The sequence below is a fragment of the Girardinichthys multiradiatus genome, chromosome 22 (genome assembly GCF_021462225.1).
Source record: "Girardinichthys multiradiatus isolate DD_20200921_A chromosome 22, DD_fGirMul_XY1, whole genome shotgun sequence".
In the NCBI taxonomy this organism is placed as follows: domain Eukaryota; kingdom Metazoa; phylum Chordata; class Actinopteri; order Cyprinodontiformes; family Goodeidae; genus Girardinichthys; species Girardinichthys multiradiatus.
Genome location: NC_061814.1, coordinates 34,556,047 through 34,684,825, shown reverse-complemented (window position 1 = coordinate 34,684,825; position 128,779 = coordinate 34,556,047). Strand labels below are relative to the sequence as shown.

General features: G+C 39.7%; 1 protein-coding gene across 4 annotated transcripts; it reads left to right on the top strand.

Moving 5' to 3' along the window:
• The first annotated feature begins 37,716 nt into the window (after positions 1 to 37,716).
• LOC124858976 (signal-induced proliferation-associated 1-like protein 2) lies at positions 37,717 to 126,956 on the top strand. 4 transcript variants are annotated; one of them, XM_047351335.1, is made up of 21 exons: positions 37,717 to 39,449; positions 45,620 to 45,753; positions 47,170 to 47,358; positions 56,198 to 56,372; positions 56,505 to 56,608; positions 58,640 to 58,797; positions 59,406 to 59,982; positions 75,090 to 75,364; positions 86,100 to 86,354; positions 91,528 to 91,674; positions 93,667 to 93,770; positions 93,928 to 94,016; positions 95,539 to 95,912; positions 101,079 to 101,327; positions 103,942 to 103,995; positions 106,475 to 106,613; positions 115,507 to 115,726; positions 117,682 to 117,813; positions 122,505 to 122,622; positions 123,811 to 123,889; positions 124,294 to 126,956. In XM_047351335.1, exons 1-21 carry the CDS (start codon positions 37,943 to 37,945, stop codon positions 124,438 to 124,440), a joined length of 5,226 nt encoding a protein of 1,741 aa, XP_047207291.1. In that variant the 5' UTR covers positions 37,717 to 37,942; the 3' UTR covers positions 124,441 to 126,956. The 4 variants fall into 4 exon arrangements, with proteins under 4 accessions (XP_047207291.1, XP_047207292.1, XP_047207293.1 ...); XM_047351336.1 differs by lacking the exon at positions 103,942 to 103,995; XM_047351337.1 differs by lacking the exon at positions 117,682 to 117,813.
• Positions 126,957 to 128,779: the final 1,823 nt, after the last annotated feature.

The window sequence follows — 128,779 nt, the reverse complement described above, 5'->3', positions numbered from 1 at the left end:
CAAGTTATTTCACAAAAACCTGAGCTTTTAGCAGGTTTATACACTTTTTAGAGCGCCTATAAATCAGTAACTGAGAAAACAAAACATACAAAGACTTGGATAATATGTGGTTTTATTTGTATTAAAACTAGACTGGGCTAAAGCGTCCTGCCCTCATGTTGTTTAGTTGTACACTTGGGAACATGCAGTGGCATTTCTCTACTCTGTTGCATCGGGCATTACGATTGTGTCTTGTGTCATTAAAGCATCATGATATCCAGTTTAAGCCAGTTTAAACCTTACTGTTGAATATGTCCTATTGAGGTGACAACATGTTTCTAGGCTAAGCTCCACATGACCGACAGACGGAGCTGAATATGATCTTCACTATGTTCCTGTGTTTTACAGATGCAGTCCAGAAAGTCGACTCAGATCTGTAGCTGTATTTTTTAGCTGTTTTTTGAAAAGAAAGTTGTTGTCACTATGGAGTTGAGACACAACTGGGGGTGTTACTGGTTCACAACTGAGGAGCATAATCAATCAAACCAAATTTGTATTATTTATAGTTTCATCTATCAGAGCACAATGGTACAAATAACTCAAGTAAAGAAGCGAGCTGGGAAGAATCACTCATTGTATCTCCATGGCAATAAGGTAACAATACCCCTCCAAAAACACATCATGCTCATACATTCTAGGTTATCTGCTAGTCAGGCATATTGGAAAATGTCTCTCTCAAAGATGGATTATGTCTGCACCCTGGGTTCCCCTAGGAACTCATTAGTGTCTGTATCTGGAATGTTGGAGAACAGGCCTCCCAAAGTTGCTGAACCACCTCACGTGTTTTGTCTACATGTCTGTCAGTGCGGCACAATGAAGGGACTGAGAGCTGGCCAGTCATTAACCCCGTGGCCACTGAGTCCAAGGACCTGCGTTGACCCATGAGGTTAACTTGGTCTGTGTTCTCCTCAGCAGACCCACACCGTTGGGTCTCAGCAGACCTCTGTAGGCCATGGCTGGCCACGAGTGGGAGATAAGTGGGGATTTGGTTTAGTGCCGATGTGCATACCTCCTTCCTACCGTAGCGAGAAAGAAAGGGCTTGTTTGAATAGATGGACAGGACTGATGATGGACTGCGTGCCAGTGCACTCTGGCCAAAACTGCTAGAATATTATGACCACCCGCTTAGTAATGACTAAAACCTCCTGTTTTTGTCAAAACAACCCTGATCAGTTAAGAGCCCAAAACTTAGCAATAAAATTTAGAAATGTGAATTTTTGGAAAAGATTTCTTAGAATTTCTCTTATTTTCTATTAGAGATATAACAAGTTCATGTGCTATAAAAACACCATGATATTTCTTGTCAAAGCAAACTCTATCCTACAAAGCCTTAAGCTAAAGTAACTATGACTTTGTCTGGTGTAGTAAATTTCTCCACTGGGGCACCATTTTACACTCCTTACTGTCACCTATAGTTACTGGTGTACTGTCCCTCACTCAATTTGTGAAGAAAAACTCACTGGTTTTAATTTGTACCCCCTCCTGGTCACTTGGTGGTGAAGCTGGTGAACTGATTAGATTAATCTGCAACACACCCTAAAGCTCAACTCGTTCATTCCACGTTCCACTTTTAAAATTTCCTTCTAGCTATTTACTTTTAGTCTGTCACTGTATTTGCTGCCTTTTTCTCTTTATTGCTTGGCCAAGTCCTTGTTATAAATGAGAATTGGTTCTCAATTGATCCACCTGATTAAAGGTTATATATGTTATTATCATTAGAGACTTTTCTGGATGTTACAAATTTCTACTTTTGGGTTAAATCTGCCGATTCCAATTTCTTTTTCCCTAAGTACTATAACACCCAGTAGGGTAATTTTAAGTTTAACAGAAAGTAAAGGAACTACATAATTGTCCCTATTTATGTATATAAGGATATGGTTCTTATAGGTCTGCAGCTATCAAATATTTGAGTAATTATGTACTCTGTTGAATAGTTAATTAAATAATCAGATATACATGTTCTACATCAAGCATTCCTAATCCTTCCTTCAGCACCGGAGCTGGGCATGCTCAAATGGATGTATACCTGCCCGACATTTACAGTCAATTTAGTCATTGCCAGATATTTAAATCAATGTGTTAATAGACACAGCCATTATTTCTTATTGTCTGACATTACTTCAGACTTCTGGCACACTTGTGGATGCTTTTTAAGGTATTTTAGTTTGACCAGTGCTTATCAACCCCAGAATAAAAGTAAAAGATTATGTGAATATGCTGGCTGAAGCTGGTAAGAGAGTGTCATTATCCACAGTAAAACAAGTCCTGAATCGACATGAGATGGCCACTCAGTAAGAAAGAAGCCACAACTTCAAAAGCGGCATAAAAAAAACAGATCAGAGCTTGAAAATGCGCTCAGGGATAAAAACAGTAGTGTTCACAGGTAGATGGGTGGAAAAATTCACCTATTTTTAGCCTATTTTTGTTTTGGTGCATCCTTCAGGTGTCTATTAATGGAATTGTTGTCATGTTAGCCTTAAAGGCACTTTAGATACAGAAAGGCCAAAATGATACAAAAAACGAAAATCTTCAACCCCCGGATGTCAAAATTACCCAAATATCCGTGGGATGAGTTATCTCAGAACGTTGAAAGTACACCAACTTGTTACTGATGGAAGATAATTGTAATTACCAACTCAAATGGAGCAGAGCCGTGACAGATGCAGATCTTTAATGTGGTGTGTGTGGGTGAGTCACTGAGGCATTGCTGCTGGGCCCAGTAACCCCCACTTAACCTCACCAGCATGCTGCAGTGCTACCACCAGGCTGTTGAACTGAAATTTGGTTTAGTGAACAGGAAGTTGAACTGTTGGGTTTTTCTTTGTGCTAACCTAGTCAGCAAAACACACTGAGGTTATTATATTTGATGTAATGTGGTGTTGTTTTAATGAACATGAAAAGTGTCAGAATTTCTTCTGTAGACATCAAACTAAAATGAGAGGCATATTATGGCCTGAATGTTTATGTGAATCGGAGCGTTTCAGTTTTTTTTTTCCCCATTGTTTTTGTACGTGGACGTGTTTTGTTTTGTTCCCACTGTGGAATCTGCTAGATTTCTCGGTATCAGCCTTTTTCACAGGAAGGAACTTTCTCCCAAACAGACATTTATCAATTGTGAGAAAGTGTCTGTTTTTCTTGGTTGGTTCCTTTCATGTTTCCAGCTCACTGACATGAGACAAATGAGCGAGTCTAGCTGTGGCCTGTAGTCTGTCATTGTCTGGGACAAGCTATTCTTGCTTGTGTTCACTTTGGTCCATAAATCAAATGATAATGAGTTTATTTGTCCTGGGAATGCACCTCACTATAACTGGAGTGAGGTGGCTTACCTTGGTGTGGTGCGGGTTCTTTCTGTGTATTTCAAAGTAATGTGAGCCAATGTAATAATCACTGATTTTTAATATATTTTTTAACTTTATTCAAATAATTGGACTCACCAATGAATGTTTCACATTACAAGTCAGTTTTTTTCCAGTTGCAGCAGTTTTACTGTTGAACGACAAAACCAATTCAAATATAATGCTGTGTACCTAATTGCTGACCTTTCATTTCTTGTAATTTTTCTTATTTACCAGTGTTTACAAATAAAATATGCACTGGCATGATATCTGTAATTTATTTCTCATTTCATATGAATTAAAAATATATAATGGATGGCATCCGTAACGTGGTATATAGGGCTGAGCAATTTTGTCAAATTTGTATTTTAGTTTTATTTTTGGCTTGAAAACATTACAGATGTTAGGAGATCAAGCAGGAATTTGAATGATTAAATAAATAAAATTTAAATAAATAAAATTCAGACTTGATCTTTCAATGGGGAAATTGTCCTCTGCATTTAACTTATCCCTTTGAGAGCAGTGGGCTGCCATTGTGCGGCGCCTGGGGAGCATTCAAGGTCTAAGGGTCTTGCTCAGGGACCCAGAGTGGCAGGCTGTGGGATTTTAACCAGGGTACTGCTACTGGCAAATGCCCTGCCCTACCTTCTAGACCACCACTCCCCCCAACCAAGGCACCTGTCATATGTGTTGACAATAGTGACATTGGGTTCATGATTATTGAGTCAAATGTTCATAACAAGGTTTACACCTCATGTCTAATTTAGTTCAATTGCATAGATTTGTGTTTTTATCTGTATTCTAATTACATTTTATTCTGATCTCCATTTGGTACAGTTGACTCTCACAAAATAGGACGACTGTTATGACCCTGATCAAACCAATTTAACTTTAAATTTCTTTACTCTGAATCATTGTCTGTCAGAGAAGGTATGAAACATCTTCCTGCTGGGAAGGAATTTGTGAATGGTTGACAGCAGCATTTTATACCAAAACCTCCAGCCTGCTGCTTAACAAACATGCAGCTCTAGCCTCTTAGGTTGTCAACTGTACTTTCAAACAAGCATTAAAAATAACGAGTTTCCGCGCCATGACTTTCCAAACTGCTGTTTTCTGTCATGTAAACATTAGAAATGTGTAGGAGTGGCCAGTCGTACACTAAAACAGGTAAGGGGAGGTGCAGCACACTGCCGTTCTGGTCCCACCAGCCAGAGAAGACTGTTCACTCCAGGGCTTTCTCTGGGATCTCATTAATAGGACTTTAAACTGCAAGAATGGCATGATAGAAAATGTTATGTTTTTGAAACCATAACTTTTTAAAACCCCTGTATACCTTCATAGCGGTAACCAGCCCTTGCCCAGTCCTCACTCAGTCATCTCTGTCTGCTACATGACTCCTTAGAAGTTGGGCATGCAGCTTCTCCTTCATAACAAGGCATGTATTATTTTCTGTATATCATCAAAGGTTATACTGATCTCAATCAAGGACAGAACAAATGCCCCTGCTTGTGGTGGATGGAGCCAAAAATAAACACAACCATTCTGACACTGGCCAGGGAACTCATCCAGCTTTTAGCGTTCAGTTTTGTTAGAGTAAATGGTGGCAGGGCAGTAGCACTGTTCCCAGTGCTTTTGCAGCTCCTTTCAGTGTTTACCTGATAAACCATTAGGTCAGGGCCGATTCATGTTGGGTACTATATTTATTATACAGTCTTGATATCTTTGATACATCAATATTTTGTCCCATGTTGTTTTATTTCACAAAGAATGTTTGAATCATATATATCATTAAGCCAGGGCTTCGATTGGTTGCATTTTAACCACTTTCTGTGGCACCTAAATATCTGCGTGCAATGTTGCCAGTGGCTTATTCTTGTTGCAGAGACACAGTAGTCTGTGAATATTTTAGACAAGCCTGAGATACTGCATTCGCTTTGTATGGGGAAACCCTTTAACATAAAGTAGAGGAGAGGGCTAAAGCAGAAAGGAGCTGAACTATGCATCTCTGCCAGTCGCTCTGGCCTTTTCTGTATACTTAAGGCTGCTGCAGTCGTATGATGTGTTTAAGGAGCGCCAGCCCAACCAAGCAGAACTAATTCAAAGCCAGAGTAGCATATTCCATTTCAATATACCTTTTTTACAACTTCATTTTGACTGGCCTTCGTTTTATTCCATTTGTAAATGCTGTTGACGGAGGATAATGATCTGGAGTGACTGTGGCCTGATTTTGGGTTTAGTTTTTCCTCTTCGTAATCGCAGTGTCTGTCAATGTGGAAGAGGTCAACCGCTCCCCTCCTCCCCTCAGGGTAAAGTGTTTTCAAAGCTGCTGTGGATGTTTGGAAGTTAGCCACAGGGGGTGAGATGATGTGGGATCCAGGGCTCGAGGGGAAAAGCTGAATGCCAGCCTGTAAGTGAGTTTGCTGCCTTAAAAGATGAAGCAGCAAGAGAAAAGGAGATTACATAACAGAACAAGTCAGAGTCTCAGACACTATGTTCGCTGTCCCAACAAGAGATCATTGTGTATCTAAATTTTACAATTCCCAGCCGCTATAGCATGTCCATTCATTGCTCACCTACCCCAGGCCCTGTTTACTGGAAGCCTTGGAAGCTCTTTGAAATGTAAACAGGACTGTGGGGCCATATAGAGTTCAGCAGCACTGGGCTATAAAGGCCCTGGCCAAAACACAACAGACCAGCAGCAGGATACACAGCCAGGTGCTAGAGCAGCTGTATAATTACACTGTTTTCATCTGATTCATCTTAAGTTTCTGTTTAGAGTAAACATGCAAACACAAAGGGTCAAAGGTTAATGTGAGCTGTCAGCATGTTGACAAATGTAAATATATTGAAATGTATTTTTTCCCCAGTTCATATCTTCTTGTATTTCTTTAGCTGAACAATCTAAAGATCACAAAAATATAACAGATAAATAATAACAATAGATTATTAATAATAAATAACAGATCATGATTGCACAAAGATTGTCTTAATAAGAATCCACCACCTATTTAGTATTCCCAGTACTTAATCTTTCTTTACATACATTTCTATTGAAATGACAAAATAAAATATATTGCTTAATGGTCTGAAACACATTTGTTTTTCATTTTTGTGCTAATAATTGCGTATGAGATGTCTGTGCCAGTTCATTTCTTGAAATACTAAAAATTAGGGCTGCAGCATATCGGGAAAATTTGTCATTGTGATTCTGTTGATGAGAATTGCTATGATCAATTAGGATTAACCCAGATTTCCCTGACTCTTTTCTTTTTGAACCATTGCAAAATGTCCTTACTACTCTCAGTAAGCTTTAGTATCTCAGCCAATAAAACATACATGAGGTATAGGCATTAGGAGCAGTTAGAGTCCATCCAGCTGGTCAAATACGTCCCTAATATGCAAAGTATGAATCCCTGACACTTGAAATATAACATCCTATCTAATATCATGTCCAGACAGTCATTTGCGATTGCAATGTTGCATACATTGATTATTGTAATGATGATTGTAATTCAATATATTGGGCAGCTCCGGTCAGGACTGTGTCAAATTTGATGTAACAGTGTCAGATAGGCTGGTGAATGCTAAAGGATTGTCAAATTTGATTCCCTACCTTAACTATTTATGTTTTTCAATAGGTTTATTTTAAATCAGCTTTTTAAGAATGCTTATTTTATCTATTTTATAAAGAGATTTCCACGTTTTGATTGGATTTAATGGAAATTTAAATTATCTGAATTTCAGTAAACAGACATTGTAATCATGAAATGCACCAAAATGTCGATTTACAGAATTTTTCTCTTTGTCAATTTGTGCCTCATTTTGCTCCGTTTACTGTACTAAATCATTGACTATCAATTTATTTCTTTTATTAGTTATTTTCATAATCTCTGAAATAATTATATAGTTTTTTTGTGTATACTATACCTTATCTGTACAGGTTGAGGTTCTGATCCCTCTTTGGCCCAGTTAAATATCCTAAATTCTGATTCCGAACATACTAAATAAACATGAGTGAACTGCTGCTGGTAGATCATATACATATATTGTAAAAGCGAGCAACAACTGATGAATGGTCGGTACGAAGGGAAAAATGACCGACATCCTGTCAGATATAAAAGCAAAATTCTTTTTTTTTTTTTGGTTTTTGCCAGAATCAACTTTGTTTATCAACCTTTACATCTTTGCTTCTATTGATAAATATTGAGTCAAAAGTATCAAAAAGTTTTTTTGACCTTTACCACACAATGTGATTCTTAAATAAAGTTTTTTCTTGTACAGAAAAGTAAACTTTTTAGGGACAGAGTTTTTGTCTGATGATATCTAACCAGTGATAATATCTAACACAAATACATTACCTTCAGCATTATGCTACATAGCTGTCAGATGTTGTGTAAAACCGCTTGAAATTGATTTTTGTCTTTAATGTCTTATCATAAAATAAACAAGTTGTTCACACTAACAAACACAATGTTTAAGAAAATATGTGCAGTACAGTTGGTGGCAAGCTGCCAAAGTGATCAGCTAATTTAGCTTTGCTAGCCACCCAAATGCTTGCAAGCTAGCAAGCTGTTCATTTTTTAGCAATATGGCAACACCGTAAGATGAGAGTTCAAGCAAAAGATGTTTAGCTATCATTTCTATTTCGGATGGTAACACCCTTTATACACACGTGTGGTCATCAGGTCACCCATGATTGGATTCTCTCAGTTAGTGACATTTAGTATTTTCTGGGGTCACTTAGCTATTCCCTGTCATTAAGCTCAATGGTCCAAGAAAGGATGTGTGAGTCTGGAAGTCACTGATGAGACCTTTTCCCTCTCCTGTTGTCAGTGTTTAGTTAGTTTTTGCTGATCTGATTGTTGAGTGTATAAATTCCTCAATGTTCAAGAAAGCAACAAAAATCTTTGAGATACTTATTGAAAAACAGACTAAAAATGGATCTGATGTAGCCACACTATTTTAGTCCTTGGAGACTCATATATCTCATGACTAATCAAAAGTAGTTCAGTAGCCTAGACTCAAACCAGACACTTTAAAGAAAGATTGCGTTAATACTGACAGCCTGTAAAAGTTGGTTTTTCAGCTTGATATGAAGTGTCTTCTTCTTGTACTCTCACCAGCCATATTTTATCTCTGTTCAATTACACTTTTTCACAAAAACTAAATCAATCAATCACATGGCAGCAATTTAATGCATGTAGGCATTTAGACATCATGAACACATTCAAACCGGACATCCATTATGGTGCTCAGTTTGGACTTTTTATGCACAAACATCTTTCCGGTTCACAGAGAATGGTCTGGAAATAGAGAAAATTGTGTGGACAAAAAATAGCTTGTTGATGTCTGGGGGGTCAAATGAGAATGGGCTTGTTGAAGATTAAAGAAAAGCAACAGTAGCTTGATTAACAGCTGAAATATCTAGATGAATACCATCTCTCAAGGAGCAGAAAACCTTTCCAGCTGCCATTCGTGCCAGCTAAGAACAGACAACTGAGGCTGAAATTCTCATCAAAACTGGTCAGTAGCAGTAACAACGTTGCCTGTTCAGATGTGTCTCAATTTGAGTTGCGATATTCAGATGATGGAGTCAGACTTTGGTGCAAACAAAATAAAAGCATGACTCAATACTGGCTAGCATCAATGGTTTAGACTGGAGGTGGAAGTTAATTGATGTGGGAGATAGTTTCTTGGCTCACCTTGGGCTCCTTAGTGCCAAATGAGCCACATTTAACCTTTACAGGCTTATGACCACTGTGCATCCATCTTCTAATGGTCAACATATCCAATGAACCGCTTTGGTTGTGTTGGGATTTGGATCATGGATGTTCAGCCGGCCATTCTACAGAAACTGCTTGATGCTACAATGTCATATGGACAAAAATCTCTGAGCAGTTTTGGAAACCTTACTGAATCTATCCCGCGAAAAATAAAAACAGTTCTGAAGGCAAAACGAGGGCATACCTGTTACTAATAAAGGGAACCTATAACCTAAGTGGTCAGTGAGTGTGTAGTTGGTGCAGGTTAAACAGTTGCAAGGTATTGGAAATGCTTTTACCAGATGTTTTTCATCTTTGTGACATTCTGCAGAGCATACTGCAGTCTAGAGATAAGGAATTGAGTAATAAGAAAATCTGTGCCTATCTGGGACGCTGTTGTAAATCTTGGCTTACACTGTGATAAAAGACGGACACCTTCCTGTGCCCATTTCTCATCTTGCGCCTGATCTATGCTCGACTGAGGCCGGAGTGCATTAAAGAAGCTAACTGCTTGGCTTTGTGTGCCATTTTGAATCACATAAATATTAATGACAAAAGACTTCCAAGTGCTTTCACCAGTGAAGGAAAAGCAGCAGTGTTTAGAATTAGAACCGTACTGTACAGTTGTTTGAGTGTGAAGTTTTGGATTTTAGCCACCCTCCATTTGTCATTCCCTCTCTTTTCCATAAGAGTACTTCATCAGATCAGTGGTCCTGATCGGTTTTAAAGGTCAGAGGACCCCCACACGTCATGCAGGATCAGTGCAGTTGGCTCCTGGAGGAAGAAATTGATTCGTCTTCGCCCGTCTCCCTGGACATTTTCTTCCATTTAGCATTCAAGAAAGGGGGATGGTATTGTAGAAGTGGGAACAAGAATAAGGACAAGCAGAAAAAGACCGAATGCTACTATATGGATATGAATAAGCTGCTGCTCTTATCTGCACTGTTTGTATAGTTTGTGGACAGCATTTTTGCTTTCGAATACAGCTGAGTAGCGGAGTGATGATGACCCATTAACTAAATGAATGAAAATTGTGTGCATGTGTTGGAGTATGTTTCTTTTTTTCTTTTGGCAGCTGTCTCCACTTTAAATTGGAGATCAAGGATGTGCTGAGGAGTGACCGCAAAGTAGGAGTCAAATATTAGAGCTCTATATTACCCCTGATGCTTCGGTATGTATGGTATTACCACAATGCAATTGTACAGAGAAAAGCCCAAAAGCAAGATTTTGCAAAGGTGTGCATGCCTATGTGGTTCTCAGCAGAAGGTTGGTGTTTCACACCCTTTTAACTGCCTGTCTCCCCTGAACACACCCACCACATGCCATGCCAGCTGCAGCTGTTGTGCCTCAATGCTAGAGATGTAAGAAATTCCTCTCCCTCTGCAATTAGAGAAGCAGTTTGCTGAATAGCACACATTGCAATGGCCCAAAGTTGCACTTGGTCCTTTCTACCCCCATAACACTGAGTAAATAGAAACTGATGAGTGAGAATCGTGAAAAAAAAAGCATCCCCGTCTGTGCGTGAGTTGGCAGATTGTGTTTTGTGGAAGCTAATCTTTGTGACATCCTGAAGAAGCCAAAGGGTGCAAAAAGACCTTATTGATTGGGTGGGTTTCTCATGCCTGACTGAAAATGCTCTCTTTCCTTCGAGTCAAGTAGTGCATTGTGATCCCAACCAAAGAAATGCAAATATATAGAACAGATGCACTTCTTCTCCTTTTTCCTGAGCTTGTCTGGGGGAGTAATCCCTCACTCTGGTGGAGATTGTGTCGGATGCACCGTGGGTGCAAGGCTGAAGTGTTAACAAGGGAAAAGCCATGTCACCCAGGCGCATGTGATGGCTGCTGCCTTTCATGGCCTTTTCTCAATAAGGCTAGATGCTCAGGAGAGATAAATGGAAGCTTTTGTGGACTTTGCCAGGGGGGAGAGCTGCACAAAGAAGGACACACACAGAGCATGGTCTTTTCCAAAGGAAAAAAGCTAAAAGCAGCATTCCTACAATCCCCTCTTCTTTCTGTCTTTCACTCTACATCTTCATTTCTCTTACTTTTACTCTAGCATTCCCTGGATCTTTTCCTCCTCCATGAGAACTGGAACTTACTCTCAAAATGTTTCCATAAATGGGCTGAGGGAATGGAAAATAACCCTATTTGCCAGTGCCTTCCTCTCTGCACTCTCTGCACTACATGTCCCCTTTGCAGGGCTGTGGACAGTGCTCAAGCACACTCTCCGTAATGATGCTCAGTGTTTTACAATGCTCCAGGCCCTACCAGAGTGCATCTAATACACCCCACCCACAGCAGCCTTAATATAGCAGCACTTCTCCTAATTACTGAACATTACCTCGACAAACAGGGCTTCTTTGAACAGAATGGAGATCAAATTTGTACCTCTGCACTTTCCTCAATAGCACAAGGTTACTACTTGCAAAAGAATTCACAACCCTTGACTGTTTTAACATTTTGCATTGTTACAACAAACTTGAATGTACTGTTTTGGGATTTTTTGTGAAAGACCAACACAAAGTAGGGCATAACTGGGAAGTTGAAGGCAAATTCTGCATGGTTTTTAAACAATTTTTACAAATAGAATTTAAAAAGTTTGGTGTGCATTTTTATATAGCCCCTTTAACACCAATACTACTAACTAAAATCTAATGAAACTAATGCTTTCTGAGGTTACCTAATTAGTCAACAGAGTCCAGCTGTGTTTAATTTAATCTCAGTATAAATTCAACTGCTCTGTGAAGGTTTCAGAGGTTTGTTAGAAAACGTTAGGGAACAAACAGCATCATGAAAACCACGGACCACAGCAGACAGCTCAGGGAGAAAGTTGTGGAGAAATTTAAAACAGGGTTAGGTTCTAAAACAATATCTGGATCTTTAAACAAAATGCCAGGCTCATGGTAACTGTGGAGGAGCTGCAGAGATCCAGAGCTCATGTGGGAGGTAGGACCAAAATTCAAGGTTTATGGCCTTTTGCCTGGGATGCACAGTGTCGCAGTTGGTAGCACTGTTGCCTTGCAGCAAGAAGGAACTGGGTTCGACTCCCTGCAGGGGGTCTTTCTGCATGGAGTTTGCATGTTCTCCCCGTGCATGCATGGGTTCTCTCTGGGTACTCTGGCTTCCTCTCACAGTCCAAAGACATGGCAGTTAGGTTAATTGGTCTCTCTAAATTGCCCTTGGGTGTATGAACGAATGTGTGCTTGGTTGTTTGTGTGTTGCCCTGTGATGGATTGGCGACCTATCCAGGGTGTACCTCGCCTCCCGCCCATAGACTAGTGGGCATAAGGCAGGAAGCTGGTGCCTATCTCTAGCAAAGTCCAAACCTAAACACTATAAAATGTGTCGCATAAAAACCCCTCATAAAACATTAAAAGTTTGTTTTGTGGCATGAAAACTTAGCACTATAGCTTTTTATTTAGACTCTCATTTCTATCAGATCCTTTTCCACTCTTTATACCTTTTCGTACACCCTTACTTTCTGTATTTATGTTGGCTTTTTCCCTCCTTCCTCCACCCTGTGACTCTTGGTGTAATGTTGACTTAGCTGTCACATTGTGGCTGTCTGGGCTTTTTACACGAACATTTGGATGACGGTTATTGCCTGCATCTGTGGGCCATCCTGCCAACGCTGGACTATCTCACATTTGGGTGGCTGGCCTGGGAGCAGATGTTTTTGATGCCACATGTAGGGGAAAAAGCTTTGAAAGTGACTCCATAAAACAGATGCCAGCTGCTAGGCAAACCGTAGCTGCCTGATTCTCAGGAATGCCATCAGAGACGTTCCTTTCTAAGGTTTGAATGTACTGCCAGTGGAGAGTAAGACCAATTCTCACTTAATCAGACAGTATTTGTCTGTTTACTTTTACATTTACATGAACTTTGATGACATCCTATTCTTAATCTATGAGGTCCAATTTGTTGTTGGACCCACCGTTGTCAGCAATAACAACTTTAGCTACTGTGTGAACATCTTCCACAAGGTTTAGTAGTGGGTTCATAGTTGTATGAGAAAACCAGAATTGCAGCCTCCACGCTATTTCATCCCAAAGGTGTTCACGAAGGCAGGCCAGTAAAGTTTTTTCACACCAAACCTTATACACCTGCAGCCATGGAAGTGATTGGAACACCAGAATTCATTGATTTGGTGGTGTAACGCAATACTTATGTCAATATAGTTTATATAAACTGGTTGGGGCCTTATCTGCAGTAATAGTGCTTGTATACACAAGAAAAACTCTGTAAAACGATTTAATGGTTGAAGATATTAGTTATTGAAATATGCTGTGACTTTGGGTAGGGAGTGGCATCCAATCAGTGACTGACAATCTTCTTACATTGCGTTTTGGACGGTTGGAACCATGAGCAAGCATATACTAAAAATACTAACGGTTCCACATAAGTAATGGAAACGCTGAAAAGGCGAGTCGACCCATAGCAAACCGTTCTGAGTTGGTGCTAGTGTAAAATGGGCATAAAGATCCATTGGAGGAGGGGATTGACTTGGTTTCCCTCTTGGACTTGCCACCCCCACAAACTGATTGCAGATTAACAGAAAACAGTGGATGAATGGATGTTTTTAGTGGCAACAAGCAGTGTTTAGAAATATATCTGAGTTGGCTATGCAGTATACATAGCACCATCAAAATGAACTCTGATGTATTTTCAAACATTGGCTTCTGACATTTGAGACTTTTGATTCTATGAAAAAATGAAATACTAATTTTAACTGGCTGCTCTGTCTCTGCCTTATGACTAGGTCAACCAGGAATAGTCGCCACCTCTTCTTATGTTAATCATTCAGAGGCCGAAAGGGCAAAAGCATCAAGGGATTTAAAAGTGAAAAATTAAAGCTTATGGGTCTAATTTTTCTTATTTGGAACTAAAATCTCTGATATTTTTTCTTTTTGGCACCTGATGCTTTCCTTTCCTTTTTTTTTTTTTTTTTGTTTCTTATTTTTGGATTACCTTGAACTGCCAGAAGCAATAGTGTGTCTTTCTATGAATGCACCCGATCACTGCACATCACCACTCTCCCTCCCTTAACTTTCCATCTTTGTTCAGAAGGGAGGTCTGCTGTCACTCAAAGCTGTCATATGCATAAAAAAAAGTTGCCTAGCAACAACAGAGAGTGATTCGAAAGAAGCCACTGTTTACTCTCCACCTCATGTGCCTATTAACCCCTTTCTTGTTTAGTCTCCTCCTCTGTTCGAAAGATGAAGTGGAAGTGAGGATAGAGGAAGCAGCACAACCTTCATGCTCTCTGATAAATTTAGACAACAGATTCAGAACAAACTGCGAGGAGGGGAAATGTTCAGAGATGCTGTGTCTGCCTGTTGTCTCCCAGCTGTTATTCCTGTCTTCCTCTCTGCAGGAGGGGAAGTCCATTTCCCTTAATGCCTGCCTTTGTTCCACCCAGCATAACTGGTATTACCAAATCATGCTGTTATCAGCAGGACTAAAAATATCAGACAGCAAATGCATCACAGGCCTGCCTATAGTCACACCCTCCAGAAAAAGAGCACAATCTGAGCCGATACTGGTGCCCCCTCGTCCTTTGTGCATTATTACATGTTCCACTGGTGGAAGCATTTAGGCTCCGTGCCTTGCTTCCCACATTATGCTGTTTTAAATGGTTGCTGTAATCATGTAGGAAGGGTCAATAGTTTCCACACTACCACACTGGGTTTACTTGTCTTTTCGGAGTGGGTGCTGAATGACAGGCACCCTCAGGGTTGTTGATTAACAGAGCAACTCCACAGGGACAGCATGAGTTTAGGTTACACGACCTAGAGTTTTTATGTTCATCCATGTTTTAAACTTTTATGTTATTTTCAGTTTTGACCTGCCGATACAGATTTGAGCCAATTCTGATTCCAGCCTGTTAGCTCCTTGGCCCACTGCTAATTTCTCTGTAACTCTCAGGTTATGACACAGGGCTAGACTGCTCACCGCTGTGTATCTTTTTCCGTAACATTTTTTTGTAAGTTCTCAGCTAAGGTTTTGTTACCTTGTTCCTAGTGTCAACAGAAAATAATCTGAATTAATAAAGTCACTCATTTTGTCAAATGTTCTGCCTCTAAATGTACTGATGCTTTCTTTTATTTTGGGATGGAGGTTAATTGTCATTGCATGAAAGCCTACCAGTGATTGTATTTATTTGTATCAATCAAATCTGTTTCTGAAGTAACCAAAACTTGAGTTTTGAAAAAAACATTTCTGTGCAAATGCATGTTGTTTTGCATGTGGATCCGTTTGCGTAATGACTACCTTCGGTATGTAAAGGACCCAACAGAACTGCTCGTCCATGTGCAAACGAGCTCTTCTCCACAGGCCTTCGCTGCACATATGTGTAGGCTGATGAATAGTCCGTCTGTTTGCAGGGATGCAGCGACAAGAGCTTGTAAAGTGTTACCTCCTGGGGCTTCCCACTCTTCAAATAAAACTCTTTCCTTCCCTGCAACTCAAATCAAAGCCGAGAACCTGCCTGCCGAGGCTGGATCAAAGCCGACTGTGCTGCAAAGAGCTGTGCTTTGCTGCTATTCATTCAGCTTGATTAAAGTCTGTCATTTCCTGCTATTAACACCTTCCTGCCTCCAACCTGAAACAGGCAGAGCCAAAGCAGTCATCAGGAAGTGGCTAGAATGACACTGTTTTTATGTTTTTCTAATTAAGCTGCCTGAAACTCAATTATGCAGGAGAGGAAATATATAATCAAATCATTAAGTAACACACAGAACGGCTCTTAATTTAGCCTTATCCGGAGCACTGACGGGTAAGTTGTGCAAAACATCCACGTTGTTTTTTTCTTTTTAAATTGATGTTCGAACGACTTGTTTGCAGTTAGCTGTGACTTGCCCAAACAAGCCTCACAATTTGACTGTGTACCTACATGTCACAGATTTAGATGATTAGTCCTGCACAGTCACAACTGTCAATCGTTTACTGACATTTTGTGCGAAATGCTGTCTGCTGCATTCTCTGTGGTGTTTTTAAGAGCAATCGTTAATCAGAAAATGTGCTTAGAGATGTGCCGATCACAGATTTATGGATGCTTTCTAATCTTCAGTTTTTGACGGTCTTAACTAGCAGACGCAGATTAGCAACATTTAAAATATTTATTTTGGTCTATATTTCTAGTAGAAGCAGAGGTAACGTCTCTGAGAGGACTTGCTGTAGAACCAGGTTTTTTACTAATATAAGCAAAGTCAAAATGATTAATAATGAATAACTCCTGTCTCTGTGTGTGTTCCCTGAACACTAAACCTTAACACAAACTTTGAGATTTCCAAAAGGACAGTAATATTTCCAAATCCAGCATTTTCCATAACCCGTAAGAGGTTTTAAAGCTCAAAACAGAGCAACTGTTTTGTAAAACCTTAACCCTTTAAGTCAACTCCTGGTCAGTTCCTCTGCTATCCAATTTGAAAAAAAACGTCCAAAATCGACATAGTCGGCTCCTTATCATACCCTAAAAATCTCTACGAAACAAACAAAACTGAAAAGGTATAAAATGGACATGCGGAGAAATGACCACCTCCCTTCCAAGTCCACCTCTCCATTGTAGCAGCATGAATGAACAGCCGACACACGTGTTGGAAATAGCTTATATTTAAATAGTTTCTCACACTTTTTGTGCATTATTTTTAACCATCAGACCTCAGTTTCCACACCAAAGAGTATTGTGATTTACACTACCTGTTAGCATGATGATAGTGTGCATTTGTTGATTGGATGAGATTTTTTAGTTTCCAACAGGGGGCTGGCTTGTGTGGGCCAGCCAAGAAACCAAGCTGGTCACCAGGTAATTTCTCTGTGCATCACTAGATATGAGGCAATATCTTGTTCAACTGTTCTGTTATCCACCTGGTGTGTTTAGGCAGACCCATAATCTGCATTTTGAGGCAAAGCTGTTTTCTGTCATTTCATTATTTGACTTGTACTATCAGTGTCGTGGCTTTAGCTCGGCTCTCACTTGATGGATTGCTGGTAGTAATTATGTTAATCTTGGCACCAAAAAGGTCATCCTTTCAGAGCTGCAGTGCTAATTTTATTCCACAGATGGCTGTCATCTTAAAGCATAGGAATGTAGAAACACAGAAGCTGATTCATTTAGTGTGTTTTATTTCTGCACTTACCACTTAATAAATGTATTGTCAACTTAGATGCATCTGTCTGAGTGCTAAGCATTGGTGCCAGTGGTTGGCGAGTAGCACTCAAAGAAGATTTATAAATGTATAATGAGCATAGAAGAATTCAAAACAGAACAGGATGATTGTTTTAGAAGCATACATGTTATTTTTCAATTCTTAATGTGCATGAATGTATGTTCTTAGCATTTAAAATAAGTGTAAAATGCCTTATTTATTACTGTGTTTCTTGCAAAAACAGAGGCCATGTTCAGAAAAAATATTAACAAGGTCCCTGGCTGAGTCAGATGTGAGTAGACAAGCGTTATGAAGACCATTCACACATGGCTTTAAAATCAGATCACAGTTACTTTGCCTTACATGCTCTCCACACTGTGGGTTGCCAGCTCTGCTACAAACAGAGCATCACCGAGTCTGACATAGATTGTTTCAATCAGTTGATGGCCTTTGCACTCTTTTGCCATTTCTTACTTTCTCACTTTTGGTCGTATCCGCTTGAATAATTAACTGTTTAAGTCAATCTTTATAGTGCACTCATAATCTGCTGTAAGAGCAAGAGTTATTTGGTTTGGTCAGGGATCGTATTTTATAACAGTCAACTGGTGCCAAATAGGGATCGCAACCAATATAAAAGCAAATAATGTAATCCAGACACTAGATAATAATATACAATTATATGATATTTCATCAAAAATGACAATACTTCAATGCAATTGAAATTAACTTTATTCAGCATGGTTTGAGTGCATTGGGTATTAAATTGGTAGAAAGTAGGAAGGAACGAAATAGTAGGTAGGTCAAAATGAGTGTCCGACTCATTTTGACCTGGTGAAGGGGTAAATTGACCCAGATGACATTATTCAGGCATTAACCATGGCGGAGATTCATCTGAGCTGCATGTTTGTGGAGTTATTTTATCTGTTAAACTTCACAATGGAGGTCAAGAGACCAGACCATGACTTTATAGCTCAAACCCTGACTTTGTTTCCTTGTTTTTTGGTCCAACACTATGAATGAAGTGCCTATCAGTTAGAAAGAAAGGTTTTTGCTCTCGTCTGCCGGGTCTTTTTCAGTTCTGGCTCAGTGTGTTTAAGGTGACCATGGTTGCTGGCTCTGTTTGTCGTACAGAACTATAAACAAGCCTGTGGCTCACAAGATATGTAGTCTGTCAGTAGATTCCTCTACCTGCTGCAGCTTCAATTGTAGCCGTTGCAAGTTACTTCGAAGGTCACAAGCTTGACCTAAGGGATCCCCCCCCATTTGTTTTCCTGTCACAGCCTTCAAGCTTTAAATGTCACGATCTACCCGCCCCCAGAACACCAACACTCAGCATTCCCTCCTTCCCCTCCAGCACAACTACTTTCCCTCACAAATGCAAATGATGCAGGCTTATTCAGCTGCAGGCTGTGGCTTTATCACAGGGGGAGGGGAGGTGTGCATTAAGGGGCAGCTGTATGCATCTCGCAAATGTTACTCCCTGATCATCAACAGACCTATATTCTGCACTGCCCTTAGTTTTCTTTATCTTCTTGCAAACAAGCAATTCCACAAAGGATTTGTAAAGGAGATTTCTGCTGTGCAGCGTTTTGAATCTTGTTCTCTTCTTTGTGTTTTTCGGAGGCTCATGCTCAACAAGTGGCGGATGGAGTTAATGCACTTGAAGAGTATCTGTGTAGTAGCTTCATTACCACTGTGTCTCAAAGGGCATTTTACCCTTTGCTTTGAGAGGTAAGCATGGTAGCTGTTGATTTTAACAGCAGTTTCTCTGCATAATAAAATTGCTTTTACTTCCATGCTTTTATAAAATAAGTTTCAAAAATGGGTGGACGTCTTGTTTTAGTCATGTTTTAGCTATGTCTTTTCTGGGAAATGTATCAGATGAGGAATTGATAAGCGTATCTCTGGTAGAGGCAGTTCTTGCAAGGTGAATAAACCAGTGATTCATCTGTGCCTGGCCCCCGTCTTCCCTGAAGTTATCATCTCCTTGCATCCGCTGGTTTCTTCTGTCAGTTGCAGGGCTTGCAGCTGCTGCCCAGAAGTCTAAATTATCTCACAAATGCAGGTTTTTCTCAGCAACATCACACTGAGCATGGAAAACAAACTTTAAGTGTAAAATGAGAAGTGCTGGAGGAAGTAAGAGGGCTGTGGGATGGTCCGGTGACACTAATGTATGCTGAGGTCAGGAAGTATTAACGCTGCTCCCCAGATGATATTTGTGTTAATGTGTTTGCGCAACTGCGCCTATTCCCAACTTTTAACAGTGTCACACAGCTTACTGACTTTCCTCTTTTGGTGCACTGTTTCTCACTGATTATGTGGCAGTGTGGACTCTGACTGACCTTAGCTGACGTGCAGAAGCTCGGAGCTTCCCACAGCGTTCGACCTCAACACCTGACAAGTCTCCTTGCAGCTTCCCTTGTGCAAGATAGGAGCGCTCTTCTCACCACTTTTCTCTCCCATTTCCCTGAGAGAGCTTGATCCACAGTTGTTGGTGTGGAGGTAGCTGGGAAAGCAACAGGATGCTGTGGGAAGTGATAGAGGGAGGGATGTGTGCTGATGGAAATAGGTGCTGTTTTATTCTGGAGGCCTGCTGTGCCACATCAACCCTGCACGTCCTGATCTGCCCCGCCATTGCAGGGAGGCCCACTGTGGCTGGGCCCATTTCAGGGAGAGACAGATGGTCCCTTTTGGAGAAGGGGCACTGCACAGCGCTCTCTGTTTGTGGGACTCTGCTGGAGCAGGGAGAACCAAACGTGGCCTCCTTCTGTTGGGACCATTGAGAAGCTTCAGCCTGTGAGACCGAATTAGCTCAGGGATAGACATTTAAAACTTGTGTTTCTAGGGTTTGATGTTTTAGCTATTTGTTGTATTACTGAAGAAGTGCCCACTAATTGCTTTTTATTTTCATGTCTATAAATCTATCAGCTATTTTTTTCAATTAATCGGTTAATCTTAACAATTTCTCTCCCCCCAATAAAATTATTTTATTTCGGATAACTTTTTTCTAAGAAAACTTTGCATTTATTTCATACCACACGTGTAAAATACGTGTACTTTAAATTGTAGAATATAATATAAATTGTAGAAATAAAAAGTGCCAAGTCAAGTATAATAAAAATAAATACAATGAAGCCCTTGTTATTTATGTACTTACAAATTAAAAAGCCTGAGTATTCAGAATGTTAAATATAATGAGACTGAAATGGAAATCAACAAATATAGGCTGCAGTTTACTCATGAGGGCAGCCCCAAAAGAAAAACAATCTTTGTCTATTACACTCTTTACTTAAAATTCCATATTTTAACATGATTGTTAATTTCTCTTGTCGTCATCCACTTATGTGGGACCAGGTCGCAATTAATGAATTCATTTAGGTACTACTTAGACATGGATTAATTAAGATATTAAAAGATTACAATTCTAAAACAACTCAGTTTTTCAGTTTCTAAAGTTTAAATATGTTTATTGAGATGGCTGAAACAGTAAAACAACTATAGTGACCAGACTGCTGATCAACTGACACCACTTCCCCTCACTTGAAAGACAAATGTTGCTGGTTATGAAAAGAAAAGAGCAGGTAAGATGATTAAAGGAGCAACACCTATCATGCTAACAGTGTTTTATAAACACAGGAAAAAAGGCATATTCCTCAGCAGAATAAGCATGTTCACTTAAAAGCCACCACTAAGTTTAGTGGTTTTGTATATTTTCTTATACACTATCATTAAAAATAAACAATATATCAATTATATTTTCATGAGTAAGATTCATTTCTTGTCTATTTTAAATAAATAAATCTAATACTGGCCCATGAATAATGTTAGCATATTTTACACAACTAAATTTGATTAAAATAGGATAAAGTTAAATTGATTTGGACAGCTGTACAAAGCCTGCACATCAGCACATGCAGAAACAGTGGCAGTCCTTAAAACATGCATTTAAGCCTATCCATGAACATTTATTCAGGGAAAAACAGCTGACTTAATAGCGTACAATCAACAAACTAATGGGGGTTCTGTCTTTACTGTCAGTTCATCAGCAGCAGCTGGATGTTGTTTCTTCAGCTGGTTATCATGCATCCTGTAGCTGTGGTTTACAACAAAACCTTGCACAGCTTTTCAACCTTTCATATTTTACCACTTTGGTGTTTGAGAAGGAGGCACTCCTTTTTTTTGTAACATTTGTTAACAAAATTAAAGGAAATCATAAAAAGTATATGTTGTCAATTAATTATTATGGTCAACTTCATCAGTTATGGAGACAAGTCACAGCAGCCCTCGTTAACTTTACTAGAAGCTCACTGCTTTGTCATGTCAGATACTGACAGTCTTATTTCTTTGTTACTCATTTAGTCCTACCAGTCACTTTTCATTATTGTTGTATCAGAATGGACAGTGTTTGGGACTACTTAAGTCTAAGACGAGATTTCAACATCACTTTAATCTTCTAATTAGCTGCCTTGTGCACCTAATATTCATTACAGTTCTCATTCTTTGTCAGCAGATAAAAAACCAGAAGGGAATCAGTTGACCTGTCTATTTTAATTCTCAGATCACCCAGAAACAATTAAAGGACAATGACAGTGTGCTGCCTGGCCGGCGCTGGGCAGACAGCCAGTTGGCAGGGCAACCAGGAAGGAGACTCCTAGTTTCAATTGAACCTAGAAGAGCTTTGTTCACTCACAGAGCCAGCATTAAAACAACCGTGCTGCATAAAATGAGCTTCAAACTAACTGAACAAGAGCAGTTCTTTTTATTACAGGCCAACATTATATCACCCAGTTTCACAGATTGTTCGTGTGATTATCTGACTCGGCTCATCAGTACAGTGACTGGAGTTCAGTTCCCACTTGATGGATTGCTAGTTGTAATTATGTTAATTTTGGCACATAAAGGTCATCCTTTAGGAGCTGAATTGCTATTTTTAATGTATAGACGGCTGTCTCCCTAAACCAATGGCTGGCTCTAGAATTTAAAAACACTGAAGCCAATTCAGTTAGTGTATTTGAATTTTGCACTTTATCTATTCACTACAAATCGCCTAATGAATGTAATGTCAGCCTAGATGCATCTGAGCATCATGCCTTTCAAAGCAATTAGATGTTGGGTTGTCAGTGGTTGGCTAAGAGTACTCAAGACGAGTTACTGATTTATATTTAATAAGAATAGATCAATTTAAAACAACTCTTTACACACAGTAATGTAAAAATGATTTAGCATTTCATGATTAGTTAAAAAGGCTTAAGTGATGTTTTTAGACAAACATAGCCGCTGTTCAAATCTAAGCCTGGCTTAGTTAGATGTGAGTCGACAAGCCCTACAACGACCATTTACACTTGATATTAAAATCAGTCCTGAATTATCAGATTGCAGTTACCTGCTTTTAATGCAAATAAACTTGTAGCAACATCACAGTGTGGGCTGTTGGCTGAACAGCCATTTTATTGTTCATATAGCTAGCTGTTTAAAAGTTCAATTTGGCTAAAAGCAGTATCGGATGTTAACAAAGATTTTTTGTTTAACTGAGAGACTTCCAAATAACCATTGCAGCTTAAGACATTTACACCGGATTGCTAAACTAATGCTGTACAAGTGTCCTATCTCACGTCCATAGGTGGTCTAGTTTTCTGCTACGAAGCAGAATTAATAGTTCCATAACTGGAGAAATATAGGAGCCACCAAATATCAAAATACCACCATGTTTGACTGTCAGAATAAGGTCCTTTTCTGAAACACTGTCTTCTGTTTATGCAAGATTAAACCAGATGCAACACATTCAAAATGTTACTCTTTTGTCCACAGAATCTTTTCCCAAACGTCTTCAACATCCAAATGTAACGTGGGTCTTTGTGTTCTTTTTGGTCTGAAATGCTTTTTGCCTTGGAAATCTCCACTGGAAGCCATTTTTGCCCAGCCTCTTTTTTTATTATTGAATTAGGCAAATTGACTTTATCTGAGGCAGGTGAGGCCTGCAGTGGTTTAGATGTTGTTTCTGGGTTCTTTCGGGACCTCGTAAATGAGACGTCAAGAAGCCCTTGCAGTAACTTTGGAAGGCCAGCAACTATTCTTCCATGTTTTCTCCTTTTGTGGATAATTGCTTACACTGTGGCTTGCTAGAATCCCTTAAGCTGTCTATAGATGTATATAGATGTCAGTTTCTTTAGATTATGTCATGATGTTGCTTTTTGAAATCTTTCAGCCTACTTTATGTTGTATAAAAAAGTTTGTACATTAAATTTTGTTTTTGTATTGATTCAATAGCTGAGGCGGTAGCCAGGCCAGAGAGAGGTTAGTATGTTTCATAATGTTTCATAACTCAAACTGCTTTTTGTTTTTACTTAAGTTATTTTATGTCATATTTGTTTGAAAATCTGAACAATTTAAGTGTGATAAAAACACCCAGCCCGTGATATGTGAAGGGTAGTGTATGGACATTCTTCGTTTACTCTTTTTTCAATTAAGTCATAAACTTTTACAAACTTTCTTGTCTTGGAATCATCTCCTTTTCTGTCTGTAGCAACATATGGTGGATATTAAGAGACTTGAATGTCGGGAGGAAATAAAAACAATTTATGATTTTGCACTGTGTGTTAGTTGAATACTTACTGTTTTCTCAACTACATAAAATGAAGTCCATACATGGGGTGACCCTTGAGCATTAGGCTCAGCTGTGTAGCTGGAGCATTCTAGATGGAGCCACAGACAGCACAACGCATAGCAGACTCAAGGGGGGACTTATGTAGGAAAACAGGATAAATGACCACAGCTACAAATAACCACCAGTCCAAACTGCAAAGTCCACTGCAAAGCAAACAGAACTCTTGTTTAATGTTACATGTGAGTGCATTGATGTTGACATATTAGGTGGGGTGAGACGACTGTTGGACTGCAGTGACGTCGGATTAGTGCTACAGCTACAGAGACACATCAGACACTATAGGTCAGAAAACTTGTGCACGGTCTGTTACTTTGTCTAAGGTTTGTGGAAAGCAGTTGTGAAAGCAGAAGTCTTGTACTACGTGATTTTTTTAAAGTTCCTTGTCTTGCCCTTGGAAATGAAACAGATAAAGAAACTGCCACCAGTGGTAGGTAGGAAATTAACGGACACTCTTGTCTTTTTTGATGGGTGTTTTTCCTTATCCAGTGTGCACACCTTGGGCAGAGAGGGCATTAGCAAATGTAGGCATTTCCCACAGTCCACTGTGAGGCCTGGTACCCGGGGAATGATGGGACTGTGTGGGATATATGTTTACTTGGTGCTGGCTGACCTCCTTTTATATCCTTTACTGATTGTTCTGCTGTTGTTGGGTCATGTCTGTGTGCACTGAGATGTAAACAACAAGCCTTTAATTTTTGCTGTCTGTGCAAGCACGTTTACTGTACACAGTTTTCTGTGTTTATCAACATTTTTCTGGAACACTTTTTGTGTAAGATGGATCGGTGGATTGTGGCAGAGATAACATGATGCTCTTCTTCTACTGGAAAAGGCTGGGGAAACTCTGTGCACTGCATAAGACAAGATGGCAGATGAGTAATTAAAAATGAAAAGACCTAGGTGCAAAATGCATTCAAGAATGTTTTGCATCCTCACTGGCAATACAACAGGTGTGTATCAGACAAGTTAATCCCTGCTTTGGGCTTTTGTTTTTTACGGTATGCAGACAAAAACGTTAAAATATCTGCAAAGTCTTGTTCTCAGCAATTCCTGCTAATCAGCAGACTCATTCACACATTTAAGATGTGAACCAAAACGTATCCTGTTTTATTTTCTGCAGTAAACTCTTTAAGTGTATTGTATTTTTGGGGTTTTGAACTGAATTAGATTAAATATTGCAATTTAAATGAGTGAGTTACAGCCTCTATAACAATAAGAATGTAACGTGTTTCAGTGGAACAGAGATATCTATTTTTGACATATCTTAAAAGCAAACATTTGGTTATACCCTCGTCACACTACTGACTCCCTGCCTTGTGTTTCTATGGCGATTTAAGATATGCAGCTCTAAGTAAGAAATGTTTCAGCATCGTCTGATTCTGTAGCATACATAACTTGATCTCCAGCTAAACCAGGCTTTAACAGATTTTCATGAGCGTCACAACTGATATATATTGCAAATATGCCCTCCGCCATAAAATTCCTGTACGTTTATTATGATCCAATTAGAACTGAAGCTGTTGTCACACTGTTTCCTATTTTTTGTATCCTGGTGTTTGAAAAGGGCGTGTTACTCAGGTCTAATCATGAGGTATTGAGGCAGATTTTGTGGAACATCAAGTCCTATTCTATCTTTGAAGTATGTCTGTTGCTTCTGATTTGGTCCTGGTTTGTGTATTGGAATCAAGGGTGTGGAATTTAGTGTTAGACTGCATTTCAACAGGGTATGTTACCTATGCCTTGGTGTCACCATTTTCTTGTATTTTTCCCCATAGTTAAGGATAAACTGACCATTTGGGAATGGTGTTCCAAAATAATTGGAAAGTAGGTCATGCTGTCAGTTTCACTTTTGGTTATAGGTGTCCAGCTGCAAAGGTGAGTGGATCTTCATCAGCTCAGACAGAGCCTTTATTTACTTAAAGTGAGATTAGGTAATGGGCCCAGCCACTTATATATTTTTCTGAGTGTGTGTGTAAATACACTGACCTGGATAAGCACAAGATTTTTGTCAAGGCTGAAGAGACAATTTTCTACGGCTACAACTCCCGCATTCGGCATCATTAGCACGTCTGCATTTGTTAGCGACTCGTCTGCAGCCAGCAACATGGCTGGGTTTTAATTTGTGCATTTCACTGCATAGTCAGTTAAAGGTCTTAATGTTGAAGAAATGTTTGAAACAACTGAGATGTTACAATACAGACAGCTGGATGTTGTTTTGATATATTCATTGAAGTTTATTTATTGAGAAAAAAATATGTTAAATTGAAAATTTTTGAGATTTTATTATAAAACAAATTAACATTTATTACCACATAAACAGACACAAAAGTACCAAAAACTGGTACCGTTGAGTACCGGTATCGATTCCCAGGTACCAAGTATCAGTTCAAATGTGAAAGGTACCCATCCCTAATTTTTTTGACATGTCAAAACATGCCTGGCTTAGCTGGTTATCAAAATATATATGTTACAATGTTAAATGTGTAGGAAGGTGATGCTAGAGAGTTTTAAATAATATCTACATACACCACTGAAACGCAGGGCAGACAGGTAATAGTGTAACAGGTTTAACCATGGAGGGACAAACACATCTGTACAAGATAAAAGATGACACCCTGACTGTATACGTTTTGTCTGAACTAATGAAGATGTACTCACCTCAGCATGCTTGAGGTGATCATTTGGGAGAATTCATACAATATTTATAGACTTTTGAACTTTCAGGTCAGAATGGTCAGATGATCATAAAGTGTGAAAAAAGCAAGAAAAAAAAACAGACAGTGATGTCACGCCAGCAAAAGACAATTTCTCCTGATGCAATAGCAGGTTTTTATAGGTAAATGTTGCAATGATCATATTTTTCTCAGTCTTCCCCTTCTTTTCTATCGTCATAATAACTCTCTGGTCAACTGGCCAAATATACTGTATCAGTGGCATGTAGAGTCTAAATGCATTGCCACTAAAATATACAGCCAACCAATGTTGCATCCAAGCAATCCTTTGCAATTGTGAATTTGCACACACTGATATTGTGATGACAAATCTGATATATCAAAAGATTGTGCTATTTGACTTTTCACGCGGTGCATACTGTATGCACAATACAAGGGAAACATATACTTCATTGACATGACAGGACTTGATGATGGTGTTGAAAATCTTTCTCAGAACGTGCTTAATTTCTTTACATTTGAACCCACATAAAAAGCATTTTACATATGCTGTTATATGAGGCAAGAGAAGAAACCATTTCACATCAGTTTTATTGACAACTTTTGTTTGTTCATAAAAAGGATAATTCCTTCCCTTTTCCTTCCCTGGTTCAGAAAACCAGTATATCATCTTCTAATCTGCTTATAGGAAAGCAGTCCCTTGTATAGTTTTAAATTATCTATTTTCTTTTACCCTCTTTTTCCTTTAATATAAATTCCACCTTTAAATGCTTCTGGATGCACTGCTTGCATTCATTTTGAATTTCACTTTGTGAATTTGTTGTTTTATATCACAAAAACTACAGATTTTGCTCTCCTGCTTGAATGGACAGACATCAAGTGACTGCCTGAGTTTCTGAGAACATGCTTAATTTAGTATGAGAACTCAAAATGACGGATGAATAGGCAGCAAAAGAGAAAAACGTCTATTGTTGACTGCTAGGAGAAATTGTTGTTACAATGTACTCATTGGTTTGTGAGTCTTATCACTACATCTTAACTAATGGATGATGTTGCTGAGTTGCTCACTAGAGAAGTATTGTCTTTAATTCTATAGCTCATTCCTGCTTAACCTAAATAAACATTTGCAATCCTTTAGGATATTTCCAGAGGAGTTTAGTGTATTTTGCCCATTTCCACATATGAGAAATTATAAGGCATCTGAGTGCATTTCATTTCATCGGTTTCCTTACCTCCTACTGAGGGTGTGACCCTGCTTTCACACTGGTCATTAAAATCTCAGCATTGCTCCCTGCAGGCAATGCTGCCACACTTGGGTGTTCCTTTTGGAGCTCTAAGCACACAGAAAAGGTGGAGTTAGATGACTGGGCCCTTACCGGCTTAAATGCACCGAGGCATTGCTGTGCACATGGAGACGGGATGGGGGGTTGTCATCAATAGAAGGGCTTTGGCATCAGTGCTAATTGGGAGACTCTTTCCTGTTGCGATGCTGAATTGTAGTAGGTGCAGATAAAAGAGTGAGAAGCTGTTTGATTTAAACTTTAATAGCATCAGCGAGTGTGAGGAGTGATGCAGTTACTCCCTTGCAAAGTCTTAATACCCCTTCATAAGGGTTCTCTCTGGTTATGGAAGCACTTGGGGAAGAAGGCATGCCCAGTTTCCCAGGCCCCAGTAATGAACTCTTAAGGCTAACATTGCCCAATTAATTGCATCTGCGGGTAAACTGAAGAAAATGCTCTGAGCAAGATTTGGCAAAACTCCCATCAAACTCTTTTCTTCCTGCTCCACCACTTTGTACTCTCCTCTTAACCTCGCATTCTACTTAGCAGTAACCCATTTAGGTTGAAGAATTGCTCCACCGAAGCAGAAACACAAGTGTTTTTCCATCAAACTAGAAAAATCCTGTGTCTAGTTATAGATGTGACCCTCCGTCTTTCTCTTACTGTAAGTGTGATTAATTTAATGCATTTCCTGGCAAAAACCATCTCACACGCACCTCAAGTTTCCACTGCAACATTAAAAAACAGCTGCTGTTCTATGGAGGATTGAAAGCAGAGCTCCCTTACTGCTTTATATCATGTATATGGAGGTTGAAACGATGGCTCTGTGTGCAGACTTGATCACGTTTGAGTGTGGAGTGACATGGTGGGTGATTCATTGCTTTTATTAAAAGTTTATTGAGGAATCAAATAGCGGGCAGCAAGGCGTAAAAAGTGTGCCTTTAGGTTTGTTTGCTTTACACTCGGATTCTTTTCCTTCCTCTCTGTTAATGATGAACACATTGTGACACATCCAAATGTCTGACGAAGCTGCAGCTTCTCCATTGAAGACAGCAGTAGACATGTAACTGGAACAGAGAACGGGCTAATGAGTGCGCTGGAAAGAAGTTGTAAATTTGCTGACTCACATTATGATGACGAACATGAGCCGGAAATCTCCTGTAATAATCTTGGCCTGTATCTTGCACTGCACCCTGACTTGCTGCAGGAGAAGAAGACGGCTGCATCTGGACTTGGCTTCAGCTCACAAGGCATCTTGGGGACAAGACCGGCAATGACTTCCTGACTGCATAAAACAGAGGACTCAATTGCACAAGGCTTCATTAAATGTAATTGGCCTTAATGACAGGCTTGTTTTCACCTCAGGGCTCAGAGTGGCACGACAGCCCTGCCAGGCCGAAATAACATATTTGGCTTTGATGTTATGTGCAAGTGAAAACATTTTACTGGAATACAGCTTAATTATGTTAATGCTGTTTTTAAAGATTTGAAGCAATGAAATGGGGTTGCAATATTTTGCACTCATTGAGGGTGGCAGCAGCATCACGATCATGCAAATAAATAGTTCCTGTGCCATCTATGCATACGCAATTTTGATATTTTGTGCTGACATATCTTTTTGGTGACACTTGTTTTTGAAACATCCAATTTACTAAAATTTGTGCAGTATCAGCTTCATTCATTTGTTCAGTACAATATAGCATTTGAAAGATATTGAGTTGTCATAAAGGTCTCCCCATACTTCTTAGTCCATTTGGATACTTGGTTTCACCCTTTGACTTGGAGTTTTATGGACCCTGTCGGTGCTCCAAATCACCTAAAACACAAAAATCGGAATTTCAATTTCAAATTTTAATAAATAAATGCATCAAGGAACAGCATGTACATGTAATGCATTTTCTTTAGCTAGGTCGAACATCTGATAAAGGTTAGAGATATAAGCTTTGATGCAAAAATGGGGATGATCTTGGAATGCGTTTGTTTTCTGTTGAATTCCAAATTACTACGTCTGTTGAAAATCCCGTGGCACATTCTTTCACTGTTAAATTTCAGAAATTTCAAATCTTTAAATGGCAGTCCAATTGACCTGGTTTTGGAAGTATTTGGGGTTTGTTTTATCAAGTTTCATAAGTTCTATTGGCTGAAGCTAAACCCAGAATCGGTTAATCAGACCCAACAAAAAAATACATATACCTTTGGTTTTGCTTCCTTGCGCTAGTTTACTTGGGATGTGCTGATCCCATTCCAAGAATGGTTTTGGGCCCTGGATCACAGCATTTTAAATGTAATCTGTGTGTATGCTGCTAAACTCAACTTGGGGACAATGACTTCCTGACTGCATAAAACAGATTCAGTTGTTGGTGTACTTTACTAATTTTATGTTGGTCCTAGTGAGCTGTGCAGCTGCGTTTTGTGGTGCCAGTTTAAAAAATATGTCTAATTTCATGTGTATGGCTTGCAAATTGTATTATAGATTGTTCACAATATTTTCTTGATGAAGTACACAATGGGAGAGACTGTATACGTTGCTGCAGCTTCTTGTCAGTTTGTGTGGGGGAGAGCTAAATAGAGAGCAGTTAAAACACAGGTTATTAAATAAAATAAAATTTTATGACCTTTAAAGCAATACAGTAAGTCTATGAAGGAGAACAACTTTTGATAATGAGCTGAATCATCAGTGACTCATATCAAATGGAGAGTAAACATGCTAGCCTTAGCGTAAAACTTTTGGCTAACTGCTGCCTAAATAAATTTATTTTCAGAAGGAGAAAGTTGTCAGCATAGTAAACAGTGTAACTATATCTGTTGAGACATATATAGCTTTAGAAAGATGACGCCTCACTCCTGTTGGGACAGAATTTTGGTTGTTGTCAAGAAAAATTCATATTACAGCATCTGGAATGTTGTTGTTGAGTAATATTTTTGACTGTTTGGTTTCCTGGTATCACTGCTTTGGGCACCTTTGTTTTAAATCTACTGAATCTTATAAGTAATATGCTGTACATCTTTTTGATTTTAGTTAAGTATCTAACAGGACTCAGTATTGGCAAATGACTGTTCCCAAAAAACTCAGTTGGGTATCAGGGAGAAAATCACCCGATTAGGACATCCTTAGCTCAAGCATCTGTGGAAGTCAATCTGTCTCAACTCATCAACCTATTTGGCTGATGTTATAGTTTTCATCCTGTTCGGTTGAGGTCTGTTTTTAGCTAAAGAAGTGCATTAATCTTAGCGTAGTAGAAAGAATGTGCCCACTTTTCTGACAGCGTATTAATATCTATGGAAGCCTTTAATCAGGCCACAATGTCAGGGGATTATTCTAAGACCTGGCTGAACTACAGGGCAACTCATCTGGATGAACCAAGATGAAAGACAGACCATCCAACATCAGAGACAGAAAATGAGTTCATTACTGTAATTAGGCCTCCGTGTCTCTCCCTATCTCCATCCAGTCCCCTTGTACACCAGACCGTGTGTCTAAAACAGGCCTAATAGCAGTGCATTACTCCAGTTAGCAGAGGGCTGTTAGGAAAACAGACCCCCACACTCCATCTGTTGCCTCTCCAGTGCAGACAGCCACAAAAGCAGGGACAGAAAACAGCCTCCACCTTCAGGTCACACAGAAGCAGGAATTCTGCTGATCAAGGAGCTTGTGGCGCTTGCCATTGGTCGTGGGAATTGTAGGCTGGATGCAGAGTGAGACGTGTTATAACTGCAATCAATCATTTTGGTGGGGGAAAGTACCAATAGAGGAAAGGCAAAAGAAACAGACCACCATGTTTTCTGGCTTATCCTGTCCTGTCTTTGACATTAAATAAGGGTCAGTTTGCCTTATTTTGACCCCATTTAGCAACAGAAACCCAAACATGCTGGACTGTGTGTACATAAACAGTCTGGTCTTCCGTTTGTTTTTCTTTTAAAACAATAATTTACTCAAAGTAGGAAAAAAAAATTTCTCAGAATGCACTGTTTTGGTTTTGAGGATTTAATAGCAACATAATGCTGCTTATTCAAGGTAACTTTGTCTTTGTCTGGCAGCAACGAAAGGTCAGACACGATGTTTTCTTGCCTTGCAATCAGTTTGCATTATGTCAGTGTCTTTGTTCTTCTTGTTCTCAGCCGTCAGTAAAAAAAAGGTATCCGCTGGAGTGTCAACAGTCATCCCGCTTCATGTGCCGGTGTCACATTTTGCTGTTACCTGCCCTAATTGTGAGTGTGAAGAGACAGCATTCAGTCAAGTTTTGACATTTATGGTTTGGTGAGCAGACTGCTGCTGTAGTCACTTGTGCTCCTTGTCACACTTTATGGTATTTATGGGAATTAATGTGCCAAACTGGAAAATTGCTAATTTTCTTATTTTTTTACATCTTAAAATCTGAAAGATGTTGTACATTTTTATTTCCCCTTTACTCTGACACCTATAAATAAAATTCAGTGCAACCTATTGCCTTGAGAAATCACTTGATTAGTAAATAGAATCACCTGTGTGTATAATAGTCTCTGTATAAATGTCACTTTTCTGTAGAAACTTTGTTAGTGACTCAAAAGCATCATCAAGACCAAGGTACACACCAAACAGGTCCGGGTGTTGTGGAGACGTTAAAAGCAGGGTTTGATTATAAAACAATATCCCAACCTTCAAGCACGTCATGGAGCACTGGTCAATGTGCTATCAAATAGTGGAAAGGGAATGGCACTTGCCAAGAAATTACTATCCAACTTAATTGACAGGTCTGGAAAGTCAGACATTCATCAGAGAAACAGCAACAGACCTTTTTTTTTTTTTTTGCCTATATGCAAAATTTAATGTGTGTTTGAAAGTGACACCGCACATCACTGAACACAGTGTCCCCATGGTGAAACATGATAGTGACAGCATCATGCTGTGGATATACTTTTTTTGCATTTTGCTTCCTTTTCACAAGACACAGACATTTTCAGAGAAAACAATCACGGTTGTTGTGTAAACAAACAGTAGAAACGCAACTAAACTTTTCTGTGTTGTGTAAACAATCGGTCCTCAGAGACTTAATTTTTCCAGTTTCATGACAATTTATTTATTTATAACCAACAAAATGGAAGACTTTAAACCCATGTCTGACCCTTTTAAATACACAGATATCTGTAGTTATGATCATTATCTTGCATTGGGTCACATACTGCAATACTGCTAAAAAAAAAGGGAACACTCAAATAACACATCCTAGATCTGAATGAATGAAATATTCTCATTGAATACTTTGTTCTGTACTAAGTTGAATGTGCTGACAACAAAATCACACAAAAATCATCAATGGAAATCAAATTTATTAACCAGTGGAGGCCTGGATTTGGAGTCAGACACAAAATTAAAGTGGAAAAACACACAACAGGCTGATCCAACTTTGATGTAATGTCCTTAAAACAAGTCAAAATGAGGCTCAGTATTGTGTGTGACCTCCACGTGCCTGTATGACCTCCTACAACACCTGGGCATGCTCCTGATGAGATGGCGGATGGTCTTCTGAGGGATCTCCTCCCAGACCTGAACTAAAGCATCCGCCAACTCCTAGACAGTCTGTGGTGCAACGTGACGTTGGTGGATGGAGCGAGACATGATGTCCCAAATGTGCTCAATCGGATTCAGTTCTGGGGAACGAGTGGGCCAGTCCATAGCTTCAATGCCTTCATCTTGCAGGAACTGCTAACACACTCCAGCCACATGAAGTCCAGCATTGTCCTGCATTAGGAGGAACCCAGGGCCAACTGCACCAGCATATGGTCTCACAAAGGGTCTGAGGATCTCATCTCGGTACCTAATGGCAGTCAGGCTACCTCTGGTGAGCACATGGAGGGCCGTGGGGCGTCCTGCACGGTGTTGGGCTGTGAACACAACCCCCATTTGTGGACGTCAGGCCCTCATACCATCCTCATGGAGTCGGTTCCTAACCGTTTGTGCAGACACATGCACATTTGTGGCCTGCTGGAGGTCATTTTGCAGGGCTCTGGCAGTGCTCCTCCTGTTCCTCCTTGCACAAAGGCGGAGGTAGTGGTCCTGCTGCTGGGTTGTTGTCCTCCTACGGCCTCCTCCACGTCTCCTGGTGTACTGGCCTGTCTCCTGGTAGTGCCTCCAGGCTCTAGACACTACGCTTACAGACACAGCAAACCTTCTTGCCACAGCTGGCATTGATGTGCCATCCTGGATGAGCTGCACTACCTGAGCCACTTGTGTGGGTTGTAGAGTCCGTCTCATGCTACCACGAGTGTGAAAGCACCACCAACATTCAAAAGTGACCAAAACATCAGCCAGAAAGCATAGGTACTGAGAAGTGGTCTGTGATCCCCACCTGCAGAACCACTCCTTTATTGAGTGTCTTGCTAATCGCCAAAGATTTCCCCCTGTTATCTATTCCATTTGAACAACAGGATGTGAAATTGATTGTCAATCAGTGTTGCTTCCTAAGTGGACAGTTTGATTTCACAGAAGTTTGATTTACTTGGAGTTATATTGGATTGTTTAAGTGTTCCCTTTATTTTTTTGAGCAGTGTACATTATTTCTATATCAATTATTATTGCTATATCTCTATATTACTTACATTGCACAAGAATATAACTTGCTGTCCTCTCTAACCAGTAAATGAAACCCAAGATCAAGTCAGACGTTATTGGTGGTTATTGAAAATGAGTTCATAAACAGTGTTGATCATAAAGGAGAAGAAATGCTCTTGATGATTTAGCACTGCATGCACATGATGAACTACTTTAACCAGTATTTCCCTTACATATTTGGGTCATGCATGCATTAACCTGTATTTCATTCAGGCAGGCAGCAGTGAGTACTTTATTATTAAAATGTTTCCAACTCCACCCGTGTGTATGTTGTCTGATCTGGCTTGCAGCTAATCTTGTTGTGGCCCATTTTTTTTCTTCCCAAATAAGGCGATGCTCCTTCTTGACAGTAAATAATGCAGACAAATGTAAACAATTATCTGAAATCTGAAGCTTTCACACTAAAAGACCTCGTGAATGAAAGGTGAACTAAAGACTGAAGCCACGAAGCTAAGACTCATTTACCATGGTTACAACAGAGTGTAAGGAAGAGGGTAGCTTTAATAGAGCCCATTATCTTTACTGAACAATTGCTGGTCATTTGGAGTCGTGTTTTCTGTGATGCGGAAGGATGATGAGATAACTCAGAGGGGTTTTCACACTAATGCAATGCACACCATAAGCCCCAAAGAACAAGAAAAAAGCATTTAGGTCAGTGCTGAAGACTTATTAGCCAGCTATGCTGCAGCATGACGTGGTGTGATCTTCAATGCAAAAACAAGCATTTTAAGAGAGGAATCCAAAGTCAAATCTAACTCAAATAATCCTAACAGACCCACAGTAAAACACATCCAATTGCATGGAAGGTTGAAGAATCAGAGGAATCTGCTTTTTTTCTCAGAAATTGTTTATTTCTTGAAATTTTGTCCGAGGATCTGACATAAAGTACTTCGAGGATGTCCAGATGTGTTGGCCCTGATACCAGTCCAAGGCATTTAAGATAAGGCATTTGTCAATCTCCTATCCAGTTATTTTGTGGCGAGAGAATTATTACATTCAAGCCAGAATATTATGCTGCTCCAATATGGAGTTAGTTAGGTCAGGAAAGCTTCTATGGTGTTGCTGTAACTTCTGTTTTTAAAGATATATCTAACTTAACACATACAGCTACAGTTTTTGATAAACTCACATCTTGCTCTTGCTGACTGTTTTATGCTGAGCAGTTGGCTGGAATGCTAGGCTAATGTTGGCATCTTTATTCACTATTTTGCTATAATTTAATTATTCAGCTTCTAACATATTTCAGTGGAGTTCCTGTTAACCATGTGTGAACGAAAAAAACCCAGAAAAGGTTCTCCTGCTTCATTAACCTGTTGTTTTTTTTTTAAATGCCAGGCTAATCTTAGCACCTTTATTCGGTTTGGATATGACATGTCAATTAATCGCGTCATAACATATTTCAGTGTGGTTTGAGTTATTCATGTGTGGATAAAACTAAAAGAAAAGTTCTCCTGCTTCATAAATTTAACACTGTTGTGTGAGATTAACGTAAACATGTTCTCTCAACACTCTATAAATAAGTGACAAAAATTTTTTTTCTCATGCTACAATACCTTGGCGCTTTGCTTTGAACAGCATAAAATTGAATGACCAGTGCTTCAGCTGCTCTCTGCATAGCTGACCCCCATATTGACAGCTGTTTGGGAAGATAAAGGATTTGTGCACAATGTTTTCCACTGTGCACAAATACAATACTTGTTGAATCAATAAAATTATTATCTGGACATCTAGAGAAAATGCTACTTAATGTATGCAAAGCTAATGTGCTGAAATGTAATTTGGTATGTAGACTGATCAAGTGAGGATTGGGCTCATTAAAGTCTATTGTACTACAAATTACACCGCACAATTGTGGAGGAGTTGCAGAGAAGACACCATTCGCAAACTCAGTGTGGCATAAAACAATGAAATAAGGTTTGTGCATAAGATGGCAAGATGGTGGAGTGCTTTATGTGTAGGTTAAAAGACTCTAAACATTGTTTCTCTGACTGACGCTGCATTAAGCTCAGTTAGGTTTTATTTAAAGTTGTGGAATCATTGGCGATTTAGTCTTCATGTAAATTTGTGAAACTGTTGATCTTGTTTGGATTTTTTATTGTTTTTTTGCTATGGACCCATGGGTGTCTTTAATAAAGTGAACTTACTAACTGTGCAGTTTTGCAAGTTGTCCACACAAAGTTAGATTATATAAGTTAAACGTTGCTGTGGCAAACACAGCGACTTATGACTTACACAGAATTACAGAGAATACACCAACAACAATAATCAGGAGTCCTGAACATTAAAGCATCCACATTGGGATCTTGTTTGTGATGTCTGCAGTATAGTGTGTGTTTTTTCCACATAATGAAGGTAATGCAAAAATTTTGAACATACTACATTGGATTGTTATTACATATCTATGAACGTTATGTAAAATTATTTGATCCATGTGAATTTTGAAGGAGGACCTAGTATTTGACATCTGTCTGGAAATTCCCAAGAAGAAACTAAGCTGCTTTTCAAGGATAAGCAAACCAATATTTACTTCCCCTTTCTTTGTTTCAGATGTTCTGGTTAATAAGTAAAACTGCTGATATTAGCCTTTGTCTGACTATTTCTTCAGTTTCCCAGCATATCTGACCACACAATGTTGAGCAAATATTGTGTTCTCATGGGTGGTGTATAACAAAACCTGATCAGTTACTGCATTTTGGCTAAGGCCACTTTGTCTTTTCTTTCCGCTTTAAAAGCTGTCGCAGGCACATTTTGAAACCATTAACAACCACCTTATGGACCAATAAAATGTAACAAAAAATATTTTTTCTTCTTAATTTGTTAGGTTTGTTAAAGGTACGGATAGTAGTATCAGATATTAGCATGCAAATATTTAAGTGAACATCTACCCCCTGTTACTGTGATTTGCTTATCTGCCATCTGCTCAGTACTGGCTGCCTTGGAGGAGAGGGTGCCATTATAGATAGATCTACCCTCTCCTCCTATTACACTAATTAGCAGTATTTGGTGATACAGACTACATTGTTCATAAACTAATACTGCCACAATTCTACCCCGTTATAAAAGTTTACAACGATTTAGATCGGCAGTAAAATCAGTTCTGCAGCTCAACAGAATATACCTTTATTGGGACTGGGAAGAAATAATTTTTTTTGTTTAAAATGAACAACTCACACTTGTGTGCTGATTTTTTTTTTGTTTTTTGTCTTTTTTGTGTCTTTTCCGCAGATCCAACTCCTTTAACCGCCTTTCTGCATTGATGGCATAGTGTGAGATGAAACTCTGCCATTGCTGAGTGTCCTTGTCATACTGATGTTTTAATAGTGATGCCACCTGCCCTGTGTGAGTTATGACGACGGCTGTTTCTTTGACTAGGGAAGGGAGAACCCCCTCCAGCCACATGACATGATGAAGACACTTCCTGAAAGTTTGCTCTTCAAAGAATCTGCAAGCAGGATATGAGTATTTTGAGCCCTGGGACAGATAACAAATCAACCCTTGTGGGAATTTTGGGAGGGCCTGAAGAATACTCCAAAGCCATGCAGTCAGAGGAGTTGTTCAGCAGGAAACTCAAAGCCTTGAATGGAAGCATGGGGCCACCTGCCTCCAGCATGCAGGTGAAACCTGACGGTGCGGGAAAAACAAATGGCACTCCTGCCATGCCAAAAATGGGCGTCAGGGCAAGGGTGACGGAATGGCCACCACGGAGAGATGGCTGGGATCTACGACCTTCACCCAACTACCAGAGTGTTATTCCAGTTTTCCAGAACGGACAGCAGGATCATACTGTGGATTTACTAGAGCAAGGCGAGGAAGTATGTGTTGAGGTGGACTATACTGACAAATATACACTCGGCGACCTCCTCTGCCACTCTCCATTAAAGGGTCTCCACCCTATCCGTCAGCGGAGCAACAGTGATGTCACCATTAGTGACATCGACTCTGAAGATATAATGGACCAGAATGCTGTCAATCCAAACACAGGTGCCTCTCTGCACCGTGAGTACGGAAGCACATCCTCCATTGATCGTCAGGGCCTTGGTGGGGATGGCTTTTTTACCATGCTCAGGGGCTACAGAGTCGACAATCTGGACCATCGGAGCATACCGCCTCTGGGATTTCCAGAGTTGTTACGCTGTGATGCCTCCTTGTCCCCAAGCTTGCAGACAGCCACACAGATCGCCAGAGGAGAGATAGTCCATATTCCAGGCTATGACTACATAGACAGTTCTCTCCTCTACAGTCGGGAAAGGGAAAAATCTTTCATGAGGCGTCTTAAATCGGAATCAACAGAAACGTCTCTGTTTAGGAGACTGAGGACCATTAAAAGTGAAAGCGATGCCTTGAGACTTTCTTTAGAGGACGACCGGCGACCCCTGAGCTTTCAGAAATGCTTCGCTCACTACGACGTCCAGAGCGTGCTTTTTAACATCAGCGAAGCGGTGGCAAGCCGAGCAAACCTGAGCCAGAGAAAAAACACCACCACTGGAGCTTCAGCCGCCTCAGTTGGAGTTGGGGCCATGGCCAGTGGAGTATTGGGAAGCGGGACTGTTGCTGGGGCTGGAGATGGTGGAGCAGCAGGTTGTATTAGTGGAAATCAACCCATGTTCGAGTCTCCACTTGGGAGCAGAGAGGATCTGAACCCCAAGGAAAATTTGGACGTGGATGAGGGGGATGGAAAGAGCAACAACTTGGTGCTGAACTGTTCGCACTTTCGTAATGAGATCGGCGGTGAGGGCGAGAGGAAGATCTCCCTCTCAAGAGCCAATAGTGCCAACTACAGTGGCATATCGGAGAGTTGCTCATTTGAGTCATCTCTTAGTTCCCACTGTACCAATGCAGGTGTTTCTGTGCTGGAGGTGCCTCGAGAAAACCAGCCAATCCACAGGGAGAAGGTCAAACGCTACATTATTGAGCACATTGATCTTGGAGCATACTACTACCATAAGTTCTTTTATGGAAGAGGTAAGAGTTACTAATGATTAATAAGTGTTGACACAGGTGATTTAGACAGATTTTGGGTGATTGTGTTGGGGATTGTTTAATGACTTAGAGCAAATGCTTTTCCTTGAATCACACTAGTGAAATTACAGCCACCTACGTTCATAAGGTCAGATATCTTCCTGTAGGACCAGATGAAATAATATTCAGAACAATAGCTGTCTTGTGTGGGGTGCAAAAGTATGCTTTAACAGAGAAACATCCAAATCTTCCCTGAGATTTCAGCCCACTCCCTGCAAAGAAACCATGATCAGTCACGTAAGAAGGCTGAGTTGAACGAGAGGGTGTCTTGCAGCTGTTTCCCATAGGGAGCACTGGGGTGTGAGGGCTCCTCATATGAAGCTTTAGGGTCAGAAGAACTATGCGAAGGTCCTGGTGCTCCTTATTAAAACACCTATTTGGCTGACACTGGAAATACAATGTGATCTTGACTCGTCACTGCATTATACATATCTGTTTTTCTTGCCGGTTGTACTTACTGCCCAGAGCAGATTGAATTACCAATTCTTAAGCCCATCAGAAAACAGCTGCTTCACCTTTAAAACTGATATGTCTAAGCTTCTTCATAAAGATGCTATGTATGGCGTGACTGGATGTACCTGTGATCTCATGTATCTACAGGGAAATGATGTTTCATGCATTGCTGGTCGAATAACAGGTGGAGCTTTAGCTGTTTGAAGACCAACTGAGAGTTCTTTGCCCTACTCTGTTTTACAATGGCTTGCAAAAACGTTCATAGCCCTCAAACGTTTTCACACTTTGTCATGTTACAGCCACAAGCTACACTGTATTTTATTGGGATTTATGTGATAGACCAACACTCCACAAATATGACCCCTATGGAAGAGCTGCAAGAAGAACATGAGATGTCCCATTTACATACAACCAGAGCTACTCTGGAATAGTTTGGATCCAAGCATATTTTTGCATCAGAGTGCTCTTCATCTAATCTGCATGAGTTTGAGCTATTTTGAAAAAGCAAATAGGTAAAAATGTCAGTCTCTAGATGTTCGAAGCAGTTAATGAAAATCATTTATTATTTTCTCTCCACTTCACAATTATCCACTATGTTGTGTTGGTCTATCACTTAAAATCCCTATAAAATAAATAAAAGTTTATGTCTGCAGCCTGACAAAAAGTGTAAAAAGATTATGAATACTTTTGCATGGCACTGTAAATATTATCTTGCAGCTTTTTCGCAGAATGCCTTTTAGAGAGTATGTGAATTTATCCCTTGTCCTCTCTTTATGAGGTGTTTTATTGGATAGACAAGCTTGTCATCACCTACACTTCACAACAAATGCAAACTCACATATACTTGACCATGTGTCACCGTTTCATAGCAAGTTTTTATCAACCTGGGCTGAACATTGACCTTATTGAGTGTCTGCAGCTTATCTTCCCCTAACAACTGTGGTGTTTCACCCCGAGCATTCCTAATGGGCAGTATATGTTTTCAGACCAAAGGTTAACCTTTGCTGTATGCAGCCAGGGTCACACATTTCATGTTGGTGAAAGCATAAAATAAAAACAGGATTAGAAATAGGTTTTTATTTAGGGATCTTTCTCTTTTTTGGGTCAGCAGGCCAGGAGATAAAGCCAAAATAAATCCCAATTGACATGATTGTCAAGTAATCTATTTTGCAAATGGTTTGTAGCATCCTGCTCATCAGATGCAGGGTCATGTGAAAGAAATTGATTGAAAAATAAATTTTGACCCTGCATTCACTCTGCAGTTGCTGTTGAATGTCTTGTGCTCTTCTGAATGTTGACCTTGTGCCTCATGGAGAATCATCCCTTAGCCCTCTGTTGTTCATGTGCCACACATTCTTTGGGTAACCTGGTTTTGTATTTATGCACTAAATTTATAATTCATGTAGATTCTTTTCATGTTGGAGACACACAGATAAGTGTTACCCTATTTATCTCATGCACTTCACAGCACAAACTCAAAACCTTCACGGCTGTACTCCCTGTACGAATGTTGGCGGGACAGGTCCCTGCTGACGCCTTTGTTTGTGGTCTGTTGAATCCAGGTCTATATCCTCAGCTTTAGCCCGGATTAGAGAGTGTTTGCTCAAGACCCTGCAAAACGGGCACAAAGCTCCACTCCTATCCATGTTCTAAAGACACAAGCATACACAGACAGATACAGACTTATTGGGTCCCCTGGTAAAGATTTGTAAAAAAAAAAAAAAAAATTTATTGCAGTGGTCAGAGTTCTTACATGTTCATGAAAAGCGTGGAAAGGTCTGACAAAGTATGAAAAAAAGACAATTCAAAAGAGGTTTCATATCCAGACATTATTGTTTATTCTTTTATTAAAAAGATAAAAATTGCTATTTCTATAAAAAAAAAAAACTTATTGCAGATTTTTTGTCAGATTATGTCATTTTTATTAATTGTCTCATCAAACCTTAAGTTTTTGTCCAACTCATTGAACGCTTTGGTTTTTGACTGACTGACAGAACCTGCTGCTAAATGCAGGCTCATAAAAAAAAAAAAAAACGTAGAAAAAAAAAACAAAAAACAGGTGGTTTTTGCTGCTTTTTTGGTGTCTAGACCCTCTTAGATCAGGATTTTAAATTTTACAAAAGATGTACGATACGTTGTTCCTTTTTGAGGGACAGTCAGGCAGTACATTACCACAAACAATAGTAACTAGTTTACAGATAAAGTAATAAAAAAGCATAAATAAGACTAAGTGGTTCTTAAACTGGCTACGGTTTAGATGCCAAATAAAGCATTTTAATTTCCAAAAAATAAAGGTATCACAATTCCCAAAAAGAATTTATTTCACTTGGGGACATCTATAATCCTGTCCAGATTTTTCACAGCAATAAAGAAATAGAGCTGATCTAAGTTGGTGAAGATACAAAGATAAAACAAGACATAATAAAACCCAATTTGGTAAATGTTTTGTACTCAAATGTCCAGAATGTTATGAAAACTCCCAGAAAAATCTTGAAATCTGAGCCTAGAAAATGCAGAATTTTCAAATTTGTAGCATACCTGAGAAAACATCCACTCTTTATCTTGGGGAAAAATATTGAATTAAGAAATAATTGCATTAAACAAAATTACAGGTGGGACAATTATTGGGAGTTTGGGAGATTTTCTGGGAACCACGAATGTTACCAGAAAATTTCCTGAATATCTGCTCATCAAGATTTTGAGATGGATTTCCACAGATCAGTGGGTCACCAAATCTATTATTCAGAAATTGTGCACTGAAAAGTTAGATTTGCTTCCAGTCTGGCCACTCACTGTTCGCATAACCTGTCATTGAACTAATGGCTGTCCCTCTTATAATCGTCTGACTTGGCAAGTTCATCCAATAATCCCGTCCATCAGCTGTACCTGCTTAATGTTATTTGCGGTCGTGCGAGGGTGGGACCCTCCTGTGAAAGATTTTAACTGAGGTTCTAAGTGACATTTAGACATTACATCTGTGTATTACAATGTCAGCATAAACACACAAAGAACCATACACCTAAGTATGGCCCATTTAAATGGTAAATGGACTGAACGTATATAGCGCCTTTCTAGTCATACCGACCACTCAAAGCGCTTTACACTAGAGCCACATTCACCCAGACGCACTCACTAATGCAGATCGGTAGGAATCATACCCACAGCCCCACGGTTTGCAAGACGCCCATCATTTAGGATTAGAGATAAACAAAAGTAAAAGGTTTCTGGGGTGAAACGGAAATAAATTCATTAATTTTGGTAAATTGTTTTCTGCACATCCCAGGAAGGTTCAGACACATGTTCTCTTGTACCTTTAATCATTAATTGTCAAGTGTATGAAAATGAAACATGGCATGAAAACTGTTATACAAATTAAAATTTGAAAAGTGTGGTGTGCATCTGTATTCACCCTCTTTTACTCTTTCACCCCTAAATAAAATCAAATGCCACCAAATGTCTTAAAAAATCATCTTATTAGTAAAGAATGAAGAATCTGCATGTGTTTTAATCTCAGTATAAATCCTAGGGCTGAAACAATTAATCAGATTAATCGTGATTAATCAATTATTGAAATAATTGTCAACTTATTTAGTAATCGAATAATCCTTAACTGGACTCTAAAACATTTGCTGAAAGAACAACCACTCACAGCAATAACTGAGCCAAAATTGTAGAAAATCTTTTTGCCATTTTGCATTTAAGATGCAAAACCTTCTTTTTCTGTAAATATGCTCTATCCACATCTCCTCAAGTGGCATAGCTTTAGTTTCAGCTGGTTCAAATTGTGTAAACAAATCTCCTCTTAAGCACTTTTTGCTATCTGATTATTAATCGATTTATTGAAAAAATAGTTAGGTTAATAATAAATAATCTTTAGTTGCAGTCCTAATTTTTTCAGGTTTTCTTTGAAAGCCTCAGAGAACATTGAGAAACAAAAAGCATCATAAAGGCCCACAGCACACAGTTCAGCAATAAAGCTGTACAGAAGTCTAAATAAATCTTATCTTATGAAACAATTTCTCAAGCTTTGAACATCTTGATGTTCAATCTATCATCCAAAAATGGGAGGGGTGTAGGTAAGCTGCAAACCTACCAACATAGGGCCATCCAGCTAAACTGACAGGCTGAGAAGGCATGGCATTGATCAGAGAAGCAGCAGAAAAGCCCATTGTAACTGGAGGAGCTGCGGTGATCAACGGTTTAAATTGGAAAATCTGTCAGAGGGTGCAAAAGACTTGAGACTAGGGAGGTTCACCTTCCAGCAGGACAACAACCCTAGAAATACAGCCAGAGCTACAATGGAATGATTTAGTTCAAAGCATATTAATGTGTTACAATGACCTAGACCCATATCCAATTGAGAATCTGTGTTAAGAATTGACACCTGCTGTTCACAGATGCTCTCCATCGAGTATGACATTGTGGGAGAAGGCAGTGGCTCAAAATTTGAGATAATTTGCAAAGAAAAGGGGCTAAATGTTCAGTCTATAGAAGTGCGAAGCTAGTAGAGACATGCCCCAAATTTCATGCAGTATAATTTTTGTGAAAGACGGATCTACAACCTTCCACAAATCATTTATGATTAAATAAATATATAGACTAGTGTTTAAGCACTGTCTTCTTGAAGCAAATGGATTCAAATGGGTTTAGAATGACCCTGACACCTTGTCAATGGCTTCATCCCACTGCCCAAAATCATACATGTTATCTTAATTCATCATTAAAATTGCCCTTAGGTATGTGTGTGTGCTTGCTTGGTCGTTGACCTCTGTGTACCCTGCCTTTCACCCCTTGACTGCTGGAGATAGACACTAGTCCCCTGCACAACCCTGTAGGGATTAAACAGGCTTGGAAAATGGGTGGATGATGCTTTGCTGGTATAAAAGCAGTAATCTGATCTGTGAATAAGGCCATAGAATAGTATGTAATGAGGCATGGGCTGCTATGTGATTCTCATAGTGCAATAACTACAGTTTAACACTATTTACACAACAACTGAAAACACAAACGATCTATCGTTCTAATTGTTTTTATTTAAACTGCTGATGAAGTAATGGAACATATTGATTAATACAGCTACAATCATGTTATATTCATCAGTATAATTTATTTTGCATTTAGTGCATAGTCTTATACAAAAATGTAGAATACACACCTGTCAAATATAGCGAGAATTTTAAAATGCTTTTTGTGTTGAGTATTGTTCCTTTTTGCTCTTTATAGTTTAACACAGATGTAACAAGCTGATAATAGTTTGTTAGTTGGGCTATCTGCTCTGGTCGGGTCTGCAGTCAGTCGCTGAACACAGGTTTTCCTAAGCGAAGTGTGGTGCTCCTTTAATTTGTCTTTATTTTAAGTTCAGTAGTTGTCTTTCATCCATCTGCTCAGTCAGTGTGCACCAGCAGATAGGGCAGGGGCCTCCTTATAGAGGGGGAAACTTTTCAGCCCGACACTTTCTTTGACGTCTTTTTAAAAGAGCTTTAAACTGTATGAGCGGGATGATTTTTAATTTTTCAAGCTTTTTCATATTTATTTGAAAACCTTGGTATGCCTTGATATCTGTCACCGACCCTTGTCTAATCATGAACAACGTCTTTGTTTTTTTTTAAAGCAGCTGGTATTATCCTTAACATCTGAATGGTTGTTGGTATTGTCTGTAGATCATCAGAACTATTTTGGGGTGGACGAGAATCTGGGACCTGTGGCGGTGAGCGTCCGAAGGGAGAAGCTGGACGATGGAAAGGAGAAAGAGGGAATGCAGTTCAATTATCGGATCACCTTCAGAACCAGTCAGGTAAAACCTTTTGTTCAGCTTATAAATAACCAGCAGCCTGCAGCAGAGGGGCTGCAGAGCTGAAATAATGTGTTTGTATGAGTTAGAGAGAGTAAAAATGGTAGGGGTGGGAAATTTGGCAAAATATTATGATGATTTTTTTTTTTACAGTGTAATTACGACCACAATTTTGTCAAAATCTCCCTACGCAAAAACATAGCTCTAAAAGACATAACAGAGAATTTAGGTCAAATAACTTTTCTAAACTGGTTAAATTTAGTTTCTGCAATTAAAACAGAAAAGGTTTAGTCTGGTTTTATGTCAAATGGTAAATAAATTTATTTTATACAGTGTATGTAAACCTTTGGTTTCAACTGTATGTGTGATCTGTTGTGTAAAAGAGCTATGGTAGCTTGACATGAATCAGCTCATTGAACACTGATGCTCACTGATGGTTGCAACAACAAGCGTATTTCAAAACTCACATATTGTATTCAGCATGTTAAGGTCATTCAACTTAGGGCTCAGTCATGCAGTGCAAGAAAATCTGCTCTGAGCACCCCGATATGTCCAGCCGTTCTGGTCAGTCATGCAAGGACTGGAGCTGTCAGTCAGAGTTGGTTGTGATCATCTTTACTTCCTTACTCTCTTTAGCACACACGTGCATGTGCATGCACTCACGATGTGATTAATCCAAAAACTGAGATGCACAGCTGGTGCGTCCCCGGTGTAGTGAAAGCTTTCCTTGATTGATGGTGGTCGGTCTCACTCACTGAATTATTCAGGTGCAACAGATGTGTCAGAGAGGGAAGAGTCACCGATATGCAGCATCGTTCTCAATTTGAAGCAAAGCTGCCATAATGAAACGATGTATCTAGGTCATGGTAGCCATGCAGGCTATATGTAGACAATGTTTTAACTTCCTAACCACTACAGCGTCTGTTTGTGTTAATTCCTCTCATTTAGCCCCAATGCCCTCCCTGCCTGAATGCACCGCTGCATCTCTCACTCTCCCTGCCAGACTAAGTCTGTTAAGTAATGTGCTTTTCAGAAAGCCTCTCTGTCAGATGGACATTGACTACTGACACTAATGTCCATAGTCTGTGTGGATTGAAATGGGGTTTATGGGTGTAAACAGGTCTTTAATGTTCCAAACAACAGCATGAGTTTATAGACTGTATGCTTTTTTTTCCTAACTGGCACATTAATGGGGTTAATAGTGTAAAATAACTTGACATGTATTGCTCGCTTAGTCTGCCTTAATTATTTAAAAACTGGGCCCTTAATGTGGTCCAGAGGCCTTGTAATGGAGTAGCAAGCCAGAATAACCAGGCAGCACATGTAAAGGAAGACCCAACTCTAGCATATTGGAAGTGTCAAACTGCGTATGACACACTGCAGTTCACTAAATAATTTTTTATTTTTTTTTCCTGCAAGTTGACCACCCTCCGTGGAGCCATCCTGGAGGATGCCATTCCATCCACGGCAAGGCATGGAACGGCCCGTGGCCTGCCTCTTAAGGAAGTCCTGGAATATGTCATCCCTGAGCTGAATATTCAGTGTCTGAGGCTGGCGCTCAACTCACCCAAAGTCCCAGAGCAGCTCCTCAAACTGGATGAGCAAGGGGTGAGTAGACTCATGTCATATTACAGGCAGGGTCATGGTTGCTAGCGCAGATATATACTGATAATGGTAAAAACACTGATTCACTTGGGGGTGTTGGACAATATGGACCTTCTTGTTCAGCATGTTCTAGTTGTTGGCAACTTCATAATCACTTAGAAACTCAGTGAAGAGTTTATACATTAACTATAGTAATTCACCACAACTAGCTAAAAATTAAATCTTTGCACCCTGTCATCATAGCTTTTGATGATTGAGACACATTTGAGAAAATTCACAAAGCTATGCAATTTGCTAAATTTCTTGATATATGAAGAGACAAACATGGTCACCATGTCAAGTAGATACAAACCCTTTGCACTAACCTTTGTGTCAAATACAAAGTGTAAAAGTAAACAAAAGAGATAAAGGTAAATTGCTTCCTGAGTTCAAACTCCAGCTCCTGATAAATCCAAGGCACTCTTTAAAACTTCAGGAACATCTGACTTTACCTGGGAGAATTCTCATTTTTAATGGCATTTCAAAGTTAGTGTGTTATGGATTTTTTTACTTGCACCACTTCAGATGATAGACCGGTTCATCGATAATTCATCCGAAGTAGTTTGCCGATTCCAATTTCACTTAAAAACTATAATGCAATATGAAGAACAATATGAAGAACTATGTAAAACTATTTATTCATTCATTTTCTATAGCCGCCTAATCAATGCAGGGTTTCGAGGGTCTGGTCTTATATTTGTAATTAGAAAGGTTACTGTAACTAGTATTAATAACACAGCAAATACCTTGTGAATTCCCAAGTAAATAGAGGACATTGCTTTACCTCTGCAACCTGACTTCATTTTTTAAACCCCTTACAGATAATGAGAATGGCTAACTTGAGTCTTCTTCACAAAGTAGCAACTTCCACACAGAGGACTGATGTTCTCAGCACAATCTGGTAGCACTTACTTATGTATCATTTGTAAGTGCTACCAGATTGTGCTACCAGATTGTTCAGTTATATGAAAAAAAAAACCATAAACATTTTGAGTTTCCACCTGGTGGGTCACTGGTCTGGGCTGGTCAAACTGAAAATTGTCTATGTCTGATCACCTGCTGATATCTTGGTGCATCTCTAACATGTATAAACATGGCCAGATTTTACCCTTATTACAGGCATGATTCTTAATGTGAATGTGGAGAAACTGCATCAACACAGAGAGAGACACTTTTTGCTTGGTTGACTATTTTAGGAGCAGATCTTCCTTTGCTAGAAGTTTGTGAATAAAACATAGGGGCCAAGTCAGGTGTGGACATAATCGGTATGAGCAGAATCTGCTTCTCAGTTTAGGCTGAAATTTATGTAGTAATATGCGATTTATTTTTCCTCTTCAAATTTTGGAAACCATTTCCTAAAATGTTAGACTGTTGCCGTAAGAAAAGTACAAGTTATTTATTTTTAGACATATCTGCTTCTATCTTATGCATTTGAATACAAATAGCAGAAACCTTCTTCTCATAATAGGCTCCATTATAAAAATAACAATATAGGTAGCTTTTTTAATGCATAACAATGACAATACTAGAGATTAGAAAATCAAATGAAATCCTATAATCTTTGCAACTATCAATAACATATATTTGGCACACCTGCTGTTGTTGGCTGTAGCTGAAAGACTAGCAAAAATAACTTTTACTAGCTTACTTTCATTAAAAAAAGTTAATGTGGTGTTTTTAGACTGTGGAAGGTGTCATCTGGACGTCTCTCTCCTTGAATTGCTAATAATGCCGAAGGTTCTCTTCAGTCACAGGTGTCAGACAGATTCCTTGTCTGATCTCAGGGCCTTTAATTTCTCATCTAATGAAACTACAGGATGGCAGTGGGAGTGGAAGCATTAGTCGTGTTTTACTATCAGGAAATCTGCTGCTTATTAGTCTAATTACATTCATTAGTGTGTGCCCATCATTCTAGCTGACAAGGGAAAGGCTCTCATTATAGAAGTGTCCACTAAGCCCACCTTTGTGTCTTCAGATATTACTTCACACATTTACACAAGAGGAGTGAGGAGTCCTTTCTAAAGCAAATGAAACGCAGTCAGGTTTACAGTTTTTGTATATCATTATGAGGCCAAATAACTTTGTAAATGAGTGCACAGAAGAGGCACTTTATTCTGGAAATCTAAAACAATTTCTACAGACAGGTTTATGTAATCATAGGGAAACTGACACAGCCATTAGGAAGGGGCTAATGGTAATATTTTAGTAGAAGAGTGCCAGCTAATTAGGGCTTAAACGTCCAACTGATCTTCCTTCTTACATACAGTACCTCAACCCAGAGGTCCAGGAAAAGTAAACTTTAGTTAGTTTAGTGTTTTTGTGATTTACTGGTTTATTCAATAATATTATATTTGGTGCAAATGTCTTGAACCGCTGTATCTACTATGTCGACCAACTAGACTTGGCTTGCACCTTTAATTTATTTACGAGAAGGAGTCAGTATTGCGCCAAAAGAGTGGGACATTTTATTCTACCATGTGCGGAAAGCTGCATCTTTTTTGTGTGTACACCTTTTACTTAAGATATGTTAGGTTATGTATATGGTTTTTCCTGCTGAGTGAGTTAGAGAGCTCTGAAGCGAGATGGTGTTCACAATATCTTCATGATCACAAAGAATCTTCTCCTACAAATCTGGGCATGTAGACTCTGCTGTAATTTTCCCTGGATATACGAAGAAGCTGGAGCATATGTGAATATATTTTGAATCTCAATGGCTGAACTGATTATGCACAGATGGCCTGCAAAAAAGCATAAGGCGGGATGATCTGAGATGAGATTTTCAATGATAGACATCGCAAATTCTTGTTTATTTAAAAATAACTCTTTTCTACTCAAAATATTAAGGAGTTGTACTTTTCCCAAATATGTTTATACATATATAGCTGGAGTCCTTATATTTATGTAAACTAAATGTAAATAAATACAGTGCCTTGCAAAAGTACTCGGCCCCCTTTAACTGGTCAACCTCTTGCCACATTTCAGGCTTCAAACATAAAGATTTAAAATTCAAATTTTTTGTGAAGAATCAACAACAAGTGGGACACAATTGTGAAGTGGAATGAAATTTATTGGATGTGTCAAACTTTTTTAACAAATAAAAAACTGAAAAGTGGGGCGTGCAATATTATTCGGCCCCTTTACTTTCAGTGCAGCAAACTCACTCCAGAAGTTCAGTGAGGATCTCTGAATGATCCAATGTTGTCCCAAATGACTGATGATGATAAATAGAATTCATCCCAAGGAGCACTGTGCAAGCAATCTTATTGAAATGGAAGGAGTATCAGACCACTGCAAATCTACCACCACCCGGCCGTCCCTCTAAACTCTCATCTCAAACAAGGAGAAGACTGATCAGAGATGCAGCCAAGAGGCCCATGATGACTCTGGATGAACTGCAGAGATCTACAGCTGAGGTGGGAGAGTCTGTCCATAGGACAACAATCAGTCATACACTGCACAAATCTGGCCTTTATGGAAGAGTGGCAAGAAGAAAGCCATTTCTCAAAGATATCCATAAAAGGTCTCATTTAAAGTTTGCCACAAGCCACCTGGGAGACACACCAAACATGTGGAAGAAGGTGCTCTGGTCAGATGAAACTAAAATCGAACTCTTTGGCTACAATGCAAAACGATATTTTTGGCGTAAAAGCAACACAGCTCATCACCCTGAACACACCATCCCCACTGTCAAACATGGTGGTGGCAGTATCATGGTTTGGGCCTGCTTTTCATCAGCAGGGACAGGGAAGATGGTCAAAATTGATGGGAAGATGGATGGGTCCAAATACAGGACCATTCTGGAAGAAAACCAGTTGGAGTCTGCAAGAGACCTGAGACTGGGACGGAGATTTATCTTCCAACAAGACAATGATCCAAAACATAAAGCCACATCTACAATGGAATGGTTCACAAATAAACGAATCCAGGTGTTGGAATGGCCAAGTCAAAGTCCAGACCTGAATCCAATCGAGAATCTGTGGAAAGAGCTGAAGACTGCGGTTCACGAACGCTCTCCATCCAACCTCACTGAGCTCGAGCTGTTTTGCAAGGAAGAATGGGCAAGAATTTCAGTCTCTCAACGTGCAAAACTGATAGAGACAAACCCCAAGAGACCTGGAGATGTAATTGCAGCAAAGGGTGGCGCTACAAAGTATTAATGCAAGGGGGCCGAATAATATTGCACGCCCCACTTTTCAGTTTTTTATTTGTTAAAAAGGTTTGACACATCCAATAAATTTCATTCCACTTCACGATTGTGTTCCACTTATTGTTGATTCTTCACAACAAATTTGAATTTTCTATCTCTATGTTTGAAGCCTGAAATGTGGCAAGAGGTTGAAAAGTTCAAGGGGGCCGAATACTTTTGCAAGGCACTGTAAATAAGCGTTTGTACAAACTACCTATTTGGGTTCTTTTTCTGCCATGACTGAAACTGCCACAGAAACCCAGGTTAAAATAGAAACCCTCACAGGTTTATAAATAGTTACACAGTTCAACTCTTAAGTATAATTTGAATTTAAATCTAATTTGTTGCACCACCTCTAGAGAGCAATCTCCCACCTGCTAGGGTTGTTATGGCAGTGCACTAAGTTTGATTCTTATATATGGAAATTGAATCTTTTGGATCATTGACCATGATGTTTTCTTTGCTAATATTGTTCCAGCTGAACGATTTTAGAAACTGTCCATCCTGTTTGTTCTGTTTAACAGAAGATGAGTCGCGACATAGTGTTATAAGTGTTCTCCAAAATGTAAACAGAATATTTATTTTGTAAAGATTACACTAATCCTTTCTCCTGACTTTTGACAAAGAAACATATTACCTGTATTACCATATACCTGTATATTGTCTTAGTGATTTTGGTTATAATTGAGAGCTCAGTGAGCTTTGGCTGTCCATGTCCCTGTCCACATGATTAATTACTTTGATTACTTTTCATACAAGCTGACCCTGCTGACCATGATACCATCTCAATTTGACTTACATTCACTTAGAACCTCACCTTTACCAGTTTTCCCAGCTTCTAACATCAACTTTGAAGACGATGTTTACTGCCTTATATATCCCACCCACGAACAGGGGCCATAGTGAAAAGGCCATTAGCTTTATTCACTTCATCTGTCAATAGTCATAATGTTTTGCCCAATCGGTGCATTCCCTTATATAATATGTCGCTCCTTTAGGCTTAAAGGAATTCATTATATGTTCATGGACAGAACAGCTTGTCCCAGGTTCTATTTGTGGTTTGACACATAATGTTTCAAAAGATAAACTTTGGACTGTCCTTTGTCACATAAAAAAAAAGGGTACGCTTTCTATGAATCCTAATGAAAGCCTTCAGATTTGATGGTCATACTCTCAGGACCTCCCAGCGATTTAGATTCAATATTAAAGAGCTGATCCACTGTTCAGTGGCTTGGAGGAAGAATTTTATCAAGCTTCTTATTTAGATCAGCAGATTAAGCTGGTTGGTAAACTGAATGGAACCCTTGCAGTATTATACATATAGATAAATGTTCTGTAATGGTGCTTAAGAAGGAGGAAGCAATGGAATTTTTATGGTTCTTCAAATTTAATAATAGATCATTTAATTGATGATAACGTTTTTTTTTTTTAAATGTCCCCAATAGGTTTTTATAAGTACTTTTTCAAGGCAGTAGTGCTGAGCATCAAATGAAGCACCGCTGGGACTGAGGCATGATGCTCTGTGTGTTGAATCACAATATTGTTTGGGTGATAAGAGCCCCCAGGTCATTTTGTCCTTTAGATTTTGATGTTTTATTTTTTAGACAAAAAGATGTTTTAATGCCATCTTGTCCAGATGCCCCTCTGAGGCGGCTCAACTCGGCAGGTTTATAACAGAAATGTTTTGTGAAAGAGGCTTCAGTGTTTACTTATCAGTTTGTATTTTGCTGCAAAAAAAATTCAACACATTAAAAACATTTATTGCCATAGGTTTAGATGTGCAGTTTAGTAGCAAAAGAGGAAGAGTGCTGCAGGGCGCTCTTTCTATGTGTAATTTCTACAAGGGCCTGGGCACCCCTGAAGGTTATACCCTTGGCTTGTCTCTGGTGGCAAGGTTTTTGGAGCTATTATTCCTTTTTTTTTGCAACATAAGTAGATTGCAGTGGAAGCAGATGTCACATTAGCGTTGCATGTTGTGCCAGGGCAATGCTGTATCCCTCAGGTGCCTCATGGCCGGCTCCAGGGACAATGTTGCCCTCATTTTTCCATCCACTTAGTAAGTATGCAGTATTGGTGATTGTAAGTTTCCATTAAGATGGAAAAAGACAATAAAACATGGGGAAAAATATACTTCTGGTGCTAAATGTCCTCCCCTCCATTTAAGAAGCTGATCTGTTCTGAGAAGAGAGACAATTTTCTTTAAAAAAATAATTCCCACATGTTTTTCATTTTGTCACGTCACAACAAACTTCTATGTGTTTTATTTGGGCTTTTAATGTGGTAGTCCAACACGAAGTAGTGCATAACTGTAAAATAGAAGAAAAATCATGAGAATACATTTTTTAAATTTTGTATGAATAAAATGAATATCAGGGGTGTCCAAAGTGCAGTCTGGGGGTACAACACAAAATGTTCTTTTAATGACCCCCCCTTTTGTGTTCTCTATAAATTTATGTTAAATAGTAGACTTTGGTGCACCCAGATCAACTATAAATGAATTTATCAAACTTGACTAAAGACAGAAAGTATTGTTCAAAAAAGAGTGACCCATATTCTGTGCCTATTGCCAGTAATAGAATATTTTTTTCTATTTTACTTTTTAATGAAGCCAAAAATAATTTGCAAATTGGATGCTCTTATTTTTATAAGCCAAACTTGCCAAACCTTTTAATGTTTTGGATCTACAATGATTTATAAATCCCATTCTGACAAAAAAAAAACAACTACTTTATTTGTTTAATCAACTATTGCTTGCTTGGCTTTTTTTTTTTGGTGAAAAATAATCCTAGCATAGTTTATTTTTTAAAATTTCAGTTTTAAAAAAATGTTTTATTTGTGGCTTGACAATTTTGGACACCACTGCCAAGTCAGAATCCACCAGTGTTTAACTTATTCTCAGTATATTGTTGGCAAGCATTAGTGAAGAAAAAACATCAGACCAAGTAACACAGCAGACAGGTCAGGGATAAAGTGTGGAAAATTTGTTGAAATGTTGAAAGAGCATCATAAAAACTCATTTTTGCAGTTTGCCACCAGCCTTGTAAGGAAAATAGGAAACAAGTGGAACAAGGTGCTCCGTTCAGATTAGACCAAAATTCAGCCTTTTGGCTTACATGCAAAGGGCTATAAATGGCAACAACGTAACACTTCACATCACACTGGAAACACTATCCCAACTGTGATACAGGGTGGTGCCAGCATTATGCTGTGGTAATGCTTTTCTTCATCAGGGACAGGGAAGTTTTTATCTGATTTCCAAATGCACAACTTTGGTTGATCTATCACCCAAAACCCCAATACAATACTTTAAATTTTTCACATTTTGATCTATGATAACAGATAAACTTTAAAGAGTATGACTACTTTTGCAAGGTACTGTATATGTTGATGAGTGTTGAATTTAGGTGCCATGAATGTACTTTTCAAGGAGCAACATATGTGCCTCAAAAGGTGAATGGGACTGTCCTTGCCTTTAACCAGCCTGTTAAGAGATGCTAGAGGTTAAGTAAGTCCTTATAATTCTAAATGAAAAATAGAAGTCCATATCACTGCACATCATGCAGTTGCCACTGAGCATGAAGGTGTAATAGCTTCCCATCACGACGGGAGCTTCAGCACAGCTCAAACCTGCTGATAGAGAAGTCACCATGACAACAGTGTGAGGAGCACACCAAGAACTGATAAACTGTAACGGAAAAAGGGGACAGTTCAAATTGGTTTCAGTCTATATATCATTTATTTTCTATCACACAGAGGGAAACCTTTTTGGTCTTGCTGATTGACATTTAGCTGCTGGGGTCTGGCTAGAAATATTGGACCAGGCACCAACCCTGAGGCTAACTTTGCATGTTTCTTTTTTCATATGTAAAGTTATGTTGCTTTTTTAAAATGTCAGTCAGTCATTTTCTACTGCTTATTCCATAGTGGGTCATGGGGAAGCTGGTGCCTATCTCCAGCAGTCTATGGGCAAGAAGCAGGGTACACCCTGGACAGGTCACCAGTCCATCGCAGGGCAACACACAAACAACCATGCACACACTCATTCATACACCTAAGGGCAATTTAGAGACCAATTAACCTAACAGGCATGTCTTTGGACTGTGGGAGGAAGCAGGAGTACCTGGTGAGAACCCACACATGCATGGGGAGAACATGCAAACTCCATGCAGAAAGACCCCTGGATGGGAATTGAACCCAGGACCTTCTTGCTGCAAGGCAACAGTGCTACCAACTGCGCCACTGTGGAGCCTTTTTTAAAATGTCTCATCAAAAATAAAATAAATAAAAATAAAGATATATACTAAAGCTGGCAAGGTTTAAAGCAATAAATCCATGTCTGCTGCTTAATGTATCTAATTCACTCTCTTGGTGCTACACAGCTGCACTTAAGCTGCAGCTAATAGCTCGGCTTAATTTATGCCTCGCTCAGAGCTCCTGAGAACTGAAAGCCTGGCTTCGCAAAAGGGGATTTTATGTCCCCCCTCAAAGGGTTATAAGACCTTAACTTCGGCTGTAACATGATGAAAAGTAAAGACATGCCTGTTTTAAGTGTATAATGTGGAGTAACATCTCCGGAACAGGAAGTGATACTTACTCGGAGGTATTTGTGTATTCCAGCTAAGCTTCCAGCACAAGGTGGGGGTTCTTTACTGCAAGGCGGGCCAGAGCACGGAAGAGGAGATGTATAACAACGAGAGTGCTGGACCAGCGCTGGATGAGTTCCTGGATCTGCTTGGCCAGCGGGTGCGCCTCAAGGGCTTCACAAAGTACAGAGCTCAGCTGGATAATAAGAGTAAGATAAGGCTTGTTGCGAACACTTATATGTGCAAACTCACAAACTTCTATTAATGATGGCTGCAGATGTTTTTTGGAAATACATTTTAAAACCTCTTTGTTGTGGATCTGTTTATGTGCTCTTTTACAGCCGACTCAACAGGAACACAATCCCTGTATACCACCTACAAGGACTACGAGTTGATGTTTCATGTGTCCACAATGCTCCCCTACACGCCCAACAACAGACAGCAGGTAAACTCTGTGCTTTATTACCTCAATCAATCACAACATTTGCCCTGTTGCATGTTGAACCGCCTTGTAATGGTTGTAACAAGTCCCTGGGCAGCTTCTCTTTAAAGATCCTCAAATACCGACTTTTGCCAGTCTTCCCAAGAGAGCCGTTTTGCCATGGTAATAATCTATTAGCTGAAAACACGAGCATTGCCATGGAGACGGTGCCCCATAGAAGGATTTTAATCAGTGCTTCCTCATGGGATGGACCTGCCGCTGTATTAGATGAGCCTCTGTCTGTCTTTGTGAACAAGTGGGATTAAGTGAATGTAGTGGTTGATGGGCAAATGGTGGCTAGCAATGCATAAATGACTGTTTTATTACGTTGTTGTCTGCACTAATGTATGGAAGTGCTTTTTGTGCCTTTAATAAAACCTTTGAACATAACCATGTAAAAGCATTCGTTTTAAATTTACTCAAGGCAGTAGAAAATAATGGAGAGAAACTATGTAATATTGGGGAAACTAGTCAGTTAAGTGCCCCTTAGGCATCCAATTGGTAGCATTTTAGGTTTAAGAGAGTTTTTGTTTTCTTGTATAGTTTAATTTAATCCCTGGGGGTAATCTTCCAGCAGGCTCTACCCATCCCTTCATCCATCCCATTTCACATCTGTACCCTCTAATCCTGCTTATTTTTGGGCACCTTCTGACCCCCTCTTGCAATCACATTCCAGGCAGAATGAGTTTAAGTATTTGTGTAGGTCAACTATAAATGCAGTCATGACTCTGTTTAGGTAAATGCACCTTATTTAGTCATATATATCGTAAATTAGGTTGGATGATAATATCTCAATACTCAGAAGAAATCTTAGTATCTCATATTTGCAAGGTAAATACAGTGCTAATGTACTTTGAAGTATAAGAAGTAGGAAGAAAACAGCTGAAAAGATGAATTGTTCAAGCACATTAACACTTGGATCTCACAAAAACTGCTCAAAAGAGAACAACAGTTAAGACTTTTTCTAGAACTCCAAGTGTAAAAAAACTGAATAAGTTGACAGTAGATCACATTCTGGTGGTTATCTTGATGTTGGAACTTTGATTTGGAAATGGCATCAAACTCAACTTAACCATGTTTTTGTTGCAAGTCAGAAACCACTGGGGTGTGCTAATATTTGTGCTCATTCCAACGTGTGCTGCTGGCTACTTGCATGTTGTTAAAATTAGAACTTGGATTCTGGGGAAAGACATGAAACCCAGTATAACTTTGTTCTAGTTACAAACTGGTCAGCCAAATTGGGATGTGTCCATTCCCCTTATGTTGTGCTCGGTTACCATTATTAACTACTGTTAGCAGTACAGGCAATTACCAGTGATTTGTTTCTCTTTTTTGTATTCAAACACAAAAGAGACATGTTCACTAACCAGGGGTTGTACAGCATTGTGTGTGTGAAAGATATAAGCTACAAAGTGTCAATAAACAGTTTAATATAGCTGCCTTCACTACATTTCAAATGCCCAGCAGTCATATTGGAATTTTTGGAATGATATCAAAGCAAAGAAAAAAACAAAGGGATGTGCTAATCATTGATCTAAGTCACCAAGCTAACTACAATACAGCAATACAAACTAGTGGCAGTGTTGCATTTAAGTATTCAAACACTAGAGCAAAATCTCTAAAGTCCAACGAAGCAGATCATTAGCCTACTGCTACTATCACTATATTTTAAACGTGCAGCAGCCATATAGCATTTTGAGATAGGAGCTGGTGAGAAACTGCCAAATTTTCCTCTTGTAATTTTGACTTCAGGGATATTTTTTCAATTTGGAAAAGTAGCCATTTGTAACCCTAATAAAAAACGGAATGTACAAACACCCATTACTTTATCTTGGAATGTTGATTGCCATAGAAAACAGTATTTATGGCAAAATCCAAGTCCGGTAATATTATGGGATTTGTATCAACTCAATCTGACTTTGTCTTGAACATCAAATGTTGACTTATTCCATCATAATGACACTGTATTTATTCTGTTCTCTTTGCTTTTCACAGTTATTAAGGAAGAGGCATATTGGCAATGACATCGTCACCATAGTATTCCAGGAGCCTGGGGCCCTTCCTTTCACTCCCAAAAACATCCGATCTCAGTTCCAACATGTGTTTGTCATCGTCAGAGTCCACAGCCCCTGCACCGATAACGTCTGCTACAGGTAATTGGAACAAGCGTGCACTTCGCCTGCAAGGCTCTTTTAAACTACTTTATTTTAATAGGTAGCTAAAGGAGTCAGGGAAAATAAAGAGAAAAGTTGTGCTGAGTTGAACTCAGAATTAAAATGCAAACCTGTATGTTTATGACAATTATGGAAGATGGGTTTTATTATTTTAAAAGGGCTTTGTAAAAAGGAATTCTTGCCAAATTACATAAAGACATTTAATTTCAAAGCTTAATAATAATAGCTTGGTGTGCTCCTTCTGTGGTTTCTGTCATGGCTTTGTTGTAATATCCACAAATCACAAGGCTGTTTAATGTGTTCGGTGATGATACAGCTATTATCTTCAGAGACACCTTGAAATTATGACTCAGAACTCTGTTTCAAGTGTGTTTGTAGGCAAAGAGGACTTTCACTAATAACATAGGACTTGTAGAACAGAACAGAGCAGATTTCTCTGAGCTACCCTCTCGCTCATCTGAAAAGGAAAATCCTGAACGTCTAATTTCAGAACTCAAATTATTGTTCATTATTCATGTCATTCAATACTCATTTGAGAGTTTGAGATTTTTTATATCTCTATGTTTTTTTCCTGTCTTATTTTACAGTGTTGCCGTATCCAGATCCAAAGATGTGCCTCCATTCGGACCCCCTATTCCCAAGTCTGTAACTTTCCCAAAATCGGCCGTTTTCAGGGACTTCCTGCTTGCCAAGGTAATCAACGGCGAGAACGCTGCTCACAAGTCGGAGAAGTTCAGAGCCATGGCAACTCGTACGCGGCAGGAGTATCTGAAGGACTTAGCCGAGAACTTTGTCAGCACGGCTACTATAGACTCAGCTGTCAAATTCAGCTTCATTACTCTTGGAGCAAAGAAGAAGGAGAAAATCAAAGCCAGAAAGGAAGCACATCTGTTCAGTGTGGGAGCCATCACCTGGAGCGTCTGCACCCGGGACTTTGGGCAGTCGATGGACGTTGACTGCTTGCTTGGCATATCCAACGAGTTCATTGTTCTCATTGAAGAGGAGTCGAAAAACGTAGTGTTTAACTGCTCATGTCGCGATGTCATTGGATGGACCTCAGGGATAATGAGTATTAAAATCTTCTATGAGCGTGGGGAGTGCATCATGCTGTCTGCCCATGACAATTGCGGGGAGGACATCAGAGAGATGGTGCAGCGACTAGAGGTAATGCCCTTTAAAACTCTTCTATAATAATCTGAGTGATTTTAGAGGTCTTAAACACTGCTGGATTAGAGTCCCGAGGTAAAAGACCTTCTTCCTCATACTTTATTCTCTTGCCTTCTGTGTGACTCTGAAATTATACCATACCAACATTTCAGTGACCACAAGTCTAATATTCAGCCTTAGAACTGTATAACCTGAAGGAAAATTGAGTGGAAAACAGCTGGGCTTTCAGACTGTAATCGCTGTTGCCTTTTCTACAAGTTAAGAAAATTGCTCTAATAGCAAAGGGATTTCAGGTTACTACAGTGATGTGAAAAGTGTTTTATCCCCCTACAGATTTGTTCTGTTTTTGCTTTATTATCACATATTAATGTTTCAGATCACAATCTGTTGCTTTTGAGTTTTTTTTTGGCCTACCTCATGCAGTCAGACAGGTTCTATTTAAATGAGTCCTTCATTCTATTGGTCAGGCAGTAATCAGGCCTAGATTAAATTAAGCAAAACACTGGGTTAATCACAGTTCATTTGTAGTTTAACAGAAGAGCAGCTAGGTTTCGATAGCTTTTTCTTTCTTGACATTTCAAAACTGCCTATTGTATTTAATTAGGTTATCTTTATCTGATATTTACATTTTTTTGATGATCTGAATAATTTAACTATGATATTAAAGCAAAACAAGTCTGTAAGGGCCAAACAAGGATACCAAAACTTCCAGATCCAGTATGTACAATGAAACAGACTGAAAGCTCAAAAGGATGTAACAGTACACCTTTACTCTAATATGTTTAGCCTTCCTATTATCTACTGATGTCAGCTCTGGGTCAGTTGGCACCTTTGCCACCTTGAGGAAATGTTACCAAGTAAGGTATAATCATTGTCCTGTTGCAGACTCTTTCCTTTTCGTACTTGAAAAAGTCGCAAAACAATGAAATGACCAAAACTACAAAAGATATGAAATGCGTGAAATAGTTGCAGCTGTTATAGCCTAGCTCTCTGTAGCAGCCTAACTGAAGAGCAGACTAGCCTCTATAGAAAGCATAGTTTCCTTTTAAATAGCTTCTTATGACTTCATATTTACCACCTCATTGAGAACAACAATAGCTAACTTCCTCCTCTTACCTTAACAAGAACTTGTTAACCTTTGTTAACAACCAACCTATTATTACTTAGGTGTTGCTCAATGATCTGACAGAGAGTTAACTTTTGAGCAGCAGATCACCAGTCAGGGCTAGTGAATTTGTAGTGCATCTCAAATTTTTATTTATGCTACTTTCAACGTAATGATTGGACAGCTTTTGGAAATAAAAAGACAATTGCTTCAATCAATTTTACATTTTTAGTGTTCCTACAGAAGTTGGCAGGACGGGCGTGGTGCTGATGGTGTAGGGGCGAAGCACGCGACCATATGCAGAGGCTATAGTCCTCGAAGCGGCCGTCCTGGGTTTGAGTCCTGGACCTGGCAACATTTATTGAATGTCTCCCCCTCTCTCTACCCCTTTCCTGTCTACCTACTGTCAAAAAATACTAAATAAAGGCCACTAGTGCTGAAAAAACATATCTTAAAAAAAAAAAAAGAAGTTGGCCGGACCGCCACCAGCCAGATGTTAGCTGGGTGGAACCCTGATTGAGGTTTTAGACCCTCTCATTTCTCAGTAAAGTGTGTGAAGGGTGTTGGTCTGTTACAGGATCACGACTGTAAGTTATGTATGATTAAGTGTTTAACATAACAGTTTTTCTAAGCAATGGCAAGAGGCTTTCCTGTGGAAGTTTTAGTCAAAGTAACAAATAAATGAAAGGTTTGAAAACCCCTTTTCTCGTGAAACATGAAGAGGCAGTCTGTCATCATAAGGGCCCTCTAAATCTGTGTTTCACACTCATGCCTCATGGAAAAACGACTGCCTTAACATTTAGTGGTTTTACTCAGGAATAATTGTGGTCTCTTTGTGGTGAAACGAGCGTTTTCCAGTTTTTCTCTCACGGTTTCTTCTTACCAGAGGACTTGTTGCTTTGTTTTAATTATCAGGTCAGCAATAAAATTGGTTGTTTAACTTCACATTTCTCCTGTCAAGTCTTATAGTTTCAACCTTACCCGGCACTTCCCTTGTTTAGGCTTTGGTTCCACTCGTGATGCTGAGAGAAAACTGCTCCTTGTGTCTGTGGCTGTTGAGCAGAGACTCTAGAGAGGACTTTAGATTTTCCGCTCCTGTTGTTTTATCTTGGCTTATTTTGGCTTAGAATCCACAGAGGTGTACAGTCGACCGTTCAGGTCACAGGTTGATGGCGGCAAGCCATTAGGAAATATCAAGCTGGGCCATCATTCCTGTGGCTGATGGCTCATTTAATTGAATACAAGATTAGCAATGACACTATTTTCTGCTGCTGTTGGACTGGAGGACATGTGGGTGCAGGTACAGAAGGAGGCAGTTTAAAGAGGACACCAACCCAGTTTTTAAAGGGGGAGGACTGGAAACAGACTCTGCTTTGGCTCTAACAGACTAAAAATAGAAGACGTTTGGCCTCATACTGCTTCACTCTCTTTAAGAACTTCCCACCAAGTTCTCTTATCCCCCTCTTTCAAGCTGAGCCCTAGCCACCTCTGTGTGACACTGAGAATTTGGTACAGACATCTGTTACTCCCAGTCTCCAAGCACAAGACACTGTGCAATCATAAGTTAAGGATTCTTTCATTGCTTTTCATTTTGTAATTATTACCCCCCCCCCCCAACCTTTAAGACTTGTTTACTGAATCTCTAATCAGAAAAGATATATTTTACCGTTAATAACTGATGTTAAAATTTTTTATTTGCTTGTTTTACAGCACTTATCCCTCAGAGATATGTTAATCAAGCAGTACAAAATAACATGGGAATCTGATAAAAACGTAGCAGACAAGAGTCTGACTCCACAGTGCCTCAGAAAAGTATTCTCCCTTCTAAAGATTTCCTCTGTTGCTCATATTTGTCATGCTTCAGTGTTAAAGATAATCAAAAAAATTCCAATAACAAAGAAAAACAGCAAGAAGTTTTCAGATGACGATTTATTTTTAAGGGAAAGAAGCTATCTAAACACACCTGGCCCTATGTGAAAACGTATTTGCACTCTAAACCTAGTTGTGCCACCCAGCTGCTATCAAGCATTTGCGATAACCAGGAAAGACTCCTTTACTTCGCTGCAGACGTCTGGCCCATTCTGCAGGATTGTTTTAATGGGGGTCAGTACAGCATGAACAGCCTGTTTAAACATCTAAATCTGATCTAAAAGCAGATTCCAAAACCTTTATTTGGGTGTATTTTAGACACTGGTGGCCTCTATTTTTTTTAAATTTGACAAGAAATAGGCTGGAGAGAGGGTGGAGGACATGCAGCAAACATCAACGGGCCTGGACACGAACCTACGACAGCCTGCGTTGAGGACTAAGCCCTCCTTACATGGGTCCCATGTTTACCCATGCCCCCCCACCTTCTTCTTTTTGTCTTTTTTTTAAAACCTTTTTGATGATCTGAAATGTGTGACAAAACAACCATGAAAATAAAATCTGGTATGGGACAAATATCTTTTCACAGCACTGTGCATAAAATCTCTGCAGGTAAAAATGTGTTTTATGAACAAAAACTGCAAAAGGCCCAAATGCTCAATAGAGCTTAGAAATCAGATTGGATTTAATAAGGTTTAACATGTCGTAACCACGTCAAAAAGAACGAACGAAAGAAGAGAAAGCCCCACAAGAACCTGAAGAAGTATTTTCCATAATTAATCTTGAAAGGACACAGATGCCTTTCAGTGTCAGCTCAGCTCATCATAGGAGGACAGAGCAGGATATATTAGCATTTGTGATTAGCCAAAGGAGATCACATTCTCATCCTCTATGTTAATCTCCTTCTCCTCTTTCCTGCTGTATCTGTGAAAAAAAAATCTTCTGCAGGAGAAACCCTGGATTAGTATTTAGAGCTCAGGGATTGGAGCGGGAGCAATAGGCCTAACCGTAGCGCCCAGAGCTGACCGCGCAAACGTCGTCCCAGAGGTGTCTGTAAATGTCCCAGTGGTTGACTTGAGTTGTGTTTCACTCAGAAGATTTACAGGCTGCTGGACTTGTGATGTAATGCGAACCAGAGCGAACAGATTGGCCACTGTAACACACAGAGGAGCTCACTGTGTGAGAACAACTAAAAGCTTTGTGGAGAAGTCCTTCTCCCCAGAGTGTTCCAGATCTGGGTGGCCGCATGTTTGGCTTTTATTAGACAAGTCTTCCTGGCATGGAGGCATATATTTCTCCTTCTGTTTTGTTTCTTTTACATTGTGGGTTTGTTTATGTTGTGTCTCTTTATGTGCTACATGCAGCCACGGAAAGCTAATTATAATGGAATAACTAATAGTAGAGGTCTATAGTATGTTGAATGTTTGTATTGCTTTTTTTGGGATTGTTAGCATTTATTGGCAACTATCAGACAGGAAATGGACAGAGAGAGAAGAAGAGAGAAGGGGGAAGACATGAAACAAAGGTCTTGAGGTTGGGATTCGTACCCTTGATGTCTTCCATGTATGGGGCGCCTGCACTACCCCTACACCACTTATTAGCAGTTAATGGAACAATAATCCCAATTAAGAAATATTTGTTTTTAATAAAATTACCAGTGCCAAATTTATTGGCGCCTCTAAAACATGTTTGTAAAATAAATTTTACTGAAACAATTATAGGTTATACTTGTAACATGACCATTATGTTTATCGATTTCCTGTTTCCCTGGGGTATAAATATGATGAGTTGCTTAGGAGGCTTTGAGAAAGGCAAACTGTCATTTTGTTTGCAATAGATCTGACCCACATACAGAGAACACTCCGGAGAACAGAATAAGTAAAGGATGTTTGTTGAGACAATGATAATCAGGAACGTAACGAATGATTGTCCAATTGTATGGGAAGAGGGGAAGAGAAGTCACTGGAGACCACTGGCTTTATCTGAGATACATGGAATGTAGGATGAAAGCGAAGACTTGCTGGTAAACGAAGGTGAACAGCAGAGGGACTAATCACAGTCTCAGTCTCATAAGGACGATTAAATGAGGCGAAAGCTTCCTAGACATGGATTTAAGGGGTATATCACGTGCTGACAACCATACCTTCTGTCCAGGCTGGTATTCAGGTGCAGGCCTGCATTTCCGATCAGCGAAACGCTTGTTTTGGTCAGCAGTGCGGTACAAGGTCTGGATAGTCGAGTCCCAGATGTATTTGCAGCGGCGGACATGTAGGTGGACAGATGAAACCGTGATATCCTTTTCATCGGCAGCAAACAGAGGTGGCTGATAACCAAGGGAAGCTTCAAAAGGTGTACGTCCAGTAGCTTAAGAAAAGTGTGAATTTAATGTGTACTCAACCCAAGGTAGGTATGAGCACCAATCTGAGGGGTTTGTGGATGTGAGACACCGTAAGGTGGATTCCAGTTACTGATTTAATCTTTCGGTTTGACCATTAGACTGAGGGTGATAACCTGAGGTCAATGAAACCTTAGCTCCTAAAGCTAAACAAAACTGTTTCCAAACCTGCGAGATGAACTGTGGGCCTTGGTCGGATAGAATGTCCTGTGGGATCCCATGAAGACAAAACACATGTTTTGTGAGACGTTTGGCTGTCTGTAGGGCTGATGGAAGCTTCCTGAGGGGAATGAGATGACATGCTTTAGAGAAACGATCCACAATTGCGAGAACTGTTGTCATACCTGAGGAATGGGGAAGTCCGGTAATGAAATCCAGTGCTATATGAGACCAAGGTCGATTTGGGACGCTGAGAGGTTGGAGAAGACCCGCGGGTGACTGGTTACTGGACTTATTTCTGACGCAGATTGCACGAGCCTTAACAAGCTCTTTCACATCTTTATGCAGCGAGGGCCACCAAAACCTTCTTTGAATTAGTGCGATAGTTAACACCAGGATGGGCAGAAAAGTTTGCTGTATGCAACCAATCGATTAGTCGGGAATGTACTTACGATGGAACATAGATGCGATTTGGCGGTCCATTGCCAGGGTCCGGTTCCTGTTGTTGAGCCCTAAGAACAGTGTCCTCTATCTCCCTGCTGAGTGCTCCAACCGTCCAACTGGGCGGCAGGATGGGAGCTGGTTCCTTCACAGAATCATCAGTGGCAAACTGTCTGGAGTGGGCATCCGGCTTAGTGTTCTTAGGTTTGGGTCTGAAAGAAATGCATAAGTCAAAACGAGAGAAAAATAAAGACCACCGAGACTGGCTTGGGTTAAGTCTTTTAGCTGACTGGAGGTAGGCCAAGTTCTTATGATCAGTCCAGACTTGGATGGGATGCTCAGCTCCCTCAAGCCAGTGGCGCCACTTCTCAAGGGCTCTGTCTCCCACGTCATAGTTCCTCTCTGTGTTACTGAACCTATGGGAGAAAAAAGCACAAGGATGAAGTCTCCCATCCTCTGTTCTGAGACAACACCGCTCCGACTCCGATGTCAGTGGCGTCGACCTCCAGGATGAACTGTCTTGAGGAATCCGGATGGACTAAGATGGGGGCTAGGGAGAACTTCTCTTTGAGAGCCCGGAAAGCTGCTTCGGCTGACCAGGAAAATGAGAACTTAGAGGAAGTTAGTGCAGTCAGAGGTGCAGCAATGAGACTATAATCGTCGACTATAAAACATCTGTAAAAATTTGCAAATCCCAGAAAACGCTGTAATGATTTGTGAGAGTCAGGCCATTCCAGTACTGCTTTTATTTTCTCTGGATCTGAACGTACCTGTCCACCCTCAAGGATGTAGCCCAGAAATGTGATGGAAGACTGATGAAACTCACACTTCTCGGCTTTCACAAACAAGTGGTTCTCCACAAGGCGCTGCAGTACTTGGTGAACGTGTCTGCGATGCTCCTGAATGTCCTTCGAGTAGATCAAAATGTCATCCAAGTACACGAAAACAAAAATGTTCAAAAAGTCTCTGAGAACGTCGTTGACTAAAGCCTGGAACACAGTAGGAGCATTACATAGTCCAAAGGGCATGACTAAGTATTCAAAATGGCCTAGCGGCGTCTTGAAAGTTGTCTTCTACTCATCCCCCTGGCGGATCCTGACCAGATGGTAAGCATTACGAAGATCTAACTTAGAAAATATAGTGGCACCATAAACTGGTTCGAAAGCAGAGGTGATGAGAGGAAGTGGGTATTGATTCTTAATGGTGATTTGATTTAAACCCCTATAATCAATGCAAGGACGTAAAGAACCGTCCTTCTTCCCCAAGAAGAAAAATCCTGCCCCAAGTGGTGAGGAGGAGGGCCGAATAATATCTGCAGACAAGGACTCATTTATATAGTTCTCCATAGACTTTTGCTGTGGACGGGAGATGTTATAAAGTCTGCTAGTGGGCAGAGGCACACCGGGAAGAAGGTTGATCGCGCAATCATACGGTCTGTGAGGTGGTAGGGACAGGGCCTTATTTTTTACTAAAGATTCCCTTAAGATCATGGTATTCAAGGGGCACATGAGTAAGATGAATTACCTCGTCCTCTTTTTTGGCCTGTTTAGGTTTTACTAGGGGAAAAGGCAGATTGGAGTCAAGATGAGTGACAATTAGTGGACCAGGATTCAATACGACACTTAGACCGTTCTAAATGCGGATTATGTTCTTGCAACCAGGGGAAACCTAAGACTAATGAGCCTTAAGACACAGGAAACACAAAAAAAGATGTCTTCTCTCTATGATTGCCTAACAATAAAAGTTCTACTGGTTTGGTCCGTTGAGTTATTTGCTGTAATTTCTTACTGTCTCGAGCTAAAACAGAACGTGAGGAATCAAGTAATTCAACTTCTATATCCGCCTGATTTACCAACTCTGACTCTATTAAGTACTGTTCACAGCTAGAATCTATCAACGCCGATAAGGTCATGGTGTGCTTGTTCACTATGATAGTAGCAGGTAAGCTGAATCTGGGGGCTTTACAAATCTGAGCGTGGTTCACCAAATCCCCCCCCTTTCAAACCCGGTGGACCCTGTCTTTTACTGGCCAGGGCAGACAGGACAAGCTGCTACAAAATGATCAGAAGAACCACAGTAAAAACACTGTTTGGATAATCTGCGTCTCTGTCTCTCTTCTAAAGTGAGACGAGTACGTCCCACCAGCATGGGCTCAAGTTCAGGAACTGGTTGTGGAGGTGGATACTTAACATAGGTTGGAAAATTACTCTTCAGCTGAGGTTTGTAATTGGACCTTTCTGCTCTGGCTCTCCTCTCTCTGATTCTGTTGTCAACTCTGGTAACTAAGGAAATAACTTCATCTAAGGTAGGGGGTTCATCAATCATGGCTAACTCATCCTTTAGTGAATCATCTAAAGCGTGCAAAAAGGCAGTTTTCAAAGCTTCATTATTCCAACCTGAGGTAGCTGCTAACGTACTAAATTTGATAGAAAACTCAGTAATGGGTCTGTGACATTGTTTTAAAACCCTCAACTGTCAGCCAGCACTAGACTTGTCTAACACAGGGGAAAAAGTCCTTTTAAACTCCTTGACAAAATCTTTAGTACAACCAAATTCTCTACAATCAGGAAACCAGGCCTTAGCCCACTGTAAGGCCTTGCCTGTCAATAATCCAATAACATAAGAAATCTTTACATCATCATGGGGAAAGGAACGAGGGGATCGGTTGAAAGCCAGGGAGCACTGAAGCAAAAACCCCCCACAATTGCCCACCTCACCAGAAAACTTCAGGAAGTAACGTCACAAGAATGAGGTAGCTGTTGAGATACCGGTAATGCAGTAGTGCCATCCACAGGTATGGTGGACTGAGTACCTAAGGTTTGTTGCAACATGGAGGCAATCTGCTCTAGCTGTTGATTAGTTTGGCGTTGTTGCTCTGAAAGGGAATGGAGAGAAGAGTCAAGAAAGTGGATTTGATTAGCATGTTCAGAGTTCTACGGAGTGCTTCTGCTGGGTCTTGTTGGCCAGAGTGTTCTCTCATTTTGTTTGCAATAGATCTGACCCACATACAGAGAACACTCCGGAGAACAAAATAAGTAAAGGATGTTTATTGAGACAAGGATAATCAGGAACGTAATGGGTGATTCTCCAACTGTATGGGAAGAGGGGAAGAGAACTGGTGAAAATAGGGAACTGAATGATGTCGAACTAAGAACAAGGAATTAATGTAATCAAGAGAACAGCTTACTAAATAGGTTTGGTCAGGTCGCTAGGGGTAGAGGGATTCAGGAACCAGGTTTGTCGAGGTTGAGTTTGTAGAAGGTTCTTAAGGTGCTGTTCTGTGTGAGCTTGGAGCAAACAGAAATGAGTTTGGTGTGCAGATGCTTACGTTGGAGGGTGGACAGGGTACGATTACGGCTTGGTCCAGGAGAGGAAGGTAGCAGGAAACTGGAAAATTGATGCGAATGCAAACGAAGACAGGAGATAGGAAATGAAGTCCTCAGAACGTAGATAGTCTTGATCATCCAGAAAGACTTCCAGACACGTAGTCAGTATTCAGTGACATAAATCCAGGACTTAGGTTTACTTAGTCTGCGAAGGAGCATAAACAAAGTTACACGAGGTCGAAGAACAAAGCATAGACTTAGTGTTTGGCTTGAGCTTGTTACCACTGAGGGCAAAATACTCTGGCGTCAAAGTGCTGGCAGCCTCCTGCTTAAGTACTCCTCAAAGTAATCAGTAGAATAAGTCGCATCTGTCACCCAGCACACCTGAGAACTCCAGCACCGTCTGAAAATACTGAACACATGTAGCAAGCACAAAAACAAAAACACAACCCAGATCCTGACACAAACGAGTAGAATCTGCTAAAGTCTACTTGGACTTTAACTGGAACTGTGTATTTTGGTCAGATGAGATTAAAATTGAGTTTTTCAGTAAAAACACTCCATGTGGATTTGGTGTAGAACATAGGATGAGTAAGTTGAAATATACCTCAGGGCCATTGTTAAGTATGGTGGAGGATTTGGGACGCTGCAAGTCTGTTTCTCTTCCAAGGGTCGTGGGAACCTCGTTAGAGCAAAGGGCATCATGAATTCTTAGAAATTGACTTCTTGACAAACATATACATGTATAATGTGCTGCTATAATGTTTCACAGTGAGACACATCCAGCCAGTGTCAATCACTGACATTGTGGGTGTGACACCATGATCCTGTGCTGGAGAAAGGCAGCTGTCTAAATCTAAGTGATACAGATTTTAGTGCAGCAGCCATATTAAGATACAAATCCAGATCTGATTAAATTTGTCACACTTAATTCTGAATAGAACATAAAACATTCACTTTAAATAAAAATCTAGGGGCCTCTGGCAGTAAACTGAAAATAGGCAGTCATGGAGTCTTGTAGCAGGATAATGATCCAAAACATATGGTCAGAAATGGTCACCAGACTGACAATAAACCTTCTTCCGTGGCTATGTCCGTCCCCAGACCTAAACTCTGTAGAAAATGTGACTTAGCGAAGAGGACATAAGAGAAGACCCAAGTCTCTGGATGAACTCGAGGGGCTGGGCAAAGAAGATTGGTCACAAAACCCTCTCTTGATGTGCGTCAACCTTGGAAATGTCATAAGAGAAGATTAAGCTGTTCTGTTGCTAAACGGGTTGTGCAAAGGATTCACAGCAGGAGTAACAAGGATTTAGGAAACAAGTTTATGTCAAATAAATAAATTTGTTTTTAAAATAATTTTTCATACTTAATAAATGTACTCAAATTATTTTTTTTATTTTGGGGCCTTTTGCACTTCTTTACCAGGATGACCTATAGGTGTATAGGCTCAGCATAACATACAAAAGTAACATGTTCAGAACTAAAAAGAAAATCTCACATTTGTTGATGAGGCTTTTGTCAGTTTGTGAACCAAATCAGTATTAATAAGCACTAAGACTGCTACTAATGATTATTTTGCTAATTGATTACTCTGTCGACTATTTTTTCGATTAATCGTTTAGCAGAAGGTGCTTAGTAGAAGATTCTTTACAGAATTTCAACAAGGTGAAGCTAAAGCTATGCCACTTGAGGACTTCTGGATAGCACATATTTACAGACAAAGGTTTTTCCTTTTTGATTTTGTTTTTACAGTTTTGGCCTAATTATTGCTCTGAGTGGGTTGTTCTTTCAGCAAATGGCATGTTTTATAGTCTGTATATTCCAGCTAACGATTATTCGATTACCAAATTAGTTGACCATTATTTCAATAATTGATTAATCACAATTAATCTGATTAATTGTTTCAGCCTCTTTCTGCATCATTTGTGGGTTTAACAGTCAGTAAACACCCTAATGTCTGACATTTTGCCCTCAGACAAAGCCCCACTTCACCCTAGTAAAAGCTGCTGCTCTTAGAAGTACTTACTGCTAAAAATGAAAACTCAAATTTGCAACCCAGGGGAAACATGTGACCCTTCTTGATAGATGTGTTTCATGTTTTTGAAGATCACCAGAAATGACAAGGTTTTGCCGTGTCTATTATGTTTCCACAGATGGTGTCATCACTGTCAGAGCTGGGTTTGTCAGCATCACTCAAATTAAAGCTGTTAATATTTGCCTTTATTTAACAGTGTTTATAGTTTTATGTAGTCTGTTTTTAAAGCACAATATTTGGTTTGACGTGGAAAGACGTCTGTTAGAAGAGATTGCAACAGTAAGCGCTCTGTGCTGAGTGTTGATGTTTTTATCTACTGTCAGTTTCAATAAATTAGAATATTATTGAAAAGTCATTTTATTTCAATAACTCAGTTCACTAAGTGAAACAATATATAGATTAGTTACACACAAACTGATGTTTTCAAGCCTTTATTTCTGTAAATTATGATTATTTTCCGCTTATTGATAATGAAAACATGACATTTAAGATTAGAATATTAGATCAGACCAATAAAATAAAATTAATGCAGAAATGTGGGCTTCATTAAATGTATGTTTAATATCTGCTTAAAGGTTGTTATTCCCAAAAGGTACTTTTAATCTGAGAAACAACATATTATAATTTACTCAATATGACTGTTTACTTTCAAGATTAAAAGCAGAGCTGCACCAATCATGCTTTCTTCGGACAAAACCGATATCCGGTGTTCTTTGAGGTCTGACGTGCCGATTCAGAATTTTGTCCAATTGCTGGTTTTTTTTTCCCCTAAAGATTATAACACATAACGGGAAAAGATTTGCTACACGTTGTTTGATAGATGTAGTCATTTGTAATCTAAGAGTAAATTATAGAACTACAAGCATCAAAACATATATCAATATGTTTTGCAACATATTTTAAAAAATATTTAAAAGTAAGTGCATCAGAAAATGTGTTGCTAACTGATTTGTTTATAGACCAAAAATAATTATTTCACATTATTGATGCATTTAATGAAAAGCAAAAAAAAATGGGCAATTCTTTTTCATTTGACTTGCCAAATACTGATCAGAGCCAGTCAGTCAGTCAGTCATTTTCTACCGCTTATTCCATAGTGGGTCGCGGGGGAGCTGGTGCCTATCTCCAGCAGTCTATGGGCGAGAGGCAGGGTACACCCTGGACAGATCGCCAGTCCATCGCAGGGCAACACAAAAACAACCAAGCACACACTCATTCATACACCTAAGGTCAATTTAGAGTGACCAATTAACCTAACTGGCATGTCTTTGGACTGTGGGAGGAAGCCGATCAGAGCCATCCAATAAAAAATCCATATCCAACTGACTGGTGGATCTCTAATTACAAGTCTGTCCTTTCAGATGGTGACTTCAAACCTGTATTTCAGACCTAACCTGACCACATTACTCTGGAGGTTTTAAGTAAGGTGGTTGCTTACTTTGGGTAATGTTCTTCACTCGCTTTTAACAGCAGCGGGCTGAATTTGGCTGTGTTCTTGCTGTAAAAGCAGACTCTGTCTTTAAACTTAAGAAAGTTTAGGATTGTGTCTGACTGTGCACACTCAGTTATTGTATGATTGTCCATCATTATTGCCTAGGGTTTCCTTTCATACAGCACAGTATATTTTCTGCCATAGTGTGGAGTGTTGGCAGTCCATAGTCTGTGTTAATGTGTTGCTGCAGCCAGCTGCCACTCTAAATCAAATGGAGGCAGTCACCCACAACTGAACCAAAACTAATCTGATAGGTGATTACAGCTCATTTGGTGCAGTGTTAGGTTCTTTATTTTACCCAAAGCAACTGTAAGAAAACTACCTAAAAAATATCTACTTTCACCATACGCTTGCACAGCTTTATAGCCAGAATATAGCCTATAGCGTCCTGAACTGTCAGTACATGATCGCTTTCGTCTTGTTCCAGTTTTTACACGAATAGTCACGTAGCAGAAAGTAGGTTGCATGAACTTTCTCTGAACCTGGATTGCATTTTAGCAAAGGGTAATGCCAAGCCACCTCTGGGGAAAAAGACAGACTTCATTTACATGCAAGTGTATGACTGAACAAGGCTGTGCTTTAATTTCTTCCAGGCATGCTCAGGTTGTCCATCAAAACTTCATGTGTTAGGTGTTATGTCTCTAACTGCAGTCTGAAAACCTACAGAAAAGAAGGTGGTGTGTTTAATTTCTTTTGTTCATGCTGGATATGTACAAAATGAGCCGACAGCTGATGCAGATTATGTTTGTCTATAAATGTTGTTCTCCAGAGGCTGCTTTAAACACAAACTCTGACTCATAAACACAACTCTATGGAGACGCTGGTGTCTCAGGGGCCAATTAGATACTCTTTCATGGAGCTTCTACAGACATATTGTAGGTTCTGTATACAGAAACAGGTGTGTTTTTTGTTCTAATTTCAGGCTTTTTAGCTAGCTCAAAAATGTTTGATTTCATATCTAAAAGGTGCTTTGAATTTTCCCAACATGCATACTTGGTTCTTCTGCAGAAAGACTCAAGTTTTACTCAGCTTCAGATGCTTAATGTTGTTCCCTCTTTTTGAATGAGCATCAAATTTTCACACCTGTTAAACTTTTATGCATGTTGTTTAATTTTAACCATAAACTTCAGTGTATTTTATTGGGATTTTATGCAACACAAATAGTGCATAATTGTGAAGTCATAAAAAAGAATAGACGGTTTTCTAATGTTTTTACAAATTAAAGTTGAAAAAGTGACCCGTATGGTTAGCCTTATTTTCTCTTCACTTAAGCAAAATATAGTCCGTCTTTGTGTAATTTAATCTCAGTTTGAATACAGCTGTTCCATTAATGTTTTGTATCTCAGTGAACAAACACCATCATAAACATCAAAGAGCACAGTAGACAGGTCAGGGATGCTAACCTACCAAGGCAAGGCCTTCCACCTAAACTGACACCAATCAAGGAGAGTATAAATCTGCCTTTTATTAAAAAGTGGCAGGGTGAAAGCCCTTGTTGAAAGAAAGCCATAATAATTCCCCAATGCAGTTTGCCACAAACCACAAATTGGACACAGCAAACATGGGCAAAATGTGTTCTTGTCAGATGGGAACAAAATTAAAGTTCCTGGTTGATATGCAAAACCTATGTGTACCATACCCAAGGTGAAACAATAGTGGTGGTAGCATCATGATATGGGAATACCTTTCCTTAGCAGGGACAGGGATACTGAGTACAGGACAATCCTGGAATTTAACCCATTAGAGGCTGCAAAAGACCTGAAACCTGGGCCGAGGTTCACCTTCCATCAGGGCGTCTCTAACTATACAGCCAGATCTGCAAAGGGATGGTTTTGAATAAAGCATATTGTCAGAATAATCTAGTTAGGGTCCAGACCTAAATCCAATCGAGAATCTGTGGCAAGGCTGTGCAAAGCTGGTAGAAACATACACCCAAAAACCTACAACTTTAATTGCAGTAAAAGGTGGTTCCATGAAGTATTATTAGTATTAGGGTCTTAATACAAATGCATGCCAAAAGGTTTTTATTTGTAAAAAAAATTTTAAAAAATCATGTATTTTTTTTTCTGCTGCTTTAATTGAAAATTACCCCAAAATACACTGAAGTTTGTGATTGTAACATAAGAAAGTTTAAAGGGTGTGCTTACTTTTTAATGCACCGCATGCACATAAATTTGGTTTTGGCTAAACTACCCCAAACTTTCTGGATATGCACAGTCAAAAGAAAAATAACTTTCCTTTTATGTAGATCATAAGTATTTTGACATTGGTTCTGATTCCAGATTACCACCAGAGGCTGCGAGACGACAGAGATGACATTGCGGAGGAATAGCCTTGGCCAGCTGGGCTTTCACGTCAACTTTGAGGGTATCGTGGCTGATGTAGAGCCATTTGGCTTCGCCTGGAAGGCAGGGCTGAGGCAGGGCAGCCGGCTGGTGGAGATTTGCAAGGTGGCCGTCGCCACTCTCACTCATGAGCAGATGATTGACCTTCTTCGCACATCCGTCACTGTCAAAGTGGTTATAATCCAGCCTCATGAAGACGGCACTCCTCGAAGGTAAGTTTTCACTTTTCCTAATTGTACATCAATGCCACCAATTACGTCTCCAAGCTTTCAGTCTAAGAAGATTTTATAAAAGGAGAGTCTTTCATTAGACTGGGACTTGCCCTGTGATCAGAAAGAGAGTAGCTGATGTTCTTTAGAAAACCTCATAATACATTCTGGAAAAGTATGGCGCTTTGATGTTTTCAAGTGTTTTCTGGTCTTAGTATAGTATAGAAAAACAAAACAAGGGGTATGCATAGCTCTGCAAGGGTCTGTAGGTTCTACGGAAAATAACTTGTATTTCCTTGTATTTTGAGACTTCCAGAGTAATTTCTTAGTGAATTTTCTTATATGGTTTAAAAATGGGCAACATTTTCTAAGAATGGAGAAAAGAATGATAATTTGACATTTAAAACCTTGTAAAACCCCTGTAACAACAGAATATTCCTTTTTTTGTTTTTCATGTTGCTGAGGGGAATCGGCTTGACATTTGCTCTCAAGCTGAAGATGATTTGCAAAAAGAAGTACTTACAGAACTCCTGATTGTTGACGTTTTATCTTGTGATTTCTCCGGAGAGAAGCGTCTGACAGAGCTGCAGAGTCATAAACACAAAGAGTCAGCATTTCTCACTAATGATAATGAGATGAGCCTTTTGATTAATGGCTCAAATCTCACAACCATTGTTTGACAGCTCACATTTGGAAATTGCTTTTTTTTTTTCTTGGCATAATGTGGTAGTGAGCAATTAGGAAGAGAAGATTTGCCTCTGTTAGGGAATTGCACCCATAGGGACATTTCATTGCTCATGCACTATAAAAAGAGTGAAGCCTATTTCAAACAATCAATCACATTTATGAGGAAAGGCGATGTAGATTTGTGTAAAACACTTGTTTCCGAGGGCTCATCTGTGTGTTTTGTCTGTAAAGGGACAGACCGAGCTGTGAAATCCGCCATCCACCGCTCTTTCACACTCACAATTTTGACATCTTTGTTTTGCGTCTGCTTCAGACTGACAGAAAATGCTGGTTTTCCATCACTACGAAGAGCGTAGCTGAATGGCTTGACTGTGTAAGGCACAGTAAAAAATGAGAGAAGAATTTTGGCTGAACAAATTCAGTGTAGATCATTGTATAGAAGATTAAGTCAAATGTATGTTGCAAGACATTCTGATTGAGTGAGCTGAAACATCTGTGTGCGTGCCTTTAAAGGCTTTCTTTTTAACTGACATCAATTCTACGTTCCCGCCTGGCAACAAAGAAGTAACATATTTGCTCCCCCAGATGGTGGTTTCGTCTGTGACTCCGACAAAAAATCTTCTCTGGCAGAACCTCCGTCTAATCCTCTTACCACCATCAGTAATGATACACGATGATACAATCATAATCGCCGTTTGGGGAAAGAGAAAAGCTGGCAAAACAAACATCAGCTAAAATTGGTCCTGTGTCCACAAATGCCTGTTCAGATCACTGGAAGCAGTGGTAACAGGGGGGAGGTTGTTGTTGACATCGTGTCTCTGCCAAGAGTAGTTTTATTTTGGTTTGACTCGAAGAAATAGGTTCAGAAAATGCATCTAACTGTGCTTCCAGCAATATGGACTTCTTAAATGGAGTTTCACAGCAACCGCTACATTTATTGGCACCCTTCCTAAAGATGTGAAAAGCCTTGTAATTATCTTTTATTGCAGCAGCATAATCTCACATTTAATTTCAGTATATTTGTTCAGGCGTGAAAAAAAAAAAATTGTTAAGAAATATATACAGACTGAATTTATCACAAAATCCATTGTACCAAATTTACTGGAGTAAGACTTGACCGAGTTTACCCCCATATCGTTTCACAATGATGAAGCATACAGAGAGAGGTATAGTTGACAATTCCTCCAGATCAGCCAGAGTCCTAAGTCCTGTTTTATGCTCTCTTTTCTTCAGATCACCCAAGGATTTTCTGGGGATTTAGGACTTGCAACTATGATTGCAGTGGAAGAAGTCTGATTATTTGTCTGCTGAACTATTTCTGGGTTGATTTTCAGTGATTTTTTTTTTTTTTTGGCAAAGAGTCCATACCTCAATAGCGTTTGAAGGGCTTGTGGAAGTCAAATGGGCCCACAGCATCACAGATCCATCACCGTACCTAACAGTGGGCATAAGGTACTTTCCCAAGTATTCATCCCTTGTTCCTTGCCAAACCCACACGTTTTTGTACCTGACAAGCAAAATCTTTGTCTTTTCCTAACAAAGCAAGCAGTTCCACTTTAGGTCCCAGAAGAGTTTAACAACAAAGTTAAACTGCATTAAAATTTGTGATGGTAGGAGGCAAAAGGCATTTTTTTCTTGCATTGCTCCCTACCAACTGGTTGCATGTAGATCACGTCTAATGATTGTTATAGATGCTAACAAACTAACAAGAGTCCACACTTTGCTGCGGTTCTCTTATAATGTTAGATCATGATCCTGTTGATCCTACAGACTTTCTTTAGAATGCCTTGGTTGTTTCAAGGTGTTTATGATGCCATCAATTTTCCATGGGCATCTGGAAGAGAAAGGGCATCCCAGATCCCACCATATGTCCATATTAAGTGAAGTTTATTTTTGTAGGGATACTGTGCTAAAGATGTTTTTTTTTTCCACACTAAATAAAATAGTTTTAATAATAAATCTAAATAAGTTGTAATTACCAAAATCTTTTAGTGTAAATATTGTTTTTGCAGATGCAAAAACATCTGCCTTATAAAGATATATTATGAAGACGGAATTGAACTGTAGTGCTGAGGATTTCTAACAAGGTGAGACGTCAGGGGAACAATTTTGAGTGTCCTCAGCTGTTTCTGCTATTGTGCGTTTGAGTTGCTAGAATATTGCCGTCAACAATGAGTCCTTCGGTTTCTCCTCTTATCTCAAAGGAAAGGAATTCAGTCAGTCCCCTGGGACCAGAGAGACGTGTGTGTGTGTGTGTGTGTGTGTGTGTGTGTGTGTGTGTGTGTGTGTGTGTGTGTGTGTGTGTGTGTGTGTGTGTGTGTGTGCACACAATGGACAAGTCTCATGACCTCCAGACAAAGTCCCCTGGTTCCACAGAGCTACCGTGACAAGGGATCATGTTTTTACATGCTAGGGGCTAAGAGTGGGGTTCTTCTTCCTTTTTTGAGCTTTGCCTTTTCTTGGTCTCTTTGTTATTAAACTGTATTTTTTCTATTGTGCTCACATAGAGGAGATATGGTACTGCCTTACCTGGCATGTTACGGATTTAACCTGGGAGCAGGATGTGGTTTTAACAAAGAGCAAAACGCATCATCACTCTGAAAGGCCTTAAACAAGTTCAACATGTTATCCTTGGATCAAACTAATGGGAAAAAGATGGAAAAGATTAGTTCTTTGAAACAGGAATGTGATGCACAGAACATGGCAATGATTGCATGTTTTGCTATGTGGCCATGAGATATGTGGGAATAAACAAAACAAATCAGCTCAGTTTGCAATATAGTGGAATATTATTACAAGACATAGAAACAGAAACAGACGGACTGCTATTTCATAACCAGGATTTGGACTTTGCCTGCATGCTTTTTAAATACCATAGGCTGGATTTTATAATTTTTATTTTGATCACAGAGATTAGTTTTGGAAAATGGCATTGAACCAGAATTTCAGTAATGTTCAACCTGTTGATAAAAAGTCTCGCTTGTGGCAATTAAATGGCCGTTTTTGACCTTTGCTTTGAAGTGGCCTCAGGTTTGTCATTGCGGATTTTCCTCTGCAGCAAAGTAAAGCCGGATTTCTTTTTTGACTTTCTGACTTTCCATGCCAGCATGTACTTAAAGACAACAGCGCTGCTAAACCAAAAACCGGGGAACCTGCGACACAAATTGCTGCTGCTTAATCCTCTAATATCCTTCACCAGAGTAGCTTTTCTCCAACAAATCGATTTGACAAAAACATAAAAATCATGGCTCATTTCTGTCTCTTTCTCTCACACTCCCCTTTAGAGTTTACAATTTTTCAGCACCACTTATTTAAAGAAGCTTTTATCAATGGACAGGCACTTTACGGGTCAAGGTCCTAACCTATGTGACTCCAGGCTGTGACATGGACTCTGACTGTGGGAATGGATTAGCCTGTTTCTCAGTCACTGGCTTATCATTGGAGTGAAAGTTTTGACTAGTGTCCCAGGTCCTGTTGTGTTCACGTCTTTGCAGTCATACATTAATTACCAGATAAATCACTGTTTTTGGCAGAAATTATATCATGTTCCGGATATTTTTTCAAAAGCACAGCACTTACAGGGGTTGGACAATGAAACTGAAACACCTGTCATTTAGTGTGGGAGGTTTCATGGCTAAATTGCACCAGCCTGGTAGCCAGTCTTCAGTGATTGCACATTGCATCAGTAAGAGCAGAGTGTGAAGGTCCAATTAGCAGGGTAAGAGCACAGTTTTGCTCAAAATATTGAAATGCACACAACATTATGGGTGACATACCAGAGTTCAAAAAAGGACAAATTGTTGGTGCACGTCTTGCTGGCGCATCTGTGACCAAGACAGCAAGTCTTTGTGATGTATCAAGAGCCACGGTATCCAGGGTAATGTCAGCATACCACCAAGAAGGACGAACCACATCCAACAGGATTAACTGTGGACGCAAGAGGAAGCTGTCTGAAAGGGATGTTCGGGTGCTAACCCGGATTGTATCCAAAAAACATAAAACCACAGCTGCCCAAATCACGGCAGAATTAAATGTGCACCTCAACTGTCCTGTTTCCACCAGAACTGTCCGTCGGGAGCTCCACAGGGTCAATATACACGGCCGGGCTGCTATAGCCAAACCTTTGGTCACTCATGCCAATGCCAAACGTCGGTTTCAATGGTGCAAGGAGCGCAAATCTTGGGCTGTGGACAATGTGAAACATGTATTGTTCTCTGATGAGTCCACCTTTACTGTTTTCCCCACATCCGGGAGAGTTACGGTGTGGAGAAGCCCCAAAGAAGCGTACCATCCAGACTGTTGCATGCCCAGAGTGAAGCATGGGGGTGGATCAGTGATGGTTTGGGCTGCCATATCATGGCATTCCCTTGGCCCAACACTTGTGCTAGACGGGCGCGTCACTGTCAAGGACTACCGAACCATTCTTGAGGACCATGTGCATCCAATGGTTGAAACATTGTATCCTGAAGGCGGTGCCGTGTATCAGGATGACAATGCACCAATACACACAGCAAGACTGGTGAAAGATTGGTTTGATGAACATGAAAGTGAAGTTGAACATCTCCCATGGCCTGCACAGCCACCAGATCTAAATATTATTGAGCCACTTTGGGGTGTTTTGGAGGAGCGAGTCAGGAAACGTTTTCCTCCACCAGTATCACATAGTGATCTGGCCACTATCCTGCAAGAAGAATGGCTTAAAATCCCTCTGACCACTGTGCAGGACTTGTATATGTCATTCCCAAGATGAATTGATGCTGTATTGGCCGCAAAAGGAGGCCCTACACCATACTAATAAATTATTGTGGTCTAAAACCAGGTTTTGCAGTTTCATTGTCCAACCCTGTAAATGACAACATGAACTGATATGAAATTTGGGTGGAGAGGTGAAAACATATAAAGACTGGCAGATAATAATAGACTAGTTTAAAATGATCTCAAATACTTTAAGATGAAAATAAACACCAGGAAGACCTGGAAGAACAGGGAAAAACTACCATTCAGATGGATCAAAAAGTAACCAAAATTATAAAGACTCAGCTAGTGATCAACATCAGGGTGATCAAAAAAGGCTACCTCCGACTAGTGTAACAATGAGAAGTTGTCAATGTGAAGTCCGCCAAAGCCCCCAAATGTCCCACTGTTGAAAGAACCAACAAGAGAAGTTATGCAACATTTTGCGCATGGATGAAAGCAAGATTATTCTTTTTGACAGCAGGTAATGTATCAGACAAAACCTCAAAAACCGATTTCAAGCCGCAGTGCGCTGTGAAGCATGGTGGATCAGGCATCATATTAAGCGGATGTCTTCATACTATAGTGTCAGCCCTGCTAATTGCATAGCAGGAATCGTGGATCAGTCTTTATACATCAGAGTACTGGAACTGATCGTGAATGCCCCTGAAAAGGTTGTTTCATCCAGACAACAACACCAAACACAACAATAAAACAGCAACGACTTCATTCCAGTTCAACAAGATTAGTGTTGTGGAGCAGTCGGCTCAATCCCAAGAGCTTAATCCAATGAAAACTTGTGTGGTGATATAAAACATGCAAAAACAATTAAATACTGAGGAATTGTGTGATGTAGTCCGGTCATCCTGAGCTGGAATACCTCATCAAGTTGGTCCACTCCAAGTAACGCAGTTTTGAAGCTGTTCTCAGAAGCAATGCTTATGCAACTTAATGCTAAATAAATCAACATTTATTAGATTTCTTAAACCCACTGCTAATTCTAGCACAACTCTAGATGTCGACTGCCTCTTCAGCTCCAGCTTTTCTTTAACAGCTTTCCAAACACTCATTTCTTGTTGTTTCAAGTTGATTTATACAGAGAAAGTGACTCCTCATATATATTTAAAACAAATACATTCCACTCCCATCAGATCAACTGAAGGTTTTAAGCTCACATTGGTGATAATTGAAAATTAAAATTTCTCAGAACAGAATTTCACTCTTCACTCCTTAAATATTCTGGTGCACAAAGCACAGCAAGCGACAGAGTCTGAGACCTTTGCTGTTGACAAGCTGTTACTGGGGCTTAGCGTTTAGCAGGGAGTAATGACGCGTGGCTACCAAGCATGACCACACACTCAGTTAATCAAGGTAATGAGAGGAATATAAGCGGCTCTGTTTAAAAACAATTGACCAACAGTTTGAGCAATTTACCACTCTTGTTAACATCCAGAAAATAAAACTGGCCAAAAGACATCATGTTACAGAATGAAAGTATTGGATGCTAATTCACTTTTTTAACTCCATCATTTTAAAATTAATTTTCCTCCTATTAATCAGAAATGCATGCAACAGGACATTGGTTCTCAAAATTCACAGCTCAGTTCATGGTTTAAGGGACCATAGTTTAGCTCTTTTCATCTCTGATACTTTATTCCCAAGGATATATTTGGTTTCCGCCGCATCAATCAATACCTGAGATTAAGGTATTGTTCTGATTTTTGTGTTGTAAATTGGGTGACAAATGTTTGTCTTAACATATGGTCCTCTTTAGATGTAGTTTCCCTCATGCTAAAAACATATTTGACATATTTAAGACATCTTTTTTTTACTCAAATATTTTAATAGATGATCTTTTTTAATATCCCTACATTACTTACATATATGCCCTTTATACGGCCTGTTTTTTAAAAGCCATATCTTGAGACGAAAGGTTTGAAAGACATGTTTGGAAATGACCTAAGATCTGACTAAAGTTGTCAGTTTGATTCCGAATATAACTGGACAAATCTTTAACAGTTTTATATCATATATTTGACAACCTAACTTTTTTATCTTTTCTTTGCATAAAAGAATGGCTGTACATACATGCACATACTGTGCCCTTTATCCTTATTTAATTTTCTCTAAGGTTTATATATTTTTATCTTAATGTCTGTATGCTGTCAGCGTTCTTCCCTGCCTGACTCTAACTGAAATTACATTCAAATCTGTGAGAGTGTAGAAGTTGCTTCCTACCTAACTTTCTAGACTAAATTAATAGCCTCTGGTGTCTGGTGGTAGAACCCACATACTGGGCATGTTGCCATCTGCTTGCATGAGTGACACTTGTTCTTCAATACTTCCACACTGAGTTGTTTCTACTGTAAATGCTTTCTTGATGGTAGAATTATTGAATGCTCTGCCATTATACCATCCAGGAGGGAGATGGGTTGTGTGTCCTGCAGATAAACATGTTTTGTTGTGAAATGTCCAAATAAACCACAGAAAAAAGACCTTGTGAATATATTGGTATTTTTCCACAGTGAAACAAGTTCTGTAACAGTATGGACTAAAAGGTCACTCAGTAACAAAGAAGCCATTTCTCTAAAAGCAACATAAAAGACAGATTACAGTTTACAAGTGTTGTCAGTGACCTCCTTTGGTCTAATGAAAGTAAAATTGAAGTGTATGATAACCAACACTTTCTCACTGAAACAATGCTGTTGCTGGTGTACCCTCTAAAAGGCAGCAAGGACATTTTTCACATCTGCATTCATGTGCCGAACCGCTCCAGTCTTTATAAGCATTACATTATGACCACTGACAGGTGAAGTGAATATCACAAACTATCTTATCATAGCACATGTTGATGGGTGGGAAATTTTAAGCATCAAGGGAATCTTTTTTCCTAAAATTTGATGTGTAAAAAGCAGAAAAAAGGCCAAATTGTGATGGCTAAATAAATTAGTCAGGGTATCTCCAAACTGCAGCTCTTGGGGATGTAACTGGTCTGAAGGGGCCAGTATCTTTCAGAAGTGGTCTAAGAAAGGTTCTGTGGTGAACTGTTGACAGGGTCCTTGATGCAAGTGGGGAAGAAGAGCTACTGTTTTTCAAACTGCTTAAGAAGTTAATGTTGATTCTAATAGAAAAGTGCATCTCAGTTAGTTTTTGTCTTGTGCTGTATAGCTGCAGAATAGTCAGGGTGCCCATGCTGACTCCTACCCACCAAGAGCACCAAGATTGGGCTGGTAAACATTAAAATTGGACCACAGACTAATAAAAGTAGACGGCCTGGTGTGATGAATCGTATTGTTTGTTATGATTAGCCAGATGCATATCTGTCATTTACCAGGTAAACCTAAGGTTCTGCCATCCTAGTGGATGGTTCGTCCACACGTATCAGCTACCGAAGCATTGTTGGAATTTATTTTAAACCCTTTCATGGAAATGGTAATCCCTGATGGCTGGGGTCGTCTTCAACAGGATTATGAACGTTGCCACAAATCAAAATTATTCAGGAATTGTTTGCAGACCATAACAGTTTTGAGGTGTTGTCCTGCCCTCCAAATTTCTAAACTTCTGTCCATTCTAGCATCTGTAGAATGAACTGGATCCACAAGCTTGATCCAGTGAGGCCCCTCTTTTACAACTTACAGGATATAAAGTATCTACTGCAGCACACCTTTAGGGGTAGTGGAGTCAGTGCTGCAACAGGTTAGGATGTTTTGGCAGCAAAAGGGGGAACAACACAGCATTGGGCAGATGGTCATAATATTTTGCATGTGTTACCATTCACTACTTATCTAAAACTGTAGGATGAAGAGGAACTATAAATTTTTTTCATTTCATTCAAAAAGCCAACATAAAGTAATGTTGATCTTCCTGTTTTGCATCATATAGCTCCAGTGGGATGTCAGCTGTAAACAGCCCAGCCGCCCACGGTCTAGCAGTTTGATGAAAGGGACACTCTGAGAGGGATTACTTGCCCCCTTTGCTGCAGCCTTTTCAATCAGAGCATCCTCCACAAGCACCATTGTTTGTACATGTATGACCACAGCAAAGTATACAGAGCTTTCCATCCTCCAGTACATCCTGGAAAATAGAGTGAGTAGGAGGTGAGGGCTGCGCAATCATCTGGCTCATACTTGAGATACTGATGGAGAGCTAGCAGGGCAACCAGGCTGTTTAACCTCACCCACCACCCAGCAAACCCACCTTTCCTTCAAACATACACTCCATGGCTCTGCCCAGGCAAAAAGATTAATGTTGCATGAAATGGGATCAGACCTCTTGTCTTTTGAGATATCCTCAGTGTTGTTAGCAGTAACAGTATAAAAATGGAAGGACAAAAAGCCTCTTCAAGTCAGACTCAAGAAAAGCTGTGTCTGGTATAGTGGCGTACTGAGAGTTTCAGTTCCTATTAAAATCCTCTTCATGTTTCTTGTAATCAGGATATGCCCATATGCCCCAGTGTGCACAATCACATGGTGTTTGCCATGCATTGTTGTAAGCATACTCACGTCTGTATTAATATATCTAGATATTTCCTAAATGTTTGAAAGCATTTTTGTTTCCTAGAGGATTTTCCATTAAAAAGTGACTATTTAATCACTTTAATGACAAAATGTGATATATTGAGAGATACAGTAACTTTTAGGTATAGATCTAATGCAGATATGGTGACTATTCTGTCTTCAATGTATTTTTTGTTAGGATAGATCAGCACAAAGTAGCATTGGTGAAAGGAAAATGAAAATCTAATGGTTAAATCTGCAATACATTTTTGTTCATCTGCCTTTTACTCTGCACCCCAGCATTACAGTGCCACCACCATGTTTTACAGTTGGAAGGTGTGTTTGGGGTGATGTGCAGTGATTTTTTTTTTTTTCTTCATTTATTGCCGTACACAGTATTTTTAAAACCCATACATTATTTTCCTTATAATTCCCATATATTCTTTAACTTGTGTTGGTCTATAAGATAGAATCCCAATGAAATATGCTAAAGTATTTCAATTCTAATATAACAAAATGTAGAAACATTCAAAGGTATCAATGTTTTTGCTAAATATTGTACTTATTTTTATAAAATTTGCTTTTAATCATAAATGTAATTCTTAGCATCATATATTTATATATTAATTAATACGTAATGTCAGAATATTGATTAACGGAATAGATGCATCAAAACACTTTGGTCCAAGATTATTTACATTTTTTTCATGTCATTTTTAGTCCTTAGTGGTAAAACTCAGGAAATAACATTTTTTTTTTTTTTTTGCTTTAGCCTCTAAAGCAATTTGTTGATGATCTTTAACCTTTGATTTTTCCCTCAGGGGCTGTTCTGAACTTTACCGGATACCGATGGTGGAGTACAAGGTTGACAGTGAGGGCCAGCCCTGCGAATACAAGACGCCCTTCAGGAGAAACACCACCTGGCACCGGGTGCCCGCAACTGCCGGCACACCTCTGTCCAGGAGCTCGCCCACTCAGGGTCCAGACCGCCTGCAGTGCCAGCAGATTCTCCAGCAGCACCAGGCAGTTATACCACGGAGCACTTCCTTTGATAGAAAGCTGCCAGATGGCTCCAGGTAAAACTTTTTGTTCTCCCATCCAGAGCTCTAAAGGGCTCTGGAAAGGGCTAAAAATTACTCAGAAGAAGGTTTTCATCTTAAACCAGATGGTGATCAACCCAAACACGGTGAACAAGTCTATTCCTTTATCTTTGAAAAGCAGGTCTCAGTGCAATGCATGTCCATGCCATCTGTCTGCCTGTTGTATAGATAATATTGTATTGTAAAACTATTAGTTTTCCTGATGTCATTTTAGTATAGGCAGATCAAGTTTTTTTGTGAGTGAAGAATGCACAAAATTAATTTGTTAACCAAAATCCTCATTTATGAATCGAGACCAGAGATGTCTTCTGGTGTTGTAATTGTGGCTTAATGCCTTTGATAATTACAACCGTTAAATACTCAGTAATAATTGATAACTATTTCTATATGTCACTGTTTAATCAACCGTTTCTGCCGAAACGTGTTGAACTTTAACCTTATTTTGACTGACAAATCACTCTTGCACAAAATAAACACAAAAAGGCTTCTTTTTATCTACGTGAAAATTTATTAAACCAATCAGCCTGATACAATCAACTCTTCGATCCAATAATCTTCACCTACTCAAACATGCAAAGTTCTACACAAAAGGGTAAAATATCTAACTAAACAAAATAAAGCAAAACAGAATCAACCAGCAGTTATGGCAAAAGTGATAATATGACAAGGGAATATGGTGTTGAACGAAGCTTTGGGAGCGCAGCCCGCCAGAAAGTGGAGCTCAGTGAGATGCAGGCAGTCATAAACCTTCCCTCCAGTAAGGTTGTAAACCCCGAGGACAAAGGATAATAAAACTTTAGGCGGCAAGCCAGTAAGCAGGAAATTTGAAGACAAAGAGAATGGTTGATTTTCACCATAAGGTTATTATAGCAGTCCAGTTTCACAGCGCACCTGCTCTCAGGTGTTCGCACAGTAAAAGCACAATCTTACGAGACTCAGCGGCCTCAGAAAACAACAGTAATTACGTTTCAAAAGAACAATGGCATGCACATACAATTCAGAACACATTAGACTCTAAGACTCTAAGTGATTCTACATCGCACTAAAACCTCCTCTATCCTGCCCAAACTATTCCTAATAAAGAAATAAAAATAAAAGGTGGATTTTACTTGTTGAAGTCTTCCTTCTGGGGCAGCGAGTGAGAGAGAAAAAAAAGGGGGTTGAAGAGTTCCACGCGTCCGCGGATACTCCAAGAAAGTGGTCAATCTCCGTCTTTTGGCCTCCTTGGCGAAAAGGAAAAATATGATCTGACCGTCAGCAGTCGACTAGAACCAAACAAGGAGGGAAAGTTGCGTCTCCTTGAAACTCCGTGGTTTTTGGTTACGTGTTAAACTCACGTCTTCGATCGGCAAAGTGAAATTTCTGGCCTTCTCATTCCAGAAACCTCTTTTATGAATTTTTCGTTGGCCAACGAAGGAGAATAAATGAAGAATCCACGTGGGACCTCTTCTTCTCCAGAGATGCGCTTCAGTTACTGGTCCGGTTTCCAGCGTGAAAAGCAAAGCTTTAAAGGGGCCACCTTCATTTATGCTTTCCGTGACGTCAGACTTGGGACGCCCCGTCATGTCAGCCGCGGTGGCCGCTGGGATTCGTAGTAGCGGGCTATCCTGGGATACAAAATCGCCGATGATGCCAAACGGCCTGGTAGCATCCAGCAGGGTGCAAATGGTCCAATATTCAGCACAATAAGTGGTCCAACAGTTTTCTTTTGAGATGTCTTCACTGAATGCTGTTTTACCTATTGTAATATTCCTGCGTGATCCACCACATTAATTTGCTTTGGCAGATCCAACACAGTTTGTTGATTTGTCCACTCCTACTGTTCATGTAATCTCTTAGGGTTTGCTTTTATTTCATTAGCCTTAAAAATGGCCTGTTTCTCTTGAGTCCAAGACCTCTTTAACCAGATTCTATGTGGACTAGTTCTCAGCTAGGCCTGAGACGGTTATCGGTATCTTGGTTTTAAAAAGTTAGGGGTTTAAAATCGTTTGTTTTGATAAGAAGTCAGAGAAAGTGCCACAGTTATCAGAGTCATTTCCAGCTGTGTGTAGCATAGAGTTGCACAGTACTGCCCATCCCCCAGCTGTTGCTGAGTGCTGCCAGAAAGCCGGCTAAGAAAGCTATTATGCTTTTCCTTCACTCACAAGAAATGTGTATTCAGCTGCAGCAATTATCCCTACTGCTGCTAAAATAGAATAACATATTGATTATCACAGGTATAATACTGTAATAACAGTTACTGGTTAATATTTTGATACATAAATGTAAGCCATAATATAAAACACCTGCTAAATTAAGCCATTTTGAAAGGTGGCTGTGTTTGATTTTCCACATCATGACTGTCCATGTTTTTCATGACCAAAAATATTTCCAATCCAAATTTGTCTTTCTTATAAGCATTAAAATGCCTTTAAATTACAGAAACAGTATAATTGAATTTTGTTTTAGATTTTGAAGCTGTTGGTGTGACAACTGGCTCATGGGGACATCTCTTAAGTAAAGGGTTTGCTAACAAAACTTTCTTTCCTTTTAGCAAGACAGGAAAGCTGCGATGAAAATGATATGTGGTTAATCATCCTGTTAAGATGGTTGGAGGGGCCATAACAACTGGGAGATTGTAACATTTGTTAGACAAATCAAGAGAGGAAACAAAGGTTTTTAGACATTTCTGCTCAAGTATTTGCAACTATGATTAAACATCACCACCCTCTATCCTATGCGAGAAAATCTTTGAACTCTGTTTTTCCCATTTAGAAAAGAGCCACAGGGACACATTGAGGAGCTGTTATTGTGTTTACTTATTTGCATACAAATAAACAGAGCATTTTAGCCCAATGAATTCACAACCTTGCTTTTATCTCTCTTCAGATGATAAGGCCTCACTCAGACTTTGTTCCTGTCCTATTCTGGACATCTCCATTGAGCCATGTAAAGCAGTGATTTGTTCAGTCTAATGAAACCCCTACAGTCATGATAACCTTTCCAGTGTGTCACCAACCCCCCCTGGTGTTGCCTGTTCTGAGTATACTTGGATAAAGGCCGCCTTCTCCACCTAATCAGGCTCTCAGGAAGTGGGAGAACTCCCCTTCTCCCTGGCTCCCTTTTCTCTGCTCTCCCTCCCTCTTCCTTGCACCCTGCTGAGGAGGAGGTGATAGGGACACTGACACGGCTCAGCTCAGCTCATCTCATCCAATTACTACAGAAATAAAGACAGCGCTCTTCCCAGGACCATGACGTGTAGTGACTCAGAAGGAGTGTTGGTGGTAGAGCAGGCGAGATGGAGAACGAAGGGGTGTTATTATACAGGAGTATATTCTACAGGTATAAATCAACAAATATTATATTGTCATTTCTTTTAATAGTTTGACTAATTGATGAAGAACAACACTTAATGTTTAGTGATGACTCAATCATTTTAAATGCAAAGAAGTTGTGCAGATGACTAAAACCATTAGGAATAGATAGCAATGAAAGTATCAAATCCAAAAATGCTTCAAATGTGCAACTTTTAGCTCCCTAAATGATAGCAATAACTGATGACAGAAACTTGGCAGGAGGTCTCTCTCAGGTGCCCTTTGAGGAAGGATCCACAGCTTAAACCATCCCCATTAAGTATAATCCCATCCTCACGTTGACTTGAATCCTGAATCTGTGCTATATAAAACATGTCTGTACACACGCTGTTGCACCACAGAGAGGAATATTGCATTTGATATCCCCTTCCTCAGAACATCTTATCTCTAGGGAGGAGGAAAAGGAGAATATAAAATCACATACTGCTGTTTCAAATTAAAGCGCCAGGACCCAGCGGAGGAGAGGGAATGTTTCGATCAAACTAATGCGTTTGATGATGTGTGCAGGGATTTAGTTTTGACGGCTTGTTTTTCCATTAAAGTCCCAAACAAGGAGAGCAAATATGATGACAAATACCTAATTTGTTATTCTCTGTAGTGACTAAAGTACTCTTCCAGCCTAAATAAAGTACACTTTAAGTATATATGAGTACAGTGCCTTACATAAAATTGTAATACCCCCTGACTTGATGGTAACAAAAGTTTTTTTTAAATAAAATTTTACAAGATAGAACGAGAAAAAATCTGGACTTGAATTAGCCCCCTGGCCTACACTATGTATGACTGTGCCACTGTAACTCTGGGTGCATATTTAAGGTCTCTGTCCTGCTGGAAGTTGAATCGCTACTCTAAGGTAACGTTTTTTGCAGCCTCTAAGGGAATTTATTTTCAGGATTTACCCAGATAAAAAAAAAAAATCAAAGAAAGAATCAGTCATTTGTTTCCATTTTGTTGACAATCACACTCTGAAAGATCTTTTATTTTGAAAAAACGGATCATCCCACTTCATATCTAGCTGCATATCTAGCAGGAAGAGTAGCGTGTGCTTTTGCATAACCTTGTTATTGTATTTGTTTTCATCGCAAATCCAATCAACCACTGTTTTAGAAATGTGAAAAGGTTCATGGAGTATGAATACTTTTGCATGACACTGTAAGTTGTAAGGCTCCAGGGGTTTTTATTGCATGATCTCTTTAGCAGAAGTTGGTGTATAGCCACTTCAGTGATTATATCTTTGGTCAGGTTACACTGAAAAAGTAAAAAAAAAAAAAAAAAAACACTAATAAAAAAAGGACCAGACTGAATTATTGAGCCATGTGTTGGTAGTTTTCAAGAAAGAATCTAAAGCCCGAGTAAATTCAGAATCTCATTTTGCCCTCATGCTACATGCATACAGAGAGTTACCATCTGGATTACTTTCTGCGGCTTATAACCAGAACTAATCTCTTTTGTGTTTGTCTTTGGAGAACAAGACGCCCTCTCCTTTACTTGACAGCTCCAACATTTTCTGTGGAGATATGCAAAGAAACAATTTTCTGCTGCAAAACCCAGGGATAATGTTAATGTGTGGGTAATATGCTTTTCAAGGAACAACCTCAACAGGTTTTGCATACATTTTTAATAAATAAAAGTAGGCGGACAGTCGATAAGTGCTTAAAATTAAAGCCTATATGTTTTACGTCAGTCAGGCAAAAATTGCTAACATTAGCAGTCTAAAGAAGAAATGTAGCATCCCAAGCTTCAATGTAGCATTAGGACATTTAGCTTTTACTAACCTTAAGTGTCTGTTTCTACAGAATGTTGCAGGACATAGAGAATCCCCAGGTCACTATATGCAACAAAGGAGACCAGCACTACCGCAGCTCCCCCAGTAACCAATCCTCCTCCAGCGATCCAGGACCATGCGGCAGCAGCACCTGGTCCCAGCAGCCCGGATATGATGGGTAAAAGGAACATACATTAGTTATTTTTTCTTTTTATATAAAAAAGTACCCCCATGATTATATCTTTTTTTTCTTACTGTTGTAAATGCAGCTTCAATCAGTGCTTCCACTATTTTTAAGACCAGGCAATTTTACTAAATTATGGCAATTTTTCTGCATGATAGACCAAATCATCCGTCCACTTTTGTCGTAACATGTTTCTTACAGGAAATAATCCAGTACAACTGTTATATTGCACTCAACGGCTTAGGAGAGCAGATAGTATTTCACAAATTTCATACATGAGATCTTTTTTTTTTTATTAATATTTTTGGAATCATTGCTTTGTTTAGCTGGAACATTAAGGTTGTCTTAAATATAAATATTTTTGGTAGGTCTAGCAGAGTTCGGTATTTTTACTTTAAAACATCTGTTTGTACACAGCATTTGTATCAAAAATTATCAAACCTTCTTTATTTGGCTATTTTGAACAAGTCTACTTCTATTCACCAGCGTGAATGTCATATTAGTTTTTATTATTATTATGCAGACAAGGTAAAATAAATGACTAATATTATTAATATTTCCTGCAGACAAAACGCAGACTTTTTGTAGCCATCGCCAAGGCTCTGTCTCAACTTTCCCCTGCTTGTCTTTGTAAAATTGGTACAATTAAATTAGTTACGGACTCGATGTTGTCCAGTGGGGTTGAGGTCAGGGCCATCCCAGACATTCAAAGTTAGCCAGCTGTATCCTGTCCTAAATTTGTTCGGATGCCTGTTTAGGATCATTGTGCTGTTGGAACATGCAGCTGTGTCCAACTTAAACTGTCTTTCTTTTAAATTAAAGTGAAGTTAAAAAATTTGGAGGATGTCTTGTTCCCAATAATTCCACTGATCCAGCACTGAAACAGTCCAACAGCAAGATGCTACCACTACCATGCTTAACAGTTGGTACAAGTGTTCTTTAAGCATACGTTTTCTCATTGTGATCAAATAGCTCAGTATTTGTGTATTTTGACCAAAAAAAAACTTTTTTCCAAAAGGAAATTTGGCTTTTCCATGGAGGCTATTGCAAATGTCAGCCAAGGCTAAAGGTGCAGGTTTTGGAGGATTTGTTCTGAGTCAGCACCTTCTCAGTTCCTGGTTATGCTATACTCAAATTACTGTTGATAGTGACAATGATATTTAAGCAGCTTCCACTTCATGATAGGCTTTGTTGGGTTGCTTCACTGCAGCCTTACAGATTTCCTTACATCTAAGTGTGACAGCTTAGATCAGATGAATGATGGTTGAAATTCATGATGATAAACCCCCAATTAATGTCATATTCATGCCCATGATGGGTGTGTGTATATTTCTAAGCAGAACGCTATATTACATTACTTTTTTTTATTTAAATCAGTTTGAATATAAACACAAAGGATTTCATCTGAGGCTGCAGACTGTGCAGGCATGATATTTGTCAGGCTTAGGAGACTCCACTTCTGTACTTACTTGTGTAAATAGTTTCAGACCTTGATTAGAGCTGTAGCCTCCCTCTACTGATTTGCTACCAGAGGCCTCAAAGGTGCACTGATCTATTGAGGACCGCTGAGCCTTCTCAGAGCTGCCCCAATGCAGACCCACAGACCAGATGACTGATCTCCAGTTAGAGTCTTTGTTAAAGATAACGAGACACTGCGGCCCCTGTTCTTCTGCTGTAACCCCGATTAGCCCTTGAAGCGTTAATTAAGATGTGCATTGAAAAATTTGATTTTCTTTCCCTTTTGTCAAGAGCAAGGAACAGCTTGGCATGTTGAACTGAATGAAAACAGGCCTCTCGCCAGTGCTGTCTGGCAGCTACTTTATTCTTTTATAAGCTGAAGTGATTTGACCTTAAAGAAACTTGAGCTAATTGCTTTAAAATCTTGGTAGGCCTTTTGAAGCCTTTCTTTGACCAGAAAGCAAAGCTCGCACAATAGATTGAAAACCATTTGAAGTCCTTTTTTTTTTTTTTTTTTGCTTTTTCCAGGTGTCCCTCGCCTATACTGCATGAGCGGACAGGGGACATCCAAGGAGGGGATGGAGAAATCCGCAGGGACAGAGAGCCCACCCTGGAGAGAACAAGATCTGCAGGTGAATCTAATATGTTTATTAATGCAATCAAGATTCATGTCTTATGTTACATAAACATATTGTACAATGAAAGCGGAATAATGTAGGGCTTTTATTACTGATGTTGTTTTTTCTTATTTACTAGCTTTTAAATATTGATTTTTATTGTTCTTCACAGAGGCCAAATGGCACATCCCTTCCACAAAGATCCTGAATCCTCTGAAGCAAAGAGAAGGAGGAAAGGACTCCCCAAACAAGCTTTCCAGGGTGAATGTCTTCTTTGCAATCATTTTGGTTGACTCAAGCTGACAGATATTTGATCAAATTGTGGACATTATTAGTGTTTCACAAAGCAGTTAGCCAAACATGTCAAAGCACACAATGCAGACAAAACATTTAGTGCAAACAAATCTAAGAACTTGATCAGGAACTTTGTTCTGACTCGCCTGGGCAAAACCTCTGGTTTGTCCTGAGGTTATATTTTTCTGTCTGAGTTTTAGAACTCAACTGCCTTGGTAGCTGGCAACTTCCTTGGGAAAGAGTTGTCACAATGCCGTGATCAACCAATCAATTGTGGCTACGTTGTGCTAGGCAGCCAATAAGAAACTTTTATTATTTTCTTTTCTGCAACATTCTTTAGGCTCGTGGGGAGAGCCAGAATGTAAACATACTATCCTTGTAAATAAAATGTTATTGTATGCCTTTCACGTCAGCTTTTGATACATCTATTTGGTCTATTGAGTAAGACTACAGATTTACAATTCAAAGTTCAACATGATTAACCTAGTCAGAGGTAACTAGTCTTGGTTTAATTAAAAACCTTTCTAAATTTCTAAATGATCAAATTAAATTTTCTAGGGCAGATTTGAATAAAACCTTTGATGTTTTAGTACCTTTAGTCTCCCCTGTCCATTTTTATAATGTTTTTTTCAGTTTTTGTCGCTCAACATCAACTGTTTTTTTTCCTTGTTCTTTGATTATGGTGGCTGGCAAGTTCAACTAACTGCTCCTTTCTGTCAGTCGGTGCTTTTAGCCATGCTTGCATTAACCAAGGCTTTGTGCATAAAAAATGTTATCTTCCTCTTGGCATCGTTTACCCTAATGCACAGAGCTCGTTTTTTTTTCAAATGCTTTTGACTTGATTTGTTTAAAGTTGCATCCATGATTTAGCAATGTTAAGTATAACATAATAAAAAAGGAGTGTCAGGTCAATCCCCTAAAAATTCATATTTTCCTAAAACTGAAATTTATGTATCTCATTTCACTCAGAGTTTACTTTGGTTGTCTCTCGGGCTCCCTTAACACGGGATTAAGATTGCACCAAAATCTTAAAAAAACTATGTAGGATGTGAATGGTCTCTGTAGGCTGAGAGCCTACGTGGGACAATTCAAAAATGCAGTGTGCTCCTTATTGCATGATGGGGTGGGATAGTTCCTCTTGTCACTGGGGGTTCAGCATACATGGGTCTTTTGTGCAACATGAAAGAACCTGGTAGCAGCAGAGGCAGTTTAACAATGATAAGGTGGCCTGCACGCACCTGTGTGATTTAAATTTTCAGCATATTCAGCTTGTAGTACTTCTTTCTTATTACCATCAGCTTGTTGAAAGGCTCGAATGCCTTTTAAAAATAAGCTGTGTGAGTCAAAGACACAATGGAAACAGATAAGGCCCAGTGGATGAAAGCCTCATCATCTCACACATCAACTATAAGAACCATCTGCAATTATCTGACCCAGTTACATTTTTCTTTTTCCTTCACCCCTCTTGCCCTTTCCCTCTCTCTATTAGACTGGTGATAAAAACTCAAGCCACTCAAGTAGCAATACTCTTTCAAGCAACGCGTCCAGCAACAGTGATGATAAGCACTTTGGCTCTGGGGACCTGATGGACCCAGAAATGCTGGGCCTCACCTACATCAAAGGGGCCTCCACAGACAGCGGCATAGACACTAATCCGTGCGTGCCCCCCGGAGCCCGGGTGTTGCTGCAGGGCAGGGTTGGGGAACAGGGACACCCTTGGGTCTCCGAGCTCCATGAGGACGAAATGACAGAGGAGGATCATGGGAAATTATACCTGCAGCAGGGCTTCGCTTCAGCCATCATATCTAGTCATGTGACAGAGGGCAGTATTGGAGACCTCAGCGAGATTTCGTCTCATTCAAGGTACAGTAAAAGAAAGGCTAATGTTTTGATTTCTTCCTAATGGCAGCAAAGCTTTATAATAATGTTTTTAGCATTAAAGGTGACTTTTTTGTTTTTTTGGTCGATGCTGGGTTTGCAGAAGCATTGTAACAAGAAACAGATGTGGGACATTATGAAGAGAGATTTCAAATAAACTAAAATATAGAATAAGGATAATTTGCATTTGCCCAACTTTGAAAAACCTTGAATGAAGACAATAATGACAGTAATTCATCCAGGATTTAAAAAAAACAGGCCAAAGAGAAGACCTGACACTTAAGTCTTTAGTTTTGCTTATACGTTGTCATTTTGAATCAATTCAGTTTTTTATGTTGCACCGATTCACAACAGGTCAACTTCATATACATTTTTATTCATATACATTTTTTAGCAGTCCCTTATTTTGATTTAGCATGTGGTAACAATGAAAAGAATTGTCAACCTTTCAACTAGTTAACATAGTTATGCTGAAGAAACTTTAGCATAATTAAGTTCAATATGAGCAGCCCTTGGCTGTGTCCTGCAGGAGGTTAAATGAAGCAAAGGAGACAGCAAAAAACAGGAACCTTGAGCGATGTATGTAAACACAGACTCACAGAGCCAGGACTACTTTCCATAGAAAAGGTCCCTTCCAGGAAGGAGTCACAGGTAATCACAGAATTACTGAGTCAGGAGTACTTTCTATAGGAAAGAGAAGTATAGTACACTGAGTTAATAGTAGCAAGCACTCTGTTAGTGACTTCACCAAGGAAAAACTCACAACCAAGCACAAAATCACTGAGCCAGGGAGTACTTTCTATGAAAAGAAAAGTACAGAGAGTAAACTACGTAAACAGCTCATTTATTGGTTTTGTCCAGGTAAAAATGCACAGATATGTTTGCATATAAAGCGTTATCACTGAGTAAGTTCAGGAACGAGACAGTAAAACATGGAAGCACTGAGCCAAGACTGCTTTCTTTTGGAATGAAAGCAATGGGTATACAAAGTAGATTACAGCAACAGTTCCTTCAGTGATTTTGTCCAGGTAAAAGGTAACATTAAACACAGAAGCCCCATGTTTACCATCTATAAAAAGAAAAATAGAAATATTCTTCGTCTGTGGTTGGTTTTGTTACTTTTTCATATTTATAGGTATTTACTTTGCATTTTTGCTCAATCCCTGCTGGGTCACTGCTGGGTCATTTGCGTGCATTGGAAATTCACACCTGTTGCTATGGCACATAGCTCACAGCAAAATCCACTGAGCTGGAATACAATCGACAGAAACACACAAACACCACTGCTGCCAAACTATTGAGCCCGATACTGTATCTGTTCTGTCAAACACATACAGGTATCTGCAGAAACATGTGCACAACTAATGGCCTGTATCTGTTCACTGACCTTCTATTCACCTGGTCATGCTCAAAGTCTGCTGATCTACCACCTGGGCTTATCCAGCTGTGTTGAAGCACTTTTTTTTGCAATTTTATCAGATCTATTTAGGGAAAAAGGCTGTTCAAAACAACCTGACCCTATGTGAAAGAGTAATTGCAACCAAAACTGCTTTGCCACCTTTGGCAGCAACAATTGCCATCAAGTGTTGGAGATAACTTGCAGAACTTAATATGGTGAAATTCTGGCCCACAGGTGAATTTGTTGGTCTGGTTTGGATCATTGCCCTGCAGCGTAAATCATCAAGATATACAGGTCCTTCTCAAAATATTAGCATATTGTGATAAAGTTCATTATTTTCCATAATGTCCTGATGTAAATTTAACATTCATATATTTTAGATTCATTGCACACTAACTGAAATATTTCAGGTCTTTTATTGTCTTAATACGGATGATTTTGGCATACAGCTCATGAAAACCCAAAATTCCTATCTCACAAAATTAGCATATTTCATCCGACCAATAAAAGAAAAGTGTTTTTAATACAAAAAACGTCAACCTTCAAATAATCATGTACAGTTATGCACTCATTACTTGGTCGGGAATCCTTTTGCAGAAATGACTGCTTCAATGCGGCGTGGCATGGAGGCAATCAGCCTGTGGCACTGCTGAGGTCTTATGGAGGCCCAGGATGCTTCGATAGCGGCCTTTAGCTCATCCAGAGTGTTGGGTCTTGAGTCTCTCAACGTTCTCTTCACAATATCCCACAGATTCTCTATGGGGTTCAGGTCAGGAGAGTTGGCAGGCCAATTGAGCACAGTGATACCATGGTCAGTAAACCATTTACCAGTGGTTTTGGCACTGTGAGCAGGTGCCAGGTCGTGCTGAAAAATGAAATCTTCATCTCCATAAAGCTTTTCAGCAGATGGAAGCATGAAGTGCTCCACAATCTCCTGATAGCTAGCTGCATTGACCCTGCCCTTGATAAAACACACCAGCAGCTGACACGGCACCCCAGACCATCACTGACTGTGGGTACTTGACACTGGACTTCTGGCATTTTGGCATTTCCTTCTCCCCAGTCTTCCTCCAGACTCTGGCACCTTGATTTCCGAATGACATGCAGAATTTGCTTTCATCCGAAAAAAGTACTTTGGACCACTGAGCAACAGTCCAGTGCTGCTTCTCTGTAGCCCAGGTCAGGCGCTTCTGCCGCTGTTTCTGGTTCAAAAGTGGCTTGACCTGGGGAATGCGGCACCTGTAGCCCATTTCCTGCACACGCCTGTGCACGGTGGCTCTGGATGTTTCTACTCCAGACTCAGTCCACTGCTTCCGCAGGTCCCCCAAGGTCTGGAATCGGCCCTTCTCCACAATCTTCCTCAGGGTCCGGTCACCTCTTCTCGTTGTGCAGCGTTTTCTGCCACACTTTTTCCTTCCCACAGACTTCCCACTGAGGTGCCTTGATACAGCACTCTGGGAACAGCCTATTCGTTCAGAAATGTCTTTCTGTGTCTTACCCTCTTGCTTGAGGGTGTCAATAGTGGCCTTCTGGACAGCAGTCAGGTCGGCAGTCTTACCCATGATTGGGGTTTTGAGTGATGAACCAGGCTGGGAGTTTTAAAGGCCTCAGGAATCTTTTGCAGGTGTTTAGAGTTAACTCGTTGATTCAGATGATTAGGTTCATAGCTCGTTTAGAGACCCTTTTAATGATATGCTAATATTGTGAGATAGGAATTTTGGGTTTTCATGAGCTGTATGCCAAAATTATCCGTATTAAGACAATAAAAGACCTGAAATATTTCAGTTAGTGTGCAATGAATCTAAAATATATGAATGTTAAATTTTCATCATGACATTATGGAAAATAATGAACTTTATCACAATATGCTAATATTTTGAGAAGGACCTGTATGTTGCTTTAAATCTGAGATGAGCACTTTTGATCAGCAAGCAGTGGTTTTGACCTTGGGGCTCTCTTATGGATGCCATTTTTGGCCATATTATATCTGATTGTTCACCTTAACTGAGGCAACCAATGCCTGCAATGATTTAAACACTGTTCTTCGTAGTTTGGCGACCTTCTTAAGAGACCGTCTATGTTCTCTTGGAGTAATTTTGGTAGGTTGGCCACCCCTGGGAAGATTCCCCACTGTTCCATGTTTTCACCATTCATGAATAGTGGCTCCCAATGTGATTTTGCCAAAGTCAAAATAGCTTTGTAACTCATTTTCTGACTGATAGATTCAATTCATTTGGATTTTTATTTTGAAGTTTATTAATTTTATTTATATTGAGTCATGATGTGCTACCTTTTCAGATCTTTAGACCAACTTCATATTGGTGAACACTACTTCAGGCTCTATTTAGGTGATTTTTTTTTTTCACTGTACAAGTTCAGTGAAACTGAACAGAAATAATGTGGTTAATCACACATAGGGCCGGGTTGGTTAGATTGTTTTTTCTCTTATTAAATAACATCTTACCTTTTTTTTTTTACTTGCCTTGATTTGGATGATCTGAGAAAGTGACAAAAAAAACAACTGAAGAAATCTGAAAGGGATCAAATATCTTTTTACAGCTATGCATGTATTATATAATAACAGAACACAAATGAAGCATTTGTGGCTTTTAGACCATAGTTACATCCAGCTGAGAGGTGCAAAGATTACTCAGTATGCCTCAGCAATTGAAAGCTGGAAAAACTCTGGTTTTTACACATTTAGGGAGTGTTCAGAATTCCCAACAAACAAAAGTGACAGAGCATTTTCCCATAATTTCTTTAGACATATTTAAAGTTCTACAGCTGTGAAGTTGACATCTTTACGGAGTTCATTATTGTTTAACTTTTATTTGAGCAGTCATAACTCCTCAGCAGCCAAAAGACATGAAATCCAAACTGTCAGCCATCATTATAAAGGGAAAATTAATAAAGGGAAATCCCCAGCGGAATGTGGCCTACGAATGACAGCAGCTTATTTTTACATGATATTCACAAAGCAAAAGCAGTCATTATAAGTTGGAATTTGCTGACCACCATGTTCACGATGATTAGATTTTGTAACAGCAGTACAAAGCCGTTGCTGAAGTAATATGTCTGTCAGCAAACAAGTTATTACTTTGACCAACTGATCTTAATTTCAAGGGTGAATTCATCCGAATAACATGATTAGAAACAGTTGCCCGCATATGTAGTAGTGTGTAAGTTGCTTTACTTGTTATGCTTGGAGACCTATAAATCAGCAGGGGTCACAGCAGCAGATGTCTGAGGAACCTCTGCAAAGTACCAAGAGCAAGAGGAGGAAATGCCTATTTGTGGTTAAATGCACTGAACCGTAAATGTAGTTTGTCATTTGATATTTGATGAAATATTGAAAGGACAAAGTTCACCAGGAATACTCGGATGACAGACTGGAACTGAGTCATCTGGTGAAGTAGGTTAAAGGGAAGGTAGATGGGACTTTCTTTATTTGGAGGGGATTGTGTCATCTTAGCTGATTGCAATGCTGACCATTCATGAACCATTCTGAGCTAATAAGAAATCATCCAATTGGCGGATTTCCATACATCTGCCGGGGTTGTGTTGCCAGCAGCCATGCTTTTTTATTGCTAATGCTTCTTTTTGTTTTTGTTATTATTATTATGATTATTATTATTATTATTATCATCATCATTATTTCCCATTGTTTCCCTTTTTGTGCCTGTTATTGATTTTCAGTCATTGTTTTGGTCACGTTTGAGTTACGTTATGCTTTATTCTTGCTGTTCAATCAGTGGCTCACACCACTCCGGCAGTCCCTTGGCCCGCGGTGCCAGGTACTGTATGTCCACTGACTCCTCCAAGGTGTACACCATCCCCCAGACGAGCAGCACAGGGCCAGAGCTGGGGCCCAGCTCCGAGGCCTGTGGACAGACACGTACACAGTCCAGCTGCAAGCTCCCAGTGAGCATGAAGACAGCTGATGCTGATGGTGATGATGATGCCACCTGCACTGAGGGACCTCCCAACATATCAGAGTGTGGGTGAGTCTGTGAGAGGCAGAGAAAGGCCTCAAGAGAGCACGAATGAGATCATCTAAAAACAAGGACAACATCACGAAAACTAATTGTTTCAACTATGCAAAGCTTAAAAACTCCCCCTTTAATGCTTCCTTTGTCTTTTTAACATCTGATGTATGTATTTACAAACTAGAAAGGTTTAGTCGCGGTTTGATTAGAGATGCACCGACTGATCATAGATTTGTGGCCGATTTTTTTACCGTTGCTTTCTGGTAAAGCTTTAACCTGTGAATAATAATTTTAAACGATTTATCTGAAACAAGTGAAATAAAGATCATTCAAATATTTTTTAAAGTCTTTCAGCCAGTGTGGTAGAGTGTTTCCTTGATTATCTGGTTGTAATTATTAACTGTAAGCATCAGTCTCTGTCTGTATTCTCTAGAGAAAGTATAGCCTTACTGTAACTCTGAAAGGCTGCTAATATTTCCAAATCCAGCATGTTATTTAACAGACAAAGGCTTGAAACCTAATAAAGATAAATCAAACTCCCCTTTAGAGAAGTCAACAAAATGTCAACAAGGCAGGCACAAATTGACATACTTTGTCTAAAAAGTAGTAAATGTACAAAATGGAGAAGGAGCAAAATGACCAGCACATGCTGAAGTTTCAGTCTTATTTTATAGTAGCCTAAATAAAGAGCCAGCACAACACAAAAGTGTCATTTTCAATAGATTTCAACACAATTTATGTTTCAGTTGACTTTTTTTTATACACATCACCAATGGTGCAAATAGCTAACTTTTAGTCTTCTTCCTTCTGTAACAACTTTCAAACCAAAGAGTGTTGTTGTTAGCACCTAGGTATGGTGCATTCACTGACGGGAAAAGATCCGATTATTGGATTTCGGACAGGCCAATCATTAGAATCAGAATTATTTTATTAATCCTCAAGAGCAAATTCCTTTTTTTCAATGTGCAACCTGACAAAGATAAAAGGAGCAGTAATACATAGTAAATTGCCTTTATAAGAAAAACCCAGTGTCCATTATAAAATAAACATAGTCGGGAACAACAGGGTGCATAACGTGCTAACAGATGTGTACAAAACGCTTGAGTGACCAGCTAGGGCAATTGGATCTGAAAATCATTTAATTCTGGTCAGCAGCTGATTTCTCTGTGCATCTCTAACTTTAAAATGTTCTCTTAAGGCATGAGCAGATTACTGGTATCAAGGTCTACTGAGGTTTCTCAAAGTTACATTTCCAAAACCAATAGTTATCCATCATACCTTTCTTAAGGTTTAAAGTGCATTCATGAGATGCCAAAGAAAACATAAAGCAGAGTGATGCAGTGTCGCCCCTTCCCTGCTTGTTTCTGCACAACAAGAAGCAACTTTGTGTTTATTACACTTATATAAAATAGACAAGGTGTGAAAACTTAATAAATTCCAACAATCCCTTGTTTTAATGTTACGCTGATTTCAAACTACAGCTGGCAAGTTACAAGCTGATCGGCAAGCTGTTATAAATATGGGCAGATAGCTTATTGTGTACATTTTTGTTTCAAATCATTATGTTGATAGCTTAATATTGTGCAACTATGGTACTGTAGATGTTCATATCAGCCCATGCCTATTGCTTTTACAAACGCAGTGGCTGAAAATAAGAAAATCTGTTTTTCTTAGGACATGGGCCTTAAGAGTGACTAAAGGTGCTTTGAAGATATGTTTAAAACAAGGTATGAACCTTGGTATTTTAGGCTTGGTGCTTGTGATTATTTCTGCCTGTTAGCACAAGGTGTGAACCAGGCTGTTGGAGCAATTTCCTTTCAGAGTCTCTGCATTGTCTGGCTCACCCAGAGTTTATAAACTGGTCTTGATTGAAGCAGACAGCCACAAAATAAATAAGCTCAATGAAGCCGCTGACATAATACACTTGACACATGTCGTTATTGATCATTCATCTGATGTCGGGTCTCTGTGGATTGTGTTGCTGGGCCTCTGACAGATCAGCCTCTCTGTTGGGAGCCAAGCAACAATCTGTCACACCATCCACAGAGCAGCTACTAGAACTGTCGCCCAGGCAGAGAAACGTATGCAGTCGTTTAGAAAAGTTCAGAAATTCCTCCTTCTCTGTAGATTTTGTATGAGGATAGATGACTGACAGCATATCCCTGATAATTAAATGGCCTGCTGCAGTGAGGTTTAGATGTTTGTAAGTACTCATTTGAGGGTGTTAGAGACAGCTTTGGGCATGTTTTGGAAAAGCGAAAGTGAGATCTGCCCTCAAAGAAACCCCTGGCTTCAGCTTCCAAGTAATCAGATTGAGGCTGTGAAATTTGCTGTGTGATTGATCGCGTGCACTGTAGTCGTCTCCTGCCAACTTATGAAAAAGCTCCGTAATTCATTTACTCTCCTTCTTGCTTGTTTATATATTCTTGTCATTTTATTTCTTCTTACATAACAGTGTCTCATGATAAATGGGCTAATATTACTCACAGATATTGCTTTAACGTAATGAAGTTTATCTTCCCCCTTTGTGAAGTTTTCCCATTTGACCTAACACTGTATGAAATGCAGGATATGTTTTAATGCTTCTAATCCCAGGGTGCTTCTTTCTTGCTTCTGCTTCTTGTTTCAGAGGGGCGGAGAGCTTGTTAGCCTTCCTTCTCAAAATGCTGTCTGAGCGCTCCAGGTACACAGTTATAGTCAAACCCAGTGGCCCTAATCTGACCCAGCCTGCTCCCCTGCACACTGTCCCAACCCCTTTGTCTTAGACCATCACGCCACTTGAATGTCATGACCGGTCTCAAGTGCGGGTCCTGTCAACATGTGACACATTCAAGGGGCAACCAACTGTGTATCAGGACCTGTGACATTTCTGTGGTTTCTTCCGTACAACCCAACTCCCACTGTAACAGCAGTTTAGCTAGAGTTTAGAACAATAAAATAAGATTTCAGCAAAATGTAGGCAGGCATACAAGTTCAAGAATATCTGAGAGTTGCAGTATTCTTTTAGCATGTGTGGTTGCCATGCTTATAGTAATTAGGCCCAAAACCCAATAATTGACCTTAAACACAATAATTTGTGGTATTCTTACCTAATAGACTTTTCCCCATTTTATCAAATTACAACCACAAACCTCAATGTATTTATTGGGCTTTTATGCAGTAGACCAACAGAAAGTAGTGCATAATTGTAGTGCAAAGAAATATACATTCAAATAAGAAAAAATACAGGTTTCATCTTTTTTTAACAAGTAAAAAGCTTAAAAGTGTGGTGTGCATTTTTAATTCAGCCCCCTTTACTTTGATATCCAAAATAAAATCCATTGTAATCAAGGGTCTTTAAAAGTCACTAAATTAGTAAACAGAGTCCACCTGTATGTAATGTGATCGCAGTATAAATCCAGCTGTTCACCAAAGGTCCCAGAGGTTTGTTAGAAAACAATAGTGAACAAAAAGCTTCATGATGACCAAGGAACTCAGCAGGGAGGTCAGGTAGATAGTTGTGGAGAAATTTAAAGCAAGTTAGGCTATAAACAATACCATCAGCTTAGAGCATCTCACAGAACTCTGTTCAGTCCATCGTACAAAGCTGAAAGGAGTATAGCTTAACTGTAAGCTTGTAATGTGGTTGTTAGCTGGGCAAGATAATTACTTGGAGAAGCTACCAAGAGTTCCATGGTAACTCTGGAGGAGCTGCAGAGATCCATCAACAAACTATCAACAGAATAGCTATTAGTTATGCATTCCAAAAATCTGGCCATCGTTGAAATAAAGCACAAGGTATGTCGAAACAAAGCAAAATGTGGAAGAAGCTGCTCTGGTCAGATGACACTTTTAGCATCATGCTGTGGAGATGTTTTCTTTTTAGGAAGAAAGGCTGTTGGAGAGTCCAAAAATTGAGACTGGGGTAGAGGTTCACCATTTAGCAGGATAAGAACCCTAAACATACACCAGAGCTACAATGGAACAGTTTAGATCAAATTGTATTCATGTGTTAGAATGGCTTAGTCAAAGTCCAGACCTAAATCTAAATGAGAATCTGTGAAAAGACTTGAAAATGTATGTTTAGTCCTACTCTCTATGCAGTCTGACTGAGCTTGAGCTGTTTTGGAAAAAGAAAGTGAGAAAAATATAATTCTCTAGATGTGTAAAGCTGGTAGAGACCCACCCCAGAAAGACATAAATTTGTTATCGCAGCGTAAGGTGGTTGTACAAATGAATGTCTCTGGGGAAATGGAACACATATCCACATACATTTCAGAATGTATTTACTAAAAATGTTAAAACTACGTGTCATTTTCGTTCCAGTTGACTATTGGGTATCATATAAAATCTAAGTGACACCTAAATATTCAGTATACTGATGTCTTTGGTTGTCACATGAAAAAAATGTAAACAGTTAGATTGATATGAATAATATTCCGAGAAATTGTACATGAAGCAATGCAACTCTCAGAAATAATGTCTCTTAGTAATCGCCACATCCAGCCTGTCCTATTGTCTAGCCGTCTAACCAACATCCCAGCGGCCATCTAACACCCTGCCAACTACACTCAGAGTGCCGTTCACAGGCTGCTCATTTCACGCGGAGCTCTCACAGCCACATGACTTCACCAGCCAGGTTGGTCACATCCTCTGTGCCTTGTGCCCTCCTCTTTTAACACCTCGACACTCACAATCAGAATCATTTAGATGTTTTCAAACAAAAGCTACTGACAACCAGTTCCAATACAACATGTCACCTCTTGCGAATCCTCCTCCAATCCCTGCATAACAGCTTTTGTCTTCCCTTGTTGTTGTGTTGAGCACTCCTTTGGTCTGTGATAGTCTCTGTTCAAAATGCTTGTTTTTGTTCCTACCCCTCACAGTGCTTGGCTGCACTCGTCACAGTCTTTTTTTTCAGGAATTTGGCACAATGTTGTTGTACAAGGTGGTACTGAAAGTAAACCCCCACTCTCTGGCTTCTCTCCTTCCCTGCTGCCCCATATGTAACTGACGAGCATGGAGATTTCTGATGTTGGCATGCTAGGATGAATCCTTCACATGGACCCCCTTTTTCTTTGTTCAGCCAGTATTCCAAAAGTAGCTCGGGCCTCCTTCACAGGATGCGGTGCCTATAATTCTAGTGATGAAATCTGGTCTTCTTTGTCCTTTATGATTTGCAGGCAGCTGTATGCACAGGAGGCAGCGTGCCGGCTCCAGACTGCAGAGCGGGATGGAAAATCCCTGCAGAGGCTGTCAAAAGAAGAATTTCGTAAGATGTTGCTACCCGACAGCCCTCCAGGAGAGGACAGGAGTCGGAAGGTGAGGTCACTAAGCTAACTGACTGAATAGCTGATTGATGCATGAAGTGTACCTAAATACATTTTAATACAATAGAAAAGTAGTTCTTTATTTCAGTTAGAAAGTTAAACCTATGAAGACATAAAGTGTCATGTATATTCACAATATGTTATATATATATATATATTTATTAAAAATTGAATTTTTAAAACAGATATGTCACCCAAATAAAGGATATGTGCACTACTTTCTTTTGCGTGAATTTCTGCATCAGTACAGCATGGAATGGAGGCTGTTAGGCTGGAGTTTTGTTGAGGTGGTAATGAAGCCCAGGTTGTTTCACTGGCAGCCTTCAGTTTATCTGCATTCTTTGCTCTGATGTCTCATATACCTCTCGACAATCCTCCATAGATTTTCTATGGGGCTCAGATCAGGCCAGTATGCTAGCCAATCAAGCAGAGTGATACTACAGTCATTAAAGCAGGTATTGGTACTTTTGGCAGTGTGGCCAGGTGCAAATTCCTGCTAGAAAATGAAATGAACATCTCTGTATTGTTTATGGACAGAGGGAAGCATGAAGTGCTGTAAAATGTCCTACTAGATGGGTGAAACATAGACGACCAATATCAGCAGATGACATGGTAGCCCAAATTATCACTGACTGGGGACAGTTGACCCTGGACTTCAAGGAACACGTTCAAAGTGTTTCATTCCAGTCTTCCCCCAGACCTCCGCACCTTAATTTAAGAAATTACCTAATTAAAGAATTTACTTAATTAAAGAATTTACCTAGTTATGCAAGATTAGACTTTGAACCACAGAGCAACAGTCCAGTCTTTTTTCTCCTTAGCCCAGGTTAAGTCTATTCAGATACTGTCTCTGGTTCAGGAGTGGCTTAACACAATGGATGCAACAGTTGTAGTCCATGTATGTCCTGGATAGGTCTGCATGAGGTCCACACATTGTGAATGTCTTAAATGGGCTTTATTTAAAAGAATTCAAGGCTGTGATTGTCCTTGTTGCTTGTGCAAAGTTCAACATGTTTGAATACAGTTCACTGTGAACAGCCAGTTTCTTTAGCAATGTACCTTTGTGGTTTATGGAGGATTTCAATAACACCAGTCAAATCAGTAGTCTCCCCTATTATTTTTGTAATAAAGTTACTTTTTATTGTTCTCGTGTAATGTTATAATTTTCAAGAAAAACTGACTTTTGGGCTTCCATTAGCGGTAAACCATAAATTAGCTGAAACTCATATGTTGCATGGATTAATTATACACAGAGTGAAATAATGTATTTCAAGTACTATTCTACTTTTCTGGGAAACATCAAAAAAGGTTTTAATGAGCTGTGAGACATAATCATCAACATTAACAGAAAAAAACACCTGAAATATATCACTGTGTGTAATGAATGGGTTTCAATTTTTTTTAACTAAAAAAAAGAACTGAATAAATTAACCTTTAAATGATTTCTAGTTTATTGGGATGCATCGGTATATTAGTCTATATTGCAGATAGACATTTTGCTCTGATGCTCTTATTACAGGACATTTGAAGTTCTATTACTGTTTATAAAGCTATTGTCTCATAAGAATCCATAGGTGTAGAACATATGAGGGCAGACCCAGAGCAGATAAGCTGGGAAGCACATCAAAGTAGGTAAAAACATCTGCTCCCTATCTGTTGAATCTGCTCTTGAGCTCCACAGCTGATAGGCCTTCTCCCTCCTGACCCCTGTGTGCCCTCTGACTTACACAGTGTAAGGTTAATCTAAGTCAAAACAAGGCCCAGGTTTACACGGTTGGGATATTGTGTATTAAGGACAGGAAGTTGCAGAAAGTGCAAAGATGTTTGATGTTTCTCAGGACTATTAATTGTATCCCAAGTTCTCCACTGCCCCCAACCCCCATCCATTATCGACCAGGATAAAACTCTGGAGACATCCAAATGAGTTTATTTTGGATGCCGTTCATTTTTAATACAAATTCAAGCCAGCAATGTCCTCTGGCACAGACAAGCCTTGTCTCTCACATGAATTGATTGGGTGTGCGGATTTGTTTGCAGTTATCATTCCCTTTAGCTTACCGTTCAGTAATGTTCTGCACTTCCAAAAGAACCAAGCAGTATTAACACCGTTTCGGTAATGAGAGAAACACACACCTTAATTTGAATGTGTTTTGTTTCCCACCGAGAAGTGGAACAGCCAGTGACTTGAAGGACTCTGCCAGGTGCTGATTGTTTGATTCAAAGACCAGCTGGTTGTTTGTTGTAATCGCTCTCTCCAGTCTGATAACATAGAGCACAGAAAACGATTGAATAGAGAGAAGTATCATGGGGGGGGGGGGGGTACACGATGCCAAGCATTTCCACCAGACATATATATATATATATATATATATCCCAAATAAGATGTACTGCTCTTTCTATGACAGCAGCTTTATTTGAACTGTATAGCAGGTACATAGGAATGAAATCATAAAAATGGCAGCAAAGTTTAATCATTTCACACTATATATATTCTAGTTTAATCTTGTAGGTGAGTAATCAGAGGATCAAGCAAAGGTTAATGATCCCTCTGACAGCCACCCATTGCCAGTCTCCATGTGGGCAAGCAGGGACTTTCCTCACCAGCCACAGCGTCCGCTCGGACGTCTCTGCCACGGACAGACAGACCATTGTGTGGCTGACGTAAAGGAAAGGCCGTTTGTACCCTTAGTCTCCCACAACATTCCTCTATTGAAGCTTCTGTGGAAAACAAAAGAAAAGCATCTGAATAGGTGGTTGTCCAACACATCCTCCCCAGTGGCATGTCAAAAAGGGGCCAGCGCTGGTTGCTGTCTTTGTTCACCAAAAGCTGCAAGTCAGGGTAATCAGGAAAAAGTATCGGTGGATGAATCAGAGCTGGCAACGCTGATAAGAAGGTTGCTGTACAAAGAAATGCAAAGATCTAACAGCCCAAGCTGCCTGAGCCAGTTTTAGTGGATTTAGATGCACCTTTAATAAGTTATCACTTCTCAGATTTTGCTAATTTACACTTGAAAAGTATTTATACACCCTGAGTGTTTTATATTTTGTAAAGTTACACTCACAAACTCCAGTGTATTTTATGGGAGTTTTATCTGATAGACCAGGGTTCTGCAACCTCTGGCTCCAGATCTGCAAATGACTCTTTAGACCTTCCACGATGGTTCCAAATAACTATGGCTAAAAATAACGATGAACCTCTATACATTTTTAAATATGGATATAATAACAAAGTTTGATTTTAGCAGTTTTTATTTTTGTTTTTTTTATGGAATAATTACATTGAGTTTCCACAACATAATTACACTAAAAGAACTACTCATATATTTTTAGATCTATGTTTCTTGTCATTATGCACTTTGTTGTTTTTTTTTTTTACATCATTTTCCACAAATATCAACTTCCCATAGAAGAAAATGCTAAATTTTTATGTTTTTCTTTATTTTATAACCTACCATTTTATTTGAAAAGGTGGTTCTTTTACAAAACATTTCCTATAGCAGTGATTGTTTAAAATCACTGCACGGTGGCGCAGTTGGTAGCACTGTTGCCTTGCAGCTAGAAGATCCTGGGTTCGATTCCCGGCCTGGGGTCTTTCTGCATGGAGTTTGCATGTTCTCCCCGTGCATGCGTGGGTTCTCACCGGGTACTCCGGCTTCCTCCCACAGTCCAAAGACATGCCTGTTAGGTTAATTGGTCACTCTAAGTTGCCCTTAGGTGTATGAATGAGTGTGTGCATGGTTGTTTGTGTGTTGCCCTGCGATGGACTGGCGACCTGTCCAGGGTGTACCCTGCCTCTTGCCCATAGACTGCTGGAGATAGGCACCTGCGACCCACTATGGAATAAGCAGTAGAAAATGACTGACTGACTGTTTAAAATAAAAGTTTTTTCAAAAGGTCATGTAACATCTGCAGTTCTAAATTAGCTTTAATTAGGCAGAGTTGGGGGAAAAATGGCTCTTTGGATTATAAAGGTTGCAGACCCCTGTGATAGACCAACACAGAGTTGCACATACTTGTGAAGTGGAAAGAAAGAATATACATGGTTTTAAAATGTTTTTACAAATATAAATGGTAAAAGTGGGGTACAGCCTCCTTTACTCTAATATTACTAAATAAATTTCAAAGCAAACATTGCCTTAGGAGAATAAATTAGCAAACACAGTCCATCGGTGTGTCATTTATTCTCAGTATAAATCTCAGTATAAATCCAGCTGCTCTTTGAAGGCCTCAGAGGTTTGTTAGACAACATTAGAGAACAAACATTATCATGAAGACCAGGGAACTCAGCAGAGGATGAATATAAGTGGTGCACTAAACAAATCTGGCCTTTAAGGAAGAGTGGCATTAAGAAATCCATTGTTAAAAGTTCACAAGAAATCCACAGCAAACTTTTGAAGGAAGGTGCTCTGGTCAGGTGAGAGCAAAATAAAACATTTTGGCCTACCTTCAAAAATGTGTGCTACAATGAAATTATTTAGAGCAAAGCATATTAATGTATTAGAATGGCCCAGTCAAAGTCCTGGCCTAAATTGTATTGACAATTTGTGGCAGGACTTGAAAACTGCGGGGCCGCGACCCACTATGGAATAAGCGGTAGAAAATAACTGACTGACTGACTGACTTGAAAACTGATGTTCAAAAACACTTCCCATACATTCTGACTAAGCTTTATCTATTTTGCAAAGAGGAATGGGCAACATTTTCAGTATGTAGATGTAAAGCAAGGCTTTTAAAGACACACCCCTAAGGACTTACTGCTGTAATTGCAGTGAAAGGTTCTACAACTTATTGACCAAGGTTGGCTGAATAAAAAATGTACACCACACTTCTCAGGGATTTATCAGTAAAACATTTTACAATAATGGATAATTTCCCTAACACATCACAGTTTTCCACTACATTATGGTGGTATATCATAAAATCACCAAAAAGTACAAGTTCAAAGATGTTAAATTATGACATAGACTGTGTCATACTGTGTTTTCTCTACATTGGTTAAGCTTGGCAGTGCCATGATGTGGTCAGATATTAAGAAAATATAGAGGCTTTTAAAAATGGTTCCTGTTTATTGAAGCTCTAATTGTGTACTGTTTTCTGCTTCACATAAAATAGAGAAGAAAAATCTGTTTAATGTTGTTCTGATGTCTGATAACCGTATGGGTTTCATCTTGTCAACTTTCAGTATAAGAAAAGTGTCTTAGGTTAAAGGAGGCATAAGCGTATCTCTGCTTTAAAGACAGACTGAATGTTAAATTCTCACTGTAGGACCTGTGGGGGATCTGTCTTTGAAATGGAGATGGCTGGGTGTTGGCTTGTGGAGATAGCAGTGTATTGTGGGCTACAGCTGGGAAGCAAAAGACAGATATTTACTCATCTGTGCTGTTGCTCCGTGTATCATTTGTGGCTGCTTTTGATGTCACTCTTTCTGTATTTATGTTAACTTAATGGGACAGTGATGGATGGGATTGGCCGTTGTGTGTGTTTAAACAGGAGCTCCTCTGTCACAACTCTGACCACTGTCATGAAACACTAGTCTCCCTGTTGTGGTATCCTGTGTAGGTTGTGATGGTGCTAATTTCCCTGACCAATTTAGTTTGTACATCTTCATCTTGACCTTTGCATGAGCATGTTTTGGCCTGTCGATGTAGATTTTTGTGCTAAACGACCCTGCAGGCGTGCTGCACTACAAAGTTTTATTACCAAACCGCTGCAAAGGATTTGAAACGTAACTGCCTGTGGATACAATGGTTGACCTGATAGCACATCCTTTAACCTTTTTATTACACCCATTTTATTCTGTACATTGAACAGCAATAAAAGTCAGCCTCAGAAAAAAGCATTCAGATAATCAACGATGCACAGATCAATATGGCAGAATAAGGTCAGCAGTCTAATTGACCATGAAGTAGAGCCCCATACTTTAAGCTCTAATGGCTAATCTAAAGCACCTCCTTATGTGTTTATTCTGTCACACTCAGATAATAGATGTACAGCTTACCCGTGGCTTGTTCTCCAGGCAGCTCTAACAGATTCAAGATACACCAGCTTTGCCTCCTTTTCCACTTGATAATTCAGTCAGAGTGGCTGAATTCAGTCTCCTTGAGATCATGACCTTAACAGAAGAAGTAACAGTGAATCTAGAGGATCTACCTTTATATGTACCACCAGTATGAATAGTTTTTGTAGGGCGCGGCGCTGATGGTGTAGGGGTTAAGCGCGCGACCATATACGGAGGCTACAGTCCTTGAAGCAGCCGTCCCGGGTTCATGTCCTGGACCCGGTGACATTTGCCAAATGTCTCCCCCTCTTTCTACCCCTCTTTCCTGTCTGCATACGGTCAAAAAATAAAAAAATAAAGGCCACTAATGCTGAAAAAATATCTAAAAAAAACAACGTTTTTGTAACATAAAAAATAATTTCAGATTGTTCTTCACCGTTAATATCCTGTTTGGTTTAACTGAAAAACAGATACGTTCCAAGGGAAAAAAATCTAGAAAATAAAAAAACACCCTAAGTTAATATTTTGTCAAACAACAATTCTAATTTATAGAGAGGCCCTCAAGAATCAAAATATCATTTTACAAAGGTATCAGTCAGTAAAAGTATACAAAAAAATCTACTAGGATGCAGCGCTTATAGACGGAGGCAGGCAACAGAGTCTCTCCTAAGAAATCAGCAGTGTTGGGCATGTTACTTTAAAAAACTAATCAGTTACTTCTCCCAAAACGTAATTGAGTTAGTAACTGAGTTACTCCACCATAAAATTAACTAGTTACTTTTTTTAAGTTTACACACAAATTTAGATTTGTTTCTAGGGTTTCACAAGCCAGTTGCATAAAGTGGAATTACATAGACAAGTAGCCTACTTACACCAAACTTTTAATGTGTACCTCACATGTACATTCTTGCCTTTCACTTTAAGAAGAATAGAGTAGTGTCTGTACTTCCACTTTGAAAACGTTACCATCCAGACCCACCATTGTTGCAGCTTATCTGCTACTTTACCTCAGCAGGGTTGCCATGTGCATTTGTGGTTTGTGTCTAACTGAACACTGCCTCTGATTGGCTTATAATGAAAGCTTACTCTACCTTAGCCAATCATCACCACTTATGCGATTGTCTCACATTTCACTCCTTCCTTTACCAAAGAAAAAAAGCTTAACTCCTGTATCTGTGAGCCACTACAGATGACAAGAACCTCAATGAGTAGCGTTAGTTTATAACGTGCCCCATTTAATTGTTGGTAACAGTAACAGCGATGTAACGCTGAAAAAAGTAACGACGTTAGTAACTCCGTTTATTTTAACGCCGTGATTCCCATCACTGGAAATCAGTGTTACGCCTTGGCTAGCAATGTTTGTCCACAAAACCAAAAGCACAGCCCTCTCTTACATGCAAGTCTGCTTAAAGCTGCAATTAACCTACCCTGTTATCCAAAGGATAAAAACTGCATGAAAACGTAGTGGTGCTGTTGTTGCATTCAGGTCAGGTTTACGTTTCCTCACTGCATTCCATACATCCTCACTGGGTCAGCTCTGTCTGCTGGCCGCATCCTCAGCTGTTGGCCATGTAGCTTCTACATAACATGCTATTATCTTTCACGTATCATCAAAGGTTATCCTAATCTCCATTGATGGTGGTGGCCTAGTGGTTAGAACAGGAGGTTTGTGTTCCAGAGGGGACACAAGGGGCCAGGTTTGTATCCCACAGATTACCACTCTGGGTCCCTGAGCAAGACCCTTAGCCCCAGAATGCTCCCCGGGTGCCGCACAATGGCAGCCCACTGCTCCCTGTAAGGGATGGGTTAAATGCAGAGGACAAATTTTGTTGTAATGTACATGTGCAATGACCAATAAAGATGATTATTAAACAGTCATCTTTTCTGGCTTCCTAAACTGACCTATTTTAGAGGAACTAGGGTAGACCAACAGGGAAAGATGTTTGGTTCAGCTGAAGTCTGGGCCTCAAAATATTTGATCAACCTTGTTTTGGAAAATACTGAAGGAAAAATAACCTTTGAATTATTTTCCCCTTCTGATCATAAATACCACCATTGCAACTTGTTGCACAACTATCACTAATGAAGTTCTTAAAGTATGTCAAAATGTAATCATGTTACGTCAGCCGAACATTTTTTGTTTTGTTTTTTCTTTATAAATTGCTTGACAATAGATTAAGCTTTACAGAAATGTTCAGTCCAACCGCAGTTTCAGAGGACAGCAGAATCAGAGATATTAGTCAATTTCCATTTACCTAAAACTCATTAAGACCTCCGGTGCTTTCCCAATACGCATGGGTACTGCTACCTTCATGTTTTATCAGGCCTATATGTGGTATATTTTCTGTATTGTGCTTCTGATCAGATTATAGTGCATAGTTGCTACTCGTTTATGGATTAGATACTATGGATGCAATCAGGCTTTGCTTAAATGTTGGGAGATCTTTTATGAAATGGAAGTAAATCTCAGACTTTTTTTTTTCTCTTATATTGCATTATTCTCCACCAAGTGGTTTAAGATTTCTTCTTTGCTGTCTATGGCTTCTCACATTAAGCTCTGTGACCACTGGTTGCCGCAGGGGAGTGACCTCTGTCATCACCTCCACCAGCCCTGTCCCCTGTTTTTCCCACTCTGTCAGACACTATCCAGCTGTGCTCAATCAGTTGCATTTTCCTGAGAGCAAAAGCTGTAATTGATTCCTGACACAGCTCCCTGATGTCACTGCCTTAACCATCCAACTGACTGCTTTTGTAAACCTGGTGCACCCAGGAAAGTCAAAGGATGGAAGCAGTGCATCCACGGGGGGATTTGTCCAAACTTTGAGATTGTTTACTTCCACTTCTTGTTACAACTATGTTGTGATTATTTCTTCTCAATCTCCGGCAGGTGTTAGCACCAGGCAGTTTGTCACCAAGACGCTCTCTTTACCGGACCCTGTCGGACGAGAGCGTGTGTAGCAACCGGAAAGCCTCGTCCTATGCCAGCTCACATAGCTCTATGCTCGATCAAGCCATGCCCAACGACATCCTGTTCAGCACCACGCCACCTTACCACAGCACACTGCCTCCTCGAATGATCCACAACCAAGGAGCGTCCAACTTGCGCAGTGAGTACATACACAGAAACTGAATAGCACAAAAAGACCTTGTATACCTTTAACTATTTTCACATTTTATGTTACAACCACAAACGTCTGAGTATTCAGTGGGTTTTAAGTGATACAACAAAACAAAGTCAAATAAAGTCACATAAAAATCAGAAGTGCGGCATTTATTCACACTAGTTCCTTTTACTCAACTGCTCCCTAAAGTAATTTATTAGCAAATAGTGTCCACCTTTGTAACTTATTCTCAGTATGTCTTGGGCCTTAGAAGTTTGTCAGAGAACATTAGTGAACAAATAGCATTATGAATACCAAGGAACATAGCGGGTATAAAACAACATCCTAAACCTAAAACAGCTCACAGAGCATTGTTCAGTCCATTACCCAAAATGGGAAAAAAAATTAAGAACCGTGAAACCCGTCAACATGTAGTCTACCTATACTGAAAGGCAGCCGAGGAGAGCATTAATCAGAGAAGCAGCTAAGAGGTCCGTGTTACCGCTGGAGCAGTTGTCCACAGCTATTAGACATGCACTCAGAAAATCTGGCCTTTATGGAGCATCATGCTGTGGGGATGTGTTTCTCCACCAGGGAAAATGTGAAAAACTAAGGGTTATGGATACTTTTACAAGGCCCAGAGAATGACCATTAAACTCCGGGAGTAATATAAACTGTGCAGTAATACACACCAAAGAGAGGCTGTTTTTGACATTAACAAAACTTCAAGTGTCTAACAGAGACAGAAGGCTAATATCGCTTTCTTGTCATGTTGTCCAGTGATTATCTTTCCCCCTTCTGGCACAGGATAAGAGCCAGGATATAGTTACTTGCTTGAAGAGCCCCTTGTTCCCGACTGATATCATTAGCACGACTGAACACTTTTCAGCAACACTCCTTAATATAGCAAGCTAATTGAAAATGGGTGTGGCTGCATGCTACTCACACGCTATGCCTCTACACCTGCCTCAAGCAGACACTTGCCACAGCCTTTCCTGACTCTTCATCCCGGGATCCTATGAATGTATAGAAGTAAATGAGAGGTGTGATGTGTCCCGTCTGCCTCGTTGCAGGGTTTTAACAACTCTGATGGGTATGTGCCAGTTTCTCCACCTGGGGTTTCACAGTTTCTGTCATACATTAGGTTCCATTCACTCATCATCCCTATCCCCTCCTACCCTCTCTGTCCCTACAGTCTCATTTCCATACCGCTCCTCACCTGTCTCTTGCTGCCACCATTAGATAGAAAATGGGATTTGGAAAGATGTTTTTCTCTCTGGCCTCTTCTGACTGTCAACATGATGGGTCCCAGATTGTTTTGAAAGACAGTTGAGAACACAGGCTGTCTCTTTTTTCCTTGCTGAGACAGCCCAATTTGGTAAACAGTGAATCACTCAAGCTCCAAGAAGCTTGCTAAATTGAAAAAAGAATGTCACCTCAAGCTCTCTGTCTCTTCTCTGCCTCCTTGCTCAAGCTTTTGTAAATGCTTCTCCGCCAAGCGTGAGTGTGTTATTTGCGTTCTCTGTCTTTCAGGGTTGAGATGCAGAGGAAAGGAAAGGAGATATTGATTGAAACATGAAGATATTCTCTGAGACAAGTCATTTATTGCCCCTCAAATTGTGCCTTGTGATTTGCAGAGAAAATGGTTTAATGTGACTTGAGCATGTCACACTGATGCAAAACTTTTCTCTTAAGAGTAAGTGTTTGCATCCTTTTAGAGGATGTTTTAGATGCATCCAGATTAGAGTTCAGCCAGCCAGGGGCTTCGATGTGTGCAGCAGAAGTTACATAGATTTCCTTCCTTTTTTAGCAGCAACAAGTAGATAACATGAAGTTCCCACATTTCCCCTTCGATGCCCTTCTCTCATTCTTTCCCAGCTCCTTCTTGTCTGAAGTCAAAGATTAGCCCTAAACTCAGGACGGGCTTAGACATTCAACACAATACCTGCCTGTCTCTGCAGGTGAGTTTTGGTTCTCTGACGGCTCCTTGGCGGATAGGTCCAAGTTCAGCGACCCAGGCCTCATGCCCCTCCCAGACACTGCCTCGGGCCTGGACTGGTCTCACCTGGTTGATGCAGCACGAGCCTTTGAAGGTAACCAGCTTGGTTAGAGCTGCTGGCACCTTGTCTAAAACCTCCCTCCTCTCCCAGCCCCAACCCCTGGCTGCTTTGCGCAGTATGTGTTTGTATGTCTATAACCTGCAAGTGCTCGCTCGCTTGCATGCGTTAGATCTTTGTGAGTTTTGTGTTTTTGTCTCTAGTACTTTGTCCTAAGTGCTACTGGAGGTGGCTTTTGGGAGTCCTTCTGTTTTCGCACCTCTGCTCCCAGTCATTTTTTGTGGTTCCCATCAAGCACAGTTATCTCTAAAAATGAGCCCATTTCAAAGCCCAGCGATGGAACCAATTTTCACACCATAAACCCAGCAAGTCAGCACTCAGTTGCGCCTTTTACTATAAAGTTTTGGGGTTGCCAGTTTTGGGGGATTTACGTTTTTATTTTAGCGTTTTGTTCAATAACATTGGCAGGTAGGAACTACACTTTACATACATTATTTTTTACTTGGCTGATTCTCAATAAATTAGATTATAATGGAAAAGTATTTACCACAGTTCTTAAAAACACTCATTGATTTGATACATACATCAAGATATGTTTATTTAAGCTAATATTGGCCTACACCAGTATGGGGAAGACTGCTAACAGACAGCTGTTTAACAGTAAATCACAAATAAGGTCAGCCACAAAAAGGTCAAGCTGACTATTCACAGTGCTTTAAATAAGCGTATTAATGGAAAGTTGGGTGAAAGGAAAAACTGTGATAAATAAAATTTCACAAGAAACAAAGGTGATCGCAGCCTGCCACATTCCTTGTGCTATTCTTGAACCACAGACAACATCAGAAGTATCTTACCAAGGCTATTATCAAAAATGATTGGACTGCTGCTCAGTGGTCCAATTCTCTTTTCAGATCCAATTTTTTTTTTTCAAACCCAGTCAGAACAGACATCTACCACAAAATTGTAGATCAAATTATGCATTCCTCTGCTGACAAGCTTTATAGAGATGCTGATTTTCTGGACACCTGCTCACACCTGCTAAAAGTACCAATATCTGGTTTAATGATCATGGTATCACTGTGCTTGACTAGCTAGCAAATCACCTGACCAAAAACACATATAGTGTTTATGGGGTATTGCAAAGGGAATGAAGAAAGACATCAGACCCAACAGGGCCTTAACACCTCATTAGAGCCACAGGCTGATCGCCTCCATGCCATGCTGTATTAATGCAGTAAATAATGCAAAACAAGCTCCAACCAAGTACTGAGTGCACGTACTGTACAGTACATGGACATATTTTTCACTAGTCCAACATTTCTGTATTATTATAATTTTGGTTTTATGTAATATTAAAATTTTCTAAGAAACTGTCTTTTGGGTTTTCTTTAGCTGTAAGATATAATCATCAACATAATTGAAACACATCACTCTGTGTGTAGTGAATCCATATGAGTTGTTCAAGGTTTTGCCACATCATGTGCAGCATCATCTGTTTTTTATTATTATAATTATGCATTTCATCTTCCCTGCTAGCATACCATGAGATTTTTTTTCTCCACTTGAACTCGCCCTGACCCTGACTCATAAGCAGACAACATAGCTTGTGTTCGCTCATTTGTCAGTGCTGAGTTTTGCCTTTGGTTCGTTTTCGGCTTCAAAGCCTAAAGTCCATCATTTACTAAGGTGGGTGTTCAGCAGAGATGATGAAGAGTCTGACTGACAGCAGTAAGGCAGTTGTCACGGCAGTCATTGTAAACTGGAGCGTCCTTCTCGTATATTTAAGCAGCTATGTTGAGAGCAAAGAGACAAGGAAGTCGGCCCAGATAAAAAGCACTCCTGATGGTGTAGGGGTTAAGCGCGCGACCATATATGGAGGCTACAGTCCTCGAAGCGGCCGTCCTGGGTACGAGTCCTGGCCCCGGTGACATTTGCTGAATGTCTCCCCCTTTCTCTACCCCTCTTTCCTGTCTGCCTACTGTCAAAAAAGGAAAAAAAAATAAAGTCCACTAGTGCCGAAAAACATATCTTAAAAAAAAAAAAAAGCACTCCTAATTTTAATTGTGTGGATCCTGAAAGAATGTTCTGTTTTTAAATGATTAAAGAAAACTGGTCATACTGTCTTTCAGCCTTCACAGTTGAGAGAGCGATTTGGTAAAATATCAGCTTTTGGATGCCTCAAGATGACCTGTTTTGTTTGAAAGAAAAACCAGTAATCGTCATTAGCATCTAGCATCAATATGTAATAACATAAAACCACCAATTAAACCAATATTTAAAAGCTTTTATTGGAAAGATGTAGTGAAGGGTTGTGCTCAGTTTTATTGATAGTCCAAAGATAACTTGATGTTACCATAAAATATTTACCTTTCTCATAAAGAAAATACAAATTTCTCAAAATGTAAAATGACCTAAAGAAGATATTTGATACCATAACCAAAGGTTAAAGCGTGGCACATGTCCAAGGTCACTGTAGGAAAATGCCTTTCTAAGAATAAATTTCTTAGCTCAGTATAACAAACAGGAAATGATTAGTATCTCTTTCAAATACTAATTTAAAGTCTTCCTTATAAGCCATGCAGACTTTATCCATTCATTACCCTATTACAAAATCAGCCTGAGAACATAAATCTGAATGTATGCACAATGTTTTGTGAAAATCATTTTAGCCAATTTCTCTACAATACAGCACCACCTCGTGTTGGATGTTTGTAAAATTTGGTACACAATCTCAGACTTATCTTGCTTATTATAGACTTCAATTTCATTCAACGATATGTTACTCTGACAGAGAGATGTACATATACTCTAAATTGTAAACTAGCTAGAAGTAAATGTTCACGTGTAGCTTACTCACGTTTAACGACATTTTTAAATTAGCTTCCTTTGCTGTGTTCGGCTTCAGTACTAGATACACGATGTGCAGTTTTATACCATTTGGCCTTACACCTTAGAGATTTTTTCAGAAGGCTTGGCATTTTTTGCAATGGAGCAAAAATTTCAGTTTAGGAATTAAAATCCTAAACCTCAAGAAAAGCACCTCCCATTGGTGGATCTAGAGATTTAGCAGTAGCAGCGCAGGTCTTCTAATTAATGTCCAAGGGCTTCCCTGGGATTTTTGTCATGTTTAGGCTGAAGTATGAGATTTATCCAAGCCGATAACTGATGAAATAAAATGGAGCAGTTATCATTCTCTGCTGTATGCTTGGAGACGTTGCAACTTTGCTGCTTTCTCCACAGGCTTGGAACACCCTAAAAAAAAGCTTCAGCTAATTTCAGCATTTAATGGGGTTTTTTTTGCAAATAATTTCCAAATATTTTGATATTCTCCCCACAAATAAACAGCAACACTCACAATTACGGCATTTTTCTGTCCACAATGTTCTAGTTTCTTTTCAGTTTTATCAGGATGTCCATTAAATCTGGACATCGCCTCTTCCCCAAATGGCAGGCGGCATCTCTGCTGTCTGAGAAGACTTTAATCTTTGTGATGCAGCCATGGAATTCATTCATATGCAAATTAAGGCCTGGTCTCTTTCCTTGCTGCCTCATGTCAGAGCAACCAGCTCTGTCCTCACCCGACTTCTGTCTTGGAGAGGATTAGCTTTCAGTTGTGGGCTAAATTCATGGAAATGCTTACATCAAGTATGATTATGCAGATTTTTCTATCTTTAGTCTTAAACCAACGGATGGAGAAGGATTGGTTTGTAGACAAAAGAGCATTAAGCCTTAAAACTAAGAAATCCCAGAGTGCACTGTGCCAAGTTTGGGTTTTCCATGTGGCTTTGGCAAAGTTTTAAGGACCTGATATGGTAAAACAAGCATGACTAGTGTCTTGAAGTTTTACAGTGTGAGCCAAACATCTGTCAAAGGAAACTCTGAAGTTGAGAGCACTGAAGTACAGCGAAAGTAGAGCCCTTTTTCATGGGCTCCACTTAGCCTTATTTGCGATTAGTTTCCATTACTGGCTTTTCTGGCCTGGTACTAGCTTTTTGGTACCTGCTCAGCAGCATGTCCCATTGAGGCTGAGCAAGCCTGAAATGTGACATGAATGGACTGCTTTTTACTGATTGGCCATGGACCCAATCAGCCGTATGAGTCCGTGAGCAGTTAAACAACTACCATCTTCCAAACTCAGTACCTTAAAGGCAAACCATGGAATCCTCACAAACAACCAGCAAGTCTAACACTTGGTGCAACAATGAGATGCAGGCTTTTCTGTGCATCATAAGTGACTGCAATATTCAGCGGCAGATCGATGGTGTCTTGGAAAAACGACGATGCACATTTTGGTCGCACGGTTATGAAGCACAGCACACAACGCTAAAGCCTGGAGGCGAGGATTGAAGTCACACCTTCAGCCATCAGTGAGTCAATGGAAGCACAACAGGTTTTGTGTTGAGCAGAGCAAGGTCGAGCAGAGGGGAGCCGTGCGGTACTGGAAAAATCACATCTGACTGTTGTGATCTAGAAATGTCCTGTTACCACCTTGGTCCTTATTGCCTGGATGTAAATTTCAGTAAGGTGGCTTTGTAACAATGCTTGAATAAGCTCCATTCATTGAAACCATAATCAAATCACCATTCCTGTTTGGAACGTATATGTTCAATTTAAGTTGTTCTGCCCCAGTCCTGCTTTAGCTGCACATCGACTGAATGATTCAAGTTTCCTGCTCTGATGTCAAAGCCAGATTACATGACCTGTTGCATCCCCTGTTCTGTTTCCAGACCAGCGTGTGGCATCTTTCTGCACCATGACAGACATGCAGCGGGTTGAGGCTCTGCAGATCTCCAGAGAGCTGACAAGACGGGTGATGGAGGCGGAGGGAGCTGCGCTGGAATCAGAGTAGGCATCATTTACAGCACAGAAACACAAACAACAGAGGTCCTGTAGGAAGCGTCAGATGATTTTTGACTGAAAACCCTTTCTTGAGTCTCAGCTTATTCTTAGTTACTTGATGCAACATGGCGGTCCAATTTTGTATCTCATCCTATGATGAAATACTGTGTTTGAAACATAGTTGTTTTAAAGTAGAGAAAAACCTAAAGGAGGGGGTAAGCCTACATAGCAAAAGAGATCTGGCCTAGTTCTGGCCCTTACAGTGCAGGTACAGTAAGCCAACAGGTCCTTTGGTGGGCCAGATCGGGTTTTCCAGTGGTGGCCCACACATGAACCAGCACAACAGCAGCTTTAAACATAGTGGTGACTCTGTACTGGCCTATAACAGTTCCAGTACTGGTACCAAATGCCAGCCTAAAACACACTATCTCACAAAGTGAAGGAACCCCTCACATTTTTGTAAATATTTCATTTTATATTTAATGGGACACTGAAGATATAACACTTTGATGCAAGACAAAGTAGTCAGTGTACAGCTTGTACAACAGTAGAAATTCAACCACGGGTTTTGACATCACAAGCTTGTTTTTGACTTATTTTGAGGGGATAGCAAATTTACACTGTTATACTAGTGAGCTCGTAGGATTAATATGGACAGCTGGTCCAGTGAGGAGGAGGAAGTCAGGAGGAATGTTGTCTCAGAGACATTAGCTTGAAGACCTAAAAAAGCAAATAATAAGCATCTCAGCTCTATTTGACATTTTCCCATTAGGAAAGTATTTTTGTGTTGTCAAGAACTTGTTTAAAACAAGTGCCTGTCACATGTTCTGGTTACATACGCTATGTCAACATCCATATATGCTAATGGTGATTACAAGTATGAGACCCTAACCCTAACCTAGAACGTTCTTCTCGTATCAGAAAAAAGCGTTTTAGAATTATTTATCAGCTTTGAAATCATTAGAAAGCAAGATTAGGATTTATTTGTTTCACACTTTAAAGATTTTTAGTTTTCCTGATAATATATGATGATATATTTTACTTTGATCACACAAAAACATTGAAACCCACATTGATAGAGAAATAACTGCAAAAACAGGAATTAAAGTTCACTGATTTATGTTACAGACTCATTTGTTTGATTTATGCTTACATTTTAGTAACAGTGAGGTTTGTTTTTGTTTAAACCAACAGCAGTTCACCATCCACACTAACTGGCAAAGTCAACCAGCTGGAGGTCATCCTCAGGCAGCTGCAGCAAGATCTCAGAAAGGCAAGTCTGCATGTATCACTAATATCTCTGTTATTAATTTCTGGCACCTCTATGCTTCCTTTTTTTATACTAGCAACCAGTGTATGTCTGTGCCACTCAGCCCGACACTGAGTAATGGGTGCCCTAAGGCCTACGTAATACATACTCATCCACTTAATTTGATATCCTGCTTCCGTTCCTTATTGTGTCCCAGCCCAGTGTTTTCCCACTTCCAGCTGATGGCTTTAAACAGGGGTGAGGAAGTGCATTTCTATCAGAACAGAGGAAAAGGCTGCTTGGCTACTTTAATGCTTCTCATTTAAACCGTGTCGATGAAAGACGGATGTGCTTTTAATAGCGGGGCTTTTATCAGCTCTTTTGTATCCATTTACTTAATTTGCCCCATGTTTTGGTTGTGTGTTCAGGAGAAGGAGGACAAGGCCATGTTGCAGGAGGAGGTGCAGCACCTGAGACAAGACAACATGCGGCTGCAGGAGGAGAGCCAGACGGCAGCGGCTCAGCTCAGGAAATTTACAGAGTGGTTCTTTCACGCCATCGACAAGAAACCCTGAGTGGAAGACGTGCAGAAAAATTGGAAGATAGAGCAAAAGAAGGCCTTCATCCCCTCTGGGCACCCATTCAACTCCCATGTAAGATTTCCAGATAAAACCACAAGTATAAAGGACTTTAAAACAACCCCAAGAGTATTAGCAACAAATATTGAAAGCCAGACCCTTAGGATGTTGTTCTGCACTGTGAGAGACTCAAAACCCACATCTGGACTATAGTTTTGGGAACTCCTCTCAGTCTCTCCACCTTGGCAAATGAAGCTCTTGGGGAACCTCATAATGTTTTGCTCTGGAGAGGACTTGAGAAAGAAAATTCCAGGGGAACGAAGCTCCACTGAGTCCTGGGATCTTCTTGCAGAAGTGGAATGTAAAGCTCATTTACTGTAGTCAACATTTAATCTACCTACGTAAGTCAAGTCAGTCTACTGTACTGTATACTCAGCTGTACTGTACAGGCGAATCCCCATACATTATTACAATGTCCTCGAAAAGTTAATTTACTTCAGTAATTAATTTCAAAATGTTTAACTCATATATTATAGGTTCATACACAGAGTGATATATTTCAAGCAAAATTTGAAATTATTAGTAATACCATCAAACAACAAGGTACTAGTACTTTAAGCCATGTGGGCAGATGCCAAGTCCTGCTGGTAAATAAAAATCATCATCTCCATAAAGCTTGTCAGCAGAAGGAAGCAGGAAATTCTCTACAATTTAATATTAGACAGCTGCGCTGACTTTGGACTTGATGAGACACAGCGGACCAACACCAGCAGATTATATGATTTCCCAAATCATCATTGACTGTGGAAACTTCCCAGAGGCTCCAAGCACATTGGTTTCTGTGCAGTTTCTACCACATTTTTTCCTTTCAATCAACTTTCCATTAAAATGCTTGGATACAGCAGTGTAGAATGGGCTTTGTTTCATAATTCCTTCAAGGCTGAAGATATCCTTGTTGATGATGCACCTTTTTCTACCACACTTGGTCCTTCCACTCAACTTTCCAGTAGTATTTTTAGATACATCACTCTTTGAACTGCCAGCTTTTTTAGCCATGACGTTTAGTGGTTTAACCACCTTATGAAAGTGGTATACAAAAAACAAAAAACATTTTCTAGTATTCTAATTTTTTTGAAAAACTGAAGTCAGAATAATCAAAATTAATAGACATAAGAGCTTGAATTTGTATCACTCTCTGTGGGATGGATCTATACCAAATGAGCTTCACTTTTTTGAATTGAATTACTGAACTAATCAAGCCTTTTGTTGATTTTCTAATGTACGGAGATGAACCTGTATCATTTTGCGCGCACTGTCACACAGCTGTTTCTGCTGCGTCGGCCCTCACGGATACAGGGAATACAGAGAGGTTGAGGAAAGAGGGATGTGGTAGGGTTGGTATAGGAATGTACTAGACAAAATGAAGTGATACTGTCTGCTTGCACCAAGAGAAATCCACATATGGTGGGCTTGAAATGTTCAGTGTGTCATGGGGTGGGAGGGGATGAATGTAGCTCAGTCGAGACTTTTTTATTTTCTCTCTCTGAAACACTCGTTCCCAAAGTTACAGAAGTTCTCGACGTTTGCAGTGTTTGTTTTCGATCAACTTTCCCATTTTTTTGTTTTTCTCCTTTGTGCTGTAACCTAGGGCCACATGGCAGTAATTTTGATGTTTGAAGGTGCTTTCTCCCTACACACATTTGTCAGTAGTTTCCATTTACTGTCACAATTTTGTCCTAGCAATAATAAAGTGGTAGTTACGAAACTGTGTTTTTATTTTATTTTGGGGGGTTTTTCTAAAGGAAGTTAGCACAAGCGTGAAGAGTTTCTTTTGAGAAGCAGATGTTTTTTGACATGTATTGATAAAGCTGGAAGAGACTGTGCCTAAAACTGGTTGTAAGTGTTTTTTTTTGTTTTCTTTGTTTTTCTCTGTCAGCTCTCTTTTATAAACACATGCCTTGTCTGTGGCTCACTGAGATAAAACCATGTGAGTGTGTGTGTGAGTGTAGCAGTATGAGTTCTTATGCAGTGGTTTCTAGTGTATTAGAGCGGGCGCCAGTGAACCACATTTACAATGCCAAATGTGTTTATTTCTGTACATAACTGCCACAGAAGGGTCCTGTATTTAACACTATTATTTAAGCTTATTTAAGCTAAAGTTGTTTATTTTATGAAACTTCTTTGTTTGTTGTTTTTTGTCTGCACTAAGGAGAGATAAAGCTCTGTGTATGTTGTAAAGTGTGTTGCTTTGCAAAACAAAGACAAAAAAAAACTAACCCACAACAACAACAAACAACAAATTAAAAATATATATTTAAATATATAAGTGATTTTGGAAATTCCAACATTTGGATGCTGCTAGATGAACAGATCGCTGGTTTGTATGCTTTTGAAAATGTCTCTCCTCGTTACCTGTCTCCTCCCTGGTGTGGGTGTTGACACTTTTGATTGTTTTCCTGTTTTTTTTTTGTTTGTTTTTTATTTTTTTTTAATAAATGTAGTTGTAAAAATCAGTACATTTTGCAATTTTTTCGGTTTGTTTTCTAAACTTGTTGAATTATGCAGTGTTGAATAATTCATCAGATTATGTGACCCTGTTTTGGTATTTCTAACACCCAGCTGTATTATATTGCTGATAAAGATTTTAAGGTTTTTTTGTAAAATAGAAAACCATGAAATGAACCTTGCATAAATTCCTATGCTTAAATTGGCTTAAACCAAAGGCAACCAGTCTTTTGCTCCGTTTTTCTGAGCCATGTTGTATGCCCTACATATGAAAACTATCATGACACATCACCCTGAATGCACCATCTGCACTGTGAGACAAAGTGGTGGCAGTATCATGCTGTAAGTCTGCCTTCCTTCAGCAAGGACACAGAATGTGATTAGAGTTAATGAACAAATAGATGAAGATAAATACACACAAAAACAAGTTAGAGGCTGCAGAAGACCAGACTGGTGCAGACTCAGGGGGGCAAAACACAAATGCACATCATATTGTTCAGACTTCTTAATTCTTAGAAAATGTTTTTGTCTCACTGAAAGAAAATTCAGGTACGAAAGCTTAGACCTTGATGCATGTACAAACAGCTAACTTTTTCTCTGGTTTCTTTTTTTTTTGTGGAACCAAGATCGTTTTGTCAGACTTTCTTCATCCCCTGTTTGGTAAATAGCAGGTGTGCTGCTAAGACTTTCCAGTTGTAACATGAAACCATAATGTGTTTGGGACTTGATTCCCTGTGAGTTAATGGGCTTTAAATAAATGGCAGATGCTGCTTTCACTGTTTGCAGCAACTTGCTAAATAATTAATCATAAGCCTTTCTGGATGTGGAGAGAAAAACTATAAAATTTGTTTGCTACTTCCTGCATAAACCTTTTGCCCAGCTGCTGAAGTGCGATGCAATCTATTACTGTCTCTCAGGGCGGCTGAGTTTGCAGCTGCATTCTGTCATAGGTAGAGCTGTTCTGGTCATGTTGATTTTGAGTATTTTTTCAATGACTTCACCTGTGAGGGAACTGGAGCCAATTGCAGTTTACATGTTTGCAGGTCTGAATACAGACCGGAGTCTCTGGGGGACGCCTGGTTTCAGCCTGACTTCCCTGTCAGGCCTCTCCACATCAGAACAGCACAACAAAGATGCCTGGATGGTTTTGTGTGTGTGGACCAGCTCTGTGTTTGGCCAAGAACAACATACAGTCATGAGGTGGTTAATCTACACGTATGTGTGCAGTGCCAGGACAGCAGATGGGAGCCCAAACTGGCCCAAAGCGAAAGTGTTGACTGTTTCAGATCAAGGAGGGGCCCACGGTGTGGAGTGTGGATCTGACAAGCATCTAAAAAGAAGTGCCAAGTGTCTTCTGCATGAGGAAAATCTGTAGAAATACAAAAGATGGACTGAGGCTTGTAGGGAGGCAGAGTGAGAACCAACAGGCTGTGGCAACATAAGCACCAGTCTAATCCAATAACACAGTGACAAGATGGAATTTCATTATCCTCACAAAATATGCTGACAAGCTATAATATTGAGACCAACCCCTTAGGTTGACAGTCTAAACCAGCCAGATGGTTCGAGCCCCCAGTTGTATAAACCATATTTGGTCTCTAATTTCTTACTGTGTCAGCGGTTAAAGGCATAAACGCTGAGATTTCTCCACCATTCAGGAGTGACGGTCATCTTCAGCCACACAGATTTGTGGCTCATCACTCATAATAGCATGTGACTGCAACACAGTTGTCCTGCTTCCACAGTCCCACGGCAGATGCTCCCCTGCTGTGAGTTTCACGATGGTCCAGATCATGTTACCCAGAATGGGTTCAGAGTGCCATAAGCACAG

Coding starts and splice junctions, on each gene's coding strand:
- LOC124858976 (XM_047351335.1), top strand. CDS start 37,943: ATGAGTATTTTGAGCCCTGGGACAGATAACAAATCAACCCTTGTGGGA. Junction 94,017..95,538: donor CCCCAAACAAGCTTTCCAGG/GTGAATGTCTTC, acceptor TCTCTCTATTAG/ACTGGTGATAAAAACTCAAG. Junction 95,913..101,078: donor GAGATTTCGTCTCATTCAAG/GTACAGTAAAAG, acceptor CTGTTCAATCAG/TGGCTCACACCACTCCGGCA.